Source organism: Sturnus vulgaris, chromosome 3 (genome assembly GCF_052056855.1).
Source record: "Sturnus vulgaris isolate bStuVul1 chromosome 3, bStuVul1.hap1, whole genome shotgun sequence".
NCBI classification, from domain to species: domain Eukaryota; kingdom Metazoa; phylum Chordata; class Aves; order Passeriformes; family Sturnidae; genus Sturnus; species Sturnus vulgaris.
The window spans coordinates 102570307-102714485 of NC_142245.1; positions in this window are offsets into that span (position 1 = coordinate 102570307).

Genomic DNA, 144179 nt, shown 5'->3' on the forward strand with positions numbered 1-144179 from the left:
CATCAGATGTGCAAACTGCCCCATAATCAGGGTTAAACTCCCTTTTTATTCTAGTGATTTTGGGGATTTGAAGTTTGTTCTCTCAATAGCAAGGAGACTAAATGTTTAATCTTTAAAAGACTAATTAAAAAGGAATTAGCTCTCTACTCACTCGTCTAGGTCTTATTACACAGCATGTTTTTAGAGGATGGAAAATATCTCTGGCTAAATCTTAAATTTTATTTAGGATATGATGCTCAGTACTCTGCTGTTTTCCCCTCACTAGCACATCATTCTCCTCTGAGCTGCTTCTTTTTCTTTCCCAGTCTTTTTCTTTTTATTCCTGCCTAATAGTCTAGCTAAGACTGCCAAGTCAGTTCCATTTCTTCTATTACTGATGGGAATGTATGACTAGAAGAGCAAACACAGAGCAATAATTTAAATAGATTGACTCTGGAATAAGTTTTTTTGGCTTTAGACTGGCTGCTAAGACCTATGCTGTGTCAGTACTATCCATCTGTAAGGTTCAAATAAAAAATAAACATTCCCATTTTCTGTCTGTTACACTACTCTTGCTAGCATGTTATTGAAGTTCAACCTGCTTTCTTTTAAAGGGAGGTTCAACAGTAGAACAAGATTGGATCTGTTTTCATCCCAATAAAAGAGAGTCAACATGAAATCAAAACTACCAGACGAAAGAATCACTTTTTTTTCCTGCTAAAAGGAAAGTGAGTAATTAATCCCCCACTTCAAAAAAACAAAAAATTTCCCTGAAATTACAAATATTTAACTAAATTCTTTCCTGTCTCCTCTCATCCCCCCATATTTAATGAAAGAATTAAGAAAGGGCACTGGCAGCTGTTACAGCGAAGGTTTCCACCAGTGTCTTAATATGATATGTCAAACTAAATTTCACATTTTAATGCTGTAACAGTAGTAAATATATTAATAATCTCTTATCGCGAAAATCTTTTATGAACATAACTAGAATAATATAGTTCTTCAATTCCTCTTAGTAAGCATACAAAGAAAGATCACAGCTGAGTGCTTTCAGTGGTACTTAATACTGTAAATAGCCTGTTGTAGTATCTGGGGACGTGGAAGAAAAAGTGAGCTCACGGTATGCAAATTAGTTAATACCAAAATGTATTTTTTTCTCTGTCACATGATACTGAAATTTGATAGTGCTTCACTAGGGTAAATTGTTATACAGGAAATATCAATAAAAAAATCTAACATCAGACAGGCCTTGACGAGGAAGCACTGCATGTAAAGTAATGGCATAATTAGCTAAATTATCAAACTCTGAGATCTCAAACCCAGCAAACTTTATGAGAAATTATTATTTTCTACATCACTGAGAAATTAGATTGACCTTGTCTCAAGCTTTTACAATTTCATCCTATTTCAGTACATAATTAACTGGAGAAAAAATATTAATGAAAGTCATGTTTGTGACTAATATCAGTATGGCTGTGTAAAATTCCACTTATAATCTATGAGCCTTAGTAATAATAAAGTATAAAATGTGAATATCTTACAATACAAGATGGAGATTTACACATCTTTGCCAATTCAGAAGTTGTAAAAACACTTCTTTTTTTCCTTAATATATGTCACATTGATATTTCATGGTTCCTATGGTGTACATGGTTTGTGGAGAGCAGCTTAAGTGAATTTGCATTGCCATGGTACTCACTGCAGAACCAACACAGAGTTTAATCTCCTTTGCTGGAACTGCACAGGGAGAGTTTTAGGCAGCTTTAATGGTAGCTTAATTTTAAAGCTATACAAATCAGTAGGATTTAATGACACTTCTAGAACCATGAGAACTCCTTGAACCATGTCTTCAAGCACAGAGGCCTGGGAGACTGAAGCAGTGAAGGCTAAGAAAGCTTAGTTGGCTTTCATCAAAATGCCCACCCCATGCAGCAAAGAGCTCACGTTTTGCTTGTTAGGTGCTTATACTTTACCTTCATATGATAGTAAGATTTGGATCCATCTGGCTAAATGGTGATAAAAATGTGCCTTGTGGTCGACAGTGAATATAGAAAAATAGATACATGTTGACTTGAATCTTGCAAGTACTAAGGGTGGTCAAGGAGGAAAGAAGTACACAGAAGATGTCTGTCTGAAAATAAGCTGAGAGTAAGGATAAAATTAGAACTCCCATAAGCGAGTGTCACAGTGGACAATTTTTTGAAGTTGATGCTGCAAAGCCCTGTGTATGCTCTGTAACAGAATTAGAAGCTGGTGTGTCTCTTTTCACATGCTCACTCTGTTTTTTATCTCACAGCGTTCCATTCCCAGAAAGATCCATCTGTTATTGAGCCCTTTTTTTGCTTAATATTTCTAATTCTAAATCTACTGAATACTTCTAGTTCCCATTTTGGCTTGTGTTGCTTATTCCTTCATGCTGTTTCCCGAGGCAGTTCCCCATTTGTTGACAAATATGTATATTTTGGTTGATTCAGTTCCTTTTGCCTCTTGGTACCTCACGGGAGGGATAGATTACACCTCGCAGCAAAGGATAAACAATAAGGTATATTTTTTATATGTGCCACCATTTCTAGGGGAGTAATTGGAATAGTCTTCTAGGAAATAATATCTCCCCTAGTCTGATTATACTAAGTCTATACCTAATGTAATTTTCTTTATAGTTAAAAGAGGAACTGTAGTGGTTGAAAAAGGCCTTTTATTTAAAAGTGATGTATAGAACAAAAGACCCCAGATCATCTCTGCTGTACCAGTTAGAGGAACCTGAGTCTGCAAAACCACCTGACAGTAATGAAGTTGTGATGTAAACTAGCTTCAGTTTGGCCTAGGAAACTAAATTCACCACAAAGAAGAAAAGGTTTCTTCAAAAATGTGGTCAGGAAGCCCTCGAAGATGAAACACTGATTCTTCATCTTTGCCAGTAATGCTATGCATAGAAGCAGCCTCATAATCTAGTTGGAAATGAAAGGCAGGAAGATGCAATACATAATAAATACATAATAATTCACAGAATTGGTTTTCTTCCCATCCATTTGGTATTATGAGATGAGTTTCTTGTTGCATACCATCTGCCAGCTGTATGAACAAATGTAATTGCACACACAGATGCAATCCAATGATGGCAACAAAACATAGAACAGACGAGATATGTAAATAGACATGAAAAATTTTGTCATAGATCAATTTTAAGCTCTTTCCTCAGAAATTATTAAAAATAAAACATGTGACTTTTCCAGTCATTCAAGTAGTTTTATTTCTGTTCTTTTCAAGTTGTTTATTTATGTTGTAAGGTATTAAATACTTCCAAAAGTAGTTAATTGGTATTTCATTTAACTCATAAAAATTCTTCATATAAATGAGGGCCAGACGTCATTCTCTCATAGAATTTAACACCTACAATGAAAAGGAAAATGAAAGCAATAATCTTAACAGTATTTCTTTACAGATGATTCAATTTGCTGTGAATATCCTATCAACTTTTATCAGAGTCTAAATTGTCCTTGAGAACATTATCTGTCTAACATGTTTTTTAATCAGGCAACAGTTCTTTGCAACAACCCCAAATTTTCATTAAGATTCCTTTTTGAATTGGTGAACTGTAAATTCCTAATGTCTTCTTCAGCAGACTTTGTTTTCTTTTCACTCGAGTTCAATATAGTCATTGCATTGATCAGGGTATTAAATACTTGGAAACAAATTTATTTCACACATGATGAAAGTGTTCCTTTTACTTTGGTAAACTTGCACCAATCAAAAGCAATGGTAAATTTGCATTTTTTCTCTTCCTATAGGTTTCTAGCTATTTATAAGTCTGCAGCTGTCATTTCACTGGTAGTTAAAAGTCCCCTTCCAGGTTCTTCCATGATGAAGTCACTGCTAATGTAAATTTATAAAAAGCATGTGCTTTTCCAGCCTCAGGCACAATCTCCTGGCATCTGGGGAGTGTTTTAGCTGGATGTCTGAGCACTTGCAGGTTGCATACAGCAGGAACAATCTCTATAGGATTTTTGCATGGTTCATGATAGAGCCTTGCACTCAAAAGCTGTTGCTTGTGGCTTGGTTCAGGAGCAATTTTTTGCTTACAAGTATAGTAGCAGGCAAAAAAACCCCACCAATATGGTGTAACTGTGAGGAACTAATAAAAGTTTTAAGTCTGATACTGAGTTAGGAACTGATATGCAGAGCTTCAGAACTGTGACACCAAGCTTTTTGTTGGTGTATACGGGAATAATCTCTGCTTCAGGGGTCCTTAAGCAGAGCAAAGTGCTGAGAGGAAAATATCTGATAAATCAGGATAATGTAGTTTTAAGTTCTGGTATCTCATTACTTGCCATGGCTCTTAGAATTCATGCCAGGCCTGGGGAGCTGAAAGATATCAGATCTCAGAACTAATCCTGTTTTCTTTTCTTCATTCTATATCAGTAAGTGTTGCTGTCTGTTGCTTCTATTACAGTAAGCAAATTAAATAAGTTTTTGCTTCCTGCCACTGATAAGTAGAGGCTTGAGGTGTGGACTGAAGGGTGCACTGACTTGCAGTCTTTGGTTGAAACTGTGGCAAAGAGAAAAGAAAGAAGGGAAGAGAAAAAACAACTTCTCTGTCATCAAGATATAATTAACACATCTCTATTAAAAAGATATGTAGGATGCAGTAGACCTTCATAGTTTATTTCTGTGCCCATGTGCCCCTTGGGCCTCTGAAAATCCTTAAGCTAAGCTGCTGTTAGCCCAAATGCTACGAATTCCATTGTCATCACCTCTGTCAGTATTGTTTGCTTTTCTCAATCACTCATTTTGGGAGGTCTTCTGCCACCAAGACAGCAATGATGTGTTGATTCATTGCCCTGTCTCTAGTCCATGTGGAGGAGTTACTCAGAGATGTCAGCTTGCTTTGATTTTGCTATTGTTTCTTCACTTTTATTTCCCCCCGTTTCAAGGTGACAGATCTTTTCCTATTTTTACTTAATTACTGTCACAGAATCTACATTCCTACTGTAACTGTTAATTAAAAAATCTTTCCAAATATTTAACAGATGACAATTGTATTTAAAGTTATACCGACTTCTCTTTTTGTCTTCTTGTTGTTGTTGTTGTTTCTGTTGTTGTTGTAAAAGTGTGAAAAAATTCTCCCCTTCAAATAACCCTTTTGTCTTGCTAAAATCAGTGTCAGACTGATTTAATTTACAAACATAGTTAGATCCCTGATTAACTGATATTAGCACTTTTTAGTACCTGAGGTTCATCCTATCAAATTATTACATCAGAAACTAACCACTATTACATTAAAATAGCAATTGTAAGGCGTATATTCTTACACACATTGAGACTTTAGAAACAAAAAACAAATCCCAAACCTTTTCTTTCTGTTCAGAATGACAAAGAGGAGCAGTGGTTGTGCTGGCTTCCCCTACTGCCTGAAAATGTGGTAACATCTGAGTCAGAAGGACCATGTGTCAAGGAAATAGGAAATTTTAAGTTCTCTGCTGAAAACTACAACTAAAGCACAAAACAGTACAAACAGTGTGCTAAAACATTGTAACTTTAAGAATGTGCTCAGGATACCCTGCCTCTTGATTACCCATCACCCTAAATCTGAAAATAATCACATTGTTTTCTTGAAACACACTGTATTTCTGCAGAATTTTCTCTCACTATTTCAGCCCTGGAGGTTTCAGTCACAATGTAATGAATGACTGGTCCTTTGAAGCTGAACTGTGACATTTTTGATGTCAGTGTACTTTCAATCAACCTTGAAGAGTTGGGCAGCTGTGTCACCACTAAGTACAATCCCAGAGCCACAAGTGACAAATTGTTTCATTTTCACAGTCTCCATGACACTACAACATTTCCTTAAAAGTTAAATATGAAGAAAATTCAGTCTAGAGTATTTGATAAATTATATTCTAAAACAAGTGACTAGAGGAGCGAAAAAGTGGTCTAATGTTCAGGTTTCATTACTAAAGAAATTGTGGGTTCCATGGTGCACACATTTTTAGATACTTTGAATTGCTTAAATCAACCCTTCTGGCTCAAGAAACTGCTGAGAATACAAAGAGGATTTCGTTCTAGGCCTCATGCACTTGAAAATATTTACCTTCCTCCTAGGATTTCCGGTGAGATATATCTCACCTATTTTTGATGTCTGCAACTGAGATTGTCAAGTAAATAAGAGAGAAAGACACTTCATCAGACTGATATGAAGTCTTTATTTTAGAATAAAATTGTTTATGCTGTTGTACAGCCATTTTTTTTATTATTGATTGTAAGGGTAGCCTTTAAAAAATTAGTTCATATGCAAATGCCTGAACCGTAGATATATCTGTTTGGAAAGATGGATCTGATCCAGTCTCAATTGAATTTCAATATCTAAAATGAGACAGGCTTTTTCTTTCTTTGCTTTTATATAGAAAATTATTTAAAATTATGAGATTGTCTAGAAGGAAGACTGATCATCTGTGTACCAAAATAGCTTCATTCCAGCCTTTTCTGCATTTAATTTTACTTTCTGGTTCAAGATAAAATACCTACTATAAAAGAGTCTCAAAAGAGTCTCATTTTACAAAACTACCTATCTACCAGTAACTAATTATGACCCTTGTGAAGGCTTGTGCAGGAGAGAGAAATAATCTGAAATTCTTGGTTCTAATCACACATTACAGGGAGAAGGGAAAGATGTCTCATAAACAAATCTCCAGTCCCTTCATTCCAGAGTAATGTATGCCCTCAACAATTGTGTCACCTTCAAAAGTCACAGCCTCAATCTGTGTAAGGTAATATTCAGAATTGTTACAGTGAGAGCTCTGAGACAACAGAGTCAAGAGCTGGACTTCAGATCAGTGCAAGGTGTCCAGACTCAGGTCTGTATTTGCACAGTGGCTTATGCTCACATAAGCCTGAAGTGGGAATTCTTTACAGAAATGGAATTAAAGTATGAAATGTCAAAGGCTTCAACTGCTTCAGCTGCCTTTCCTCAGGGTACAAAGCCACTTCATCATGCAACACGATGGAGATATTCTAGATAGCCTTGTACAACTCAAATATCATTAGAATTCTTTTTCCTGTGTTCTATGCTCTTACCTGAGTTTAGGGAGTTCAATCAAACCATAACAGTGGCATTCATTGTGTTATAGATATTAATTAATAATTACTAATTATTAATATATTAATTAAAAATTATTAATACTTAATATATATATACTAAATAAATATATTCTACATTGTAGCTGTCAACATATGTAGCAAGTGTTTAAATCTCCATTATGTTTAAAGCAGATCACAGAATCATAGACTGTCTTGGGTGGGAATACAAGAACCATCTTGTTCCAGTCCCCCTGCCATGGGCAGGGACACCTTCCACTGGACCAGTTTGCTCATGGCCACATCCAGCCTAGCCTGGAAACAATCCCAGGGACACGGCATCCACAGCTCTGTTCAACCCATCCCTGTGTCTCACCAGCCTCTCAGTAAAGAATTTCTTTCTAAAATCTAGTAAAAAACTTCACTCTTTCAGTTTAAAGCCATTCCCCCTTGTCCTGCCCCTACACGCTATTGTAAAAAAATCTTATTGCATTTTTCTTGTAGACTCCCTTCATATACTAGAAGGCCACAAGGAGGCCACCCCAAAGTCCTCTCCAGGCTGAACAATCCCAATTCTATTCTCTTAACCTTAGATCTACCCAATGGAGCCTAGGCAGTGATTCAACTGGAAGTATTGAAGGTAATGATTGGACAGTTTAGGTGCTTTTGATCTTAGTGGTAGCAGCCCAAATAAGGGATCCCCAGTGAATGGCTACAGTATGGAGTAAAGAGAGGAGATCAGAAGCTGATAGATTAAGAGGCTGCCTCATTACTCATCTCTTCTGCTTCTAGAATGCAACTTGGTCAGTAGGGATTTCATAAGGTTCCTATTGTCAGGGGCTCAGATAAGACAGGAAACCTACAACAGAAGTGGGTTTTAGCAGCCTTCTTAGGTTGCAGGGGAAAGCAAATGTTGAAGTAGTTCAGGTGTTGCTGTTATCTATGTTATTTCATTGGTCTGATCTCCAAAATATTCCTCCTCTAAATAAATCTAAAGAATGTTTGAGTGTGTATGTGTTCTCTTTTAGCAATCTAAGTTCACCTCTTGAGAATCGATAGTCTCATTTCCAGTTATTCTCACATCACATTGGACAATACTGAAAGGAATAGTTTGTGATTCTTTTTTCATTTGTTTCTACTGATAATAGAGCATGTAATCACACAGTCTTTGTGTTTGTCTGATATCCCTCTGGCAACTTTTGAACCTACTGTCCAATTTCAATTGAAACTAGAGCACCCCTTGAGCATCCCATAAAAACCATAAACTGGGTAAAGGAGATATCATGTTTGAAAATTTTTGTATCTTCCCAATAGCTCTCAATCCTGTTTCTATAATATAGTATTGAAAATCAAATATGGTCTTTATCTTGTCTTCTAAAATTCTCTGTGAGAAAACTTTTAAATATAGGCACAGGTATTCAAAGGTATCATCATCATTGAACTTAAAGATCAACCAACTAAGAGGCATGAACACATAGGAAATGAAGTTACACTTATTTATAGTTGTCATTGCAACTGATAAGCATGTGATTGACATTATAATTTTAAAGATTGCAAACATTAATGCAAATAAACTGACAGTTTAAATAAGAAGTAGGTGTACAGGAAGAGTTACACTTTTAGAGACTCTTATTCATTAATTCATTCAACAGTAGACATCCAAAGTGCCTTGCTGAGAATCTGTTCCAGTTTCCATGGATGTATTTACAGGCTTTTAAAGTGGACCTGTCCATTTCAGGAGAACTGATTTCCTAAATATTTTCAAAGGCAGAAAAATTTCACACTTCTCTGAATGCCACTTGACTGCAAGTACAAATGTTAACAGCTTGGGAGAGTGCTAATTAGAACATCATAAAATTTATTTGACTTCTTTGACACCAACTTAACCAGAAGATGAAACACAATCTGTTATGAAAAAATGAAGATTTTACTTCTATCTTCATGTCTGAGCAAGGAATCTTACAAGTCAAATTTTGGTTTTGGTTCATATAATGCCACTTTTTATGTTACATGTCCTTCTATCATATTCTTGTATGCTTCCATATTCCAGAGTCAATCACTGGCAGATCTATAAAGTTTGTACTGGAAAACATAAACTCCTGTCTGTCTTTTCAAAGCAGAGCACATAAGCCTACAAACATATACACACACACAATTTATGAAATTAATACAACACATCCATTGTGACAGACATAAATATGTACATAAATGTCCACAGCAGGTTGACTCAAATAATTATGACTTGGCCTTTTATATGTGCATAAAAGTGGGGACACAAATTATAATTAGTTTTTGAGCAGATGATTTATTCAAATATTTTCTGTTTAGATGTTTGTCTTCACAGTGCCTCAAAGAGAGGGGAAAATGTAAAACAATTTTGCTTTCTCTGTGAAAAAAGGTTAAAACTTGAATCAAGGAAGTAGCTATGCCTAAATTTTAAGTGTCTAATCAGAGTTGCTTTAAAGAATTTTGTACACTGTTGATGGAATTAGATGAAATGTCAGAGAGGTCTCAGGGAACAGGTGCTGTCTGCTTAATTTCTGCTACTGAATTTTTCAGACAGGATCTTTCTTTGGAGGTGTCCACAAATATCCACATATTCTCATTGATCTTTATATATTTTTGTGGGGCTTTTCCTGGTGTGGTCACGTATATATGTGATCCATTCTGTTCTCTCAGTGCCAAAACACTCACATGCAGGTTCAATTCACAGAAACAGAGAATGGAAGGGAACAGGTTGGAAGGGAACACAGCACAGGTCCAGCCACCCTGCTCAAGAAAGGTCATCCCACAGCACAGGGCACAGGATTGTGTCCAGATTGTTCTGGACTATCTCCAGTGAGGGACACTCCACACTCTGGACATTCTATTCCAGTGTGTGGTCACCTGCACAGCAAAGAATTTCTTCTACATGCTCAGGTGGGACTCCCTGTGCATCAATTTCTGCCTGTTGTCTCTCTCCCTACTTCTGGACACCACATGCAGAGCCTGGTCCATCCTCTTGGGACCCTCCCTTCAAATACTGATTGACATTAATGGCGTCTCTCAGTCATCTCTTCTTGAGCCTGAACAGGCACAGCTCTGTCAGCCTTTTCTCCTAAGAGAGATGTTTCAGTCCCTTAATCATCTTCATGGCCCTCCATGGGCTCTGCTCCAGCAGCTCTTTGTGTCTCTTGTACTGAGCAGCCCAAAACTGGGCACAGCAGTCCAGATGTGGCCTGAGCAGGGCTGAGTAGAGGGGCAGGATCAGCTCCCTGTACCTGCTCAACCCCCAGCCCACACTGTTAGACAGCCTGGGACTCCACATCCCTGCTCCAGACAAGGTCACAATGCAGTCTTTATGAAATTAAGTTGGTGGAAAATAAAATTTTCATGTTTTATTTCAGAAACTATTTTGCATATCAGTCTTATTTCAGAATCTATGTGACACAGCTAACCACAGCTTTTCCCATTTTGGGGGGTTAACTTCTGTCTAACTTCTCTTGAAGTTAAGAATTTAATTTAGGTCTATTTTTCTTAAATGGACCCAAGATCTTCAAAAACTTGACAGCAATTGCTCATGTCAATTGCTCTGAAATCTGCATCTTAGTACTGGGAAACTATTAAAATCTTGTTCTTCTTATCATTTACTTTCCTTAGGAAAAAGATTGATGCTTGATTTCAGACTACCTCAGGTAATTTTAACTGTCTGATGAAAGAGCACTCCTGAGACAGCTGTAAGACCATCATCCCTGTGTAGCCAATGGGGCCAAGTGATTTCTTTAAAAATTGTCACTTATTTATCTGACTTTTTTAATATAGACATAAACGAAAATCACAGTTTTGAAAATCTTAAATAACTCACTTTATTAAACTGATAGACATTATTTGCAGGGGTTTTTTTCATCAACATTGTAGCAGGGTGGGAATTGAAAGCAATTGTGGAATATTGGGATGGTTTCCTCAAGTTGTATTCAGGGAAATATACAGGGAATTTCTCAAAAGCAATTAGAAGGACTTTCACACATATAAAACACTTCAATTAATTTATCTAACTAGCTACTAATTTGTTTATTTTTAAACCCCATGCATTGGAAGTGACAATGGCAATCGGGAATTGTTTTAAATGTCAAGTTGCTCTAGTTTGTATCTAATTTATCATTCATGCTTTTATGTTCAAAAGGCATAATACATGTGTAGAGAGGCCATTTCTTAAGTACAAAAATACCAAGTTATTTGTAGTTCTATTTTTATCATTTAAATCACCATGCTTATATATAAATAAAATGTAAAACCCTAACCTGCATTTTGTAAGCATTTTTGTTACTTTTCCTCATAAAAGAAAGCATAAGTCATTTTATGAAATTACACTAAGAGTGTTATGAAATTGACACACAAACTTTATTTTAATGACCACTTCTCCTTGCACATCAGATTTTAAAACTGAGAACTTTTTGTACAATACAATTTTAACTTTAAATAGTACATGAATAATTTGGTCTACTTGAATGCTCTTTAAAATGCTCCTACTGAAGCACATGAAGTAGAACCGTGGGAAATATCCCTAAAATATTACCTATCACATAAGAAAAAATTCCCATTTGCTTCCACAGATATCAAAGGCTTTTATCTCACCTGCATAGCACTACCAAGGAATGCATTGCCTATGAATATTGTGACTAGGCTCCTGAAAATTAAAAGTTCTTTTTAGCAAAGATCAGCCTCTCTTCTAATTACCACTTAATTTTTTCATTTTCATATTTTCAATATTTCTGCAAAAGCCTGAGAGATTAAAATATGCTTTTAAGAAGACTTGAATATGAGGAAGGGATTGCAGGAGCTAGGTCTTTAAGAATACCAAATATCCTGACTGTTCAATGTGTAGAAATTGTATAAATTGAGCCACACAAAATGTCTGAATCTGGGCTGGAGTAGAGTTAATTTCTTCTCAGTAGCTATTAGTTGCTGTGGCTTGGATTCAGAATGAGAATGGTGCTGATAACATGCTGATATTTGGGTTTCTTGTTAAGTCATGTTTTTCCTAAGGAATTATTTTCCTGGTCATGCTCTGCCACTGAGGAAGTACACCAAAAAAAAAACCTAACTGAGAGGAAGCTTAGCTGGGACAGGTGACCTGAATTGACCAAAGGGATATTTCACATGCCCAGTATATTAACTGGGGGGAGTTTCCCAGAAGGGAGCCAGTCTGGGTTCAGGAACAAGGGGCTGGATCTGTCAGCATATGGTGAGCAATTGCATTGTGCATCACCATTACTACTACTACTATTATTATTTATTTATTTATTTATTTATTTATTTATTTATTTATTTATTTGCCACTGGTATTGTATTTTACTTTATTTTCAACTAAACTGTTCTTATCTCAACAGACAGCTGTTATTTCAATTCTCCTCCACATTCTGCCCATATTGGAGTGAAGAGAAGGGGAGAGTTGAGTGAGGGGCTGCATGGTGTTTCATCCCCAGCTGGGCCTAAAAGTACTTCAGTCAGATGTAAAAATATCCTTCAAATACACAAAGCCAACAAAATTAATTCTCTCCAGCTTCTTCAGCAACTACAGCTTTAGAAAAGATTGTGTTTCTAAAGTTATTCCTTATTTATAGAGACATATAAAATTATATTGTTTAAGTATTAATCAATAGAATTGGCCTTCTGTGCTTAAGCATGCTACTGCTTTGAGTTATACATGTTACTATAATCTATATTAATGACATATCTGTATATTTATACAGAAACATATGGTCTAAGGTAAGAATATACATTAATTAGGAAACTTTCCATCTTCTCAATGGACTGTGATGTTTAAAATGTTTGCACTGCATTATGAAAGCATGAATGCTTTTTCTGCATGCTATTTACTCTAGTGAAACTTTGTTCCAGGAGTCATTGTGCGAATGAGTTCTTAGTACAAAGAGATACAACCAGAAAAACTGAAGTAGCTTATATGTGGCTTTTTGCTGATAATTAACTTTTTTGTGGTCTCCTAAACAGTATTATTCCCTTATTCCCAGTTGTCAAACACAACAGCAACACTTCCTTCAGTGGTGATAATAAATTGTCAGAACAAGAGAGAAATCACACCTGAATCTCTTGGTTGTCTCAAAGTTACGTAGCAGAGTGTAAAGATAATTTTTACATGGTGGTATGTTTGAAAGTTATTCTAAACATGTAGGGTGTTTTACTTACAATTTTTTCCTCCATTCTTGGAACGAGTTTTCCCCACACTAGTGCAGACAGTTGTTTTCTTGGTCAACAGAACGAACATTAATTTTCATTTAGGAATATATGCTTTCCTGTCTATGAAAAGAAGTTCCATTGTAGAACCAGTTATCTGGTTTCCTTCTTACATCAGCTCCTTGTGCTATATAGCTGTTTTCAAAAACATATTTTATGACAAAGCATTTGTAAGTTGGAAAACCATGTTTAGCATTGGTAATTGTAATCTGTTTTAAAACGTTGCAAATATCAAAGTTTCCTACAGCAGTCCACTTATTTCTCTACTCTAGATATGTAAATGTCCCTTGGAAAATACAGTTGCACTCACTTTAGTAGTATAAAAGAGTTGTAGCATCATTTGGCTTTGATGCATTAAAAGGAGGAAGAGCTTTTCTCCAAATTTTTGCTAGGTCTTCAAAAGAAATCCATTATTTATGTAGACAATAAAGCAGTAATGGTATTATGTTACCTTTGTGGGTTCCCCTGAGCTCAAAAAGAGTGGTTTGGCATTCAAGTTATAATAAAAGCTCGAGAATGGAGTGCTCAACAGATCATGACCAATAAGAATAAGTAATAAGGAACAGGCTACAAGACCAAACACCAATAATTGTGAGTTTCCCTTTTCATGATACTGAAATAAGGTGCACACACGTATGTAGACACAGAGAGGATGCCAGAGCAATTAATTCTGCATCCCCAGTTCTGAAGCAGATGCCAGCACATCTGTTTGATATGTGTGTATATTTGGAATATGCATTTTGTGTGTATGTTTTAGGGGAAATAGCAAGCACAGTGTAAACATTAATGACCTTTGCTCTAAAGGAATTGAGTGTTGTTATACAGATACAGTAATCCATTGGGAAATACATGCATAGTCATAGTGGTTCGATAACTTCTAGAGATTAGAATCTATTAGTTATAGAAAATTATCATGCAAGACTGTAAATAATACACTTTCTAAACAGTAGCACTATTCACTCATCTGTATTTACAGCTGGACAGTGTTAAACCTTCCTCCTTGCTGCTTCTACCATAGTGCTCTTTCATGTTACTTGAGACTCACTTTTCCCTTAACACTTTTAATTAGTATTTTTAAGTATCTTGCAAGCGTAGCAAAGTCAGCAGTGATACAGTATTCTAATTCCACAGTAAAGAACAAATTTTATGTGAAACCATAGAGAATAAGTTTTAGAAGAATAAACTGTTTAATTAAAATAAAATAAAAAAATAAAATAATAATAAATAAAATAAAATAAAATAAAATAAAATAAAATAGTAGAAATTATCATTTAAGGATTTTCTTGGCTAAAAAGAAAGATCACTGGTAGCTTTTCATAACTCTTACAATTGAGACTGTCTGTAACTTCATCTAAGAACAAGAGAGTATTAGTCAAATCACTCTTCTTTTGACTGGTATAGTAACAAAGTGAGGATTAAGAAAGGTGACCTGCTGTACTTAGCCAGGTATTGTTTTCCTGCAGGAGCTAATTCACAAGGAAGACATAAAAGAAAAAAAAAAAAAATAAATAAATAAAAAAAAAATTCTAACCCCCCGCCCCGGACATGTAGGGTTATTATCTAGTTAAGTAGACATTTTCATTGCATTCCTACTGTCCTTGTCCTTACGAATGAATGAGTCCTCCTTTTGCCATTGCACAAACTATGCAAGTATATGCCTTCCTGGCTGCCCTGTTTCATCCTTCCACAAACACATAAAAAAGATGGTTGACTTACTTTTGTTTAAAAGCCCCCATAATTTATAACCTCTTGTTGAATGTTTTCATCAATACTTGAAAAAAGGTGTCATCTAAATCTGAAATCTGTTTTAAAAATCTGTATTTTATTCCCAATCATGTTCCTTCTCTTAAATATATTCAAGCAAGTAAATTACTACTTTTACTTCTCTTGAAACAAGGCAAACTTCAGTTACCTTAAAAATGTATTTTGGATGTCTTGTTTAAACTGGGTCGTTCTGTGACTTGCTCTTATCCAAACAGAAAGTTCAAGTGAACATACAGACATTTCACATGAACCTCAAATGCACACAGTGGAAAGATCCAGATGTTTGAGGATTTTATCTGTGATCCATGAACAAAGGATTTTACAAGTCAAGATATTGTTATTATTACCACAAGGATCTGGTTAATGCCTAATGATAAGCTCATCTTCATAACTTCCAGATATCTTATTAAAAAAAGGGGGCACGCTTTTAAGCAGGACATGCAACTTGCCCTCTCTTAGCACTTATAACCTTTAATAATTTTACTTGAATGCAAATTATGATAATAAAACAGGAGTACCAGAAGATCGTAGGAAAGAAAAACAATGGCATTACAGTGTGCAATGCTCTATGCATTTCAGTTACTCTACATTATGCTTTTCAAATAATGTTAATTATATTTTCCACAATTTCCACTAATTTTTTTTGAGAATCTACTGTTCTGCCTCCTTTAAGTACATTTTTTAAAAATATTAATTAACCAGTTCAACCTTTTTTTTTTTTTCTTTTTTACAAAATCATACTGTATTTCTAAAAAAAAAATCATTATTTTCTCCTCCTGCTTTCTCTCTTCAGGATCTGTATGAATCTTTGACAATTTCATGTCTCTTTTCAAAACTTTGTGTTGGTATTTTGCTTTGAATATGTTCTAGGTATTGTCAGTAGTTACAATGCCAATGATAAATTGTAAGTAATCAAAGGTTGATGCCTTTTTCAATTATAGAGTCTTTTTGGACAATATTTAGGTAATTTAAATCTCTTCCTGTTAATATTTATCATATAATCCTGAAATGGGCATTCCATTATTATTTAAGGTCTTGAGTTAGTTTTGTTTAAATGCATCTACTCAACAAGAGAGCCATCCTAATGAGTAACCTAATGTTTTGGGCAGGTACCTCAGCCCCCTGGAAGAAGAAGAGTAAAGCAGCCAGAACAGACAGGACAATTTTGTTTCAATAAATTTCAGCACTCAATTTCTTGTATCTTATCAGGATATAAAAAACAATTGCTTAGAATCCCTGAGGTGCAGGAACAGTTGCTGTGCACACATATCAACTAAAATAAGACCATTCTACACTTTATGCACTTCAAGACTGAACTCCATCAGAGAGTGTGGCTTTTCCCAGTTGCTGATCCTGACATTTCAGTGATGGGTCATCAGTTCATCAGCTTGCTTGACTGCAGTTAGTTTTGAATGTTTTGAAAACAGAGTTTGGTTTTTATTGCCATTTGCAGCTAGCCCAGTTTTCTCAAATGTTGATTTTTCACTCATCTAAATAGATGAATGTCTGGCTTCAAGGTAAGTGATACTTGATTCATAGTTCTGAACAATGTCATTCCCTTGAAAGGAACTGCAGGAAATGGGAATATCAAGGATAATTGCTTTGCAATGGGCTTTAGGTCTTAGCTCCACACTTTTTCAAGATACAAAAGTAAAGATTAAGCTCAGGAAAGAAAAAAGCATCTACCAGTGAAATAAGAGAAGTTCTCCTTCTCTTTCTCACACCTCAAAAGTAGCCTCCAACATACGTGTAAAACTGTGTAGTGTGAGCATGTGGATCAAAAGGCATCTGTGTGTAGAGTCAGTGATGGATTGAGGCTTAATTTGTTAAAGGATATCTTTGATAATGAAGAAATTGAAGAAAGAAACAGGGTTGTAATTGCTCTTATAGTCTTCCAGGAAGCTGATCTTGGTTAAGTTATTCATTCAATCAAGTAGAACATAGCACCTATAATTAACTATAGTAATCTCATAGAGCTTTTTCTTTCACCCTACTGGTAGGAGGTACAAGTGGTTCTTTTTGTACACAATACAGTAGGATTGATGTTCTCTCCCTTGCTTCCTATTAGCCTGATGAACCTTCAGGAAAAAGAGATTCTTCTATGATTAGCTAGCTAGCTCCAGTGTGAAAAGCAGCACGGACTGCAGCTTGTGCTGCCTCAAATTATCAAGGGTAGAGAGTGGACTTGCTTTATTGCAATTGTATGTCAGGTAAAAGAAACTAGTCATTGATATGGACTTCTAATACTGATAATTTGTTAAACTGGCAGTAATTTTACATCTTTACTGGCAGTCTCAAATGTTAAATTTTAGTCTGAAATTCCTTTTCCCAATCTGATGCAGAAGATGAAAAAATTAGGAAAAAAATTAAAGACTAGTTATTTTATATTAAAATTAAATTTCTTCATTGCCCTAACAGCTCATCTTCTCCTCTGTCCATATATCAAAATTGCAGTTAAATTTACCTATGAATAATATTTTTTAATTACCAATTAGCTATAAAAGCTAAAAAAATAATTAAATATAATTACTTCTTGATTATCAAAATTTGGTTAGGTTTTTTTTAGTTGCTTGGTTGATTTTCTTGTTGCTGTTTTTCAGTCTTTGATGCATTTAGACTAAGTTTTCAGAGGCAGGAAAAATTTCTAGTAAAATAATAATAATAAAAAATCTGTTCAGATTTACTGTATTCATATTTACAATGGGAATTCACGCAAATCTGCATCTGAATATTAAAACTAAAAAAACTATGAAAATACAAAAGAGTATTTTCACAACCCACTGACTGGCATTTAGGCTGCACAATTTAACAGAGATGCTGTAATAGGATTATTGGATAGGTTTTCCAGTCTAAAAACCAGGTACAGAACAAATGACTTGCCTGCTGTGCTTACATTCGGGTAATAGGCAGGAATGGCTGCTCGCTCAGGGCTTCCCACTCTGGCTGCTTGCAGACTGAGCTGCTGGTCATGACTCTCCTGCACTTGAGCACCATCTGCTTTCTTCTTTTCCCTACTGACATGATTTTACTGACATGTTCAAATAAACATCATTTGCCCTTTGCCTACCCACTGTTAAGAAACCCAACCTTATTTATGCCTCATGGAGAAGCTTACTTCCTTGTGCCTGCCACAAAAACTTCTGCATTACTGCTGGTGGAAGGGCTGGCACCACATGGGCTGAGGAGACCTCAAATTATCAGCTGCCTTGGCTCCTGCTTAAAGCCTGAGCAATATAGAGGGTTAAATCACTCTTTGATAAGAATATGATGCCAGACCTGCTTGAGGTGTGCATCAAGACATCATAACACATCAGACAATTAACATTATGCTTTGAAGTGCTGATGCACAAAGTCCAGTAACAGTATCTTTCCTAGCAGCCCTCATGGCTAATAAAGACAGTCTGATGATTACATGCTGAGTCCACACGTGCTAGCTCCTCACACTTTTTCCAGTACTCTGTGAATTTTATTTTCTTCTGAGTATAAATGTTTATAAATTAATGTTCTATTTTCTTCTGTGTCCATATTAAAAGTTGACAGTTTTCAAAATTCAATAAAATGGTTCAGGAAGAGTGTTAAAGAATTGGTAGAGCGTTTTTTGTTACTTTACTCAAAAAATATTGATGTTTCCTCAAACCAGATATTATGTGAGAACCACAGTCAGAAAAACTTTGCTATAAAAATGACAAAGTGTTCCAATAATTCATTTTTAAAACCATCTTGTGATTTGGCACTGAATGCTGAAGATTCCCTTCCCATAGTAAAGGCCATTGTAATTTTCTGTCACGTACAGCACCTATGAAATAGAATGCTTTAGGTACGACAGGGCATGGGTGGATTTTGCCCTCAGTGGATAATTTGTACCTCTGGATCTTCTGCAATTTTTTATTCTCAGAAATAAGGCTTTTAAACTTTGACCAACCAATCAAGATGTACTGACCTGCTGAACTGTCCATCTTGCAAAGGGAATTTACAAGACTGAACCAACTGAGTCCAACTGAGCCACCCTAGTGGGAGAAAGGAAGTAGCATTAATATTTGAAATAGTTTCTAAAAAAAACCCCAAAACTTATCTTGAGAGACTTGCTAGAACAATCAAAGCTATGTTCATGATCTTGTGGTGTTAGTACGGATTTAAGCAATCCTTTTCTCCTCTGCAGCAGTTCACACAAAGTGGTACAAAGACAGAATTCAGAGCATAGTTGCATGCTAATAAATGTCATGGAAAATACAGAGTGGGAGGAGAGGTTAAAAAAAATAAGAGAGAGGTTTATATGAGAGAAACATGTCAAGAGAAGACAAAATAGCTTTCTGCAAATAATTGTACTAATATGAAGAGGGCAGGATTCAATTATTCATATTGACTACATAAGAATTAAAGACAAATAAAGTATAGAAATATTTGGATGTAAGTAAAATAAAGGAAATTATTTTGTAAAAAATGAAGTACTAAAATTAACACTAAAAAAGAATATTACAATGATAAATAAAACTATTCTAGGTGTTTTTTTAGTAGGTTTGTTGTCTTATCATGGAAGGAGTAAAATGAGTTAAAACTAGTCCTGCCATTAGAGAAAGGGACTTGATAGCCATTACTGTAATTTCACTCTGACCTAATGGATTGCATGGTAAATTCAGGGCGAAGATAAAACAAATGGCATTTGCATCATCATAGAACTCAAGGGGCAGTGACAAAGTGGGAAAAAAGAAGTTGATTTGAATCATTCTGTGCTGGCCATATGCCTTTTTAAAATGTTAAAATATCTAGATTATGTACTTGGAATAGGCAGCTGGATTATGGTCTACATAATTCTTCCCTTTCTTTGAGGTAGGTCAATCACTGTCAAGAGAACAACAGGAGAATTGTCACACTGGTTCAGAGGAAAGATCCATCTCATAACAGGCAGTGGTGGAGGCACTGAGAAAGAATGTCTAATCTGCCATTTCTGTAATATTCACACAAAGCCTTCTTGATGTGGTGGTTCAAGGTATTTGCACCTTTCCCTTTGAAGGACCCCTCAGAAAACTTTTTTTTAAATATTGTCTCTTTTAGAAGCTGACAACTGTCCTTGTCTCACAAAAATGCTCTCATGTCAGGGCTGACTCACAGAACCTGAGCCAGGGTTGTTTTGTTTTGTTGGGTTTTTCAAAGTCCATTGCCATTATTCTGTTGTTTTTTCTCTTTAGTAATATGAATGTTATAATTTTGTGATCACTTTTGCATAAATTATATTCCCTCCATCTCAATTTTTCAATCAGTCTTTAGGACTTAGTCAAAATTAAATTAGAATCAAATGTAAAATAACTGATCTGTATTACCAGCCCTTTGTATTTCTTTTCTTACTTCTGCACTTTACAGAAATGTTGTAAATGTCTCTTTTTTAGAAAAGGTTAATGTTTCTCCAAACAGTAATCAAGGAATGAATGTTGCTGTTATATTTATCCTATGGTCAAAGAAAAACATAATCTACCTGCTAGTGTAAGGTTCTAGGATAGACTTCTACAATATCCTTCCAAGCAAATCTCACTCTGCTTCCCATCTCATATTTCTGGAGTGCTCTATATACAATATTTTATCCTTGACATATTTGCTGATCAGACTCTATACTAACATTCCAGTCCAGACATTATCTCTCAAAACCTAAGTGATGCCAGAGGGTTTTTTATATTTTCAGTTTGTGTACACCAACATTAAGATCTCTCTTTCTCATATAACGTTGCACAGATAATGAAGATTTCAACAAGTTATACTGCTGTGTCCCCTTGTATCTCTGATAATCATGGAGCCGTTTCTGTGGTGAGATTTCATTCTATGAGCCAAAATGTTTTTGTAGTCTCCTACCCATACCTTAAACTTCAGACTGATTCATAAGTCAATGACCTTCCCCTATCTCAACCAAGATAAATAACCATGTTTCCTGGCAGTCATCCTTCATGGATTATCGTGCAGTGCAATACAGGAAAGAACTGTCATGGACATACCACTGAAAACTGCCTTAGGTGATTCCTGAATAGTATTCCTCTTCATAAGGGAAAGTAAAGTTTCCTCAAAATGCTACTTTATTGTTGAGCATATGATGACAACTTCACCTTTTCTAGAAGCTGATTTTCTAAAAATGACCAAAAAGTGAATCTTTTCTATTAATTCTTCATAATTTCTTAGCTGACCTTCAAAAAGTTCTCTCAGGAAGTTGTCCTAGGTTGCAATGTAAAGATGTGCCCAAAAGTATGTATTCTATCACCATCTGTTGAAACCAGGTGGGGCAGTGATCCTTATCTCTGTGGGAGATATCTGCTAATGGGCTATCTGTTAAAAACCAGGTGGGGCAGTGTTCTTTATCTTTTCCACAACCCATCCTTCCTCCAGGAAGATATCTACTGTTAATGGGCCATTGAGTGCTACTGCATGACTGATAAAATTACATCATCCCATTGGCAGATGCTCCAGCCAGGGGGAGGACCCAAGCATTTCCTATCTAGATAAAATCTGAGACTTGGAACACCAAGGCAGCCCTTGGTCACTGGTTTCCAGAGGATCACTACTTCACCAAGACCACTTCAGCTGGACTGCTACCACCACCCTAACTAGCAGGGTGTCAGGTTGTATTCTGACTCTGTCAGTAGTTTCTTTTGTACTAGTGCATGTATTTTAGTTTTTGTCTTTTCTCCTATTAAATTGTATTTCTTGCTTAGAATCTCTCACTAGTTTTCCTTTCAAACCAGCACACAACTATATCAACGTTTTTACATGCATAACAATTTGGAAAGAACACCCAGTTCATTAAAAATAAATAAATAAATAAATAAAGCCGCTCTGTGCTTCTGCTGGTCATTTCAATAAACAGCAGTATTTGTCTTTGGAACTGTGAAAGCTTGAAGTAAAAGTTACATAAAGCAGTCTACCAGACAGTTATAAATAAGCTAAATGGCTATGAGCTGTTGAAATTTGGTGGAACTGCGAAAGTCATTCCGTTTCTAGACTTATCTTTGAACTTCATATGGAATAGCCTACATAAAAAATAAACACTAGAAGATGGAGGAACCAATAAAACTACAATGTTCCCACTCTTAATGTAAGGCAGAAAGAGAAGTAAAGCTCTCCCATAAGGATGGGAACTTTTAGACCAGGAGATGAGAAGTAACTTCTGTCAGACTGTGAAATGGATGCCGCCATCCTAAAGAGGACAGAACAGTAATGTGGAATTGTTCCATTACACACAAAAAAAGGGCACCAAAAATATGCAACAAACTCCCAGGAAGGGTCAGAGCACACCTGTGACATTCAGTTCATTTTATGCATGCATCACATACTGTGAAAGCCATAGATTATGAAATATTTTATTCCTCACTTCAGGAAATTACTGACCCTCTATTAGTGCTCAATGTAGCTTCATTAGAGTGAATTGATGGCAGCTTTGCAAATGTATGTATCCAGATATTCCTCTTTTCTTTGCTGTATTCCCAGAGAGTTGATATTCAACAGGGTTGAAGAATACTCTGACTCTCTAAGAAAAAATCAAACAATCAAATTTAAAAAAAAAATCAAATCAATAGACAGCCTGTTCTAAACAGAAAGACAGAGTTTGTTTGTCAGACATTCTTTACAACTCTAATTCCATATAAAGGTGGTTAGTTATTGAATTCTAAATAAATATAAAAATCCAACTCATTGTCATCTCAAAATTAAGATTCATTTAGTGGCAACAATATATTTAGACTCATTTTTTGGACACTCTTAAAAGAGAATGGGAATTTTTTTTTCTGCTCATAACATTAATGAATCTGTTCTGGTGAGATATTTAAAATATTAAAAAATAAACGCCATATTTTTGCAATCAGTATAAAAGGTACAATCTAACAGGGTGAATGAAACCTCCAGAGAGATAGAAATTTTGTGACATATAGAAATTACTTTAACTTTTCGAGTCGTTCTATTTGCAAGAACAGAGATAATATGAAACCAGATTACTTTTTAGATAAAAAGTTGGGACAGAAATCATGCAACACACACATATAGTAGACAAAAATAAATGCTACTGTTATATCTCTTACGGGACTAATTGCCTTTCACACCAGGTATGTGCAGAGAATAAACTGCCCAACTGCTTACTCTGGTGAATACTACCTCCATTAATCTGAAAGGCTTTAGTCATCTAGCAGCCACACAAGAGGCAAATAGTAGAAGAAAAATTAAATTCTATTTCCTGGAAAAGTCTAGACAGCTCTGGTCATTCTGCAACTATATTATAATCCACAATTTCAGGACTTCTTCTTACAGAAAGTAAAATGTATGAGAAGGGCTAAAGAGGAGGAGACACCAGTGTGGAATAGTTCCACTATAGGACTTGGAGAGACCAGAATACTCGCTCAGGAATAGGTATTTAAAATGCTCCAAAGCCATCAGTTTTCAGTATATGCCAGCATAAACTGGGCTCTGGGACTCCATGAATGCAAAAAAGAAAGAAAACTACAAAGATGGCCTTTTTGCCTCTGTTTGGATGTGATTATACCCCAGAGAACCCCCTTGGTATTTCTATCCTGATAACTTGACTAAAGAAGTGCAAGAGCTCACGGTGTGTTCTACAACATCTCCTTCAGGGACAGCTGCTCAGGTGTTCATACAAAGCTCCTGGAGAGAACATGTGCTATTACCAGATCTTTTGAACAGCCAGTGCCAAGACAAAGAGATGTAAAATGCAAATTGTTCTGACAGCAGAGTGCTTCTCAGCAGGGTGTCCCTTTCCATCCTGCAGTCATGACTGTGAAAGGCAGTGAAAAGTACAAGATGAATTGGGGGCTCCAACCTTCTTTGTCTGTTTGAGCATTTGAGACATTGTTAGTTCTAGGGCAAACCTGACCAGAGAGCTGAAATGGAAGCTTCAGCAGACCTTGGAATATGAGCCAGCTGCCTGCTTAAAAAAAAATGAGGAAAGGGGTTTGGGTAGATCAAGGAAATCTCAAGGCAGATTAGCAACCTGTGAGTAGTCCCTCAAGAGTTTTACATGCTTCTCTGTATTTTGGGCCACTTATGATCAGCCACCTACAAGTACAGTAACATGTTCCTAACATCAGGGATGCAAGGGCATTTTGCAATGCTGCTTTCTCTCAAAATTATTCTCATTGCACAAACTGTAATTCTGGCAGTAACCTATATATTTTCAAAATATTCCTCTGCATGACACCATCTTCAAATGTCAAGACTATACCAGAGAAACTACTACACAGGGACTCTGAATAGGCAGCTAACCCACAGCCTTGAGGTTCACTTCTCTGCGACTGAAAATTCAGTTTTGTGAGTCACAGCTGTGCCATATTGGCTCAATTTTACAGAAAAATCTGTCACCTAAGATGTAAGATAGAATGTAAGGTAAAGCTATGCAAGATAAGTAAATTAAAACACAGAAAGGATGCTGAAAGACTCGTGGTTATGAACTGCAGGATTCAAAATAAGAACGTAAAAAAGATAAAACCCTCAAGGACCAAAAAATAATAGTGAATCAGAAAAGAAAAACAAGTTCAAGGGGGAATTGCTCCAAGGATTAATGGCTTCTACTCCAACTGGCTGATTCCTACCAGCTAACAGGGACTCATTGGGTGGCTCAGTGGGAGTGGGGAACATATTAATGTCAGTAAGATTACAATCCTTGCCATCTGTTATTAACAGGAAAAACTTACAGTACATTAGCAAGTTACATGAATCTTGCTTGTAGAAAATTTTTGTATATGGTGAAATTTGGCCAAACAAAAGGGGCTGGTTCAGGGAAGATTACAGGCCTGCACATAAATAAACTGTTAGGCAAAGGACACAGCTTCAGCAAGACTGTTCTTCCAAGTGGGGTGGGGAGCCAGCAAAGGGGGCTGAGATAGATGCTCTCTGCATTCAGTAGTGGTTGTGGTGAGGGTAAAGAAATGCATTTTCAACATGAAGTCACTGCCAAGCCAGTATTTATTCCAGCATACTTCAAGGAGGTTCCTCACTGCAGGATGCTCTTCAGGCCCAACCCAGGCACAAGTCTGATGAGGAGCAGCTAAGGGTAGTTTAGCCTGGAGAAAAAGAATCTCAGGGATGACCTTATTGCTCTCTGCAACTATCTGAAAAATACTACTACAAGTAATAGTAGTAGTATTGTAGTATTCTACAAGTAGTACAAGTAGTACAAGAGGAAAAGGCTTTAAGTTGCACCAGAGGAAGTTTAGTTTGGAGATTATGAAGAATTTCTTCTCAGCAAGGTTGTCAGGGCAGGCTGGTTGGGGAAGAGGTGGAGTCACCATCCCTGAGGATATTTAGAAGGTGTGTGGTAGATGTTGCACTTAAACACACGGCTAAGTTTGGAAATGCCATGTTAATGGTTCCACCTGATGTCTTTTTCAACCCACACAATTCCATGATTCCATGATTCAACTTGTTATCTACATTTACATCATCTGTGAAACCTAGTCTTGGTTTGGCCAATGATGTTTTACTTGAAATGTCTGTTTGCAAACATTGTCAATAAAAGTTACTCAGGAGTTAATGAAGTTTTAAAATTATGAGAGGTTGCTAGACTATCTCGCATGCTATATGTTCTCCAATGAATTTTTTCCCAGAGTCTAACTAGGATTTATCTGTAGTTGAGAAGGTTTCCTTCCTGACAGCTGTGGTCAGCTCTGAAAATAAGAGGGAGAAAAATCTACCTGGCTGCAGAGTTCACAGTGGACAAATATAAACTAAATTGAAAAAAGATAAGAGTTCATTTGGGATTGCTTATACATTTTCCAGAATTGGAGTTCTGTTTACCAACATGGTCTCTGCCTGTTTGATCTTACAAATAATTTCTGATTCCCTTAAGCTCTGACTAACAGATGTGCATGAAGTGATTTCATTTATAAACTTCTTCACTGAAACTGCTTTCTTGTAGTTTTTACACACCACTTAGCAAAATAAGATGCAAATTTCTGATACGGTTTTAGATATTTTCCTGAACTAAAAATCGTTACTATTAGAGTTGTACAGATCGTACCTATTTACTTATTGTTAAAGTCAAGGGAAAAAACATCTTATATTGTTGATATACATGTATATGTATGCAAAATAAGATAATCTCTCTAGAGGGCACCTGAGAATGCAACTTGTGGAAGTGTTGATCCAGTTATCTTTAGTAAAACAAGGACATGAAGTGAGATACTTTGTTCTTGAACACTTGTATTCAATTTCATCCCTTTTGGCTTTGTTCAAAGTATAATTGTCTGCAATAACACTCTTGCTCAAAATGAGGGTAATTGTTACAGATGGAGTGCAAATAAAAAGCTGAAAACCTTCAATTGTTTAAATGTACATAGAAACTTTTCACTTTCAAACTAATCTCTCTGTTGCTGGCGGTGGTTTTTTTCAGGCGGTGGGGCAGTGATGAATGATGCACAATGATAACTGAAGAAATTATTGAATCAGGTGCAGGCAATTAAAGACAGTCCTGCAACAAATGTCTGTCCAAACCTATAAGCCTGAGGCTTGTTCTGATTACAGACTGAGAAGCACTAAGCTTATAGGGACTGTATGATTTCAGACTCTTCTTTCCTATCATTCACAAATCTGTGAGGTTTCTACCTATCAGCCTCAACTTTTCAGTTCTTGCTTGAGGGGATTCCATTTTCTCTTTGTAGTTCTACCTATTTTTGCTCTTCTGTCAGACCTGATAATATGCTTTTTACTTGCATACAGTTATCAGAAGTCTCCAGGCATACCTTAATCTTTATCACAAACAGAGGGACAGATTGGAGGACTGCCAGCTTTGCAGGCAGCATGTTTGACAACCCTTTCAGAGCTCAGGGTTGTCAGGACAAACCACAAGCTGGCACACAGTTCCTGTTAAGTGTACCTGAGTCTGGTCAGGTTCAGTCATGTGATGTATCATATTTTAAAGTAGAAAGCAAAAAACAAAAACCTTCGAAGTTCAGACACTAAAAATATAGTTTCCAGATTTTAAGCCAATCATACTAAGCTCCCCTTATAGTTATTGGGGAGTTACTTCCCTAGAGGATAATTAATCTCATGTTTATGAAGTATATAACTGAGATATCTGGCTTTATCATTACTAGGTTTAACATAAAAAGTGTCAGATGCAATTCGCTTTTCTGGTTTTAATGTAATATTCCAGTATTGTCTTCCTCCAAATCTTAAAGTCCTGACTCCAGAAACAAAATAACTCAATAATCTTCTTCAATTTGAATCATTTGTGAATTCTTCAGCTGAAAGATTCACATCTCTGACTTTATGGATTTAAAGGAAGAGGGTGACCCATACCTTGTATGATGCTGGGTTTTTAAGCATCAAGCAGCACCAGAAGATGAAGGTGGAACAAAAGCAAATTACAATACAAGTGTTGTGTAAATTTTAGGTATGCAGCCTTAATCTAACACTTACAATGGCTGAACTTAAGAAAGCACTGCCATAATTATACTTCTACCTGACGGTGATGTCTTAGACAAAATGTAGGTAAGAGCTATGCCAAAATAGAAAGTCTAGGGTTTCTAACCTCAGAGGTTAGGCACCAACTCTGAATCTGCAGGCACCAAAGATGTCCCCTGCTACATCACAGAGACAATGAATTTTGGTAAGAATATACTGGGAACATTTTCTCCAGACAGAATTTTTTCTGACTGAGTAGAGACTGGAGTTGTTGGTCTTGTATCTGTGTGAACGAATGCAAATCCAGATGAATATGTCAGATTGAATAGGATGTGAAAAATATGTTTTTTCCTAACTGAGGCATGAGAGTGTTTATCATCCTGTTTATTTAAAATGCCAGCACATAAATAAAACTTCTACAGGAGCTGGGTGTCAAAGGCATCCACTTCCAGCACTGAGAGCCTATATTGCAGCACTGTAGTGCTAAATATCATAATGCTTAAGGCTTATATGGAAACTTGTCTTAGGAATTTAGCAAGTTATGGAACCTACAACACTTAATAAAATCTGCAACCTGAATTGTCTGCCTGGCCAAACACGAATAGGGAACAGTTCTGGACAAAGGAGTTCTAAAACAGTGTCCATCATTGAAGAAGCTAGAGTGAAGTACAGTCAATTCAGACAGTTCTACGCCTCACCATGTTGCAGCAAAAGGAGCTAAGCAACCTTTCACAAACTCATTTTATAGAAACAGAAACTTGTTATTAGGGAAGAATCTCTTTTAAGGTATCAGGACAAGTCAGGAGATGGGTCAGAGTCTGATATGACCACAACATTCTGTTCCCATTAGTCATGGGCAAAATTATTGTTGAATTTAGTGAACAATAAATCTCAGAAAACCTTACTCCCCAATATCTAAAGACATATATTTTCTGTAAATATTAATACGTTACTTCAGTTTGAAACCCCACATTTTGCAGTCTGTACGTTCAGATATTGAATGATAACGAATGAAAGTGACTCATGAACAGCCAGGGAAGCAGCTTTTCTTGTACATAATTTTAATATATTGGTCAGCAAGTTTGCTATTAATGCTGCAAAGAGATAAGCTTAGGATTTCATTTTCACATAAAGGCAGCATTGTGCTCCTCCACTAGCATGCACAGGAAGGTAATAGGAAACTAGTAATGTATTTTATTTGTGCTTGCCCTGCTGCAAAATAAAAAGTATAATGTAAATGAAAACAGTACTGAAGGAAAGACAGGAAATTGCACATTATTGCATTGAGGAAAGAAAATATCAAAGTTCCCTATTTTCCTTTTCTTTTCCTGACTACACAGAGCTCCAAAATAGAGTTATTAATTCTTCAGCATAAGCAACAGGTCCAAAAGAGTAAGGAGAGGAAAACATTTATGCTGTAGAAAACAAACTACAAGCCACAAAAAACTGCAAAGTCTGGGGAGAAATATTCTAATAAGTAATCTTCTTTTCAGACAAGAATAGTTCTTGTAACACTGAAAAAATTGTTCATAATTTTACCTATAGCTGTATGAAAAATGTATTTTATTGCAACTGAACACTGAACAAATAATGGAACAAAAAATAGAGCCTTTTGAACAGAAGTAATCTGTGACTAGTGTTGCTCCAGATTTCTTGCCTTTTTTTTTCCTCCAAATGTCAGATATTTCCAAGTTAGAGCATTTTGTATTTACTTACAAGTCATTTGACCATTCTCTTGTTCAGCCAAAATCCAGAAAGAAATAAGGGTGAAAGTTTCTTTGTTGTTCCTACCAACTCTTTTAAAAGTTTCTTTCCAGTGCCTCGCTGTACAGATTTTTAGCATTTTCATGAGTTAATGGAGAAAATCAACAGATCACATGTGGTTTTTACACTAATGAAGTAATGAGGACTATGGAATTAATCTATAGGTAATTCACCTACACAGTTTTAACTGGAGGTTCAGTGTTTCAGACCATGTTGAGATAAAAATACCTAATTTCTATCTTCTACCTGTAAAGCTACTCAATTGACTTGATAAAAGCATTGCATTATAAATGGAAAAAGATTTTTTGCCCACTTCACATGCAATCTGCAAACTCAGGCACTAGAGTACTTTGGAACTAATCCTTCTATTAATCTCACATTTCACAAAGTTATCATAATAATAAATGTACACTCACATGCCTTATCACTTTCCACTTCAATCATTTAGAGAAACTAATAAATATAGCACTGAAACTGCACCAACACTGTTATGTGTTGAAGTGGCAGCCAACAGCAGGTTTGCATTTCCTGAGTTAATGGAGAGCATGAGAGATTATAGTTTTCTCCCAGTAGTGTGAAGAAAAATAAAATGTTTGGTGGCATATTACATATCTGAAATTTTTCTGATAAACTGGTCCATTATTCAATGATATAAAATGTGTTTTAGTCTTATTCAAACAATTTCTTAAGACATGGGTGAAGAAAAGACTGAAGAAATGTAAGGATCTTTGAAGGGGGCTAGCATCACATTAAAAAAAGTCAGGGAATTTTTTGTGTCAGGGAATTCAAAAAAATCATTTGTGAATGAAATGGCATGGATAACAAGGAAGAACCTCAAAATTTGGAAGAATAGTATATATATGAGAGATGGGCAATCACCACACATACAAAGTTCAACAAGGGAACGTGATGGATTCTGTACCTGGGATGGTGCAACTCTGGGTGTATGGACAGACTGGGCCATGAGAGGTTGGAGAACAGCATGGGGAAAGGGACCTGAGGGTCCTGGCTGATGGCAAGTTGAACATTGGCCAGCAGTGCCCTGGCAGCCAGGAGAGCCAACCCTGTCCTGGGCACATCAGGCACAGCATCACCAGCCAGGCAAGGCAGGGATTGTCCTGCTCTGCTCTGGGACAGCCTCACCTCCAGTGCTGGGGCAGTTTTGGGTGCCACAATGTAAGAAAGGCTTTAAACGATTGCAGAGTGTCCAAGGGAGGGCAACAAAGATGGGGAAGGGCCCTGAGGGGAAGCCGTGTGAGGAGTGGCTGAGGACACTTGGTCTGTTCAGCCTGGAGGAGACTGAGGGGAGACCTCAGTGCAGGTACAACTTCCTTGGGAGGGGAAGAGAGGGACAGACACTGATCTCTGCTCTGTGGGGACAGGGACAGGACATGAGGGAATGGCCTTAGGGGAGCTGGGGGAGAAGGGTGGGGTTAGGATGGATATTAGGGAAAGGTTCTTCCCCCAGAGGGTGGCTGGGCACTGGAACAGTTCCCCAGGGATGCAGGCCTGAGAAAGCTCAAGAATTGTTTGGACAGTGCTCGCAGGCACAGGGTGGGATTCTTGGATGTTCTGCACAGAGCAGGAGTTGGTCTTCATGAGATGATCTGTCCCCTCCAACTCAGCGTAATCTATGATTCTATATCTACAACCATATGAAATTATTTGAATGAATGTGTAAGTTCTACAGAAGCCTCTCACACATACCTCCCTAAATATTGCATTCATATGAAGAATTCCTTATGACTGTGGTCCAGGACCTGACATGCCATGTTTGGATTGTGATGGGAATTATTAAAGAGCTGAAACTCACTATAATTAAAGAAAAAATACAGGCATTAGGCCTAAAGGGCTTCATATCAGCTTCCCAATTTATGACTGTTTTGGCATTTTTTCTGTCAGAAACTACCAGGTCTAAAGAAGGAAAATGTTTTTCTTTTTTGTTTTTACTCAAGCAATGTTATAGTTGGAATCAACATCTAATGCATTACCACTAGAGCAGCAACCTGTGGGTGTTGCTTAACAACCTGGACTGATAGGTATATCCTTCTAATTTAGTATTTCATGATGAAGTGATGCTCCCTGAAGCCCTCCAAGTAGTAGCTTTAACTTTTTAAGTAACAAAATGCTGTACCTTGAATCTCATTTTTAAAATAAAGCCTAGCCAAAGGGAAAAGCTAGCAATGGGTTGTGAAAATAAATAGCTGCACATAATTGTCAAATGGCTGAGATTTTTATGAGTTACAAAATGCTAGATCCTCTTTCCAATACAGTTTTTTCAAAATTGTTTGTGGGGATGCTCTTACCTGAAGATAATTTTTTGTTGTTGTTGATGTTGGAGGGTAGTTTCATGCAGAAAATTCTAAATAGCTGTTGTGATACGACATGATGTAATTAACACTGGTGCACTGCATTAAATGACTGGTTTGAAAAATTATAACCAGCTAGGATTTTGATGGAAAAACTGAAACCAGATTTTTGCAGCCTTTCTTCTGCTGCTTGCATATTCTTCAGTTATATTATTGCTCTATTTGCATTTTTAATCATAAATAGGAATATAGATGCCAATGAAACATCTTGGGTTTTACAGAAATCTTTTCAAAAGGCAAGCTGGAAAATCAGTTTGCTTTAGGCATCTAGAAATTTGTTCTACACCTGAAAAATATTGGTCTCATAAAAGAACATGTCTAGCTGTAAAATTTAATAGATGGATGCTATGCAAGATGTAAAACCCAGTGGGAAATACATCCCAATTTTGAAAAGCACTACCAAATTACATTATCTTTAATGTATATTTAAGACAGCAAAAAAGGAACATCTCAGGCTTAAGATATTAAGATATTAAGACTGTTCAGAAAAACATGCATTTTGTTAAAAAAAACTGGAGTGACAAGAGACAAATAATATTCTGAAATAGTTGCATAAAATGTGGGGTTTAATTAGTAGGACAATATACCCTCCTTAAGTGATGTGACTCGCAAATGTCTTCCTTTAGCTCCATATTAATGTTATTCAGCCACTGGGGTCTGACACTGACCTTAAATTGACTTGTTTCTGGCAAAGTAAGAAATTCTTTTCGAATCACATGCAGTTTATTTCTGCTGTCCTTTAGATCACTGGCAATTTTCTACTCAACATCAGCATAAAGAGCTTTGCCACTGTTGCTATGGGAATGTCATGTTTCTCTTCATTACACTCTTCCCCCTCAACCACTGACTTACAGACATCCCTCAGCAATGCATTTGTGCTTTTATTGCATACACAGCCATGACAACATGCATACAGGAGAGAGAGAGAAGCATAAAATTCATGCTGAATGTCAAAATGCCAAATCAGTTCTAGTAAAGCAACTAAAACCAAAAAAAAAAAGATATGCTGGAAAGATTTATCCTATTCTCAAGCCTAAAGCAACTCCTGTGGAGTCATCTAGAAATGAAAAAACTGTAATCTGAAAGCAAATCTCCTGAAGCAGTGGAAAAGGAAATATTGTCACAGAGACTTGTAACAAAGTCGGTTTCTTGTCATCCATCAGAGATCATAATTTTTTATTCAGATTTAATTTATTAATTTTTTGTTCTTTTTTAAAAATCTTTTTAGACTGCATAGTAAATAGAGTATCTGTAGCTTGGTATTCAATCCAAACACATTTTCAGCAAATTAAGTTTATATCTTATTGATGCAACATTCTGAAGACTTTACAAGTGTTATTGATTAACCTTCCAAATATACCCTGAGACACATGAGAACTTTCCCATCAATTTTATAGCTGGAAAAATCAAGCCAATAGTTAAATGGCTCATCCTAGGTCTGGCAGTAGGTGGTGTCAGGAACAGAAGATGAGAATTACTGTTCCAGTTCTGAGATCATAATGGTCTGCAAATTATTGTCATACAGTTTTGTTTCATGTGTGCCGTTAATTGTACTATCCATAAAGGGATTTGGAGACAAGTGATAAAGATACATTTGAGTGCAAAGGCCCTAGACACTTACTAATGTAAAATGTTTTATAGCAGGCAAATCAAACTTAAATGCTGCCACTTATAGTCACGTTCATTTAGGTTTTGAGGATCCTCCTTCCCTATTGAGGATGCTTGGAGAGTAGCTGTTTCCATTATTTTCCCATACAGCTGTAATCATTTCACTGCTTTCTATGGCTGTCTCACTCCCAGAGGTCTTCCTAACCACCTCTAAATGATTTGGATGCAGTTTCTCACACATTAATATTAATACTTGACTGCGAACATCAAATCCTTTAATTGCTTTCATAGTGAATACTTGATGTGCCTGAGTAAACATTCCTTACTTAAAGCTGTAGCTTCATTAGTAATGATACAAACAGTACAATTTAGAAATAAATCCCTGATTTTAATATACTTAAAGAGTGCAAGATATGAATAACTAATTTCTTTATAGAGATAGAGAGTTGGGAGGAGCATAAGAGAAAATGTGAATACACAGAGATGAACTGGTGAATCGTTACATTATAAAATGCAAGTTCTTTTTAGAGGTCAGAGTACGCATTACCTTCTATAAATTTACCTTTTCCCCTCACATTTCTTTGCCTTGAAATCCATCTAACATGACTTCTGGGATGTAGCCAGAATTTTTTCTTTCTGAAGTGCAAGCCTGACTGAAATCCATTTCTTTATCATTTTCCATTAGAGTAGTTCTATTTCTTTTATGGCTTTCCAAACCCTGCACTGCAAACTACACAGGCTTGCAAAAGTCATTGCTCCTTCAGCAAATGCCTCCCTTTTAAAGTCACCTCCATCAACATTTTCAGAAATAAATTTGTAGAGAGGAGCCAGACCTTTACCCCCCTGCTTTTCTAATTCTGCCACGTGCAGTGTGTGAGTTCTGGGTCAGAGAATGGGGAGGACAGAACCACCACTTCTGGCCCATCCCCACTGAGTCTGCCTTACTCCCCAGAGCATTTCTGTTCCTGAGAGTAATTCATGTGGATTTTCTATACTCTGCAGTCTAATTGACCAATATTGGCACAAGTGGAAATCACATTGTTCCCTCCAAAGAATTTCTAGTCTGACAGAAGCCAAATATTTGCATAAGAGCACAAAGGATGACTGATTAGATAAAACCTAATTGTGGTTTATTCGTTATTGCCCTTTTTCTGCAAAGTTCCAAATGCCTCTTGAATCAGAATGGAGATCACTCCATTTCTTACTGACTTTTAGGAACCACACCTAAAGAAAGTGGCAGGAAAGAGTTCTGTCTTTTTAATGAAGCCAAATCTCAGCTTGTTGTGAAAATCAGACATATCCCAGGAAAGAATCAGCTATTAAATATAAACTAGTTCCCTTTTAGTCATCTGTCTACTTGGTGCAATGCTAACTTTCTACTTAATATATCTTCTCTCCATGTATTTTTTCTATTAGAGTTATCTCCATAGGCTTTTCTATTAACCTAGATATTCTTTCATCTCTCATAGAAAATATACTGAATATATCCTCTGCCTGTAGGGAAGAAGAAAAAGAAATGCTGCCTTATATATCAAAGTGCTTTTATAATTTCTCTCAGATCATATTGTGGAGAAACACAAAAGTTATGCTGAGACCCAACTTAATCAGAGCTAAGTTAGTTTGGATTTGCCTCGATTTTCTCCTTAGGTTCATTATCAAAAAAAAATCCAAAGTTCTTTAACTCTCTGCCCAAGTTTTATTACCAGAAAAAAGTTAGCATAGTTAATACTTAAAACAGTAAAAAACCCCAAATGACCAAGGGAGCAAGTACAGGAATATAATGAAGTTGTGAGGAATTCCCTCTTTCCATTTGCTCTCTTCTAAAAAAGTAATTTTTTCCAGGTAAGTATTTGATACAAAATATAGAGAAATAACTGAAAGTGAGTCAACTGATATTTCAAGAAGGAAGAACTGGTTAACAATATTAACGAAGACAGAATTTGTATGACAAAACGATCATCAAATGAAGGGAATTCATGACATAAAGAATATGAGGAAAATAAAGGAACAAAAAACAGGTTTTAGAAATACAAATATTAAAAAAGAATCTTGAAATTAATCAAAAAGATGGAAAAAGGAAAAGAAAAAAAACTAAAAAGAAATGGCAGGAGTTTGATTTTAGGGACACAGATACTAAATGTCTGGTTGCAGAGGAAAGACAGAAAGTACAGGAAAAGGTTAATATTTAAAAATAAGAAAACATTGCATATAATGTTTAAAATATGGCCTGTTCATTGAACACAAGTGTTGAATTGTTTAAGTAACTAAGTCAGAAATATCAAAAGAATTATATGGAAATTGAAAGGATTGTTAACACCAGAAAAAATCTTTCTGCAAGTACATTTCTAAATACCAATAAGAGAGAAGGATCTGTTCTGTAAAAGACTGAAGTGTTTAACACTTCTTTTTTTCTTTACTCTTTTCACATATCTTACCTCAAATAATACTTATAACCATATAGCCATAAAAACATGAATTTTGGTAGTAAAGAAGTAAGAAAAGGCTATTAATACAGCTGAGTAAAAGCAAGCCACAGTTAAAATCCCTTCTAGTTTAGAAAGTTCTTTTTAGCTTTTCATATGTTTAGTTACAAAACTGATTTGGAAAATTTTGGACCTCTTGAGACACTTTGAAGACTCCTATAGGATATGAGATGCAGTAGGAGACTAGAAAAAAACAAACATGGTATGCATCAAAAAAAAAACCCCATCAATATAGACCAGTTGGCTTCTACTTACAAAAAATACTGTAAAAAAGTAGCTACACTATTTCTAATTACCTACAAGAAAGTATAGAGATGAATAAAAGCCTACACAGTCTTATAAGAAAAACTTGCAAATCAATCTAAATTACTTCTGCAACATGGAAGCTGGTCTTGTGAGCATGGGAAAGAACAAGCATGTATCATTTACCTTGACTGCTGTATGATTTCTTGGCAGTGTCTCAGATGTCCTTCTCTTAAGCAACTTGACCACATAAATATATTAGAAAATAAAACACACATATTTTTAAAGAAGGATGACTCAAAACCCATTCTTACAGTGTAGTTATTAGTGGCAGTGTATCAAAATGAAAGACTCGCTCAACAGAGCTCTTGAAAGATCTGTCCTAGACTCTGGAAATGGAACAATTCAATATTTTAATTAATAAAACGGATAAAAAACCAGAAAATTAAATCCTTGTGCAATCTTAGAGTTATGTTTGAAGACAAGATTGGAGTTCTGATCAATCTTAACAAATTGAAGATACAGAGATAAAAATTAGGTGTTATTCAGGGACACAAGTACAAGATATGGCTTATGAGCATAAACACAGGATACAAACCTGGTGGTTAGGGAGCAGTGTTACAAGGTGTGGGATTCACCAAAGTTCCAAAGTGAGAATGACCAACAAGGTCATACATCTGCAAAAAACACAACACACCTTTGTGCATGAAGACTAAAGCCCTGAGAATACATGAAGCAATCCCTCAACTCTCCTAAACACTGGTTACACCTTGGTTGCAATACTTCTAGAAATTTTTGGACATCAAATTTTGAGCTAACAGAGGCTAGGAGAGAATTAAAATACCATCATAACACAGCAAAATTTTAGCAATGTTGACTATTTAGCTGGCAATTTTTCATACTGATTTTGCCAAGTGCTAATGTTTTGATTAATTTCACCAATTTTTGTATGCACAATAGCATTTTTTATATTATTATATAACAGTCCTTCCCACTAATGCACAAGAACAGAATTAGACTGCAGATGAAGCTGAGCTGTGCAGAGCTATATTAAAGGAAAACTTATACAGTCCTGTGCTATTTACTGGAAGCTGGGAATATACAGTACTTGGGGAGAGGAGAGCAGTGCTTTTATCAAAGAGGAAGATAAGTGTTGCCATGGGGAATTGAGTTCTGGATATGTAATGGAAAAATCATTCTACTCAAACATTTAACAGGTGATCATTAATTACATGTTCTTCATTTCCTGTGTTTTTAATTAAAGGCTGTGATTTTTGCTTTGAATATTTTCAGCTGCAATTGAAATTATAGGAGCAGGGTTATATTTAAATACAGTGTTGCATGATGCAACATATGCTGACATAAATCAGATCCAGATATTCAAATGGCCTCCAAACACAGTGGATGTTTCTGTCTGTCATGCCTCTGTTTCCAGATTCCCCATGTGTCAAATTAGAAGAACATTTCTTCATATTATGAAGCTGTTGAGAAAAAATAATAAATAAATCACTGCTTCTGAAGCACTTGCATATTATATTAAGGACAGCTTCAAAAAAACCGTAGGGAATATGATCACTTTTGTCTTTAGTGTAATAAAGATAACATGGCACCACACCAGTATTTGTTCATTAACTGCACAATAAATGAGACCAAGCTCTGGAGGAAGGATATGCTCTAATGCACACACAAAGGTCCAAAAGTCCAAGCAATCTTCATAGTTGTATTTTACAGCATTATATTGTACAGTCAAACTCACTAAAGCTTTGATATGGTTTTTTTTTTTTATTTAATAAATATCTATATAACCAGGAAGTACCAAACCGTGTTATGGAAATTGTAATCAAAATAATAGTGATTCTGTAGTATCTATGGACGAAAAAGACCCTATTTAAGTATATTTCAGCATGACAGTGTTATTTTTCCCGCAAGAAATACTTTGGATATCTCTGAGGTTATTCCTGCTGGTGAGGTAAACACACCTGCACTCCAGAGATTTAATTCAAACCTGAAGAAAACTGAGATTGGGATAAACTGTAAGCAATTCTCGTCACTCTTCAGTCTGAACCCGTTGCTCCCAATTTTGGAGAGAATGTCCTAAGGGGAAACAAAATATCCAAGGGAAAGAATCTGTTGTCATATACTCGGGAATATTAGTTTGACACCAGAATAAGGGCAAATATGGAGGAATTTGATGCTGCACCTTATTGCTTAAAGCTCCGTGAAGGAGTGCCACAAATGTTGTTTCTTTTTCATATACTGCAAAAAATATTTAAATTTGAAAGCTGTGACAGAGGAATATTCATAGACTTAGTCAGAAGAACACTTGGATATTATAACCCAAATAACTGAAAGAGATAGGTGTTTATAGGATCAGTTTATCCAGGAAAATGCTAATTCCAGGCAAGATCCAGATTATAATATGCATTTAACCAGGTTTAGTCATGGAGGAGAGAGTTTTAGAAGTGTTTTCAATGATCTAAATCCTGCATTAGCCTCATTTTAGGATAATAATTTAGGTCTTCCTCTAAGGGTTGTCACAGACAACAAGTCTTATTACTACCATTTCCTCAGATAAATTTATATAAACACAGATCTGGATTCAACCAACCTCTATTCAAACATGTCCAACATGATCTAGCATTTATAATTAACTAGAACATCACTCTATTTTACACATAGGAAAAAAACATAACTATAGAGAAAAAGAAGGAGAGTTGGGGGGAAGTTGTTGGTGTTACAGATTGTGTAAAGATCTCATTTTGATAATCTTTCTGTGAGAGAATCTGCTTACTTTTACTTCCTCCAAAAACTTATAAACCTGTTTGCCTAAAATAAAAACTGATTTTATGCCGCAGAGTTTATCTTCTTCAGTTAATTTTATTTTTCTTGGAATAAATAAAACAAAAAATGCCTGGATGGGCAGTAGCTGGTAATCTTCAATTGGTTAATCTTCAACAACAGAGGCATTATTTCCTAGACCCTTTCAGGTGCTTTTTTAATAACAGTTTTATATTGAATCTCTTCCACAGGGATGACCTTGACTTAATGTAGTAGTCACACATAGTGTCATGCCCCAATAAATGTCTTGACATGTGTCTATTTGCTTTAAAAGTATCAATAGGGAAAAATATGATAAAGATGAAATTAGGATTTCTTTTTATCATCTTTTTCTTTGAAAACTACCCAAGAAGAGCACAGAAAGTGTATCTCAAAGAGCCATATTGTGAATTCAATGTGGTTGTGTTCTAAAGCAAAGAGGTGTACAGCTTTCACCATAAAGATGAGAGATTTCAAATCTATTACTATGTACCTGCACTGGGACATAGGGAGACAGGCAAAAGTCCATGGAGCACTGATGTTGCTCTCTCTCCTCAAAACATTCTCCAGCACAAATAGATGCTACCTTGAGTGCCACAGATACTAACCCATTCCTACCACTTTCAGCTCCCAAGCAAAGACAGAAAATTAGAAATATAGAAATAAGTCTCCATTTATGCAATATTTTCTCTTGCATTATAGTCCTTAAAGAATACACAAGAGCTACTATCAAGAAAAGTCCTGGTAAGCATTTCACTCACAGAACTTTATCAAACTAGTGGAAGTCTATTGGCAGATCCCCATGATTTTAAATTGTCAAAACTGTGCATTAGATAGATCATGTACATGACATATATGTGATCTAAATATATACACATACACATACACATACACATACATATACATATACATATACATATACATATACATATACATATACATATACATATACATATACTTGAGCATTTTAAACAAGAAATTTAGCATATTTTTTCAAGTATTTCTTGATATGTCCTTCAAAATATTAATTCAAATTTAGGAAATAGTGTTAGCTAAATGATAAATCTCTTTTATTGTCTTATTTTTATCCAATGTTGAAATTAAATGGCATCTTGGTATACTGTTATAATTTGTTGGATAACAATGATTGCCAATGATCTCTCTCTTAATCAAGAAGGCGTTTATAAAATAGTTTTCTGTCGTTTTAGTTCTTTTAAGTTTCTAGAAAAACCCAGCATGATACAGACTTAAAGAACAAATAATTATATTTAAAAATAAATATGGAAAATTGTAAGTATATTTCCTGTAAGTCTTAAAGTAGTATCACTTGGCAATGAAAGCTGAAATAACAAAATGAGATCACTGATTTATAGTCAACATTCTTTTTCTAGAATAATCAGTTTTCCAAGATAACTTTTCCTCATCCTCATGCCGTGAATATAGTGAGATGTATAATTGATTTCACAGGTGTTTACATTAAAGAAGCATTATTAGGACTTAGAAATTACAGGATGCCCAAAATACTTTTAATGCAATTCGATGATCTATTATTAATAATTAGTTAATAGAATAACTGTAGCTATTATTTGTGAGTCTGTTACTTTTCTGGATTTCATCCTATGTGACACAGTTTACGCTGCTGTCAATACACAATTTCAGCTTAGGAGAACAAAGTTCTATATCCTGGTCTTTGAACCCGAACCCTTTGCCTATCATAGTTCAAACACAGATATTTCATCCCTGCTCTAAATCAAATACAATGCATTGGTCACCATGACAAGACCTGATCACTAGATAATCAGCTAAAATAACTTCAACTTGGTAAAATACTTGACTAAAAATATAGGAACTTATAATTTCTTCTTAAAAAGAAAGTTATCTTCATGCAACTTTTCTGCATTCACCCCACGCATAATATGTTAATTTTACAGCGGCTTGTCTCTTCCCATATGAAAACATTTGAGATGTGCCAGTTTTGTCAACTCATTAATTTCCAGTGGTTACCATCTTAATAAATTTTTGAGATGACTCATAATGGACAATTCCATTCATGCATAGGTAAAGATGGCAAAATCCGGCTCACTATCATTCAAAGAGCATCAGCTGGAAGATTATAGATTTCTGAATTATGTTTTCTAATTTTGGATGAAAAAGGAGGAAACTGTGCATTTCAAATTGAACTGAATTCGTTTGGTATTCTTTTTTTATTATTATTATTTTTTTTAATTTTAAAGAAATGACCTCATTTCAAATTGTCTGTTGACCTACATATTACATAATATTCCAAATTTAAGTTATTGGAAGCTGCAGTCAGTAACAAAACATATTATGTTAACTTAATATCCAATTAGTTTAAGCTAAACAGAAATTGGAGACCAGAAAATACTCTATTAAGAAAGCTAAGGAATGGCTTAGAAAGCAATGAAACTGCTTAGGTGAACCTAGAGAATATATTTCTGCATGTTTTACTGAAATTATGTGCTCTGAATAAAATGGGATTTCAGATTTGGGGAAACAGATGGAAGGCTGAAGGTTGAAGATGGGAAAAATGTATCAGATCTACAATAGTAGAAAAGACAATGGATTGATTTAGGAAACAGAGGAATCGGATCGCCATCTCTCAGTTGAAATTGGACTATTTATGTGGTAGAGTTAGGATTCAATTTAGGAATGAAATATTGACATTTAGGGGCTCTTTCTGTTGTCAGTGAATAAATGTTTGTTTGTCATTTACACTAGAGAGACACTGCTCTTGTGTGTACAAGAGGTTGGCACAAACATATGATATAACTATTGTAGAAGACACGAATCTTTTTGGATCTTCAGATAAAGGCTGCACAGAAGATTTCATCTTAAATGGTTCTCAGTGTCTGTGTACAATTAGCTGCACATTAGCATCAACTTTAATTCAAACTTCTAGGTCTGTGTTATCTGCCACGGACCCTCAGTCATCCAGCATTTTTGTAAGCAGTTGCACATAACCACCTGCTGCTCAAATTCAAATCATCCTTTACAATATCATGAGATCCCAAAATAATCCATATGGGGCTGGCGGATATGGAAGCAGTGGGAGACACCTGACCTTTCCAACAGCAGCAGGATATCAGGAAGCACAACCCACAGTACATCAAATGGCACTTGATGCTTGAATCAAAACCTGAATCAAGTCCCTGCTGTTTAGCAGGTTTTGGTTCAGTCTCAGTGGGATTCCCTGTACAAGCTTGCCATCCAGAGCTAAGGAATTTTCTATAATCCTTTCTCCTGCAATTGCACTTAGTTTGGAGAGTTTAGAAAATATATTCCATTATTCTGTTATATTATATATATAAATATATTCCAAATCCTGTTGCATATGTTGCTTTACCATTCTTCTGTATGCTCTAAGTTCTTCTGTGAATTTTCATTGTTCATTTTTCCTAGAGAAAATAATATTGATTATCAAATAGTTTTACTATATATTTTGGACAAATAACCATTCATTTTAAATTCCTCACTCGGCATCTATGAACATTTAATAAATAACTAGAAGATATTTAGAAATGTTTAAAACAGACATAACTTAGAACAGTTTTTTAGCAAAAACCATATATACAGAAATAATGTGGAGGCTTTCTTTCTATTTGATCATCTTTTCATCCATAATTAAATGCAAACTTGAAACCCTAGCTAAAAATCTTCATTTTTAGCATTCATAGGAAATAAGAAAGAGGTGAATCAATAATTAATGTTAGAAAGGACTATGGAAGGGTGTTATTATAATCAGAAAACAGAACTAATTCACCTACTTCATTTGAACGTCTTGGGTTCAGATAAATGAACTAAGAACTAAACCCTTGCATTTTAATATTGCTTTAACAGCAGGATTCCTTTGATTGGGAAAATATCAAAAGGGATATGTCCTCTGATTTCTAATAGCAATTACTTCTGTTACAAAAATAATATTTGCAGTATGGAAAATATTGCACTCTATTCAATTTGCATGGGTGCAAGTGACTCATATTGGAGTATTTTAAGAAACTACGATTAATTACAGTCTTCCAGTTGAAATCGTGGTATTTGCATTTGTGAGAGGGTATCATTTGTGCAAAGGGTGACAAGTTCCTAAAAGTCACTTTCAGATTGAAATATGAACAAATGAGATCATTAAATGTCTTGTTAGATAAATGTACATAAATGAAATGCTTTTTCTCATACTGTAATCATGAATTGAGGTACATTAGATTTGCATTGTACAGTCATGGTCATGCCTATTTCTAAACAAGGTGCCACTTTAAATAAAAAGTGAAGCAATTGTTTTCCCCAGATCTGCCAGAGTTCTCTTCCCACTAAGCAGCTGTTTTGGGGATATTTTTTCTTTTATCTTCACCCTCCTCCATTTCTTTTAACAGGAAGTTTGGAACAACTTCATATTTATCCTAAACTATTCTTTTAGGGAAGTCAAGGTTGAAATTATAAAAATTTAGTAGCAGTGAAATTTTAGACAAGAAGTTGGAAGAAGATGGATTGGGAAGGAATTTCAAGAGGTTATCTAATTCATCCTCTTCAAGGCAATATCACCTGTACTATATTATTTTTCACAAACATTTAACATTTAACTGTTCTCTGAGACCTCTGATAAATGAGATTAGTAAAGGATTGTCATTTCATTCTTTCAAATGTGACACATATTCATAAACTAGTTACTGCTGACAATGCAGCTATAACTCTATTTCTTATATTTTATACTTTGAAATCCAGACTTTCAAGATAATTATTATCAAATACACATGAAGATCATTTCTGGTTAATGATATCTTATGCCAGAAATTCTACTGACAATAGAAAGAATTTTCAATAAACTTTGGATTCCTCTATTCTGTCTTCAAAAAGAATAAGATGAAGAATTTTCTGTGCTCGTGTTGAAAAATGGTGTAAGTAGAATGAAATAGGAGGCAAGTAAGAACAAGCTATGGGCCTCTCCTCTTTCTCACTACACTGGACAACTTTTAACACTCCTTTATGTAAATTTAAGTAGGATCATTCAAGTTTTGTCTTTTGAAAAACTGTCCTGCTTACCCACCTCCAAATTCAACTCCTTCATTGGAGTTTATGCATATATAAACATCACAACAGAGAGAGGTTCTCAAAATGTAATTTCTCCTTATCAAATTAACCAGCCACAAAACATTGATGTGCAAACATTGTTCATCAATAGTTAAAACTTTGATGTGTTATCAACATTGTTTCAGCCAGAAATCCAAAACACAGCACCATATGAGTTACTGTGAAGAAAATTAACTCTACCCCATTCAAAATCAGCAAAATAAGGCATTATTTCTATCCTAAATAATTTGTAATCTAGACAAAAACTATAGCAAATGACATTTGTATGCAGAAAAAGCAAAACTAAAAGTTGAAAATAGGACACAAACCAAAAATGTCAGTGCTTGTTTTTTTTTTTAACAACCAGTAATGAAGTAAAATAATAGGTAGACATAGTTCACTAGCAGTAGAACTATAAAAAGTTATTTAAGTTGTAGTACTTTTTTTTTCAAAATTAACCTTCCACCAAAGACAGCATTGAAGTTAATGACCAGCATTGTGGAAAAGTGGATGTTTTCTTTCTTGCATGATCTTCTAAATTTTTTTCCTCACTTAATCTTCTTTTCTTTTCCTTTTAATTTTCTTCATGGGAGAAATACCAGGGAAAAAAGTGGTTTCATGTCAAGTATAAAAAGGAATCTCAAACCAATGGCCACGTGCCAACATTTTAATCTGCTTCTCCTATGGTCTTCATGTAAAATCTCTATTTTTGGCAAAAAACCTTAATTCTGCTCATTTTGCAGGTAAAGGGCATTTGCACACATACAATTAATGCTTGATTTTGCAGTTATCTTTTTGAAACACATTACAATCTGTGTAAATATTCAGTTAGGCTAATGGCAAGCAATAAAAGAGGACAGATGAAATTTTGTCCTATATAACTTAAATGAATATTTTTGTTGTCTTTCCAGTATTTAAACTGTAATTTCTGATAGTATTAAAGGCCCAAAATGATCTCTATATTTTGAATATTTCATCAGACCTAGTCAATCTGGAATTGTTCCAGATGAAGTGTCCTTTTTTCAAAAGACACTTCTTATTTAACAACTCTTTCTAAGGAAAGCAGAAGATAATGCTTTTCTTCCCCCGTGTTTTTATCACTACAGAAGTCAATTGAAGTAGGTGAGCTTCCCTAAATTGCTCAGCTCTGTCCCAGAAATACCATACCACCTGAGCTTCTTCCTTACTGCCTAGATCTTCTTATTGCCTGTCCCTGGCTCTGGGATTAACATTAATTTCATCTCATTTTTCTTGATCTGAGTGTACGTTTTTCTCTTCAAGGTCTATGACCTTGTAAATCCTGCATTTATGCTTCTCTGCCATGGTCTGTGGGTTTTAACTACTCTCAGTTTTATGGGACAGTAACTGCTACAGGCGTATCAGCATCAGATTGACTTTGGTGACACACTGTTTGGTTCCTACTGCATGGCGTGAATTTGTCATTTACAGACTCTAGGTGAAGGAAGTTCTGATGAAATCAACAGTGAATAAAATACTTGAAGATTTGTATGAAGAATCTAATTTTTTGAGTCTGCTCATCATGAAATGAATTAAAAATTGCAAGAAATGCTTTGGAAATATTATTAGATCAGCATTACTGAAATACTGTAAATTTGATGGAAAAAAATTCCAGTAATTAAAACAGTCACAAAAATTAAGTTCAAACTTTTGATAAAGTTTGATCTCTCTGCTTCAAGTTCTTCTTTATCTATAGTAATCAGAATATCAGTTGAGTTGTGCATTTCCATCTCAAGAAAAAATTTACTTTCAAGGATATTAAAAAAATATCCAATAAGCAATTATGAAAACTATGGAATTATAGAGAACAGCACCAAATATCAGGTACAAAGTTACTTAAAGTTATGTTTACATGACAGATTGCTGCACCATGCACAAATACCCAATCTAGAATACAACCAGCCAGCTCAGGTGACATAAGAAATAGAGAAAATGGATTCCCATCCTCTCTGTTGCATTATTACCTCCTTGTGTTTCCTGTTCTCACACCCACATGGGGACTCACACTAGTTTCAAGGGCCTGGAATTACTTTCTACATCAGGTGTTTTACTACCTCAAGATCTGTTCAAGTTGTTTGTTTGCATTCATGCCATCATTTTGAATGAAGCAATTTTTCCCTTCAAGATTTCATTAAGTTTATTCCCTGTCTGCACACAGCTTATGGGTCAACATCCTCAATACCAGATCTTCAGTTTGTGCAAATCAGTGTAGTTTAACTGCTGAATCTCTCAAAAGTCTGACAAAACAGAATAGTAAGATTCATGAACAATATAATCCAAAACTATAATTATGAGCCAAATATTCATCCAAAATGGACCTAGATTATGCCCCAAAATACCTAAAATATTGTATGAGCATCTCATCTCCTTTGATTCAGTCTAAAATATTGGAAAAGTGACAGGAACAGTTCTTATTTTCAACCCCAGAGGGGAAAAAAAAAAAAAGATCAATTAGTCTAGTGAAATTTTTGTCTTTTCACATATTTTTAAATAAGCCAACCTGTTTGAAATGATTCAGACTGGGGAATTAAAAAAATAAATCTTGCGGAAAACAATCTCAAACTCATTCTAACTCTTTCAACACTGCATAAAGTGAGAATTTTCTCAGGAACTAAACTTAAAAATACTGTTTTATCAAAACAAATCATCAGTAGATGATGTTCTGAGTTTACTTTAGGAAGCAAAAGTGTTTCAAATTAATCTTCTAATATATGGCATGATTTCCATGGTTTCCATGAAACCACCTACAGAAAAGACTGCTTTGAGAGAGACATTGTTCTTTGTAGATTTAATTTTAAACTAATCAGCTTTTGTTTTGAACCACAGAAATCTGCAATTCCTTCTTAATTTCTAAAAATAAGTATGTTTAAGAAATACAGTGTCAAAGCTTGCAATGAGCTACTAATTGCTTCAGGGGACATAGAGATCTTGCTACAATAAGAAGTAAAAATAAAATCTACTCATAACCTTGAAGTAAGAATACTGAAATAAATAATTGATTATATTCTCCATTTCTGTTGTTAGAGATTAAATATCATTCCCATTTTATTGCTAAAATCACATAGGAGAATAATTAACCTAGTATTAACAACCCCAAAAAATTCTCACCATACGATTTCTTATGCGCTAAAAACCAAATTACATGTTATTCCAATGCTAATTATATGTGAATTATCTCTACAGTTAAGAAATTCTTAGCCAAATTCCCTTGCCTACGCCTTACTTGATCACCCCACAAGCACAATTTCTATTGCAATCCTAAAACCTGTCTTCCACGCAGCTCTGCTGAAACTTACAGGATGACACATCCTAGGATAACCTAGATCATATTACTGTTGAGGGCAGAGGAAGAGCCCTGCCACCCTTCCCTAGGGAGACAAACTGATTGAAAAATATCTCATCAATGAAGACAGTGCATTAAATTATCCAGGTGGCTTTAAAGATATAGGATAGCTTATTTCTCTTCTGAAATTCAGTTCAAAGAGCATGAAAGTATGTGTGCATGAATCATGAAACATTTTCTCACTGGGTACATTCTTTGCTTGTTAAACTTTCATTTTCTTCACTTTAGGTTGCAAAGAGTCAACATCTAAAATACTTCAGTCTCTTTAGTGGCAGGGATTTTCAATATAGAGTATTTTTTGAATTTCAGTTATAATAGACCAACAGTACAAATACAATCTCACTGTTTGCAACAGCTTTTATGTCTTAGAGGCAAATTAATTTAAGTTTGTGGCATTATGTGTGAAATGGTTAATTTAATTTGTTGCATGGGAGTTCTCAGGTTTCAGTTCAGCTTAGGCTAGTTGCTTTGCTATTGACTGTATTGTTCTGCTACACTGAATTAAAGACAACTTGAAAGACTGTTCTTGTACTAATGTTTCCAGCTTCTCCTTTAGGGTCTCAGTAATTATTGTTTTGTAATTTAACAGACTGAAGCTGTGTCCAACAGATAGAGAAAACCCAAACAAAATCCACTTTAAAATGTTTTTCAACCAAACATAGAGAGTTCAGTATTCACTACTCATAGTTTCAGGTCACAACATCTAAAATTCTGTCCTTTTCCAACTCATTTACTGAATAAAATGAATCATTTAAACTAAGCTTCACAATAACCTATATAATAAGTGCAGATCAATCTGACTTGTTGATAATTTAGGATCTGAATAGTGCAAATGCTGCAGTTTACATTCAAGATCAATATCCTCACTGCAAGGATAAAATATTAATATATAGCATGACAGTGAATCCTTAAATTATCATATTTCAGAAATAGGAGGGAGCTTAATCTTAACAGCAGGTATACAAATTTCCCCTTTGTACAAATATCCACTTGTACTCTTAAATTGGTTATAGCATTCCTGTGTTTGTAGTAAATTCTCCAAGGACATGATATTTCTGTAGCTCTGAAAGAATAGATAGACCAGTCTTTAAATCTCATTACAGTTTGTTGTAGCCCTCAATAGCTAATATGGCTTTTCAGGAGAAAAGCTCCTCTGAGAAATCTCATCATACAGTTCTCTCTTCAGTAATACAACTATTGTACTGTTTGGATGCTTTACCATAGAGTTGAGAAATAATTCTGAATTTTTGGGGGCCTGTCAAACTATTTAAATAACAATAATAGATAGATAGATAGATAGATAGATAGATAGATAGATAGATAGATAGATAGATAATAGATTTAAGATGGGAATAAACAACATAGGAAATGTTTATTTTACTTTTTTTAGTACCCTTTGAAAGTAGTCAGTTACCTTTTAATTTGCTCAAATGAGGTAATGTTTTTATTTTACTTTGTCTTTGCAGGTTCTCTCACGTTTGTCAGAAGGGTGCAACCAATATTTGTCACATCTGTATAGTCACTGCTTGATTAAGAGATAAAGACAGGGGTGGATTTGTCAGAGGAGACAGGTAATGTTGGCCATGGCCTTCTTCACCAAACAATTCTTCTTGAAGGAGAGAGAGGAATGTTGGTGTCAGAAGCTCCATCACAGAGTGGCAGCTCCTCACAGAATGAGGAGACACATCAGCCTTTACAGGGACCTCAGGCACGGCATTGCCTCTGCTCCACGTTTCAAAGGTTAGCAATAGAGTTTAAGGTTGCATGAGAAGCATTAACACATAGTCCAGAGGGAATTTGGGCCCCACTAAACACAGAATCTAAAGTACTTGAAAGCCATAGCCTGTGCTCAGGTTGAATCTAGAAGAAGCAACATGAACCCAGAAGTCTCATTCACTTGCAGACCTTAATAGTTCCTGTGCAATACATAGAGCTGAACATGGACAGGCTGCTGTAATATCAGAACCTATATTTTCATTGTTCCCAGTGCAAGTATATGCGCCCAGAGAGAGCTGGAAGAGAGGTCAGAAAATTTACTTTGAATTTTGATTTCACTTTATTTTGAATTCCCATCCTTTATTTTACTAAAATAATTTTTTATTTAAAATGGCCTCATGAAATTCAATGGAAGTATGCCAAAAATTTGCACTAAACTTCATTCAAGTCACACCTTGCAAGCTGCAATGAAACTACGTAGGTGAAAGGCATCCAAAAATATTCATTTTCCTAAAGCTGATTACTTCAGATATATGGTTGATTACTATTTCAACAAAATAAATGAGACAATTAGAGAACACTATTGCTGGACACTGATAAAAAAGAGACCATGAAGAAGCAACATCTCAAAATGATCCCATAAAATGCAATATCCTCAAACATTTGCTGATCTAGTAATGTAAGCATCATTGAAATTCATACCAAAAAGATTTTGATGGCTGATGCACTACAAAGAAAAATGAAAAGCAAACAGAATAAATTGCAAACTCTTAAGAATGATCAAAAGCTGCTATCTGGTAAATGAAACAGGTTGATACACCATTAAATGCACTTTACAAACTCATTTGTGTCATAATAATGATGTACCTGGCAGTGCTCCAGGACCTGCGGAAGCAGGCAAGTTGCCACAAGTCTTTTTTTGTCCACAAACAATATATCCTGTCATCTCTCTGATTCATAATCAGTGTCTTTTTTCAGAGATTTGACTGTGATCTCTAAGTATTTGTTTGGTATGATCCTAGCCCACTGTAAAGATGAATTTTACTTCATTTGGCAGGATTTCCATGGAAGGCCTATGCGTATTTCTATGGGGAAAGGAGGTACCTGCATTCTGCTAGGTCAGAAAGCAGCAGATCTTTTGATTGCTGAGCCCACTCAAGCAATTCTGTGCATATTCTTCATCTAAAATTACCACAGAATATGGAAATTAAGAGTGGCAACTTAACTTAAATCCAAAGGATTTAGACTCTGATGACTAGTTTTTAATACCAAATGTATTAGGATATTTTAAGCTCCTATCTTCTGAATCTTTCTGTATGATGGGTATTCAGGAGTATTGTGGATAAGATAAGATGAAAAACCCTATCACTGCTCAAAGAGACCAATATAAACCAATTATTTCCCTAGCTGCAACTAAGGGACCAATTAGCAGCAGCTGACATAGAAGACTGCAGCCCACTTAAAAAAGGAATAGCAGCCAGAGGGGTTAGGGTCTATTTTGGAAAAGGGTTTCAGATCATAAATGTAGTTTTATAAGAAAAATTAGGATATAGAACACAGAAGTCACACCTATTTAAGAGGAAGATAGGAGAAATCCAGAGAAGAAGAAAGCACAGACCCTTATATGCTACTGACGCCTCTGACTCATATCTACAGGGGACCAGGGAGAACTGGCCTTTAAATGTATAGGACAAGAAGGATCAACCTTCTGCACTTGGAAAGGCTGGAGAACGGGAATGAGACATTGCAGTTTGTTTGCACTTTCTATGACACTTTGATTCCCCTCTTTCTCTGCCGTTTGAACTGGCTGGAATAATTCTAGCAGGTCACTTCAAAAGAGAGTGGAAAAGGATCCTGCTCCTGCAGCTTTGAACTGCTGCCTCTGTAATCTGCCATCTCACTGGCCAGCTGAGCTGAATGATTTAAAACTTTCATAAGGTAAAGACTGCCCAAAGAAATGATGAACAGAGCAAGGTCCTCTCCCCAAACTGTGAAGTCAATAAGTTTGCTACATTCCATTCCATTTTGTTGTCTTCAACCCAGATATGTTGGTATAATGTTTGAACCTCATTGTGAAAGGGGAAACTGAAGAATTTTTTTTCAGATGGATCTTTAGAGTTAGAAACATTCCTTGTCCTCCAGTTTTCTACAAGGGAACTATTACTGTTTTTACTGTTCTATATGGGGAAAAAAAATCCAGCCTTGAATTGCTGAATTGATTTATTCATACAAGCTTCTCATCTATTTATTCCTTGAGATGTCTTTGAAATCAGGACAGCAAATCTGAAGTGAAGAAACCCACGAGGATCCCTTTCCCTGCTGCCAGGGTATTTCAAGATCTGAAGCTAGCTTATTTAAACGCAATTAAAAGTCCACTAAAATGCTGTATATGATTTTACAGGGCACAAACATCTCTTAATTTTTTTCCTTACTTTGGCATTTCTGTTGGGATAGGCCAAAAAATGCTAACTGTTATAAGAAAATCTGTGGGTTCAGTTACAAATCCCACACATAATATAAAATTATTTATCAATTCTTGCAATATAAAACTAATATTTTGCAAAGCAAAACTAGCTGCTGTATATTAGACTGTTGATGTTGAGTGTTATATTTCTAATATAACTTTGTCAAAAGTCAGTGTCAGGCGTATCCTCAAAACTAACTCTAAAAATTGTTAGGTTTTCCAAAACCAAAAATTTCTATCTCAGTATTATCTTTATTTTACTAATGTTTTCCTCTAATTTTTCTGGCGCCTCCTGATCTGTCACCTTGGGCACTGCATTGCAGAATTGATTTCAAAACATAAATATCAATACAAATTGAAGGGGTTAATTGTTACCCTAGAATGTCTTTAGTCATTCTTCATTTTTATTACCTAATCATAACCTCATCAATGGCTGTTTGCAAACCAAACTGACAAAATAACAGGGATCATAAGATAACCTTGTATTTTGTGTTTGTGTAATGAAGACAGTTGCATGTATATGTTGAGATAGAAATTGTAGGGAAAATGCAGGTATTTCAGTCTTTATGATGGTACATAAAATGATGTTTACTAAGTGGACAAAAAGAATAAAATGGTCACTAAAAATCCAGTGGTGACTTTTGTTCTCAGGTACACTAATCCCATATATTCTTCTATAACTATAACCACAGCAGAGACCTTAATGTAAAAATTCTGCTCTTCCTGAGGTGATAAAACAAACTAGTCACACTAGTTATTATGCAGATTTTTGCCAGTGTCAATTTGAAACTTTTTTTAACACAACAAAGCTATCCCCTTCTCATGCATGAAAATGTTTATGTTTCTCCTGAAGTTTATTGTTGACATCAAGACATTTTTTATTATTTTTAATGTAGTTTTAATTAAAGAAAGATCTCAAGGGTGTGTGATGTCATGAATACCTGATCTGGTTCATGTTAGACACCAATATTAAATCTTCTGTAAAACTGTGGGAAAAAGCTTTTCAGCTTTGGAGTGTATATGTGTGCTTACTTCTCTATCTTGCTATTTGCCTTTAATGTCTTTTAAAATATTGGCTCAATTTAGATTCCTTGATAATAATGTGTGCTTGAAATGACTGAAAATAGAACTTGACATTGGAGCCACTCTATTAAGCATTTTAATTCTGACTGTGAAGTCATATTATTCATAACACAGTAGTTTTACCCATTTGGTATTCTGCAATTATTAGCATTGTATTTAAATATATTAATCATATAGAATGCTTCCTTATCATATAGTAGATTAATATATTGTCAATTTTATGAAAGTAAAGGAAAGTTATGTCTCATATTGTCAAAAAGGAGAAAGTATTCTTTTTTCTGTAATAAATTTCCTTGGGAGAAATCTTGTAAGATACTCATCTTAATTACACTAGTATTTTAGTAATGCTGTAAGGATAAGATAATGATGAGGATGAGTCATGCTGAAAAGACCTACAGCCTAAATTAAAAATTATTATTTCTAACTTACTTAAAGCATATTTCCCAAACTTTTAAACTACAAAGGGCATCTTTGTACATAATGTTCTGCCTAAGACTGAGTGAATTTGCCAGAATGTATTTTAATGTAGAAAATAAGTTTTCTGAGGTGTACAAACAGCACAGATTCATACCAATTGTAAAGACATTTTTCTGTTAGCTCAATAAATGGGATTCTCAATTTGGAACCACTACTTGTTAATTTGGACAAGACAAATTTGACTGCCAAGCTAAAGAAACTGCTGCCCTCATATCTTTCAGATGTACAATAAGCAGGCTTTTCAGAAAATCAGGCAGGAAAAAAAACCCAGAGCACTAAGAAGGGCAACAGTCAATTTGATAGTTAACACAAGTGACCATACTGAGATGTTTAAAGTTTTGCTAGGTTAGTCAATAAAAAATGTAGTCTGTCTGGTTAGCAGAGTCTAAATAGAGATCTATTTTACCAATTGTTAGCACGTGGTGTGATTTCAGGTTCATAAGATATGTGCATGCAACATCTCAGATAAGAAATAGAACATTCAGGAAACTTGGCCTGGAAAAGCCAGATGCCTTCCAGAGTAGTTTGTATGGTGTGAGATGCCTACATATGGACAAGTCAAACTCACAGTGGCTGCTCCTGTGCTTTAGCCCTGGTTTAGGCAACATAATCAGTGTACACTAAAAGTGTTAATTATGATGTCATGAAGAAATTCAGTATCTATATAAAGTTTTCAGGGATGCTTTTTAGAAATCATTACATATTACATTCTATTCCATGCTAATCTCAACTGTGTTTGAACTAATGCTGGTTTAACTTTGGCAAACAGATAAAAGCTCACCCAGCTGCTCACTCATTCCTCCTCCACAAAGGGGAAGGGAAAGAAAATAGAATGAGAAAGATCATGAGATGTGATAAAGACAAAGGGATTGCATACTAAGTACTGTTGCAGGCAAAGCAGACTCAGATTGGAGAAAAATTATGTATAGTCAATTAAAAAAATATTCGGGTTGTGAGAAACAAATACAAACATTAAACAGCACCTTTCATTCCACCTTTTCCAGGTTCAGCTTATTGCCAGATGAAGAATAGTTTACACCTGGTGGCTTAATACAATGCTTATTCTTCAAATACCACTGGCTTATGGAACCTCATAATGTTTTTTTTCTTTGGGAAGAAGAACTGGAAAGCTACCGGCCCAATGGTGCCAACTTTTACCAGTTCACCAGGAGGTCAGGTATGACTCTGGGGTGTTGACCACCAGGGACCACCAAGGCAACTTTCAGGACAGAAAAACATGTGCACAGAGGGGAGGGGACATATGTTAATGATTTTGGGGGAATTATTATCTTATGTGTGTTTATTCCAGAAAACTCAAAGAATATGTATGTAAAATACAGCATATAAACACAGGAGCTTTTTCTGTAATCAGCATGTATGCTCAGTGGTGTTATCCCCAGCACATCCAGCCAAAATGAATAATGCTTCTTAATGCTACAGTGGTGATAAGAAGTTTTATTTTTAGCAGGTTTTGGCAAGAAGCTTCACTCCTTCACTCCTGACTTCTCTGCTGCCCCAAGCAGTGCAGAGGGAGAGTGGGATGGGGGATTAAGGTCAGTAACTATTTGTTCCTCTCTGCCACTGCTTTCATGCTTCCTGCACCAGCACTAGCTTTCCCATGGAATGCAGCCCTGCTCAAAAAATACCCCTCAGCTTTTGCATGAGTCCTCCAAAGGTTGCTACTCCTTCAAGAAATGTTAATCTGCTCTGGTTTGCTTCCTCCACAAGTTGCATTGGGTATTCACTCCATGCAGCACTTCCTCTAACCTTGCTCTCCCTTCTGCTGCTCCCCACTACTTTTGTGTTAATCCTCTTCTGCCTTACAGTTCCTTTTTACCCTCTTAAATACTATTTCACAGAAGTGCCACCAACTTTTCTGATGGACTCAGCTGTGTCCTATGGTGGGTCCATTGCAGAGTCATCTGGAACCAGATGGAACCAGCTGTGCCCAGCATGGGGTAGCTCCTGGACCCTTCCCGTGGAGGACACCCCTGCAGGTAATTCACTGCCAAAGTCTTAACACCTATATGCAGTTCAGAAGCCAAACAAAACAGGAAAAAAAAAAGTATTATTTACATCCAAATGGTCCTTCTGTAATTTGAATTCAGCAGTGAATCTGTCCGAAAGGCAGAATGAGAACAGAATTTAATCAGCTCAGCAGTCATACCCATACCACTCAGAAGTCTGCCTTTCATGCTTTTGTAAGCGGTGATGAGAGAAGCTCAGATCTTCCTGAGATGATAACAGAGGAGATCTTTGCAAGTAACACAGCAAAAACTGATCCTATTCTAAAAAGTTATAAATTAATTCTTACCATTGTACACTTCCAAGACCAATTTTCTCATCATTTCCTGCATATCACCAACTTATCTTCATATATATTAGAATGGAAGCGGAATCATTGCAAAGAAGTATTTGCATCAGAAGCAAATTTCACTTATTACCAGCAAAATTATTAAAGCACATACTTACTTTCAATATAGTAGTAAGGTTCAAATATATGGATGGATTCTTGGTTTTATTTACTTGTAGATCATTTCAGTTGAAGTTGCCCAGCAGGCAATAATGGTAAGACTATGCCAGGTTCCCTTTATAATTATTGAAACAATTAAAAGTTTCCAAATGTTGAATTATCTCATCCTCCCCAGAGCATCCCTTTTGGCCTCCAGCTGCTGTTCCAGAGAGATTTAAGCACCCCATGGACTCCTTTCATGTTTAGTATACTTGTTTGAATTTCCTATATACACGATTCAAAAAAATGCACTGACTGCCCAGAGTCTGTGATCAGTGACTGGTGCCAAATCACTCTTCACCAAAAGATGGATAGGCTCCAATAACTCTATCAACTTGATTTTTTCCATCCATATTTGGAGTATAGATAATCATGGGGATGTTTATACTCCAACAAATTAATTTAGGTTTTCTAATCTACAGCTGAATGTCATTCCCAAAATCAATGAGAGGAACTCCTTCTAAAGTTGCATGTGCACTAAAAAACTAAGCAATGCACAGATGCACTTGAATTAACAGGAATATAACTACCTGCAGTGTTAGAATTTTAGAATTTCAGTCAAGGCCACATCTCCCAGTATTTCTGGCTATGTTTTAGCAGCATAGGATAGATACCATTCCCAGTAAGCAGTTTGGATGTGATTGCCCTGGTCTGAGATCTAATATATTTTATTAGTATGTATGTGGCCAGACTGTGCTAGCTGGAATAAAAGGCAGAAAACTCTGGCACCGTATTTACTTTAAAAGACATAGACAGAAGATGCCACAATTACAAATCTAAAAATTACAAGCTACAAATCTCCTTAGTGAAGAAGCAATTCGCATCTAGTTAATTAAATGCAAGAAAATTGTGTCCTTCTGCATTATCCACACACTCCTTCTATCACATGGAAGACTGCACTGGCAGCATTCTCCTATGAATATAAAGAAGTCATGCTTAGGTTGTCCTAAATGCACATGTACCCTTTTTTATGTGCTGTGTATAAAATAAATCTGTTACAGCAGCAGCAGTGGACCATAGATTATCTTACTCTACCCTTTGTCTTCTCTGCTTCACCTCACTCCAGGGCATCCACTCACTGCAGCTTTCCTGCAGGCAAAAATCACAAAACCATGGAATGGTTTGGGTTGGAAGGGACCTTAAAGACCATTTCATTCCAACCCTTCTGCCATGGGCAGGGACACCTTTCATGAGACCAGGCTTTTGGGATGAGTAGGTATGTTGGTTCTACAACCTGACTTCTAAGAGCAGAAAAGTGCAAATCCCATTTTGATATCACATATTCCACTGAGTGTTTCAGGGACTGTGGAGTTTTTTCATGCTTCTTCTCTACATCTGTGTGTAAAGGCCACTATTTTTGTGTGCTGAGGGTATATTAAATTATTAAAACATGAAACTATTCAGCAGAAAATATATGCTACTATTCCCTTAATAGAAATTGGCAAATGCTCACTTTTTAGTGTCATTTATATGCAACATTTTTCTGTCTTAAAATGTCTCATACTTTGTAAACTGTGCTTTAGAAGCCTCTAGAGATATGATGATGAAATATTGATTGTCATTTTCTTGACTTTTCCCACTCCCCAAACCCTCTTCACCACCTGCAATTCTTCTGATTTATATTTTTTTATTATTTTGACAAATTGAAAACACTTCATACTGTGAAATAACTGGTAACAAGGGAGAATTTCATACACACATACATAAGATAGAAAAACAAACAAGCATGGAGCAGATATATATTTCCATTACTGCTAGATGAGCTAATTTTTCAAACCCTGAACTCTAGCCTTGTCTTGAATTTATGAGCTGAATTCAGAACACTTAGTTCTTGATTCCACAGACACTTGAGGGAATGCCAAACTTCAAGCTTATGAGCAATTATAAGGAAGTCATATGCTAATAATTCAATATAGTGTTAAGTGCTTATAGGTTCTTTATTGTTAGACTGACCTAAAACCAATACTCTTGTAATTTATTTCAGTCATCCTAAGTTTGATTTGGATTGTCTCTTTTCTTTTTTTCTTTAGCTTACCCCATGCCTTTTCTATATTATTTAAAATTATGATCTATAAATTTAACTAGAAGTGATGCATTCTGGATTATGAAAATCCATGCAAGTTAGCATCTCAGGTTAAATCTGTGAAATTTTCCCTATAGGTGAGACCTAAGAGGTAAACGTGTAAGAGCAGGCCGACCTTCAAAAACCTGAAGGAAATAAAATTGTACCCACACATACTGTAGGCTTTGTCTGCAAAAGTGCAACTGCAAAATTGAGAGTGCAAGGCTCATGACATCTGGAAGCAAAATTTGGTCTGATAAATCTGCATCCAATATTTTGTGTTGCTGACTAGGAAACTGGCTGGAATTGTTGGTGCCCTGATTTAATTTCAACCTTTAGCTTAAGGTGTCCTAAAAGGGGCTGCGTCATATCCATGATGCATATATCATGTTGAATCTTTCCTAGTAATGCCCCTCAAAGTAAGATGGTTCACTTCCACATGCCAAGAGGGTAAATCTCATTTGAAATGTACAGAACAAGAAAAAGTATGCCAAAACCTGTGAGAAAACTTGTCTATTCTTATAAAAATCATTTTAATATTATATCATGATTAATAAATAGAAAAATGCAATACATTCATTAAAAATATAATCTGTATTTCAAAAGGCGAAATGAAGTAAAAAAACACTACATAACAGTATCTGGTATCTTTTTAATATGATGGGCTGTGAGGATCTATGAATATTTCATAATCTATCTTTCTGCTTACTCTAAGTTTTAAAAAACATAGGTCTATAAGAAGGACATGGACAATTTTCAATGTTCCGCTTTAGCAGAAATTATTTTCCCATTTTACAATTGTCTGTTATATTTCCATTGCAAATTCCATAGTGTTGCAGTAAGAGGCAAGCTAGCAGGTTGATGACCCTTATCATTTTCATTCAGCAAGTAACTGAAAATTTTAAAAGAGCAGTGTACTTTAAAATAGCCTTTTAAATTATAACAGCAGCACAGTCTTAGGTATACTGCTAGTGCAGAATAAGAGAAACTTGAACAGCTGAGTGCTAATCCTTCATACATGCTGTAAATTCAGTTTCCTTTTCAGATCTAGCCACAATGACATTTCTGCAGTACAGCAGAAACAGTTCAGAATATAAACTATAGGCCTGGCAATTACATCAACTAATCAGTAGCATTAGTAACAAGGTCATTTTTGGTACAGTAGTTATCACACACTGTTAATTCTTGACAATATACCACTGGAGATTGATTAATGGATCATAGTTTTACATGTTGGTCTGCATTGTTGCCAATAAAACACATAAAAATTTGACAATTCTTGCTAAGAGGTACTTGGAAACTTTTCTTTACAATTTGATCTAAAGGTTTTTATTGATCTGACCCCTATCTCACTGTTGTCACCAGCTCAACCAAACACTTTCAGTGGTCCTGATTCTTAACCATGGGAGGTCAGAGCCATCCAGTGTCTTACACCTCTGCAACTGCTGTGAATTGAATTAAACATAAATCCTGGCTAACTACTGCAGGCACATTTTATTTTTAGAATTGACCTAAAGTCTTCTGAGCATTATGGAAATTACAGCTATGGAGATAAAGAGCATGCCTTTTTCGATTTTTGCCCTACAGGTGATGCTACTGAATAGCTTTGACATTCAGTAAAGTTTTACAGATACTTGCTTTTTTTCTGCTACTTTGTATCATTGTTCTTATTTCAGTTATCTTCTTTTCTTGTGCTTTACTAGTTCTAGTTCTAAATGTCACAACAGCTGAACGGGGAGCTGATGCTCGTTTGCATAGCCCAGGAAGCAGACCTGCTAACTATTTCACTCTGTGGTCACCATCCATTTACAGATACACTCAGCAAGCCAGTATGGGTGTATCTCTAAGTCTCAAATGAGGTTTCTTTTGGGAGATTAATGAAGAAGATTGCTTTAAATGCTAACGTGTACAGAGAGTCTAGAGGAGGAAATATTAAATTTACCTTCTTTTAACTCATTCTTCAACACTGATCAATTAGACATTGCATGCATACATGACACTTGTGCCTCCACGGCATGGTCTGTGGAACACAACATGCACCCCTGTTGTGATGATATAATACAATTTTGTGGCAGGCTATAGAGCAGACCTCTCACTTTTCTTTGAAAATTAAACCTTTCTTGGAAGCAGAGAGATCACTTCCCTGAAGGCCACAAAAATATATCAATGATGGAATAAAACAAACAATTCAAATCTCTGATGACAAATAATGAGACTTCTGACCTGGCTCCAACAGGAAGTGCACATGGAATCTGCATTCATTAGTAGTATTATGTTACAATAAAGTGGCATTGTTTTTTGAGACTGTGGTCTGTGGTCACAGAGCTAAGTATTGAAGTTTTTAACCCAAAATTTTGCAAGCAATCAAGATGGTTCTGCTAGAGAGTAACGGTACAGACTTGACGCTATACAAAGGCCACTGTAATTCTCAGAACATTTAGCCTTTTCCTCAGATACCCTGGTCATTCCCTGAGTGCACACTTCCCCGATGCCCTCTTGTGAATTCTGGGCTTGATTAAAACATGCATGCAGTCCTTCATTGTCTGTATACATCCATTAAAGAGACCAGGAACTGGAAATATTAACTCTTGAAACTTGAATATAGACTGGCACTTTGAACCAATGAAGCTGATGTCCATTGATGGGGAAAAAAGAAAATCTATCTGTTCATTCCTGGGGAATAAATATAATAATATTGTGAACACTGATGAAAAATGTAATGTTCCATTTAAGATGCAAGGAATTCAGGCAATAATGTCTAGCTGCCTAGAAGTTGGAATCTACCACATTTTCAGATGCCTTATTGTATTTTTCCTGTCCATTCAATGGGTCATTCTCAGGCCTTTTGCCACTGTTACATAGATCCATTGGGCTGTGTCAGATAATCTTAAGGGTCCAGGATGACTCTGCACACCTTTTTTAGGCAAAAAAATTGAGCCATGGAAGTCAAGAGGCAGAGGACTAGAAAAGCATGCCTCTCCATCAACTGCACAGGAAGAGCTGTCTGGATTGTTTTGATGTATTTTGTCTTTGCACAGTAAAAGTACCCTGTAACTAGAATAAAAGCACAAGAACCCAAAAGTTCCTATTCAGGAAGTTCTACTCAAATGAAACACACACTGCCTGGGGAGCATTAAAGCAAGAGTAGGACAGGACTAGGCAGGATCAGAGGCAACTCTCATTGCATCAGGAGCTGTGTAGCTCTGAAGTATATTTTTAAAAATTAATGGGAAAGGGAAAGATCAGTTAAGCTTAATGAGTCACTCTAGGGACATCAGAAACACTTTTTCATGAGAAGAATAAAAACTATTATTTCTATTATTTAAAGCCTATGTCATAGTTTTATAAAATAATGGTGTAAATCCAAACGACATCTTAAAGCACCACAAAAGAAGTATTTATTTACAGTAAAAAAATACTTAGACTTTAATCTTTAACCCAGCTTTCAATCTCAAATTTTTACATGAAATTATTTTACTTGGGATCATAATTTTATGGTTTGTTTTTATTGGTGAAAAAATGAGACATCTAGGCACTATTTCTAGAGCTGCTTATCTCAAATAATATCTAGCAGATATTGATTTCTATTTTGTTCTTTAAAATTTAATTTAAAAATTGATAAATGAAATAAAATTTAATAATCATGAACATAATTCATGGCTGTGAGTGAAACAAAGGTATATTACACTTGCAAAAACCACAAACATGAAAATCTGAATTATTCTATTATATTTTATTTCTAAAATATCAAATGGTACTTTTCAAACTAAAATATAAAGCATCCCTACACAATTAGAGAGTTGGTTTCATATTAAGTAGTCAGGATTTACAGTATTACATCATCCATGAACACATATAAGATGGCATTCTTTTTGCCAAATATTTGTAGGGTTTTTTTGTAGCTGATTTATTAAGAATCTCATCTATGCCACCCCGAGAAGTTAAAAATTCATTCACTTTGAGTCTGAGCTGGACAGGCAGAAGTGAAAATCTTTTAAAAATTGAAAACATTTCAAATTCAGCTATTTTGTCATTTGGGATTTTCTTCTTGAAATTTCCATGATTTTGATATGATTTATTATGACACAAACTCCCTTGTAGATACAGATTCAGTGCAAAAATCTGTTTCAAAAAACTTTAAAAAAAGACTGAATTTTGAGTTTCATTAACTCATTCATTATTTATATTATACTACCTTTTTCTCCTGGGCTGGGTTTGTCTGTAGCCAGTGCATACAGGAGCACACTAATGATGCTTCCATTGCATTCTGAATTTCTTTTCATTGTTGTTCATGTGTTTTCATTGCTGTTCCTGTGTGTCTCTCACACTTTGTTGGTAATGAGAGCACACTGGATTTCTACTAAGAATATGGCAGTTGTGCTGTCAGCTTTTAATCTGTCAAGACCCCGTGAAACCTTCAAGTGCTTTTGTGACTTAGTAGGTCTTTTGTAGTGTCCCTTTCTATATAAAATGTTTTGATCAAATTCCTTCTCATGTTCCATCAAGCTGTAACATGCATCCAGTCATTGTACAGGAATATGGAGGACCACATTCCTTGCAGCTGACACACAACCTGTGTTTGTCTGACAGCTCAAGAAATTGCCATTCACGAACTGGAATAGAAATCAGTCTTAGTCAAACAGACAGGAGTGTTGGAACTGCTGTGAATTTTACTCCTTAGCAAGCTTGAAATGTTGTGACAAATGATAAGTATGTTTAGAATGTTTGAAAAAATGTGTCTGCATAAAAAGATATTTCTTTATTAAGGATGTTTTCTTGATCTGGCTGTCTTTATCAGTCTCCCTGCCAACTCCCTTCAAGACTTGCCCCTCCATTTGTGCCTGAACTAGGCTACACTCAGGCTACACACACAAGGAGTCTATAAGCTTGCATAGAAAAATAAGGTCTTTAAGGACCATAAGGTCAAAAAAAACCCCAGTTTAAAAAAAGCATTTTACAAATTGACTTATAATTCACTAGATTTCTGGGGTATGATTGTTTGTAGTCATAGTCTTTACTTCTTCACTTCCTTGCCAATGGCTGGCATGCAAGTCCAAATCACTGAAGTCCTTTCTAATCTTGAGTGGTGAAGAATATCTGTTGCAGCTTGGATAACTCAGTATGTCCTTCCAAGGGAGCAGATATCTAGGGTTAAAGAAAACACTAAGATTAATAAAATTAAAATTAGTAAAATTATTTTAATTAGCTATGGAATCATTAGGTAAAGTGATCAAAAGATCTGGAAAAGGATTTGAATTGTACAGAGCTGGTGGAGCAGGTTTGGTATGCATTAAATACATATCTAGAGAATCCCAGAGGACACAATGGAGAAAAGGATTTAACCCTGGACTATTGTCCCTTTTAAAATACCACGTGTATCATAGACAGACATAGATGAATAGAAAATGGCATTCAAGGAATGTGGACTTAAGAAGGTATATTTTGTGTGCTTAGAATCTCTTAAGAGTTTGTCATAAGAAGTTGGTTTTTTTCAAGATGAGGAAGTAAAACAAAGAATTCTCCACAGGAGAGAAACAATGCCCAGTTTAAGCTGGACAGAAAATTTTTTCAGCAAGAATAGTTTCATTCTATTTATGTAGCAAGACATGAAACTACTGAGCTGTCTGCAAGGCTGACTGTAGTGCAGTGTCATAGCAACAGATGCTGGCCTCACGGGCATGACAAAAGTTGGAAGTGTCTGAAGGCATCAGAGGTCCTTCTTGCATGTTCAGCTGTCAAAAGCTGAGATGAGGCATCTGAGAACCTTGTTGCATGCAGATCTCTGGGGACTACAAGGTCAGCAAGGCTAACAGCGACAGAAGTGCCTGTAAGCATAAAGTGTGGGATTCCTGGAATCCCTAACCTGCCCCTACCCTCTGTACATTTTGTTCAGAACAAGGCTTCCCTACAGGCAAATTCAGAGAAGGGCAGTAGAGGAATTCACAGTGCAGTCTCACCATTATACTTCCTTATGAAAGGCACCTTCCAAGGGTGCCTGCATGAGCAATGTGAAGGTTGAAAATGACTTCATACTCTCATGTTCTTGAAGCCCAACAATATTACAAAGTAGAACGGGGTGAGACGAAATCTTAATAGATCATGAACCTTGACTTATTAATTTAAATTTTTAACACTGTATCTCCTAAGTTCTCTGAGTTTTACATGCTATTCAAGTATGTCACTGGAAGATAATAATGGAACACAGCTCAGGAACACCCCAAAGCACTAACCATAAGCATTATTTTCTATGAAATTAGAAGCATACTTAAGTAGCAGGGGCAAAAGCATTCCAGGGAGATACTTATAATGCAATCAAATTTACCACCTTTAAGCACTCTGGCATGAATTCCAGAAGCTATTATGCTCATTAAGAATCAGAGCAGGAGGAAATTTCTTTGTATACAATTTAAATGCAGCCTGAGAATCAAAACCAAAATGCCAGTATTGTCCCTTTTGTTCCTTATGGGCAACAAGCTATACCATATAATTGCCCCATACCATTATGTGTGATCAGTAGGCTGTAGAACACAAAGCCCTGGCCTAAGCTTACAATGGAATTGGAAGGAGTTCATTATTACTTGTTTCAAATCCAAAGAGAAGAGGCAGTATGAAATAAATCACCAAAACACACCTGTCTGTGCTTGAGCACCAGTTTTCTCTCAGAATCAAACAAAAGGGAAGGAATCACAACCAGCAGCATTAAATTATTTTAAAAATAAATGAATGTGGAAGTCTTCTATACAATCTTTATTTTTCATAGATACATTTTTATTTGTTTGGTTTTAGAATATTTGAGTGAGTGACTCACATTTTTGGTAATCAAAGCATACTGAATTTCCCACTGTGATCTTTGCCTCCTATTTCTAAAAGATCTAGACATTTAGTTCTCAAAAAAATGTATGGCACCTATTTCTTCTTTTACGTATGTCTGCAGTTGTCAAATTCTTAATTTCACTGAAAAATTTAGTTCTCAAAGAAACACAATTTATCAAAACACACCTTCAGAATACATCTTCATTCAAAAGGTAGTTCAAGCACAGACTTTTCCAATTAGGAAAAAAATGAAACACTAATTTTTTTTATGGCACTACAAGTCAAGAAATTTATTACAAAGTTAGGAACCTGGCTTTCTAATGTCCAATTTACATGATTCAGTATGCTCTAATGCCAGATCAGAGACTAACAAGCCACAGAGTTCTCTGAAACAAATTGCAGGTTCTCCTTGTGAAGCCACTACAATTTCTATAAAAATTGTTAATTTGGTACATATCTGGGATGTCTGCCTTAAAAAAGATGAAGGAAAGACAGGTTCAAGTTACCAATTCAGATAATATTTAATTCCAAAAATTTCCGTACAATTAACTGGCTTTGGTTTTGAGAGCTGCCAAGAGCTGACTGTGAGCCAGCTGTGAGTGCACCTTGGAAGCAAAGGAGGCCGAAGGCATCCTGGGCTGTGTGAGGACAAGTATTGCCAGCAGGTCCAGAGGGGAGATCCTTCTTTTCTGCTCTGCACTGGCAAGGCTACCTATGGAGTGCTGGGATCAGTTCCAGGCTTCCCAACACAGCAGTAACATAGAGATGAGGAGTCCAGTGAAGGGCTTCTAAGGTAATTAAGGGTTTGCAGCATCTCTCTTCTGAGAAACAGCTGAGAGACATGGGACTTTTTAGCCTGATGAAGACTCTGGGTGCACTTAATTAATGTATATAAATGCCTGGAGTGGGGTGAAAAGAGGACAGAGCCAGACTCCTCTCAGTAGTGTCCAGAGAAAGGACAAGAGGAAATGGGCTCAAGACGAGAATACATGAAATGCTATTTAAATATAAGGGGAAAAAAAACAGAAACAAAAACAGTTTTTACTTTGAAGATGTCAGACACTGGGACAGGTTGCCCAAAGGAGCCATGGAGTCTTTGGTCTTGGAAATATACATAAATTGACATAGCCCTTAGCAATGCATTCTGGCTGGCCCTGCATTGAGCAGGGGTTTGGAGTAGACAAGTCTCCAAACATCTCTGCCCTCCTCAACCATTCTGCAGTTCTGTGAAATTAAATCTAAATCACAGAGGCCAGACTTCTAACTAGAAGAGCATCAGGTTAGGAAGATACTTTGAATGATATTATGCATTTCCTTTAATGAATTATTTTGTTTTATACAGAGATTTCTTAACAAATAGAAGTTATTTTTCTATAGTGTTTCACAATTACTTCTTTTCCTTGAGTATCATTCCAGTGTTATTGCATGTTAGCTCTGTCTAAGGCAATAGCCTTTTCAGCCTTGAGGCTGAAAACACGTATCACAGTAGTACCATATGACCCAACAGGCTGGGTTATGATCGTGTCACACTACATTGAATGGGATTTGTAATGACAAATAAGAAGTTTCACACATCAGGGTGGAGACAGAAAGTTAACTGCCTTCAATTAGGAGGATAATTTACCTCTGGTTCGTAGGAGATAAATATGTTTACCCTTACTATGTTTTAGACTGAATTTAGCAATATTATAAAAGATATTGAGGGAAATTATCAAAAGTATGGTGTAAGAAAATTAACATGTCCTTAGTATCTTCCATGTAATACCTACAAAACTTAAAATACCAGTTTTTTAAAACATCAATTGAAATGCTATGGCAAGAAGCACCAGCTTAATTTTGACCTGAAAAAACTCTGTGTATTAATAATACATAGACCTCATCAGTTTTCTAGTCCTGATAACTTTCTCTTAAATAAGCACTCAGAGACAACAGTGAAGCCAGCAGTCTGATGAGCATTTCCCTTTCCTGAAAATGGAGGTTACAGTTTTCTTATGTGGACTTTGATGCTACCAGGGATTCACATTTCCTATATGGTAACATTAGGTTAGTCATTTGGAGTGGAGTGTAAAAACCACACAGTCTCCTCTGGATTTTCAGATACCCACTGTCTGCAGTTGCCAAGAATTGTTTCTTGCAGTATAGCACTAGTGAATGCTCCTTGAAAATAGGAACCTTTGCCCAACAGGTGTACCTGAGATGAGTAAGCCAGCCAGGCTAAGGCTATTTCCCCTGCAGAGCTGAAGCTGCTGTGGGGGCAGCACTCTTGACCAGATGTGTTCAAAAGTGCCATTGAGGGATAACCTTATGAAGTCTACTGGTTCAAGCAGGAGGTCTAAGTGAAACAATATTCATACAAGAAAAGAAAAAAATTACATTCCTTGAAACATAAAATACTACAGAAAAAAAATTAAAAGTGCAATATTTTATTCATAGCTTATGTACTCTTTCTTCAGTTGAGTAAATGTTGAAGTTCAGTGCAGTGTTGTCTGATACTGCCACATATCTGAGTTCTGTGTCATCACAAACATTATGTCAGAAGAGCTGATTTACTGCCAGAGTACATATCTGGTGAATGCCAGGAGATAATTTCACATTTACTTACTGTTATATAAAAGTCTCTTCCAAAATACTATTCCAAACATAACATTTTTTTAGGCAACTGTTTACTTAAACTTCGTTTTATGAAGTAACAGGAGGGAGATGATGAATAATGTAATTTATCCAACAAATATATTTTGAGGTCTGGTTGTGGTTTTGTTTTTATTATTATTTTTACAAATTCGTGGTTACTAAACAACTAGAATGATATATCAGAACAGTGTGTGAGGAAGTTAACTGCACTAAGACTACATTATGACTAAAAAAAATTATGTTATATAGTCTGATGCTCAAGCCTTTTGTATAACAATGTCTTTTAATAATACATGTTTTAAGGATTTAAAAGCTGAAATAGCATCATTGCATATCATGCAATCACATACAGAGAAAAACAGTGAAATGCTGATTGCTGGCAAAACTGTCAAGGGCTGACTTCTGAGTCTCCAAATCAAATTATTCTAATGCCAAAATATGTTTTGTGTATCTCAGACTGTGACATCTGTTTAAGAAACAGTAGTTCCTACATTAGTTTCCTGTGTCAGGAATAGGATGCAGAGAATATTTAATGCAGCAGAGGAAAGTAGGGAACTCCCTCTTCAGTAATCTCTGTCTGCATAGCACAGGCATTCCATGTTTTATTTCAAAGAGGTTTGATATTTATTATTATTTGCATTCTTCTATTCTGGCTCTGTAGAAGAGCCGACACACAGCAGAGAGCTTGGTGGGGCTGTGACACAAGCTTTTACAAAAAAATCACCCTTTACTCAAAAGCACTAAATGGACAGAATTGAATAAATAAGAGTCTCCAGCTCCCTGCTGTTCAGACCAGGGTGTACTGACGTCTCCATAGGAGCAATATGATCCTCTCCTGATGCTCAAAAACATTTGTTGCCCAGCAGAATGTGGAGAATTTCCTTGTATAGAATAAAGTGCTACAGAAAGTGTGTTTAGGAAATATTAAAAGGGAGGGGGTAGTTGATTTTCCCTCACCTGCAGACAACCTGGGATATTTCACTGGTGGCTGGTTAATATAGAATTTGTTAGCTACCTTTCAGGTAGCTAGAAGAGACTTCAAAATTTATGATTTCCACTTTCTTGTTCTGTCAGTTTGTGATAAGACCCAAGTCCATGTTCTTTCTCTATAATCTATTTTGTGTAATTTGCACATGAAAGAGCTGTAAAGTGTCCTGTATCTTTTAGGCAGAAAGAATGTGCAATGCGGGTGTATAATATATTTAATTATTTTTCAGAGGCAGAATTTCTTAAATAACTGTAAGTGCCCTGTCTGTATCTTTGAACTTGTTGAATTCCCAGTCAGTTCAGCCTAACTTAAAAGAGAACAGAAAATAAATCATAATAATGGAAAAAAATCCTATCTACTAATTACAAAACTGAATCTCTGCTGATCTTCAAGTGGTTTTATCTTTGATTTAATGTCTTAATTTAATTCACCATTTCTTTAGAAAAAGATAACATTCAAAACATTGTCTTTCTCAATAGCACCTAATAACACTTAATATTCACTATTTAGATACCTAAGGACAGCACAAATCCTATCTCCCATGGAGATGCAGTCACTCTGCTGTGATGCTCCTCAGTAACCTGTAGTCCTGCTGCACAAGAAGGAATACCTCATTTAAACCAAAACATAAGGCAGTTGAATACAAATGAAAGTCAAGGCTGAGCAATGTCTGTCCAAAACTGAGTGGCAGAGAAGGAAAATAATCCCCTAGACTAAATCCTCTCACATTTGACACAGACTGGGTCAACAGTTTACAGCATGAATTCACAGACAACTCTATAAGTACAGCGAAGGGGACACTAAAATGGAGAATAAGAGTAAACAAGTGGCACAGAAAAGTATTCCAGGAGTTTTCTAATTGGCTTTGTCACTGAATATGTCATTTTCTACTATGACGGCCAGGCTGTGCTCTTCTTTGTCAGTGTTTAACACCTTCCCTAACCTCAGGCCTTTGGCAGAATAGCAGTGCATCATGCATCCTCATAAATAAACTCCCTTGGTCACTGACACAGCACAAAGGGATGCACTGTGGCCAATGGTAATTCCCTGGGAATTGTCCAGGGAGTGAATGCTAACTTAGGCAAAGCCCATACCAGGGACTGAGCAAACAATTGCTCAGCTAGGACCTTTATGAAGAATGCTTGAGCCTATGCTTTCAGTGTATATTTCAAAATATAGATGTAGCTACCTGGTTAGATCTCTCATCTTAGGGTGAAGTTCTCTTACTGCCAGTGAATTGCAATAATTCCTATTATTGCTCACTCACTATTCAGTTCTAGATCAGCATAGATTCCTGGGACAGAGATAAAGCTCACAAACCTCCATTGCTCTGCCTTCCTTTTTCTCTCCATAACTGACCCCAGCAGAGAAAACAGAAAAACAGATTATTTCAAGAACCTGGAGATGGATTCCTTTTCTGATTTGTGGTCAGTGGAAGAAAAGGGAGCTCTAGGACTCCTGGCAAGGTCGATAGGAGAAAATACAGGAAATAACTGCAGAAGGTGGATGGTATTCACGGGCAGGGGAACTGCCTGGACCTTTTGCCTAAAAAATTAGCTGAAGCAGAAGGTGGATGATATTTTTGTTAGATTTCTCTGAGAAACTCTGTGTCCCAAAACAGCAAAATTCCTCTTTCATTGAGAGGAAGGAGAAAGTGGAAGAGGAAAGGGCTGAGGGCATGGGGGGTGAAGAGAGGTGTAAATGTTGTTATTTTTCTCTAAGAAAGTTGATTCTTTATTAGATATTTATGTTTTCTGCGTGCTCATCCAACTCACAGTGCATTGCCTCAGCACTGTCTTTGCTCTGTGTGGTTCAGTTTAGGTGGTTTTCAATTTAGGTGAGTTGCAAATTTAGCCAAAATTTTAAAATAAACAAAAAAATTTATTGAGTACAATAAAGAATCAATTTCTCATTTTTCTATCAAGTTTTACAGATGTCATCCATAAAGACATTTATAAGGATGATAGATCACTTTTTTCCCCCAGAAAACCAACTCCTATAAAATTTTAGTTCTTTTATTCCAAATGAAGGTACTAGACCTTCTTTAAAAATGTTTAAAATAGTTTTTATAATATATGAAAACAATATTTCTGCATGCCCTATTGTTAGGAAATGGAAGAATTGATTTTGCTCAGGCAAGCAAGCAGGAAATCAACTTTTGTTGTTTGGTGAGTAAATTTTTATCCCCTGTGGTTATACTTTGTCAAAATTACAGGCCTTTGAAAACAAGGTGTTATAATAGAAAATGTCAGTCATCCTTAATAATAGATTGAGTTAATAGCTCTGCCTATGATGCAAAATATTGTAAAAGAAAAAAAAAAAAAAGATAAAAAGAAAGAAAAACAAGATTTTAAAAATAATTCAACTTACAGATCTGAGGAACAGTTTGAAATTCACACAGGATTTGTTTAGCCTCTGGCTAAAACTACTATCAGAAAAAAATATTATTCTTTCATCTCTGTAACACTATGAACTAAATTTTTAGCAAAATCTTAGACTTAAAGAAATGGATGGCTCTCTAGGGGATGTGAAATGCACTTTTAAGCCTCTCATTTTTCAGAAGAGGGGCTAAAGGAAGAGATACATGAAGACTTCATGATTTTTTACCTAGGTAGCTATAACAATACTCAGGTTTTTTGCAAAGATTTTCCATATTTTTGAAATTATATACAAATAATGTGCAAGAAATATTAATAATTTTTGGGAAAAGGTAATCCTTAGAAACTGAAACATATTTCCTTTTTAGAGACGTAGAGAGAGCCTTCATCTAGGAAAAAAAAATAGATTACCTCGGAAAATATGGACAATTACTCTTCAAGCCATCTTTTCAACTGTTTAGTAACCTGTGGTCTCTGAAGTTCTGAATCTGGAAGAGTATAACATTTTTTTGAAAAAATAATTTGTAAATATTTTTTGGAGGTTGAACTTTGTTACTTACTGTTAGCTGAAGATGGTTTTGGGGAATATACCAACAACCTTGCTGAAGAAGCCAAAATTCAGATCAATGGATTAAATATGTACACTGTCACTAAGAGAATCCCGCAATTATAATATGTGCACAATTATTTTTTGCAGTCTAGGAAGGTACAATTAACAGTAATCAGAGGTGTGAAGACAGGGAAAAATAGAAAATTTCACATAACAGTAACATCCAGCAGGCTGTTGATCCGAAACTGAGAATACTACCACTGTTCTTTTATTCATAAAATGAATATAACATTGCTCAAAATTGGTTTGTATGGGTCTCATGATGTTTTCATGGACGATTGTTTGATGTTTGGTTAATACTTTGTTTGGTAAGTATGGTATCCTGGGCAATAAAGAGTCACAGACAACAGCTGGATTTCTGGGTTAGCAACAACCTGCAAAGTGCAACATATAAATTGTCTGGAATTCGGTTGAAACTGAACACACTACAAGGAATTTAGAAATGTGCATTAAATCTGTTGAAATGTTGCCATGAAAAGATGGATATTACAAAACAGGGATAAATAAATTAGTAGTGAATACAAGGAGAGGAGATAGAAATGAAATAGAAATGGAATAGTAATGAAAGAGGGGAAATGAAGAAAATGAAGGGAGATATATGTAGAATTAGATAATTTCATTTTGAAAAAAGTGAAACTAAATAAAACAGAAAAGTGTTCTGGGATTTATAATGTCTTAAACAAGTATGAAGTGTCATCCAATTAATCTAATGATACTGCACAGTCAATTTGCTGGTGCAAACATCAGTGCACATTTTGATGGCAGAAATCATGACTGACTGCTCAAGGACAGCAAATACAACACAAAGCCTATCTTCTTTCCAGTCTACAAATTTGCAAGATGCTGAGCATGAAAAGTGAGAAGATAAATTAAAGACAACATATTTTAATATGCAACATGTTTCCCTCTGCCAAAGTAGGAGAGTAGAGTGATTAGATTTAAAAAAAAAAAAAAAAAAAGATTAAAAACAACAAATTCAAGATGTAGTAAAGTAAGCATAGCAGCAGTGCTGGTTTGCAATGGCATTTGTACCATCATTTATCACTCAAAATACATTCGTACACCTCCTCTGCATCATTGCACCTCAGTTCAGTTGCTGCAATGTATTCATAATCACGGAGGGTGTGCTGAGGGGAAGAGTGGAAAATTTAAACAAGAGTGACAATCTGACAAAGCATCTTTTGTCCCTATTCAGTATATAGTGAAAACAAGAAATAATAAACAATATATAGAGAGAATAAGAAATAAGGAAAGTAATAATCTTTTTATAAGTACTGTATCACAGGCAACCCACAACCCTGACTGGCTGTTCAACATGAGGACAACAGGAGACAAGGAATTTTGTGTTACCCAAAAACATCAGACAAGAATTTCAGTCGTGGATCAAGCCCTATAGAATAGCTAACCTGAACTTCACATAATAAAGCAGCCAGAAGTTCCCATATATGGAAAAATATGTCCCCGATTGTGCCCTGTTACCTTGCTCTCACACACACAGATTCATCATGGGATCCTGAATACAGAACTAACTGAAGCTATTATCACTATTCTCAAACATAGTTTATCACAGATGAAACCCATCTGATCTTTATTTTTCCCACATCTGTCCTCTCGAGGCTCTGTGGAGGTAACAGCTTGGATTTTGATTACATAGTACTGTTTTATTCAAAGTTGTTGTTTACTAGTACAGTGTTCATAGGAGTACAAAAAAGAAAATATTCACTTTTAGAAAACTGCATCTTTTTACTCAGGTAGCTTCTACCTTCACAAGCTCTCGAAATAAATAAGAATAAACTTACTCTGTCTTTGAAATCCTGTTTAACAATTTTGATTCCTACAAATAAAACTTACCAAAAGAGCCCTTAATGCAAAGCAATGATTAACAACTAGAGTTTAAAAAGTAAAAAGAAAAAAAGAAAAAAGATAGAGTTTGAACTTCAAGCAAAGGCATAAGCAAGGAACACACTGCCTTTGGAAGTATCTCCATGGTGTTACAAGTGGCTGAGCTAAATGGTTCAAAGTTATTTTTAAGTGAGTGAAGTTAGGTCAGAAGAAATTCCTCCTCTAATAACTTAGTTACAGGGTGTAGAAGTTGACAAGATTTAGGTGAATGACAATCATTTAACTGTCTGCTAAAATGAAACCTTTTTGTCCCACTTATGAAACCAGCTAGAGTCAATTCTAATTGATGGGCAAGGTACTCAATCTCTCATCAAAATACCTAAGTGTTTGTTGACTCCCTGTTATTAAACTGGGGGTAAACCCTTTTGTATCTGTCAGTTTATCTAAGTTGTAAGGGGCCAGATTATAACCAAGGGTTTCAGATAAGTGTAATTTTCTCCTAAACTGTTTGGTACTGTGTCTTATTACCCTTTTGAATGAGAAACTGGCTCTTATCTCTCTACTTGATAATTGAGAAATTGTTAATTGATAAATTGATAATTTAAGTGAGTGTACCTATCTCAAGTCACTACACTAAAGTCAGCTCATTTAGAAATAACAGATAAAATGCCTAGATACAGTCTTGGAAAGCTGTGAGAAGGTGAAAAGTTAAATTATTTACAGCATCTTAGAACTAATTTAATTTTCCTAGATGGAAAATTTATATTAATGATAACTTTCAGAGCCTTGTGTGACCAAAGAAAACCAGGTTCTTTCTGTGAAGGTTGTGCTGTGGATCTTGCCTTTCCCAGGCTACCATTTCCAAAGTCAGAAACAGATTGTGTATCAGGAAAAGGCATGAAGAGTGCCATGGTTTCCTTGCATATCAACATGTACATTTCCCCTGGGATACTTAAGACAGTAGGTTTTAATATGTCTCTAAAGAGAAAACAGTTCTGATAGGTGAAGCCTGTCTATGTGAGAAACAGAAACATGCATATGAATTAACAAAAGACACACTAAACCTGTAAAACAAGTTTTTCTGGTGGTGAAAGTGCTCACTTGCCATGACAGACACTGGGATCATCATGAAATGGAGGCTTGGTCACTGCTGACCTCGGTTTCTGAGTCAGCTGCACTTGCTGCACAACAAGGGTACCTCACTTCCACACTCACATGCTCATTCTTAGAAAAGTAGGTGGCAATATTTACTATACTTTCTCTGATTTTTAAAGGTAGGAAGCATGGTGGATGAATATCTATGCAACTCATCAATAGAGATTCATCAAAGTGGGATTCAATGGGATGTTGTCAGTATCGACATTTTCCAGGAGGTTTTCAGATCAGGTCATGATTCCATCCAATTTACACTACAGTTAAAATAATGGCAAAATACAAATACAAATCTCTGTATTTTTATACAATGCCCTTATAAATCAATTATCCTTCAATTAATACACACACTGGTATATTCAAATGTAGACTGCTTATAACCTAAAAAAAAACAATTTTGGTTGGAAATTATATCAATATGAGTGAAATGCAGCAACACTACTTTTGATATCACTGAATATTTTATCTGCCCTTAATTTTATACAATAAAAACGTTTGCCAAACTTCCTAATAACAATGAGGAATTATTTTGTAAGAGGGGAAGAATCAATATGTCCTTTATTAAAAATTGTAACAGCTTTTATGAAAGAAAAAATTAAGATCTAATGTTTTCTTACTCATTAATGGAAGTATGCAGTTATGATCTATCCCACCTGAAAAGGATCTTTTGTGGTTTATATTGAATTAGAAATTATGTGATACTATGGTTCTCAAAAAATATAAAGAACAGTACTTAAAACTCTTCAGACATTTAACAAAGCTTTACATTCTAGAAAGTATTAAGTAATTTACTAAGCAAAAAATGTTTTTTAAAAGTGAAAGGGAAACTCTGGCTTGGATAAAATATTACACACTGAAGGTAAAATGTCTAAATAAGGGCATTAAGGAAACGTCTTTTTTAGTTTTATTGTGTCAATCTGATGGAAGTTATATGCCAGAACACAGAACAACATAAGCACAACTCAAACTGAATTTCTTTCTTGTGGGAATAAATTACAGCCATGTGATTCAGTTAAACAAGAACAAAAGTTATTTCTGCTGGGCTTTGACCTCATCTCATGCAACTCCCTACAGAAACTAAAGGAAAAGGTGTGAGTGTCATCTACTCTTTCACTTAGGTCGCATATCCCAGGACCTCTCCATGTGCACTTTAAAGATTTACAGTTATGCTTGCTTTCACCACAGCTGGATTTTATTCTTATATTCTTGGAAATAGAGAAATGGATGATAAGTGGCTTCAACTCTGTCATCAGCCACAGGAAGCTAGGCAGCAAATAAAATTGTCAAATAGCTCAGGTTCACAGTTGTAGCTGGAAATCTGGGCTCCAAATGCCCCTTCCATTCTCTTGACAGCTGTTTCCACAACCTGCTCATTTCCCTGAAGTGAATTAATGGCTTCCTTTCCTAGAGCAGCAGCAATGATGACAAATTTCGCCAGCTAGATTTCCCACAAATTGGCCAAACCCTCTCACCACCTATGGTTACAGTCCAGGCCAGGGAAGATGCACTATGTGTAATAAGTAAGCAGAAATCAGAGCGCCTTTCTGGACCATTGCTTCACACTTTGCAAAATTGCCTTGTACTGCTATATCTTAAAAACTAGACAGCAGCATTTTATATCAACTTCTGAAATAATTTTACTTCAGTTGGCAATAATTAGTTTTAAAATTGAGTAGGTGATGGATGTTAAAAAAGGTACTAAATCAAAGAATAAATAGCTCAATAAATATTTATCATTGACAGTAGTCTTTGTTCCACATAATTTCTAACGTTCTTCTAATCAGCCTCTGATTCATAGGTTGAGAAGAAAAAAAATGTACCTTATCAGCTCTCACTGCACCAAGAATGTCTCTGAAGACAACACAAAGTGTGCTTATTTAAAATTGTTCTTTATTTATACACAAAATGAAAGTACTTTTTAGGCACTTTTATTTCATTACAAGCTTATATTAGGTCACCTTAGACCATATCTTTCAGATCTGATGAGGGTATTGCACTGCTTTTCACACTTGAATAACTTCACTGAATTCAGGTAGTCCTTTCTGATTTACACCCATGTAACCGTGCACAAGATCAGGCAGCTGTTCTTTCCCAAGGGACTGGAATTAACACTAAAACTTCAGGGAAGGTCTATTGCAAGGCAAGTAAAGACCTTGCAATATCTTGATGTTAATGTGTTGTATCCCATCCATGCTAATCCCACCAGGACAGAGTCTCAGCTGCTGCAAACAATTGTAGCTTCACGATTTCACCTGAGTTATAACATTCTCACTAGTTAAAAATACAGTTAATCATTTTATATTGCATTCTGCAGCACATCAGGAGGAGTATAATAAATTCTTTATGGAATTAAATGGGGAAAAATACATTAATGGGGCATTATGTCTGTGATATTATGCACGCAAAAGACAACATATTTAAAATTATATTCCCCCAAGCAATTTTAACTCAGCTGCTTTGTATAAGTGTATTAAAGCATTAAAGCTAATATCATGTGCTGAAAACCAGAATGCAACATATGTGCCATAGGATTGAGATATCACCACAGTGGAACTGTAACTATTAATTTGATGGTTTTAGTGAAAATAAAGACTAACTTCTGGTATTATTTTTCTCTATTTATTTATCATTTTACCTTTTTAGTTTTACTACAATTATTCCCACACAACCTGCTACACTAGGTAAAAAATTATACAATATGAACATAGATGATAATTCCCAAATCAGCAAGATGTCAAATACTGAAATACAGTTCTAGGCAGAAAAGCTAATGTTATATGGATCTCTTCCGGCCATGATCTTATGAGCAGCAGAATTTAATTCTTAAATACCAGTATTAAATTTTTTGTTTCTAAATCTTTGTTAGACCCTAGACAGCCAAAGTATGGGAAATTCTCTGCCAAACTAAAAGCAATTAGAAGCCAACCTTTACAATTTTCAGAAAATATTTGTTGTGCACAATAGGTTATGCTAATTCATTAGTCCTGATTCCACTGAAGAATGTATGAAGATGTTTATGAGTCAACAGGATATAAAGTTATGTGGTTGCCATTTATGTTGAAGAAAATGGCAATAAAATTTTCTTTTTTATTTTGGAAAACAATAAACATGGAAACTTATAAAGTACGATTTGTGGTCTGCCTGCAGAATAAACTCTCACAGAATCAGAACTCTATAACCTTTCAGATATCTTTCATCCAAAGTAGCCTTAAGCAAAGATAAACAACCTATTATAAGTTAAAAAAAGAATTGATTCAGTTAGGTAAAGTGATGGATGATATAGGACTAAAGGCTAGCTAATTATTAACTATAACATTAAACAAGTAGTTAACAAAGATTTATCTTCAAGACAGCTTACAACAGGCACAGATAGCTCATTAGATTACTATATTTTTTGTGCCTGAATAATAGAAATTATTCAGAATTCTCATTAATGAGGATGTTATTTCCTCTCTGCATTAATTCTTTGGCTTTTTTTGTTTGAACATCATGTTTGATATGCACAAAAAAGACTATGACCAGATGAATCTTAATTGGACAAGAAACTAACACGTTGAGTTAAACATGAATTCTTTTTTAAGAGTAACCTTTTCTATGTTGCTCTTCAAGACTGTAATTTATTATTAGAATCACGATTTTTTTCATGTTGATGAGATATTGATTTGGTGTTTGACATAATTTGTTTTTAAATGTTAAGCATGGAAATCCACATATTGCCACAGAATCTCTCTACAATCCATTGAAATGTATACTTTGCACCTGGAAGAGAATGTACCTCTGAGTATGTGTTGTCTGCTGAAATGCTGCACTTTTTTGAATAAATTTGGTTTAAAAATAAAATTCTAATACTATTCTTACAAAACACTAAATATATAAAGTAATATCTCTAGGAAAATCATCTGGATATGTAATTGTTCTGGACAAAAAAATTAATGTCTTTTTTTTAAAAAATAAATAATTTTAACAGTTTAGTTCCATTAATAGGAAGGAACAATTGCAACTATTTTCCCCTGTCTAAAAATGCAGACATAAAACTATGAGAATACCATATTCCTGTGATGTTGAGCTCTCTTGATGTGCACAGAAGCCATTTTCTGCAGTACCCTTCTGTTGTGTTGATGCATTACAATACATCTAACCAGTATTCCAGATCCTTGCACAAAGTATTTGTCATTTTCTTCACAGTAAATTTTCAAATCAACTGATGAAAGAATAAATTTCCTCCTTCTTTTTAAGCAATTTCAAGACAATTAGCATGCCTGAATTCCAAAATGTCTAGGAAATAGCTCCTATCAGACAACTCTTTATTGAATAGGTTTTAATTGACTATATTTTAAGACTAAATACAACTATATACAGAAAATAATTTCTTTGCAGATTTGTGGCCTGGATAATTCAATTTCTTTCTTGGCTATATAGGTAATCTCCAGCTATGCTTCAAATCTATTTTTGGGAGTGACCCTCATTTAAGACTCTCCTGATTACAATCTTAATCTCTAGGTCAAGCTGAGAAATATCAGTTGAGAAGAACAGGCATGAATAAATCACATGCATGTCAGTACACCTGCTATGTACAGCACTTGGCACAGCTAAAATCTCCCCAAAGCCTACGTTCTGCTTGTGTGACTAGCAAGTCATCCCAACAGCAATTTCATCACATTACTGAAATGAAAATAATCACTTGTAAGGTAAATCTGTATCCACCATACTTAATGTTTGATATCAGAACAGTTAGAACAAAAAACAGTTACATCACATAATGCCATTTTACAGAGATAATGTCTTCTACTCCCCTTTTACCGAGTGAAGTACAACCATTGAGAGACAACAGTTTCAATCTTGCACATAAGGAAAGAGTTCTGTGCACTGAGTGAGAACCCAGGAAAATGTATCAATGATCTGTAGGACTTAAAAGACCATAAGAATGTTCATAGAGGGAAAAGCAAAGACCCCTTTAATTTAGTGTCCTCTGGCCAACAGACAAAGCCAATGAAAGGGATCCAGTCTTAATAGCACTTAATAACTCATGCACTTCTCAAATCTGAATTCAACTTTTACAACACATCATTTTATGCGTTTCTGTTCTTTGAATCTCAGCTAGTTTTTACCATCCAGGTTATCCTCTGGCAAGCATATCATCTTGTCTACATATTGTGCAAACCAATTACTTCTTTTGTTGATGATGTAAGAACTCTTGCTCACTATTTACCTTCCTCATGCCACTCACAATTCTGTAGGATTCTGCACCACACTAAATCCATTCTTCCTTTTCTTGCACCTTAAGGAAGGTTTCCTTGAATCTTAAAGAAAGTTCATACCATACTTTTGACTACCTTCATAATCTTGTCTGTACTTGTTTTTAAAGAAGGATGCAAACAGCGCATACCATTCAGGATGTGCATCACTAATGCACCTATTCCAGACATGATATTTTCATTTTTTCTTTGTTTTTTAAATGTTAATAATTACTATATGCTTTTAGTGACTGGAAACTGAGCTAAAGTTTTAATATTACAAAACTAGAATCCCAATCTTTTATTGTAGCACTTGGAAAAAAATGTTTGGTTCAAAGCTCATCTCTATGCTAATAGGTTGTTTCCCAATGCCTTACTTTCTAACACATTTTTTTGATACTATACCACTCAGTCAGCATTGGGATGTCCTTCTCCAGTTCTTCACTGTCAGCTTCTGTTTTTCTAAACAACTTGACAATTATAATAACTGTTTATCAGCATCTAATATTGTGAACACACCAAAGATTCCCATAAAATGCAAAAGTGCCTTCCCTTCACAGTAAGGGCTGCATATTCCCACAGTTTGTCTCCTATCTTGTAAATATTATTTATGGAAATACCATCTTTGTTTCTCACAATGTCTTTATTAAGAGATTTCGGTAATGGTGTTGCCTTGGAGAAAACCGGGTATGTAATCTGCATGTCCCTTACTTATGCTCATTCATTCATTCAAAGAAGTCCATAGATTCATAACAGATGACCTCCCAGTACAAAACTGGTTTTAACTATTTTCCTTCATCCCTGTGCCCCATAACACTGTTCTGGCTAATTGATTTGATGCAGATTATCGTGTCTACATTCATTTGAATTCTCCCAGGTAACAGTTTGGGAAATTCTCATCATAACTGCCAGCTTCTGAATCACTGGTACTGAGTTAAATTTATGCAACAGTTTACATACTGTGATCTATAATTCATTTAGTTCATATTTTAGTTCCATTAGATATCTTCATATCTTTCTAGCTGTAATTGTTTTTTTCAATTGCTGTATAATGATTTTACTGACATTTGCATATTAGACAAATCTCCAAATTCACTTTGCATTAAAACAAGATCCATCATATGCTGTTTTCCCTCTCCAACCCACTGAACGTAGGTATAAAAATTAGGTTTTCTGACAGGGATTTATCTTTTCAAACTGCACTTTATTTATATTGATCTTGTTTGTCCTAAATACTTTCTGCCTTCCCCTTATACCAATGTGTTTGATTTTTTTTAATTGGTTTTAAGCATGCTACATAATTTTCTACAAACTTCTTTTGACAGCCTTGCTACTGATTTAGCTTAATCTGCCATGATTTTTATTTTATATTCCTTTTTTGTCCTAGGATTTAGATTTAGATACCCTGCCATTTAACTGTGGAGGAAATTGGGGATTTTTTTGTTCCTTCATTTTCTTTCTAAGAAATTCCTGTTCTTAACAATTGTTTGTATTGATTCTCAATCTTTTTTAAAATATTGAAAAATAATTTAAGTATTAAAATAGTAATTTCTTTTTAATAATACATCATTATGGCAAAACCGTCTACAAGTAATGGGCAAATATATACTGTCCTAGCTATTCCTTCTTTTTTAACATGATTTTTTAATATAGGCAGATGCCCTTCTTAAAACTAGGCTTTATCACACTGGGGGCCTCTGCTCATCTTTCTGCAATGTACGTACCCTGTGGTCACTGATTTATAGTATTTTGTTAATAGACACATTTGTAACCAAAGCATATGCACTGCTCAGAACCAGTTCTCCCTTTGTGGGATACTAAGAGTTGTTCCACTGTCTGTTCATTTACAGGGTTAAAGAGTTTTGTGGTTTGATTTTTATAGAGTATGCTTGCTAAGGGCAGCATTTTAATCGTAACTTATGAAGATGACTGGTGTTTGATTACATTCTGGGGTTTGAGATTTTTTTTCCCCAGATAGAACAGGGATGTTTTTCTAAATATGTTATGGTTGGTATCTGTCAAAGCCTTCACTTCAGCTGTTTCTTTTTTCATTATTTTCTGTGAATTGCAAAAGAACAGGCTGAGTGGGATTTCTTAACTTCTACACATTAAAAATAATTTTTCTAAGAGTTTATTGTTTAAACTCACTAGGAAACTACTTCTCTTGACATTTATCATGTTATTTGATAAATTTTTGTGAGTACTGTTGAAATAATTCATTATTACTGCTCTATTAGTTTTCACTCTTTTAAATGTCTCACAGCACTCTATTCTCCATTTGCTCTGATGATGAGGTCAGCAGTACAAATCTATTACATTTTCTATCCTCTCCCGAAGGTTTAGTTCCACATGTCCATTTTTATTACCCATATCCTTTCCCTGAGGAATAGTTTAGGGCTAGATCACCACACATGATTGATTCTTTTCTTTCAGCTATATTTTGGTAACATGTATTTCAATAGACAAAATTTCTCATTTGGCCTGCCTTCCTTTTAAAAATTTCCCTTTGATGTTTGTACACACAACACATGCTGCACTAAATTTGACTCCCATTACTCACAATCACTCACCTGGGAGTTTAACTATTTCTCTGGATTTTACATGGACATCCTATTGCTTTTTCTCTCTCTGCTTTGGAAATAAAAGTGAAAAATATATCCCGATTAATTGTATTCAGAATGGAATTAATCAATGTTAGAAACTCTTGAAGACCTTCTTTACTATTCTTTTCCAAAGCAGAAGCATTATAGGATTTATCAGACTGTGAACTAATGTTTAAAACAGCAGCTACATACGTAAATAACAGATTTATTTGCTTCACCAAACCCAGAACAACATTTTTGCTTTTCAGTGTTCATTTCCAGGTATAACAGGAACCATGACATTTTTAGAGGAAATTAATACCCCAGAATGAAAATAAATCAACTTTAATTTCTAATTAGGTCCACGTAAACTTGTAACAACTACAAAAAAAAAAAAAAAAACAAAAAAAAACAAACAAAAAAAAAAACCCCAAAAAAAAACCTCTCCAACAGCACACGAGATCACTTTCTGGAAGATTCAGAGCACATCTTACAGCATTTAAAAGCAAGGAATTTTCTATACCATTTTCTATGGTATAATGTCAAATGTCATTATGCCTTATTAGGTTCCTAAAACTTGATGATCATAGTTCTGCAGAGTCTGATTCCCTGTGCTGATTACACATTTATTCCTATTCATTTTCTATTTTTTAAAGCTGAAAACTATTATCATCTTCTGCATTTAGTGTTCTCATTTCACTTTACAATTATTGCTTTATTCTGGTATCTGGCTTATTTTCTTCATTCCCTTCTACCTTTTGTGAATGCAATTTGTGAGGTTTTAACTGGTGTAACAAACCTCACAATTCAATTTCTTTTATTTCTCTTGCTCAGCAACACCTGCTTCTTTTTATGATATTTTAGTGTTCAGAAATACAGCTGATTGACAGGCTTGGAAGCAGAAGTCCCATTTGTATGTTTACTGGATTTGAGAAAGTTGAAGCAGTAAAAGATTTTATCAAGGTATTCCATCTTCCTTGGCAAGGCCACTGATGAGGTATTTAGCCCAAATTCTCTTCTCTAAGTCTTCCCAGGATGTTGCTAGTTGTAAAGGGATTTTGTTTTTTAAATGGATCACGGCCTACTGGACTTAGATAAATTGGCAATTTCTGCCTTAGGAACACAGAACTTCTTTCTCAGGCCAGAAAACATCTATCAATTGCCTGGTTACAACTCCTGCATTCCTTTATAAATCCAAAGTACTTGTTCACCCTCTTCAACAACAAGGAGCTTCACAGTATGTTCCAGTGAAACTTTTGTGAGGTGAGAAAATGCTTCCATTGCCATTTACAGACAACTAAATCACGTAAAAGAGATTAAAAATAAAACTTCATATAATATTCAGATATTAGATTTTATCCAGCTAAACAGCTTTCTTTGATGATCTGAGCTTAAATGAGATGCTCAAGTGCACACAAACCAGCTACCAAACAGAGTATTTAACCAAGTCTGTCCACCATTATGTCAAGCCTTAAATTATTAAAGCTTTTTTATTTTATGATTTCATGTAGGTCCAAGTCACTGAGATAAATTTTGTGCCCTGATGTGAAGAAGGAAATATCATTAGCAACCATCTCTAAAGTAGTTTTCTAAAATCACTTTTTGTTTTACTTAGAGAACTCTTAAATATTTGGACAACTGCATAAAGCTGTCAAAGTTCATGACATTTTTATTACCACAGTTTCTTATATAATAAAATAATTGTTGTCGTCAACTTTTATCTTGAAATATGTAGCATTCATGCAGGTCTTAATTCTAGTTCCTTGGTACTCCATGTACAGTGGCTTAACATGGAGACTAGTATTTTAAAATAGTTAAACAAATCTGCAGTCAATTTTCAATCATATCCACCTCACTTTTTGTTTTCACAGCACAGCTCACTCAGATACAAAGAAATTCTCAGCTTTTCCGAGTGGATTAGTATATCAATATCTCGGCCATTTAAGAATTACGTAAAGGATGTGAATATGGTGGTTACAGATTAAATAATGGAAAGTGCATTTTTTGTGACAAAAAGCATGAAAAAACAAGAATGTTTCTCTAGATTAATAACATTATATTGTCACTTCAGATCCAGAATTGTATAGGCAAGGCTCTTCTGAATACCTTTGTATTTAAAACTCATTCAATTCATCAATCACTGATCAATTTTGTTAAGAGCAACAAGAAACAACCTTCTTATTGGGAACCAGTAACCCGTGGCTAAATTAAATGAGAGGTAGCCACCCAGCTCAGCAGCTCAGCTGCTACCAATTAACATATCACCTTTTAATTTTGAGAGATAAGTCTTTTGTTGATGTGCTCAGCATGACATGAACAATACAAGTCCTGAAATAGTGTCAATGCATGAAATGGTTCTTTCTCAACTAATAATAAAAAAGTCTTTTGACTGCTTTACCTGTTCTAGTATTTAAATTATGTAAAAATTTCATAGGGTACCCTCGTAACAGAAGAGATGAAATTGAGTCCAGCTATCCACACCTTCACTGTCCCATTGATGCCTTTTTCCCAAAGTTCATAACCATTATCCTTTCATTGTGAATATCAGTAACTCTGCAGCACAAAGCACTGTGTGTGGCTTTCTGATGTGCTATGGGAACTAAGTATCTATAAGTACTCTTGCTATTTCTGAGTCAAAATTCAAGGTAGAATATAGTGTGGATTAAATATAAACTGTTCCTCATAGCTCTTTTATTTTTTGTCTTCTTGTAAGTTGACTATCCAACTGAAAAAAGACGAGTTTTAAAATCATGAAGTACAACTTCTGATTAGAGTAATTTCAACTAAAGTTCACTATCTAGCGATTTAAATTTGAACTGAATGCCAGCATTCTCTTTACAGTCGGTGGAAAGCAGCATATTTATTCACAATTACTTTATTTTAAATTTCTGTTTGAGAATGAAATGAATGTTTAAATTGAATGGGTCTTTGCCCATATTTGCTAAGATTAATCCTCTGCTTTACTTATAAAAAATCTGATTGGTTCCATATGTGATGTGGAGGGAGGGCCATGCAGGAGCTGGATACAGAGTTGTAGAGTGTGACTTTAGCAACACTAAAGTGATCACAAACTGGTTGTAGCACCTGTCCATGACAAGAACTTCATTAGCAAGCAAAAATTATTTGGCATATTTTAAAGCCATAGTTCTTCATAGCTGCATCTGCCCGGCGATGTCCCTTTCCTACAGATCTTTGTTTTCAAGTAACTGACAAGAAGAAATTCAAATCTTTAGCAAAATATATACAACAGTCTTTCATCAGTTTATGTGCCTTTGAATCTTTAGCGACTTGTAAAAGACAATTTAGAATAATGCATACAAATTTAGGGAAACACACTTTTTAATAATTTTTTTTTGTGCTGCCACTAGCATACCAGTAACTACTTATTATTGGCACACTTAAAACAAGATTTGTCAGTGATACTACTTCAACACAGACAAATGCATAGCTTCTAATGCACTAAATGCCACTTGAATATTTATTGGCATTATAGAACCATCTGCTTTCAGCTTTTCCAGACTAAAACATAATTTCCCCTCACTGGAATGCTCTCATTTTGCCTACAAAAGAAAATCCATGCAAGCCAACTAATAAAGATAACAGAAACTAAGCTGAATTCAAAGGAAAAAAAAAAAAAAAAACAGCTGATTTTGTTTTTCCATTTAGCATTTAAAATCACTTTCAGCTACAGACTCCTTATGCTGGGATACTGAGGTAAAAGGAAGAATACTGTTACGAGTTTGAAGAAGGAGCAGAAGGGGGGGACTGAAGCTGCAGCTTAATTCCCTTCCAATAAAAAAACTTCAGGAGGGTTCTTTTGTTGAATCATCCTCGCTGATGCCACTAATTACTGGCAGAAGTCTCCTGTGATTTTGAGTACTCTGTAAATTTTTTTGTTGACTTTTTTTTTGTTTTTCTCCATAGCTGTGCAGTGTAAATACAAAGCAAAGGACCAGGAACTGCAAAGTTAGGATTCAGGCTCTCAGACAAGTTTCCCTGATCTCTGTCTTAGAATCTTGCTCTTTTTATTTGCTCTCCTTCACCTTCATGACTTGCATGCTTTTCTGCAAAGTGGTGCAGACTCAAAGGAAGAGTATGGTGAAAGATGCTGTAGTGAAAGACCCTATAGTTCTAACAGGGACCAACAAAATAAAAGATCAGGGATCAGTTTCTCCGTGGATAAATTTCCCAGGTGAGGACAGCCTGCACATTTATTCTAGGTGAGCTCCCAAATAGCCAGAATAGGTCAAAAAAGGTAGATAACACCATCAATACCTGTTGTCATTGAAAAATGCATAAAATTAATTTAATTACTATTGTCAGAAGAGACCTTTATTCTTTGGCTCCCAAGTGGATGGAAGCATTTAACTTACAGTGTTATTCAGAGGGGAGAGAAATTGAAAAGAATGGCATCCAAAGATAATAGCAATATTTCTGTGCAGTGTTCTAGCTTTCTAAATCACCTTTGGAGAGCATTTTTCTCACCACGAACAGGACAAAAAGCTTACCAGTTTCAGTCAGTATAGATTGCCCTGTGAAAGTGACTGTTGACAGTCTTAACCTGAATCTCACTCTAGAAAAAAAAGCTTACTATCCATATGAATTCAAACAAGATTAAAATTACACTATCCAAATATGAGGGAGAACAAACAGAGATCTACGTAGCATACTCATTAAGTAACTTCCATTGCAGTTCTCTTCACCAGGGCCCTGAGCACTCAGGGGTTTGCCTGCCTAGGCTCGGGGTCAGGCTCAATGGTGCAGCCAGGCACCCTCGGATCAGAGAGATGTGTAGACAGAGTTATGTGAGAAAATGCTCTGACAAGCAAGGCCCCGTCCCCCTCAGCAGGAGCTACACTTAAACTCAACCCCTTGATTTGTTCCTGCTGTCATGGCCATGCCTGACTGTGCACCTCTCTGACCTGAACTGGACCTCAGATTAGTCCTTGGCTTCCTGGCTTGATCTCCTGGCCTTGCCACTGTGGATGAGTCCAAGGATCTCAGGATGAGCCTGGATACTGCAACCAGATCCACTTGCTTTTCTTGCTCAGGTGCAGTGGAACTGTACCTTGTGTGACCTTGAGGCTCCTGCCCTTTCTGCCCCACGAGGGTTCTTGTCCCCCCTGCTCATCTTCCCTTACAGAGCAGCTACAGCACACAGACAGTTCATGTGCCATAACTTCTCTCTCTGTCAGTAAAAGCAGAAGTCAGGTCATACCGTTAAAACTGCTGACACTCAGCAACGATTTTCTGCAATGCATTGTGCCTGTGGCTAATGATAGAGCTCAGGAAAAGTCCTTAGCAAGTGTGGAGCACATTACCACCCTTCTCAGCACAATGAACCATAACAAAATTATTCCCTTTAATCTTCTTCTATTACTACCTGAAGACTTCAGTCCGGTTTTCAACCATTTGTGTTTGGAAAATACAGGTATCTCAGCAACAACACTCTCATCTCCCTGTGACACAGAAAAAACTTCTTTCTTTGGGATAGAAGAGATGACCAAACATTGAATTGAAGCTCTGATTCAGAGAGGAAATTTAAACAGATATAACCTCAGGCATGTCTCCTGTCTCTAAAAGTCAGTTGGACTACTGGCATGGTTGAAAGTTATGCATAAAATTGAGCACCTTTTTAATCATGAACAAAATAGAAAAGATAAAGTATTCATATTTGAGTTTGCTCAGCTGTGGAATGAGCTGCCTGAAGAGATTCAACAATCTAAAATCTGACAGCTTTTAGAGTGCTCCACTACCTCCTTTTTTAAGTTACTTTTATAGCACTTGAATGGCAACAGAAGGATAAATTGTCAGAGGCAAAGAAAGGAAAAGGGAAAAAACATGTTAAATAGACTTAGCTGTTAAATAGCTATTACAGTAATAGCAATTGAAAAATAGAAAACTGATAAATAGTAATAGGAAAGAAGGAAAGAATTTCTATTTGCTGATGCTGCTTTCAGCTGTTAATAATTTGAAGAAACAGCCAGATTCAGCCTGCATTTTATGAAGTCCCTATAGAATGTATTGGTACACAATATCCTGCTAAGATGCTGTTTGTAAGATGAGTGAGGTTGCAGTGATTAAAAATAAGACATGCATCTCTTAATTTCAAACCTTTTTTAATAATTAAAATGTTTTCTATCAAAACAGGAATTAATATTTTCCCATTTAATTTACATATTTGCCTGTAGATAACCAAGGAAAATAATTACACCATATGATTCAGGTAAATTTGTGTTTAGGTTGGTACTTAGCATAAGACTCTTATTACAGTAAATCTGCATTAGCAATTTCATTATTACCACAAATAAGACAGCAAAAGGGAACAGTACAAAATTAGTTACAGAACCACTAAGAAATAAAAAACTTTAATGTCTTCTGGACACAAAAACACGTAAATAGCAAGCTGTGCTATGCTGAACTTTTCCAACAGTTCTGTCAGAGCCTTAGTAACCTGCAACTAATTCCAAATTTCTAAGTATCTGCCCTTGCCTCTCTCAAAATGACAGCTGCTGTTGATTCCCTTACTGGAACATCAAAATGCTGCACAGCACGACCACAGAGATTTGTCAAGTGTTGCACAGAGGGAACTTGAGACAATCACTATATCACATTGCTTCCCTTACACTCAGGCCTGCAGTTCATTCACTCACAGTGCTGAGCTGTGACCTCTTTTCTGGTTGTGATCCTGCCAGATCAGAGCACGGCATTTCCCTCACTGTGAGTGAGAAATCTGGCAGGTTTGTCAGTGTGCCTAAGAACTATGGAACAAAGGTAAGAGAACTAGCAGTAAACCAAATACAGACTTTGGAAGACAGTGGTCTGTTTGAAGTAGCAGAATTTTCTGTAAGCCATAAATCTTAAGAGAAAAACACCACAAAAGTCACAGAGTAATAATAGAAAGGATTGGATTGGGAGGGACCTTAAAGATCACCTAATTCCAACCCCTCAGCTGTGGGCAGGGACACTTTCCACTAAATCAGATTGCTCAAGGCCCCATCCAAATTGACCTTGAATACTGTGGGACATCCACAACTCCTCTGAACAACCTGCTACAGTGCCTCGCTGTCCTCTGAGTAAAGGCTTTCTTCCTAACATCTAATCTAAATCTCTTCTCTTTTAGTTTAAAACCATTTCCCCTTTTTCTTTCACTATCTCTCCACATAAAAAGTTGCTGTCCCTACTTCTTTCTAGTTCCCTTTTAGTACTTGAAGGCTACAGTGAGATGTCACCTTCTCTTCTCTAGGCTGAGCAACCCCAGCTATCTCAGTCTGTTTCCATGAGGGAGGTGTTCCAGCCTTGGATCATCTTTGTGGCTCTGCTTTGCAGCCTCTAAGCAGGAGCACATCTTTCTTGTGCTGAGGGCCCCAGAGGTGGTTGCAGAATTCCATGTGGGTTCTCACAAGGGCAGAGTAGAGGCAGAGTCTTCACCTCCTAAATCATATATGCCATGCAGAAAAAAAGAGATTTCAGGAGCTGAGCATCTTGGCTGTTTCACTCTTTTGACTACAGTTCCCTCATTTTAGAAAAGTGAAGTTATAAGTTCAGTAATGGCTGTTCCAGCACCAGAGAGTAAATTATTCACCACCTTATCCCAGTCATCTGTGGTAGTGAATCTGCAGGGTGAGGGAAAATTGTGCAGGGTCTATTCAAGATGCAGTGGAAAGAAAGACAGTTCAAGGAAGATTGTAAATGTTGTTCTAGAAGAACAGTGTGGATTGTAGATTCTTTCTTTAAACATCCCATAAGAAGAGTGAACCTGAAAATATATCCCTCTTTGTTTTTGAGATCTAGAGTTCCACACAGGTGAAACATTGAGAATAATCTAGAGCTGTTGCTTCGATGCAGCTTGAGGATAAATTGGCAAGTAGCCATGTCTGTTTTATCCACAGAGCTAAAACAGAAGCGTCCCTAACTGACAGTTTATTTTTTAGGATTTAGAGGATAGTGGGACCAAAGGTAATGATGGAATTCAGAAAAGACTTAATAAACACACTAATATAGAAAAAGAAGTACAATTGGTCAAATAGAACCATAAAAATGAGAAAACTAAAAATTAAATAATTCTATGTCTATTAAATGTCTAAATCATGATCATCAATAGGAAAACATTTGCATATACCAGCAAAGATTTTTTCAGTACATAATTATCATTCACATTAACTTGATTTTAGGGAACCAGCATGTTATAGTGAATATAGTTGCATGACCAGCACATAGAAAACCCAATGTGGTGTGTGAGAAAGGTCCAAATTTCAGCCAAATCTATGCAAAACCAAAAAACCTCAAGCTGAATAGACTGATGTAAAATGCTTTTAAGATAATCAAGTGATTGTTAAGAAATCATATGAAATAAGAAACAGATTCTGGCCATGGTGGTGAGCAATATCATAAAATATCCACTATCACTTCTTAAAAATGTGCACAAGTGAAAGCTGGGAAACAGGTCTCTTGGATTTAGCAAATGAATAACAGAAATTTAGAATGATCTGATGCATATAAAACTACAAAATACATGATAAAACATATCAAAGACAGGAATTTGAGACTATTAGTAACACTTAAGTGTAGAGATGCAGTTAACATACATTTTAACCATAATTTTTTGGCTCAAAAATGAAAATTTTTGAGCATTTTTTTCAAAAAAGGTGGTATGGCATTTAGAACTTGAAGCATGAAAGTGAAATCTCTAGAGAGAAATATGTCTTCCAGTTCCAAAACAGCTCACTAGGATCCAGAAAGTGAAGTAGAAACTGAGATTTCCACATTGCCATTAATAGCAACAGTAAAAGCATCAGAGGTTCAGCTGGAATTAGTACAGATACTTATAGACTCACTAAAATTGATTTGTTGGGGAGAGAGAGGGAGTGAGCAGGAGTACTAGTAATTGAACAAACTCTCTCTTCATAAAATAAAAGATAATAGAAGATTAAGGATCAGGAACAAAGAAAAATAGAAGTGTGATGACCAGGGATTACCCAAATAAAAAGAAGGTAGCTGTATGCATTCTTCTGGTTTGGGTCATTCTTGATGCTTTAGTCACAGGAAAGCTTTCCTACCCAAATTCATAAATAAGAATCCCTTCTTGAAAAGAATAAAATGTCACTATGCATACTCTGCAAATCACACCAGAAATTTGGGGACAGTGATGAATACAATAAACAACAGAGATTTGGGAAACCATCCATATTTCTTTAAATTAAGCATATCACCAGGCTTCGTACTTCAGCAACCTACAATATGTCTGTATTATTAGACACAATATTTTATCACAATACAACTTCACACCGAAAATCAGAACCCTTCATACAGAAGTATGTAATGCAGAACTGTGAGACTCAGTTGTGGGATAATCCTAAACAAAGGATCAAAAAAGATCTTGCTCCTTTTACCTGCACCTTTTCAAGGGAGGTGTCCTCCACAAGTCTGCCTTTCCAGCAGACTTTAGTGGCTTTCTGGGTTGGTATGAACTCTCAGTCATTTCCTGAAGATTCTCTGTGTTTCAGTCAGCTCTAAGGTATTCCGTAGCTCTGTTTCTGGATGTCACACCTTTTTCTCACCAAGGTGCATGTCAGTTTCTTGCAATGTGATGATTCACTGTTTCTTGTTCTCCTATTTCTCACCCATATTTCCCAGCTTAGCTTGTCCAATAACCTAGGAAAGCAGAGTTTCCTGCTCCCTCAATATGGATTTCCCTGGCCCTGATCACAGTGGCCCAGACAGACAAACCACCAGCCTTCTTCCTTATGGAATGCAATATACAGTATAGATAACCTCCAGTGAGACAGTTTTAATTTTATCATCTTTAATTAATTCTGTAGCCACTAGTTTTAACACAATTATATTATTTTTGGAACAGTTGCATCCTGCTTTAAGTGGCCTAGATATCCCAGAGGCTGTTCTCTGAACACAAGGTTTAGTGCATCCCCATCTTACATCTTAGGCCAATCTACCTCTCACTCCAAGACCCATGTGAGATGGTGTCACAGAGAGGATAGAAAACTGCATCACTGAGGCACTGCAATGATTTCACAGAGTACCATACAAGATCAAGTAGACAAGGCCTTAGATTATGGAGAATGCTCTGCTCTAAATTTTACCTGCTGTTTGTCAGCAAAATGAGCTATGAATGGGTACTCTGGACGCCAGAGAGCCTGCATAGCTCAAGACCAAGTACAGAAATAACTGTAACCAAATAAAATGTCTGAATCCATGCTACCTATTTACCTAAGTATGCATTGTTCTGAGTAGCCTAAGTTCTGGAGCTCTTTTGGTGGTATATCTTCAGAGTAATAAAAATAATGTTAAAAAATAATATTTTTAATCTTCATAATAAAATAAAGACAGCAACATCATGCAGTAGCCTGCATGCAAGCATTCTTCAGCAGCCTTTTAACACATGTACTTTGTTGAGTTTGCCACTAAATTAGTGCACACAGATCTTGAATAAAATCAGATTGTTCATTTTGAATACCAAGGATTTAAATAATATGTTCGATTACCTTTTTCCTGGTTAAGTTTCTATTACTGCCTATAATGCCTTCTTCCTTAAAATAGTTTTATAAATAAAGTAGACACGGACTAAAAGATGTTTCTAAAATTTTGGCTTGCTACCCCTTGGTTTTCTGACTGAGTAGTTAGCCACTCTGGTGAAGACCATTAGTTACACAAGCCTAAGGCATCGCCCTCAGCTTCATTGTTCTTCAGAACTCTGGATTTCAAACCAATTCCACAGCGTTGGAATTGTTGGAACTGTAATAAGAAACATGCTTTTTTAATGAAACAAATTATGCAGGCCATTAGTTCATAATTTAAATAAAGAATATTGTAGTTAAGAGATTAATGTGGCATAAGAAATCTTTTTGTTGTAGCAGTGAGTGTAGAATTTCAAAGAACAGCAGAGTCATGTAGCTTATTCATCTTTTAGTGACCTTCCCAACTTATGTTTTTAAAAGATGTTTTTATATCTTTTATCCAGAGGGCAGTTTTTGCTCTCTAAGCTATTAATTCTATGGGTTCTTTCTACATAGCTTGAATCAGATGAGAGTATTAGTTTATCAGAGGGTTTCTGCAGACTCTTTCCTGAGTAACAATTTCAGAACAAAATAAAATTATTTTTAATGTCGATATTCAGGTCATACATTGGGTTAAAACCATATGATATAAATAATAAGATAAATTTTGAGAAAATCTTCATCAATGCCTGTCTTGCCAGCTTCAAGAACTCCATCCAGTTTTTACTGAAGTCAACAGAATATTTTGACTAAAATTTGGAGAAGGTATTCTGTTTTCTCTTTCTCTTCTTGAGGTTAAAGTTATACATTAAGGTGTAGTCTTAATGGATTTAGCTGCTTACTTTCATTTAATCCTACTAGAATTAACTCCTATTTTATACACTCTTGGCAAAGTATTTAATTGTAACAAACTGTCTAAAGTTCTGTGTATTTCACTGGAAATCAGTTGAAGTTTCACCAATAGAATTTACTGAGACTGACATTTGTGTAGCCATCATCTGTCTTGGTGAAACACAGGAAGACTATGAGTATTATCTACTGTCTACTGAGCTCCTGTCTTTGCATCCCACCTGTTGCTCCAGGGGGACACAATTCCTTGTCCTGCCTTCCTGAACTAAAGGCTTTCCCAGCTCCACCTTCTGTCACAGATCTCCTTCAATACTTGGTCAGGGACACCTCTCCTTAGACCAGGTTTCTCAAAGCTCCATCCAACCTGGCCTTGAACATTTCCAGAGTTGGGGCATCCACAGCTTCTTTGGGCAACTTGTGCCAATGTCTCACCACCATCAGAGTGAGTAATTTCTTCCTAATATCTGACCTAAACCTGCCCTCTCTCAGTTTTAAGCCATTCCACCTTGTCCTAACATCCTAGCCCCCTGTAAAAAGTCTTTCTCTCTTGTAGCCCCTTTAGGTACTAGAAGGTGCTATAAGGTGTCCCCAGAGCCTTTTCTTCTCCAGGATGAACAGTCACAACTCTCAGCCTGTCTCCATTGGAGGGGTGCCCCTGCCCTCTGAGCATCTTCATGGTGTGCTACCTTCTTGTAAAGTATGGTCATAGGGTCTTGAGCTTTGAGTGGACAAACAAGGAAATTGTGGCAGGTAGCAAATGTTATGAACTGAGTAAAGTAAGTTAGACAGAATGTTGTCACACAGGAAAAAAGCCAAGATGAAAAGAGTGGATTTGAAGCATAAAAATTTTTCCCCCTGGGACCTTGGTGTCTGAAGAAACAGAAATCCAGTGTGATGTTCTGCCTCCAAGCATGTATCCTTACCACTGCCCAAGTGCCAGCATTATGTTTATATGGCCCTGTGACAAGTCAGTTCAGTGAACTCCTTAATGTGAAAGTATAATTTAAGAAAATACATTATACCTCTCCAGGTAAATCCCTTTCTCAGTTTCAGTTCAGCTGTACTCCATGTATTACCAATATAAAATTGAAGCTGCATTTAAGAGCCAGAAAAGTACCATTCCATCAGCAGTGACCTGCAATTATATTGGCCAGAAATTATCAGAGACATTCAGTTTATGCATAAAATTTCTACCTTCCTGCTTGCCTCGGTTACATGTTCTCAGCCTGTCACTTGCAGGAGTATTGTTGGTGTGGTAAGTAAAATTGACATTTCTCTACCACCAAAAGATAGGTTATCCCCTCTCTCTGTGATCTGCATGGTAATTCCTCAAAATCCTCTGGTGCCTCTCAGCATCTGCTCTGATATAAACTCACTTATTAAACCTAAGATGAATAAGAGAAAACAAACCAATGACAAAGTATCCACTGTGAGCTTGAATGAGCCCCAGAATAAGTAGAAGGGAAGTGAGAATGAAGCATAGGAAGATTTAAGTAGTAACTCCTATTTCAAAAGCAGCTTAGGACCAACTTATCCATTTGAGATCTCATCTAACACTATGCTTTCTTACCACCCTCCCCAGGAGACCACTAGCAGCCTTTGAGCCTGTGTAGGTCCCTGAATACCAGCTGTCATATCAACACAACATCTGCAGCATGCAATTGTACTAAAAACTGTTCTGCACAAGTGCAATCTGAATGAAAACTATTGTTAACATTTCACAAACGTTTACCTTTTTCTTCAAGGTTTTTATTTTTTTTAAGTATCCTCAGACGTGCTTGCTCAAGTGGAAATACTTTTTTTGACGCAAAGACTTTTCTTTCTGAAGGAATAGTTATTCTGACTTCAGCAAAACAACTTTAAGAAATTCCACCCCCCTTCACTTCCCTGCCCTGTCATTCCAGCACCACTGATTTGTACACCACCTCTCCAGCTGTGCTTGCACAGCAGTTTGTCTGGCCGCACTGGTGAATAGGACACTGAAACAATCTAGATTAAAAGTAGCACTCTGAAACAAACCACTGTTTTAAATCCAGGCTGTCGCTGTCATCTGCCTCTGCTACAGACTCATGAACAGTTGTCTCAGCACAACGGGGGAGGTAGAGTGGAGTTGGTGATTTTCTTCACTCCATAAATCACTGTATTATGTACAGTTCAGGGGCAGATTTCATCACACTTAGCTATGCCTACAATGAGCTGAGATCAAAACCTCCAAATTGAGGTATCTTCATGAATGTATTTAAATGGGTACCAGGTGTATAAACTCTAGGGCACTCAATGTAGAAAAAACCAATTCATGCACAGAGTGATTCAGCTGACTTCAGACAGGAGACAGCCTGAGACACCTGTATCCAGTGGGCACCTGTGTTTAGGTGACTGAAGTCAGCTGTAGGAGCCTACCTGAGGGTGGATTATATTGGCATACAGCTCTGCTACTGTGTTGAGAAGCCCTCTGTTGGCTAAATGGGAGAGTAGACAGCTGCCAGGTCTGTAATATTAAACTGCACCCTAGTCCTAAAATTTTTATGTTCTCACAGTAGGTCTTAGGTTCTGTGCCCATGTGGGACTAATAAGATATGAGGTTTATCCCGTGGCCTGATGAAGCTCCAGGCAGGATATTTTGATAGCCTTACACACGAGTGCTCAGAAGCCTGATAAACTCTGATTTATGGGTAGGAGTGTCTCATGTGCACAGACATTTCTCTAATGGTGCAGCCACTGAGTATAGCTCTCCATGCTATGTCACCTCTTAGTTCTGCTGCCAGGACTTTCTGTGGGTTTCCCTGATGAATCAACCTTTAGGAAGTCATAATCTTTCTCTGAACTGATTTACCCACGACCTCAAAGCCAACTATATTGGAAGAAGTGATGTGATGATACATGGAGTCACTGAGAAACTGGACAAGGAGGGGACACAAGGGGGACAGCAGAAACTTAAACTGCTTTTACATGAGAAAAAAATTTCCAAAACCATGCAAATTTTACATATCTTTTTAACAAAATCAAAGCAAAATGACAGAATACCCTGAGAATCTGTAATGCTTAATATGTGAACAGCATGCTTCACTGCCCAACACGCTGAGTAGTTAGGTTTCTTGCTTACAGACTAATTGATAAAGCATGTGCATAATTAACATAATGCTTATGTAATGAAAAATTAATTTAAAGTTGTATATAATATTTCATTTTCACTTTTTATATTAACTTATTTTTGAAAATAAATATGCATAAGATTGTAAATAATGAAAATATATTCTATGTTTCTAATACCCTGAAAAATAAGTACTTCAGAAAGGCTTCCTGAAATTAATTTGAATTTAAATGTTTCACTGTAGATTATATATCCCATTTTTCCAAAAAAATTACTTGTCCATTTTATGACAGGATAATATATGCATTATTTTCATCTCAGTATCTGTTCAGTTAACAGCCCTGCAGAACTGTATAGTCAACATGAATGAAAAATGAAGATGAGAAACTAAAATTATCTATAATTAGACTAAGGTGGTTGAGGTTTTTTCATATTTTTTGGTGTAGAATATGGTGCACTGTGCAGAAGAAGTCTTTCAATTTTTGCTCTCAGATTCAAGGTTGTGAAAATATAAAATTCAAATTTCTGAATATTTTGATAGATTTTGCCTTCATTTAAAAACACCTAGTTTTAATATGTATTGCAAACTTTATTTAAAACCTACTTTGAATTGTAAGTTAAGTTGATTTTTCTAAGATTTATAACACTAACATTTAGCTTGGAAAAAGAGTCTATCCATTGTAACAGAGCTAAGAAAGCCAGGGAGCAATATAAATCTCTAATTTAAAAACAGATTAAAGAATCTTTCTAGTTACTTCCTGGAAGTTAAAAATAACTTTTTTTAAAACTTCTTAAAGTCTACAGTTTCTATAAGTAGGAAATTTCTTTAAAAATATTTTCATCTCAATCTTTTGATGTGGGAAAAAACAAAACAGAGGAAAATTGAGTTGTTTTGGAGATGAGATCTTATTTATTTGCAGAATATTTTAGATGTGACTCAGACAGCAAAAACTTCACGCCTGTCTTGCCATTATGCTTAACTTAGTCATTCCTTAGAAAAGCAGGGGAAGTTTGGAAATGAAGATCTAGGGTCAGGGGACTGAAAAGACAGGAAGGTCAATGTCACAGAGCTGCAAAGGGGAACGGGGTTGCCCAGGGTGTGGGGGACATATGAGGGCGATTGAAAGGGCTTTTGAGAAGGGCTTTATTTATTGAATATCCAGTGACATTAAATGCATAAGGACAAGGGATGAGGCAGTCTGCAGACAAGACACTTGACTGGATGAGTACATTTGGAATAGAATAGGGCTGGAAAGTCTCAGCAGGATCTTTCTGCAGAAATCTGGATGGCTTCCCTTCTTTTGCCTTTTCTCCCTCTCCATCCCATCCCTTCTTGTTCGTTCTCATCCTTCCTAACCTACTTAGGGTATGAAGTCTTCATCTCAATTTTGCATCTGCTAAGTACTCATATGCCCACATCATGATCACCTATTTCTATCCCTGAGTTCCCACAAGTATTTCCTCCCAGTCCTCCTTTTCCAATTCCTCCTACCTTTCTCCTTTGAATTTATCATTGGATTGAATTCAGACACCAAGGAACTAAAAAAAGAAAATTATTTAGTCATAAGTACACTGGCATACCTTGAATTCCAGTCTTTCTGTAGATTGTATGGGTGAGATCCATACAACGTGTGTAACTGTGCAGGGGAGCACGAGAAAAGATCTGTTTAACACAAGGTGATGAGCACTGACAATGCCTTGCGCCTGAAAAACAGCCTGAATTAAAAATAATATTTCTGTACCCAAGGTAATGACTTCCTATTTCAAGCTCATTTAGCAGCAACATGGGAACTCTGTGCTGTTATGCAGTCACCCATAGATGCCTAAAGTGAAGCACAAAAAATAGCATAGGCAGAACTTTCTCTCACAATATGACAAAAATTCTTTGAAATCTCTATGCATTCATCCCCTCAAAACATCCCTTACCTCAGCAGGGCTATGATAGATTATTTCCTCCAGAGGTTTTACAGCTGCAGATGCAGACACTGGGCACTATCTATCATCATAGTTACTCTGGAATTTCTGTTTTATGTAGAAAACAGACATGTTTTTTCCACAATGCTCTACCTTTCTGATCCAGAGCCACTGTCTTTCTTAGAGTCTGAAAAGCTGGAAATTAATCCAAAGTTTATTTAGCCCTACACAGTCCTAAGTATAAACTATTTGCTATTTTTCTGTAGCAGGATCTTACATCTTCCATCTTGTCTTTGCAAATCCTGAGAAAGCAGACATAGAACTTGAAACAGTTCTCAGGGGAACAGGGAGGCAGGGGTGTCTTTGGACAGAAAATGATTGCTGAAGTACCCTTCATATGCAGAAAGACCTGCAGTGCTTCAAACAAAATCATTCACATTTATGATACAATCAAAGACTCTCTGTAATACTTCTCAATGTCACATCCTACAGACATCAACAATCTCTGTTGTGCTCACCATCTAACAAGGTCCTAACCCCTTTGCCTTAAAAGCTCTTCTGGACACCCATTGCTCTCTGCAGTTAAGCTTCATTGTCTCTGAGAGACATTCAGTAGGATGCACTGTATGGACAGGCTCCTAGGAAAAAGGCACGTGGGCATATCACACCTGGAAGCCTCTTGCTAAATACTGAATTCCTGTTTACGTGCTTTATGAGAAAGGCCGTTGTGAGATACCTCATTAAGTGATGTTTTACATGTAAGATATAAAGGAGAACTGGTTGGTGAATTCTTTCTGACGTTAGCAATATTCACTGGATTTGGGGATAAGCAGAAAAAAAAGACCTCACTTGGCTAACTGACACCATTATTTGCCAAAACCTAGGCAAGTTATTCTACATTCCTTGGACAGCCAATGTTGAATACCCATCATTTCTAGAGCATAATCCATTACACTCTAAGGTAGATGTTTTGGATGTCTGCTACAATTAAGATAAATTGCATCCTAACATTCTAGAAGTTAATGCTATCTTAGACTTGGCTTTGTTTACAAGGAAGAAACTTCAGGAGGGGTATTTGGAAAAATAACCTTGGAAGCAGTAATCACAAATTTAAATTAAACAGTCTATATTTAAGACACTCGTTTCAAGATGGATGACTTTGAGCTATTTACGAAAATCAGTGTAAATGAAAAATAAAGGACAAGAACACAGTGACAGTTTGAAATTTCCTTTAAGGTGCTGTGGAACATCTTAAATTACAAGTAAAAACATTACATAAAAGGACTTCAAACTGTCTGTGAAGTATTCCAGAAGTAATATGCAGAATTAATGGAAAAGAAAAAAAATTAAAATAAAATGAAAGAGGTGTCAAAACTCAACCTAATTCAGTTTTTATAAAACAAATCAAAACAAATGGAAAGAGATTATTCACTAAAAAGTGCAAAAGAGAACAAAGCAAGTAGAAGCAGATATTAAGAAGCAAGAATGGAGTCATAATTTAAAATAGTGTAGGTATAACCTATGAAACAGGTGACTGATGCATATCCATTTGCAATTTGGCTGCTAATATCAGTGACAGAAAAAAAGACAGAACAACTACAGACCATGAAAAATAGTAACCTAAACTAAGGGAATATGAAATTTTATAATGAAAGAATAATAAAAAATTTGTGGAAGGGCAATCATGACTGAGGCTATATGTGCACATTTTTCTGCTGCTTAGAAAAAACACAGAAATGAAAGCAAAAATAAATAATTTCAAACTGCAGCCAACAAAGGAAATTTTGGGTTTAAAGCAGTCTAGATTAATCAGTATTTGTCTGGATAAAAGTTACTTTGGAGGAAAAAAATTATTATTTTTGGTAAGTCTAAATGTTTTTATAATGTTAGTATTGAGAATAAACTTCACCTGAAATTATGATCATCTATATCCTCCAGACTACAAGCAGGAAAAAAGCAATAGTATAGGGATATACCTGTAAGTGACAGTCACAGCTGCAGCCACACAAAACCTGGTACCAAAATTTTGGCTATGTGCCCTGACTGAATACCCACTCCCATGTTTCAGCTCCTCTTCTTTTTTCCTTCATTCTGCCTCCTCTTAATCCTTCTGTCCTGGTTCCAGACAGGCCAGGGTCAATTTTGGCAGTAGCCAGGAGTGGGCATGGCTGGGACATGGAGGCCAGTTTCTAGCACATCACATAATTTTCCAGGAAAGGGGGAAATGTTTTTTCCAGGTTGGGGTAGGAAGTGGTAGGGTATTTTTGGGCTCCACATGGTATTGTGCTGGCTCACGTCCCTCTCTTGTGTGCTTTTCTTGCTGTTGCTGATCATTTTTTTATCTCATTGCTGTTCGCGGTAAATTTCTCTGATCTCCACCCATGACCTTTATCTTTTGTGCCTCCACTTCTCCTCTCCAGCAGAGCAAGAGGGGGATGTGGGGGTGAGCAAGTGACCATTCCAAAACCATGACATCTTCCCATCTTCTCTTTCTGGCCAGCAACACCAACAGCAACTGTATTTTAAATAGAACTTTCTCTGTATTGTTGGTCTGATGATACCTCCACCAAATAAAACCAACCAACCAAACAAAAAAAAATTTAAAAATGGAGTTGATTTAGCTATGAAAAGAAAGTTTTACACCTGACTTACACAATGCAGTAAGATGTTTGCAAATCAGCTCAGCATCTGAGCTCTCCAATTAATCAGTCTCTCCCATGGAATTTGCCTTCAACCATTTATACTCAGACATCCCTATTTAACAAGCCCTGTTAACATCAGTGGCTGAGTTGATACATGTGTTTAAGTGTTACCTTGAACCAAGATGCTGCTCTCAGCTGTATTATTAACACAAAATTCTGCAAATGTCTCAGTAGATAGTGCTGATTACTCTCAGTATGGTATTTTCCAGAGGTGACTCTGTGTGAGGAATTGTTGTCTTGTGCTTTCCAACTCCCATGAAAGTCAGTAATTAAATAATCCACTGTCTTGGCTTTACAGACATTTTTATACATATTAGTGCAAAATCTGTAATCATCTATGCTTTATATCTAGTTGATAATTATACTTTTATCCTATTAACATAGTGTGATTTGGCTTTTCTCCTTTTTGGGAGGGATTTCTTATGGCTGCAAAAGGTGGCCAGACTGAGGCCTATATCCCCAAAACTGTTCAAAGTAACTATTATTTCTCTGTCACAGATATCTAAATGTGTTAAGAAACTCATGCATGCAGATTACCTACAAAATATGTATATGGGAAGTTTTTATTTTAATGTACAATTAAGTAGTTAAATGAAGTTATTCAGCTGATTGAAATCTGCCAATTATTTTAAGCATTCCTGTAAAGGAATAAGCAATTCCTTGTAGGAAGAGTCAGAGCATCATTGTCACCGAGGAATAATTAGGGATCAAAACAATGCCATAAAGACAAGAAATAGAATTTTGTGTTCCAAAAGGGATAGCCCTTTACAATGTACCACAAAATGCCTCGAGGTTGTTTTAAACAAAGCTCTCAAGGAATGCTCTGGCAAATGACCTGACAGCAGTCATGATTTATTTGTATTTTCTTAGATGTTTCTCTTGAGTCATAAGAACAGATTATAACCTAGTTTATCTGTGACATGAGATCATTAACTCCAGTAAGTAAAAAATGATACCTCTCCTGGGCAGAGTTCTTTAAAATGCTGTTTCTAACAATTTACTGGCCTTAGAAAGTTCACTGCTTTGTCATATTTACAACTTGTATCATATTAAAGCCTCTCACACACATTATTATGGGGTCAGATAAATGGATAATACATACTGTTTTATAATGTGGTATGGCATTTCCAAGTATAGATCATCATAAAAGTGTTTTTTAACATGGAATATTTCTAGAAAAGTGTTTTTTAACATGGAATATTTCTGGAAAAGTAATATTTAATGAATGTTTGGGTTTTTTTTGCTTTACAGAGATTTTTTAAGTTTGGAAAGAAGACCTCTTGTTTTAGCAAGGAAAGCAAACATGATGGCTAGCCCTAAATTGTGGGGTTCTGGTTTTGTGCAATCCATATTTTTCAGTCAGACTATTCAGCAGAAAGGACTCTTCCTCTGTAAAATCACTTAGACAAAAAATACACTTGTGAAGAATTAATGTGAAGTGAAAGGCAAAAAGAAATGTTTCATCTGAACCACATCCAGATCTCAACTTTGCTCATTTCAGATTGTTGTATGATCAAACTTCTTTGTTAGCTACTTTTGTATGAACTGTCTTGTAAACAAAATAAATAAAGAACAATAAACATAAAAGCTTCATATAAATGTCTTCAAAATTTCTCTCTAATAATCATAGCCTTTTCTAATTAGGGGTACATATTTAGTACTTGTTAATTGAAATGTATTTTTCAATAAACATTTACTGCCAATTTTTAAAATTTACACTGAATATGTAATATTCTCAAGTTGGCAATTCTCATCAGTAAGAAATATTCATACAGACTAAATCTAATCTAAATGATACAATGTTATCCATTTAATTTTAATAATTTTTAAAGCATGCTTAGTTAATGAATCTATTAAGTCCTTTAAGCACTATATTTGAGAAATTCATTGAGAAATGTCTGTAAAATGTGTCTAAGTGGTCAATTAATCAGAAAAGAACTCCTGTCCTATATCTACAAGTCTCTGAAACTGTCTAAGTAGGTAAAGCAAGCAATTGTGATTAACTGCAAGTGGAACCTATTTTCCACCTACCCTATCTTTGGGTAGATTTAGTAAATACTTAAGAAACTCTAATCTTTAATCTATGCAAGGCTCGAAATTTCTAGGAAACCTCAATTTTGTCAAAGGAAATAGCATAGAAGTACTGTAGGGTTGAATTTCTCAGTCTCAGGTATTTAAATGTCTTATAACTTGGATTGAAAAAAAACCAGCACCAAAATAATGTTCAATCCCTCCAACAAAAATATATAGGTTTGTAGATCCCATTATTATTATGTTATTAATGTCTCCTGCTAACATATGAAAAGGCCCATTAAATCCACAGCAGTCCAGCAGTAAAACATATTTCATACCATCAAGCAGGATCTTGCTGAAAATTATTCTCACACACTGAATCCTTTACTCCTCTGGAGGGATGTAAACTCCAATGTACAGTGCAATGCATTCACTTAATGAAATAAAAATTAATTTTCCAGCTATGCTGTCATTCTCTTAATCTTTCAGATCTGAGCTACCTGACATGCAGGAGGGTTTGAGCTACCCTCAGTTTTTATTCTGTGGATCAAAGACATTCACAATCACCAAATTATATGCTAAGCCACATTCTTTAAAAAAATACAGAAAAAAAGCAGACAAACAAACAAACAAGCCAACAAAAAACCCCAGCCATACAACCACTTGAAAAAACCTCTATCATAACAAACTGAACGTGGACTATGACTGCAAAATTATCTCCTGTTAATAATCTTGGTATAAGACCTAATGAACTGTTTATTTGGATCTAACTTTGCCATCTCCATAGAATAAAAATTCAGTTTCTTACCCACAGAAGTCAGATTGCAATCAGCTTCTCAGTATTTTCTCTCAGTGTTTAAAAACATTGAGTAGCTCTCAGGCTACTTACAGTTTAACTAAATAGATTGATCCACACTATTGGTGTGTTTTATTGTAATGAGAATTTTTTTAAGATCCCTTGGGACAAATCTTTTTCATTACCTCACAGTGATTACCTAGATACTACCAGAGTATGCTAAGAGTCTAAAACTACTTCATAAAGAATGTGGGTTCATTTCTGCCTGAGGTCATGCAAGCCAGCTTTGCAGCATGAGTTTTTAAAGGTAAAGGTATCCATGAAAAGGGGACCATCCCAGGCAGTTGTTCAAAGAATGTGACTTTCCAAGCCATAAGCCAGAGCCTCGGAGTTTTCCAGTCTTTGGGCAATGCTGATCCTCGGTCTAAACATCTCTGGGCATTTGTACCAACATTCACACCCATTCTTGGCTCTGGTGTAATGCCCAGTCATGATGGGCAATCAGTACATGCAGTGGGGAACTAGGCAGAAACACAGATATTTTTGTAGCTAGAATTTGCTGTAGCAGTCAGGTGACAGGCTAGAAAGGCAGCAGAAAACTATTTAAATGTCTTCCCCAGTTTCTACTTGTATGACACACCTGAGCATCTGGAGTATTATGGATAAACATGCTTACAGCAGTAGCAGTTGAGAGACCACAGAACACTCACTGTTGTATGCATGGTTTTCAAAATAAAATCAGGAATGAAAATGACAGAAAATCAAAATAATAGTAGAAGCAGTACTTCCTTTTTATTTTTTAAATTAATCATTAGTGTAATGTTAATAATCTCAGATATCCTACAGTATAAACAGTTTTGGAGAGGTATGTTATTATTTATTTATTAAAAATAAATGTGTATTTATGATAACTAAGTTATTTAGTGCTCATCTTTGTACCCTGAAATCTCAGAGGGACAATATAATTTGTTGTATGCCAGTTAGAGTTACCCAGGACCTTGTCCAGATGGTTTTGAATACCTCCAAGGATAGACCACATCACCTACCAAGGCACCTGTGCCAGTTTTCCACCACCCTCACAGCAAAAAAAGTGTTTTCTGATGATCAGGAAACCTCCCAGATTTCAGGTTGTGCCTTCTTCACTTGGCATTATTGAGAAAAGCCTGCCTCAGAAAGGGCTGCAGATATTTGTAAAGCTGAAATAATACAAATAGCCTCCAGGATAAAGCCAGAACCAGAATCTTTCTATTCAGAATAGAGCTTTTCACAGATGTTTCATATTATATGTGCCATCTGAGGAGAAAAATGTGTGGTATTATAGCAACACTTCAGGCCATTTTTGAGTAGAGTCAGAGGAGAAGTCTGTCTTCCATTAACTCTAGAATAAAGTGGCTGTTATCAGGAGTCAGGGAGGTTTCAGTCTTCGCAAATGAGCTTCAAATTTACGTAAAGTGCTAGAAATGAACAAGAATAGAGAAAGAACTTTACAATTATTACAGGACAAAATAAAACACTAGAGTTGTAACAATATAGTTCTCCACTTTGATTCACCAAAATGACTCATTCTAATAATGAGGAAATTTATTTTAGGATCTAAAATGTAGTTTGGTCGGTATGCCCATGCAGCTCTGTCTTAGATTATTCATTACTCATTTTGAACTGCTTAAGAGCCCTTCTTAAACATAATGCCAGAGGGGTTGTTAATTGTAATAGCAGTGTGGTGCTGTGAACACCCACACTTATGACATGGCCAAAACTCAATTTATTTCTCAGGAATCATCATCAAAACAGTCTGTTAATAATACCATATAGGCATGAGCAATGGATACAACAGAATTATTTTTAAATGTGAAGTCACATAAATAAGTAGGCCTAAAAAGTAATTTTTGAAAAGCTGACATTTCTCAACACCCAGAAAAGCAACAGCGCACAAGTGATAGAACCCTAAAGGTCTATGCTTTATGAGCTATGATTAAGCAGGTTTGATAAAATAAGTACTATTATTTGTTGCTTTTACATGCCATATCCACTAATTTTAACAGAGTTTCAGAGAGCAAGTGTGACATTACAGATAAATGTGATTCATAAAAATGATTTATGAATGAAGCCCTAATTCATGTATTAGGCAAGAGACTAAAGTATGCTGCATAATAACATTGTCCAAAGCTTTAAATATAGACAGTCAAAGAAGGCTGGGGTATTTTGCTGCATATCAGAGAATCTGGAATCGCTTTTCAGGCTTGAATGCCTTTGTAATGGAAGATGCAGACTGCATGCACATTAAAAAATCCTGAGGATAATGAGTTTGCTAAAGAAGAGCCTTTTGATAGGTTACAGAATTGAAGCATCAGCAATAGCTACTATATGAAAAGTTAGTGTTCAGACCGACTTTAATGATTCTATAAGTGGTGGTGTGGTACAATGGAAAACTGGTCTGTTTTGAATTTTAGTGAGACAAAAATAAATGATGCTCCAAACACCATTTTGAATACAGTTCACATCTCTTCTCTGAACTTGATGATCCTAAAATCAGAATATATCACAGGAAAACAGGAAAATCTTGCACACAAATCTTAATGTATTAAAAGAGGTACTGCAAAAAGACCCAAACAAAGTCAAGAGAGTGTCCGAGCACAAAAGCATTAGCTAGTCTGTCATAACTTTATGTGTTTATTGGACAGAGAAAGTGTCCCTATAAATGCATCTACCTATGTAAGAGAGAAGTAGAAATATTTGCAACCTTTCAAACAGTCTTTATTATATTTAAATATATTTTTATTTAATTAAATAAATATATTAAGTATATTTTACTGGCAGTTTTCTTATGGATGTGCACTATATGAATGAACTGTTACCCATTTGTAATAGGTCATAAGTGGAAATCAGTTTAGAGGAACAAAGACAATAATTAGAGTTTGAGTTTTATTTTGCTGGGATGTTTAGAAACCTAGTATATGTGAAGAACAATTCTCTACCACAGGACAATAGCAGATACCAATCAAAATACCATGCTTCAAACAGGGCCAGCCACAGATAAGTGTGGTTCTTGTAGTCATGCATCTTTTGAAAGTCCTTAATGATATATGTGGATGGTATCATGGTATCTTTTAGTAGTAAATAGTTTTCACAGATCCTGGAATCACAGGAAACTGGGCTCATTATCTTTGCAAAATAAAATGTACATTAAAATGGGTAGTCCTCCCCACCAAACAGATAATACAGGGCCAAAATTAGATAGCTAAGATATCTGTGAAAGCATAAGCTCTGTGTGATATTGAAAATTCAACTCCACATTTAATTAGCTGAGTATAATCAAAGTTCAGATTCAAATCTCATAGCTTCTGCCTTTTCTTCTTTAACCAAGAGTAAAATAGCTGTTTTAAAATTTATCATATTTAAGGATCCCTACTGACTGTCAGAGGAAGTACCAACGTGTAAATCCCAACTAAGAGTCAGGCTTTCCACATCTCAGCTATCTGAAGGAGACCCTGATCTGTTTTATAAATTAGGAGCACAGACATGATAGAATCTTAACAAAGCATATAAGCATTTGTTTGCTAATGATTGATGAGAAGAGCTATACTATAGAGAGTAGCACTGTCAGATTGAATGCTTTCCTTTCACAAGCATTTATTTTTTTAATCTATTGTGATATTAAAAATTTAATATAATTCATCTGAATGTTCTCATTTTAAAAATGTGCATGTAATTTATCTTGGGAATAAACAAGCTAAATTTAGGTTGAAAGTCAAGGAGATATAAATGAAGGCAATGGAAAATTTTATTCTGTTCAGATGACAATATTTTTTTAAGTCTGTTTTCATTGTTATCAGCAACAAAAAAAACCTTAAAGGGGATCCTTTGTTTCACTACTTTTTTTTTTTGTTCCATAAGGCTTAGTGTTATTGCTGAAAATGTTATAAAAATCCAGTCAGTGTCATCCTTAAAACATAGCTTTGAAATACTTAAGAAAGAGTAAATGTATCTTTAAAAGGTCTGCACAATCATAATGTTGAAGCTGGGAATTCTGTACTGATAAAAGTAAAGAATCATAAAAGTAGCAGGCCAAGAAGAAGTAGCAATGGATTTAATACCTCACTCACTTGTTAAATTCTGTGACCCATGGTATTCAGGTCAGAATACATGCTTTCAAAGGTGTACCAAATTAAAGGTAGAAACCAAATCCAGAGCATATGAACTTTCTTACTCTCTGGATGGTACAAAAACTTTATGCTTTTAACACCTAAGAAAAAAAGAAGAAATTTTCTTGATCACAGAACAGTCATTCTTTGGGATTCCACTTCACTTGTCAGAAATGAAAGGAGAATAAAATATTCAGAACCCAAAGACTGAAATAGCAACTGTCTTTTGGAGCTGGATGTTGTAAGTAAATATAGAAACAGCAGTCAACAGTCAGGAGGCTCTGCAGAGGGATCTGGACAGGCTGGATGAATGCACTGGGGCCAATACTGTAAGGTTCAACATGGTAAAATTCCCAGTCCTGCATTTGGGTCACAACAACTTTCTGCACTTCTACAGGCTGAGAAAGAGTGGCTGGAATGCTGCTCATCACAAAAGAACCTGAGGGCACTGGTGAACAGCAGCTGAACATGGGCCACAGTGTGCCCAGGTGGCCAAGAAGCTCAGTGGCTGCTGGCCTGGACCAGCAATAGAGTGGCCAGCAGAACCAAGACTGGTGAGGCTGCTCCTCAACTCCTGTGTCCAGTTTTGGGCCTCCCACTGAAAGAAAGACATTGAGGCGCTGGAGCATGGCCAGGGAAGGGCAACAGAGCTGGGGAAGGGTCTGGAGCACAAGTCTGATGAGGAGCAGCTGAGGGAGCTGAGGGTGTTTAGCCTGGAGAAAAGGGGGCTCAGAGGAAACCTTACAACTACTCTACAACTGCTTGAAAGAAGAGTCTCTCCGGGGGGGTTGGTCCTTTTTCCCAGACAACTAGCAACAGGATGAGATGAAATGTCCTCAAGCTGCATCTAGGAAGGTTTAGTTGGAATAATATGAAAATTTCTTCATGGGAAGAGTTGTAAAATATTGGAACATTGGTACAGTCACTATCCCTCAAAGTGTTCAAAAAACATGCAGATATGGCATTTGAGGACATGGTTTAGTGCTGAACATGATGGTACTTCTGGGTTAGTGGTTGAACTTGATGATCTTTGAGGTCTTTTCCAATCTTAATGATTTTATTATTCTCTGATTCTGTACACCCCATGCAATCTACTTTTTTTTTCTCTTGGTATGCTTTCTAGCAAATTCTGGTTTGCACAGAGTTTCATTCAGTGACTGAGCAGTCTATTGACAAGCTTGAAGGCTGAAATTCCCTTACTTGGCAAAAACAGAGCTGAAAAGAAAGGATGAACATTTCTGAAGGAAGCAGCAAAATCTATGAAGTAAATGTAAATCTTGGAGTAGAATTTCCTGTTACAAGAGCTTATGCAAATCCTTTTGAAGACATCTTTCCTGACGTGACAAGTTTAGACAATTTCCTTTTGCATAATATGCAATTAATATTACCCAAATCCAGGCAGTAGGAGTAGAACTTGGTAGGGAGTTCTTCTGCTAGGTGTAATATAAGGTATTTTAAATTGATTAAATTTGGACAAAGTAAAATGAAACATTCTATCTTAAGCATCTAATTTGCTTTGTACCTATGCATTTACAGACATATTGGAAAAACAAGACCAATATAACTGTGAGATACAATCAGATCATATTTTGCTAAAATACAATTGGTACGTGAAGTCAGCTAGGATTAGAAATAATCATAGGAATCCATGGAGATGTCATATTCAGCACCGGCCTAGAAAGGCTGGTGCTAGAATATTGGAGATTTGATATGTAGTATATCTAATCTCCAAGAATTCCCTCGATTGCATACCAACCTTCCACTTTCTTTATCTTACCACTTAAAAGCTTTTTTTTTATTATACATGAAGGCATTTTCAATTTATTTGGAATGTCATTTTATTTATCCCTGTATGACTTTCGTGAGACAGCATAATATAGTTCGAAATTATTTGCTGAAGAATTATTTGACTCCCAGTTGTCTGAGAGTTTGGAGGAAAGAGGAAAGACAGGTTAATAGTTGTGGCTTTCTCTGTCTAATAGATGAGTTTCATTCTAAAAAAAGGCAGTGGAAGTTGTTTGCTTTTGCAAGGCCTTTTATAAACCTTTCTAAATCCAAGGCAGGGACAAAACGAGAAAGCAAATGAACTTTTAAGATTGAGAGTAATCGACTTGAAATGCAAAAGAGTCAATGCTTTGCCAGGAGTTTAGATAGAAAGGCTATTTAAGGAATATGTGAAGGAGAAAAAAGAATAAAAAAAATATTTAGCAACAAAAGTCAGGTGGAGTTAAACTGAGAGTTATCACTTTTCTTTCAAGTCATCACCTAGGATAGACAGGGACTCCCAATAATCATTTCATCCTACATACATTATGTACCTTCCCTAGAATTATAAACTTGATTTCTGTCTATCCCTCTACAATGTTAAATGGAGACATGTTTATCTCCTTACATTGGGTAGAAAGGGTGTCAGTTGTGTCAAGTATGTTACATGAATTCTATGTTTCAGATGTCAAGATTGGTGAGATGATTCTTCAAATCCTTGATGATCAAGAAAAACATGAAAGAATGGGTGGCACTTGAATATGGAATAATGAATGCATTCAGCTATTTGAATATTTTATTTAGAAAGTTATACTCAAGGGCAAATATACTTTTGTTCTGGTTCATTTTGCACTGCTGTTATATATTGCAAATTGCTTCTAAAAGAGGACATCATTTAATACCAAGGATCACAGAAATTTCCATATCAAGTACATAACAGTTAACAACCAAATGTGTTATTTCTTAATCACAAGCCCTTCAGATGAGATACAAGATCTGAAAATCTGAAGGATTTTGTATAGCTAACAGACCATGAATAAGGATTCAGAAACTCAGACTCACTATTTTTTTTTTCTTCATATAGAAGGCTAGATGAAAGTTTTCTATCACACACTTTATTCAATCTATAAATGCAATATGCAAACTAACCTGAGTATATAATCAATTTATTAGTCCAAATAACATGTAGTAAATGTCAATCAGTTTTAGCTATATATTTGTACCAGATTAGGACCCTCCCCAAAGTTTTACCAACACATTTCTAGATTTTAGCTAAGATGTATTAAAAGGAGAAAACATGGGAAAAGAAGTTATTTTTTCCAGAGCTTAGACCAGAAGTCTGTTGACTTTAATATCTGAAAATATTTATCTTGTTAGGAATCAGAGGCTAGAAGTCATAGCAAGTCACTCACTAGGAAATACTTTGCAGCAAGTAATAATCTGTAATATTGTTGCATATTCCCTAAATCTCACTTTTGAGCTTACCATAAGACTATTGTAACTCAGCTGGGCTTTTTGAGAAGCAGTAGAGCAGGGAACTTCTGGGAACACTTGTAAATATCTTTTTTCCTCTAGCTGTAGTGCTCTATTTTTCTCACCTCTCCAGTGAGCTGAGGGGGGAAAAAAATCTCTTGTTCAATTTGCAATATGGAAGAACAGTTTGAAAACTGTCAAGCTACTTTTCTGATCACCAATTTTGTTCTGCTAAAATTGCAATTTAACTGTCAAATTAAACAATGGAGAATCAAGTAAAGAAGAGTGATTTCTGTGCAGTAATTTTCTTAGGTAAAAAATCTCTCCCCTCACACACTGTTTTTTAAATAAGAGTAAAATATTATTTTGAAGTTAAAAAGAATGTAGTGCAAAAGCTGTGGCAATAAAGAATTATACACAAGACTACGAAGATAAAGACCTGGGAAGGACTACAGGAGATAATTTATTCCAGTTATCTGCATTGCAGTGGGCTTGAATACAGTTAGATCATTTCTTCACCTAGACAGAGTAGTATTCACCTGGTAGTAAGAATTTTCTTTGAAGAGATGTCCTTGCTCTGCTGTAGTATTCCACTACCAGTATAGTGAGAATGCTCAGTTGCTACTGAGAATGATTAACAAGTGAACAATAATTCTTGACGTCATTTTGAGATCTTGAGACTGATAACTAAAGTTTTAATTAATTCTAGGATTGGTTTGGGATTTTTTTCTAGTTCAAAGTAAGCAAAAGCATGTAATCAGTTCATATGTTTATTAAAACTGATAAATTTATAAATAACATGCTGTTATTTGTTGAAGGGCTTTTTCATTATGTGCATATACAAAGAAGGTGGTCTGCCCTTCTACCATAATTCAGCTTCCAGGACCAACTTGTATGGTTTTGAAAGAAGTTTGACATTTTTTTCATTAGAATTCTTCTGTCAGTGTCTATATGAAGAGAGGAAGTACAATCATACATATTTCTTTAATTCACAGTCATTTTTCCCCCCTGTGGGCCCATTATTAGTTTATTTCATGGCAATGAATGTTTAGCTGGGTGATTAGAAATTCTTAGGGCTCATTTCCAAAGTCAAAACCCAAACCAAGCCACCACCAACAAAACTGAGCAGAGAAAAAAATAAATTACCATAACCAAGTTTATGACTTTCATTTGTCTGAACAGAGAGTTTGAATCTCTCATTAAGCTGTTTAATTCAATTAAATCAGATTTAACCTCCTTGGTTATAACTTCTTCCTGTAGTTGGCTACTGACAAGAGCTGTGTGGCTTCCTCATCCATCTCTAGGTGTGGTGGTCTGACTGCCTGCCTGTCTGTTCCTCTGTCAGGCTTTTTTATCAGCCAACCATAGTAATTTTTGAGCCTACTAGCTAATTTTAGTTAAACCTGAGAAATGTCTGGAGGCCTCAGTGATAATCACTGCCTGAAAATGGGCAAATGATTAAACAAAAAAAAAGAAAAAAAGAAAAAAATCCAAATTATCATTCTCCATCCACCCTTTGGCTAAGGCTGAAATGTGAAAGTAGTTATCTAATTATGCACAGGAGAAATCAAACAGGAGAGAGCTACAGGAAACTAATCTGTAACCAGTGGGGCACACAAAATTTTGCACAGCTCTAGGTGTGTTGAAATGGATTGCATAAAAAGGAAAATTTCTAAAATGGTTTAAATATTAAGGCTGCAGGTGAAATGGCATGTTGGACTGAGACTCCTGTATCCTGCTTTAGGTATGAAAGGCTTTTCTGACTCTGGTGCCTTCCTTACCCTGTGTTCAGGTAATGATAATTTCCTCCTTTTACCTTTTTACTGAAGCAAAGTCAAAGTGAAGGATTCTCAAATTTCTATCAAAAATTGCTATTTGGCACAGTCAGACCATTGTGTCAGTCTCATCACTGGCATTTAAGCATTGCTTAAACTGTACTTAGTGGCTTGAACTAAAAATGTCTTGTGCTGAGTCATGCCAAGACTCCAGAAAGTTGGAGACTTGAAGTTCATAGAGAGTTCATATCAATAAGTGACTCAAAATTTAAAAGCAGCAAAGACAGATAACGTTAGTATGGTGGTCAGAAATGTAAAAGTGGTGCAACATTTAACTTTTTCTGAAAATCAGCCAGTTATTGATATGCAGTATTGCTGTCTCCTGACTGAGGGGCATCTTAAATTCACCTGGTTTGTGAGCACTGGGTCATGTCTGACTGAGTGCTTCACAATTATAATTTCCTTTCACCTGAGATTCAGAATAGGGGTGCTCACATGGGCTGTGCCATTCACTCACCCTTGAACAGCATTTACCTGTGTTCAGGTATCATTAGCTGCTGGTAGAGTCAGCACATTGCAATGAACACCCCCGGGCTCTGCTCTGTCACAGATGGAACGAGGGATCCACAATGATGTATTAGCTCTTGGTCTCTTTTCTGGTGCCTTCTGAAGTGTTGCCACTTGAGAACACAACGTCTGAATCATTGAAATGTATTTACCTGTGCACTCACTTTTCATGACCATAAACGTCTAAATTTAATACTTTCTGAAGTCATGATGTCTGATCAGATCATATATTGCAGCATGTTTCTTCAGACTAGGTGGTACAGTATTACCAAAATCAAACTTTAATTTTTTTTTTTCAGTTTTCTGAATTCATAAGAAATAGTGAGTAGTGTGCAAAAACTACTGATTGCTTCAGGCAGTAAATGCAAATCAATCAATACTAAAGAAAATAGAGATACTTCGTGCCCCATGAATACAGCCTCTAGAAAGATACTGAACCTGAGAATAAAAAGATGTTGCTAATATCAATTTATTTAGCTTTGAACTCTGTAATTATCCTTCTCCCAAAGGCTTTATTTTATAACTTTCTCTGCAAATCCTGGAAAGAATTTTAATAACAGAAGAATATATTCATCTGTTTCAAACTGCAGAGAACAATTCAATTTGCTCAGGAGTGTGTGCCTGCATGCACGAGCATTTGAATGTGTGTGCTGTTAGCAACTGGTATCACGTCCTGATTCCGTTTTTATTTTAGCCCAGCATCATGGTTTAACCCTAGCCAGCAACTCAGCTGCACACAGCCACTGACTCACTGCCCCCCAGTGGGATGTAGGAGAGAATTGAAAGGGTAAAACAAGAAAATTCACGGGTTGGTATAAAACAGTTTAATAGGTAAAACAAAGGCCACACATACAAGCAAAAAATCAAGGAATTCATTCCCCACTTCCATGGGCAGGCAGGTGTTCAGCCATTCTCAGGTGAGCTCCATCACAAGCACCAGTGACTTGGAAAGACAAACACCATTGCTCCCAATGTCCCCCTCCTTCCTTCTTCTTCCCCCAGCTCTATATGATGAGCTTCACATGGTGTGGAATATCCTGTGTCTCAGTCAGAGTCACCTGTCCTGGCTGTGTCCCCTCCCAATCCCTTGTGCACCCCCAGCCTCCTCCCTGCTGGGGTGGGGAGGAGCAGAAGAGATTGTGATGCTGTGTGAGCGCTGCCCAGCAGTACTGAAAGCATCCCTGAGTCATTAACATGTTTTCAAACACAAATCTAAATCACAGCCCTATTCTAACTGCTATGAGGAAAATTAACTCCATCCCAGACAAAACCAACAGACCCAGAAACATGATTCTAAGATAAAAAAGCCTGGTTATAAGGTTGATATTGAACAGACATCCAAATATGCATCCAGGTACTTGGAAACTTCCATCCTGTATCACTGCCTAACTGGGGCAAAAACTAAGAGAAACAAACATTTTTATAAGCAAACCAAGATAGTGCAGAAAAAGAAGTCCCCTTTTCAGGTTGGTAAGTAAATTAGTCATGCATCCAATTTCCTTATCTCTCTGATCCAGGCTGGAAATATTAATCCTATACCAGATCCTTCAGGGCAAGACTGCTTGTTCCCCTGCCATGTTCCTTCTTCTCTGGCTTCACACTGCCACTGACAGATCCACTGAGAAAGTTTAAAGGAAACTACAGTGTTCCTATGGAAAGCTTCCCTTTTTTTGACAAATCACTAAAATCTTATCACCATGAAGAAGGTGTCAGACCTATAGAGCTTTTCTCACATCTTAAAAGATGTTAGCACTTTTGTGTATGCAGGAATGGTAAAGCTTCAGAAACTTTTGGATACTTTTCATTACACTGTATATTATTTATAAACATTAATTATGAAGTCATATTTTAACTGAAAAGGATAATGAAAGAGATAAGCAGTGAGGGGTTTTTTGTTGTTGTTTGGTTGGTTTTTGTTGGGTTTTGGGTTTTTTAACAGTTGCTTAATTTCTCTGTTCTGAAGTCAATATAATAAAGCTTAGTTGTTGCATTCTTTTTCTCTTTCCCAATTCTTTTTTACATCTGTATATTGGCTTTGGAGTGTGCTGAATAGTATTGATCACTACCCTATTCTCTTGCACACTACAGTAACTTTCTTTCCAAAGATGCTCTTATCTCTTATGTTGAAGGTTTATAATAATATTAATTCTCAATATAATATAACCTGCTTCTTTTCAGAAATGTACTATAAAAGAGGACCTTTGTATTAGTTCATCTCCACAAAAGGTGGGACACATCTATCACTAATTGTAGAACTGAATACATCTGTATCAAGTTATATGAAAAGGATTCAATGTTTTTCTTACTTTCAGTCACTATTATTCAGTCACTTTACTTTCAGTCACAGACTAAGCTGCTGTCACTATTAAACTGGAATTTAAAAAGCAACAGCCATTTTGTAGATTGCCAGAGACAAGGCAATGTGCATTTCCAGTCATTGGAGACACCCAGCAGTCATATGAACTCATATACAAATCTGCTGAGAGGTGTATGTAGCTTGAATTATTGTGATTTTTAATTCATATTGAAATATTCAACAGTCTTTGAGGGAGCAGGTGTGAGGGCATTATCTGGTGTTGTTTACCCTGGGGAAGAGAAGCCTCTGGGGAAACCCTATTGTACCTTCCAGTACCTAAAGAGACTTTATAAAAGGAAGGGAAAGGACTTTTGTATGGGTGGATAGTGGCAGGACAAGGTGGAATGATTTTAAACTGAAAGGGGACAGGTGCAGATTAGATGCCAGGAAGAAGTTCTTTACTCAGAGGATGGTGAAGCACTGGAACAGGTTGCTCAGAGAAGCTGTGGATGCCCCATCTCTGGAAGTGTTCAAGGCCAGGTTGGATGGGGCTTGGAGCAATCTGGTTTAGTGAATGGCATTCCTGCCCTTGGCAGGGATGTTGGAACTTGATGATCCTTGATTCTACGTTTTCATTCTACTGGAGAAAAGATTTTCATATGTAGAAACCAGTTCCTTTCTTGTAGTTGTTTTTATTCTAGATGAATGTTTTTTGCAAGGTCAGTTAACTGCAGTCAAGTTATATTTATTTCCTGAATAAAGTTACCCAAATTAAATAGATTACTATTTAGTGGGAAAAAAAAAAAAAAAAAAAAAAAAAAAAAAAAAAAAAAAAAAAAAAAAGTCAAAGCTGAAATTGATCAATTCACTGCAAATATTCTCAAGATTCCCCCACCCAGCCTACAATCCTGCCCTCTGCTAAAAGACTATAAGGGTAAGTTTAATAAAAAGTTTGAGGTTTTTTTCAGTCTGGCTAGTGATTTTTGATATTTTTATGAAAAAATAACACCTGGTAATGCAAAAAAATTGTAGCAGTAAAAACAGGAATGGTCTTCTATTATACTCCTTTTGTCATGTTAGCTTTTCAGCCATCAACTGTTGCCAGAATCCCTTATTTTAAGTAGGTCCACAACATAAATATGAGTTGAAGTTGTTCTTGAGAATCCAAAAAATCCAAGGGTCTTCTTTAGCATCTTCCTCTCGTGGTAAAATTTGCTCTGAACACCACATAGCCTTTTAATATATATGTCTGAACTATATCACAGAACAAATTTTGACACTAGTTCCTTTCCCCTGGAAGATGACCCATAGTAACATGAAAATGGATGTTTTCTTAGGCTGCTCATAACATCCTCCAGTGATGGGGATGCTACAATCTCCCCAAGAAGTCTGATCCATTGCTCCCCTATTACTGCAACAGGAAAGGGGTTTTAATCTTTAAACTGATTCTCCTCTGTTGAAATATGATCTCATTACTTCTTGTAGTATGCTTGGTAATTATGAAGACTTTATCCTCTTTTTGCAGCCAATTTTCCGCACTTGAAGTCCATTAACATTACTCATTCCTGCCTGTCTTCTCTAGGTAATACAGCTCTACTAGGTCACATCTCCTAAAGCTCTGAATATTCATATGATTCTCTGTTTTCTCTCCAAGTGGTTTGCAGCATTCAAAATAGATATACATAGGTGTCCAGCAGTTTTAATTTTATCCACATGAGACATTAAATAATAACACTCAGAATTATGAGCTTTTCTTCCCAGAGCCTGATTAATTTAGTTGTGATTAATCTGTGATAAAATATAATTTTTAATTCTGTCCAGAACCTTTCACCTACAGTGTGACATGCAAACAGTAAGTTTGGGGATATCATTCCATAAATAGAATTCCTAATGGCATTAGCCTGTGGACAGCGGTATCTGAATGTTTTAAGTGTCTTTTAAAGTGTCTTGTACTAATGGATGTAAATTATTGTAATGGGTGTGAAAAAGTAAATATTCCTTGTTCCACAGGAAAGTAGAATAGCTGTGCTGCCTTCATGCTTGCAGCCATCTGGCTGAAGCTCTCCAGATTATTTTATTCTGTGTTTATTTAGGTATTTGCACATGGTTCAGTTTTTTCCTGAATAATGCACTTTTTTAGTTCTTAAACAGTTACACTCTTTTCTTCATTCCTAGAATTTTAGAGACAACTATCAAAAAGTGTAGGACTGTGCATGGAGTAAGGCTTGTGTGGTAGGTTGAGCTCAGTCATGATGACAAACATTAAAAGATATACTTATAGCATCCCAATCAGCTGAGAATCAATCTGCATCCAGAAACATAATGACTTTTTAAACAATTTATAAAAATTTTCAGTTCTATTGAAAGATACAATAAGATAGTAGAGTGATTAATAATAACTGAAATCATCAGTGTAAAATTTTAGCAAAGTGTTAAAAAGATTCTACTGTTTAATAATGAAATATCATTTATTGTTCTAGGAAAATTACTGTATGTAAATAAAGGTATGTTTATTTATTTTTGACTATATGATTTAACAATAGTTATACATAAAATAAGGAATTAATGCTCAATTTGTGGAAGTATTCATGAAAAGTTTGGGTTGTGTAACTGCCAGTCTGCAGAAGATTTCCCAGTGCCTATAAACTCATTAAGCATAACTTATTATCATAAAAACCATTTCAACCTCTAATTTATAGTTTTATGTGGTAGGACTTTTTAAGACTAGAGGCAAAGTCATTATCATGGTCTTCTTTCCATCACATTGAAAGCAAATTTTTGATGGCAGAAATATACATCTGGTTTTGTCGCCCTTTATTTTTTTTTTGTAATTGTGTCAACAGATCTCCAGAAGTAATAAAATTGCATGCACTTAAAAGTAAGCTGAAGTTTTGTATTTTGTGCATATCACATAAACTAAACCTCTTTCTGTGGTGCTGTAGGTGTTCTTTAACTGTTGGTTACAGGGCATTTTGATATAAGGTTACCAACAAGGGTGTACTTTAGATCAGAACTGGTGATCATTTATAAAATTAATGCAGAATTACTTCAAAATATTTCAATGGGAAACCTTCTGGAAGCAAAAAAATAAAGGAATTATAGTTTTCTTTCCCAAAGTAGAAAATTAATGAAGTTAACAATTAAAACACAACCAAGAAAACTTATATACAAACAACACAGGTACTGTTAAAATCTTTCTTGCAGAAGTTGATATAAATTTTATTTGCTTGAATATTTAAATTTTTTTAGAGTGGATTGTGTCCGAGAAACTTGTCTGAGATAAGGCGAGACTGGTTTGGTTCAGTGTTTTTTGCTATATTTCTGCTATTTTTTCTGTTATATTTCTTGCAGGCAGTGTTCTATTTTACTATGGATATTATTATAATGTAAAAGAAGAAGAGAAACCAAATGTACTGACTTTTATTCAGGTACATTTGTGTGGAAGATGCCTGGCAGCAGAATATTTCAGTAAAGTTACACTACTCAAGAGAGTAATAAAGTATGTTATAATACTCTTACCGTTTCAGTGTGCAGACTAGGATTTTCTGAGGATGAAGTACAGGTGGGGAGATTTTCTGACACAGGCTGTCAAAGCTTTTGTTTTCCTCTTTCTGAGTTCACAAAACCTATAGGATATTTTGTAAATGTGGCCACAAGATAGTAAAAAGTGGGTTTTGCTGGAATTACAGCATTTAAAGAACTCTGCAAAAGCTGACTGGGGCAACATTTCTGTTGAAATTTGTGAACCATACGCAGTGTGTTACCGAGTCAGTGTTCTATCACACTTCTGACATGCACTGTGAGTTTTCAGTGCACCTGTCACAAGTCAATTATATTTCTCCTTTATTGGATGTGGGCCAACCAAATAATGAATAGCTTTACATGGTGGCACCAACTCCATTGTCCCCTCTGGTATGTTCCAAGTCTGGATGTACCCAGCAAGCAAACAGAAGTGTTTCTCAACACAAGCTCACCAGGAATTTGGGGAAGTATCACCTCTTGATTGGAGGCACACACCCCATATCTAATTGTCACTGATGGATTTTTTATTTTACTCCTTTGGGAATTAAAAACTCTTTAAAAGGCTAGGCACATTGAAAAAATACATAATCTAGATCTTTTGAAGACTTTTTCAAAGCATGGATAATGCTTTGGCTTGCAGCTTCTTTTTTATATGTCCGGGAGGAAATTAGCGAAACATATTCTTTCTTCTTAATTAATTTTAAAGCCTTCCAGTGTCTTTGATAAGTGTTTGTAACTTGTGCCTTTCCCCAGAGAGTTTATCCCAAAAGGAAAGTCTTCCAATGAAAGAATTGGGAGAGAAAAATACAAAAAATAAGAAAAAACATTTTTTCAAAGTCTTTTGGCCTTTTCATGAGTAGCTGGGCTCAAAATTTGTAGGTAGTTATCCTCCCTACCACAAAATATCTCTGTCTATGAACTTGGGCTGTGCAAATCATATCCATTGCCCTCAGTCAGATACAGAGGGGCACAGATATTCTACCCAGGACAAAAACATCCACTGACAGCAGCCAGACTTCATCAGCATCACTTACAAAATGCAGCCACACTGCACTGTTAAAAATGGAGGCTTGGTAAATGCTAAGTCTGACCAAAGCATGAACATGATGCTGCCAGGATGAGCCCAGTGCCTTTTGGAGCAGCACTCAGCACAACAGTGTACTGATTGTTTTTACCTCTTTCCTAAACAAATAGCATCAGAACAGTATAATGAACCGTAAGTTTTCCTGCCCTAATGTCTGTTTTACAAGGAGCAGTGCTGGCTGGTACTGCTCTGTATTAATTGTGGTTTTATTTCTCAGTTCTTGTGTCCAAGTAAAAGCTTTGTATTTTAAAGGTGGGTCTGCCACAGAATCCAAAGGTCTGCAGTGAACTTAGCTATATCTGCTGTGTTTAATTTAGCTAGCTCAGGTACTGATCCCAATGCAACAGCAGCAATACAGAGCTAGAATTTACAGCCATTTTTGAATCAATAGCAGGACTGTTATTGACATGTGTGATGCCTACTGTAGATATAGCTCTGGATACTGAAGTACCTGAAATGCTCTACAGAGGACTAATGTGAGATGGATCAATTCAAATTAATCAGCTTAACCAATATATATTTTGAAAGTTGCAGTTTTTCCATAACAAAATAGTATGAGGTCTGACATTATTTTAAGGTCTTGGACTGTGTTTAACCCTACCTTAATCTAGCAATCAGGCTATTTTAAAGTGAAGTTTACATCAATACACGAAACTATCACGAGTCCCTCTTCTCCTTTCAAAAATGTAACTCATGTAACCAATGTCCTTTCTTCTCTGCCTAATAAATCTGACATGGATGCTAGGTAGAAACACATAGAGAGGGCTCAGCACATTGTGAAACACAGGAGGTTCCCTCTGAACATCAAGAAACACTTTTTTACTGTGAGGGTGACTGAGTGCTGGTGCTGATTGCCCAGGGAAGTGAAGAGGTGAGGGTCTCCCTCCTTGGATATATTCAAGAGGCTGGTCCTGGGCAGCCAGGTCTAGGTGGCTCTGATTGAGCAGCAGCATTGAGCAACATGACCTTCAGAGATGCCTTCCAATCTGAACCATTCTATCAATTTGTGACTGAATGGTCCCTCACCACCCACCACAAGTGCTTTTTCTGACTGATCTCTACATCAGCCAGCTCAGACTGTGTTTCATCATGAGCTGAGCTGCACCTCAGCTGCCTTTCAGCCATTAGAAACATAACAAGAGCCACAAAATGGGAATTGCTAAGGACACCTTGAGTCTAAGTAAGCCTCATTACCACCCCTCATCAGGATCTTCCAAACAGTGCTTTCCTGGGGAAAGGCACAAGCAGAAAGACCACCTGAATTTCCCCATTAGCACATTCCATTTACATGACCACAGGCTGGTGTCCATGTAAGACTTGCATCTTTACTATCTGCTGTAAACAGGAAATAGGACTTGCCCAGTTGGCCATGGAGGAAAATATCACAACTGGTTGAAGATTCAGTAGTCTGTCTAGAATATTTGTGGTTTAATTTCTAGTTATATAATTGATTAATGCAGGGCCAATATATACCATTTTATTCTCAAAAAAATGCATAACCAAAGTCTGAGCTAATAATATTTTTTCTCAGGCTCGATTTATTGCCAGATGGAATAAGAAATGTTAAGAGATATTGGATACCCAAAGCTAGCTTTCACTTTGCCACAAAAAGGCAGCTGTGCTAAATCAAGAGTTCTATTTTTAAGAGAGATATTCCAAGTTGACACCTTTTTGGATAATAGTACATGGTCTTTTATTAAAAGCATTTCTGAAACAAATATCATAAGGATGCATATTTTTTAAACTAGTGTAATATTTCTACATATGTGTACAGATTCCCAGTAATTTATTCCTGTTCGTTAGGTTTAAAAGGAGAGAGAGAGATAAATATTCAAATCTGGATTAACAGTCTAAATCACAGTGAATGCATGTGTGCTAAGTAGGATATTCTTTTCTAAGGTGCATCAATGTTTTAAAGTTATCTGAAATTATAAAATGGGATTCAAAGAACAAACAAGTTAATAAAAAGCAGGCAAAATGGTACAAGGTGTAATTTGTTCCTATGTCCCAGCCCTCAGAAGTTTCTACCATTGCTGAGCAAGTATGTGAGCCTTAATGATGAGCAAATTAAATGACAGATTAATTCCTATATATGTGGGAGTGCATGTGGTGATATCAATGATTTCTATTCACAGCAATGACTCATCTCATCTGCTTCTTGAAATTCAACAGTGAGAACTGGACTGGCACCATGCTTCTAAATGGCAGCACTAATTACTTTCAGATTTTACATTACAGGGGTATCTTCTGGACTGTTTGCAGGCACTGAGCCCTTGTGGCTAATTAGGATCTAGCCCCTAACTCTGAATGAAAACCAGAAATTTTTAGTTCCATTTTTTTCCTGTAATATCTATCCATCAACCTGCTATCATGATAACCATCTCTAAGTTAAAAAAAAAAAAAATCAGCTTTATCTCAGGTTAAAAGTAACACACTTCTCTCCTACAGAAGACTCTCAGTGTCTACTAGCATTTATCTGAGATAAATAAAATTCATATCTCTTTCTACCTAAATACAGTTGCTGGAAATGTTTGGCGCCAATAGGCATGCCTCTCCCACTTAGAGGATTTTTAGTATAAATCCAAAAACTTCATTGGTAACATTGGGAAAGATGCTCTAAAAGAAGCAGCACCAATCTGTTCAGTTCCTTTTCACCCTCTTTGGCTCTCAGAGAGGCCTCTCAGTCCAAGGACTGTAGGACTGCTAGTGATAAAATCACTTTAATTCTCTAGTATTTGTTACCATGCCTGAAAGGGAATGGTTTATTACTATAAAAGGTAGGAACATTTAATCTATTAAAATTAAATCATAAATACCAAACATTAGGGAAGTGATTCAGCAAAGGTCAACAATCATCCACTGAACACAGTCACTGCCATGATATTTTTGGCTGTGCATGCCCAGGAGATGCAGCAACAGATCACCAGAGTTTGATGTGGTTTGAGCACGCTTTCCTGGAGAAAGAGCAGGGAGTACAGAATCCCAGAAACAATATTTGTCTGTTTTATTAAGATGATTATAGACCTCTATATCATAGTGTTGTTTCCTTTCATCTTAATTAGGGAAGCCACGCAAAACTCTGTGACACTGGGTAAGGATTTTAGGTCCCAGAAAGGGCAAGTGAGATGCCCTAAGCCATGCAGGGAATGGCAGAATCAAGAGATGAGTGAGACTTTGGGTGCACTTTTTCTCAGAAAGTCAATCACAGAAAATCTGTCCTGCTATTCAGTGAAAAAACCAGCTGCACCGTTTATCAGCTTCATGGGAGATGAGTCCTGCAGCAGACAAAACAAGTATGTTTGATTTTCTTATGTTAAAAGCAAAAATGAGAAGCTTTTAGGGCTATTAGCCAACTTCATTTGACAACAGGTTTTAGATCCACAAAACAATCTGAAAACTGTGGATTTACTGTGCATAAATGGAAGCTTCCACAACAACAACAACAAAAAAAATTCTTTCACACTACTATCTTAAATTTTAAACACAGATTTCAAGTAGCTAAACAAAATATCTGGCCTTTTCAGACTGCTTCAATATTAATGTATATCTAATTTTGCCTGGTCAACATGTTTGTCCTCATCCAAGGCATTACCTTTCATGTTCAAAGGGAGCAACATACAATTCTCATTTAGATTCCTCTGATTCTTTCAAATAGTTATACATGCATATTAGGCTGGAGATGTGGTCAAAATCCACTTCCCAAATTTATTTACATTTTATGTAATTCAAGAAATTAAAATAACAATATCATTTGTATGTCATTAAAGAAAGAAATGCCTTAAAAAGGCAATTATTGGAGAATTTCTACTAAATCTGTTCTCAAACATCCTTAGAAGTGTAAACAGTAATTTTGGTAATCATTTTTAGTCATCATTCTTGAAGAAATTATACCTTGTTACAGTCAAAATAGACATGATACATAATATACAATCAGCATTATCTTTCTCCCTTTTTTTAATATCAAATTTTAATTTTTGTTCTGATTTCAGTCTGAATTAATTGCCTTGTAGAAGAATGTAATAACTGTCAGATATGGAAAAGGTCTCCTAATTATGAAATCTCATCTAGTCAGAATACCAAGGAAGAAAGAAGAGAAAATGTTTCAGTGTGATGTAACTGTCATGATCATGAGTGTGTAATTGTGTTTCAGTACTGAAACAACTGCAAGTCATTTTGTTGTGTATGTCTTGCCTTGTGCCATTCCCAAGTGCATATGATTTATTTCAGTATACAACATTCATATTAAGGCTTCTAATTGAAAGCCATGTGTTAACATGGTACATGTGGAAGTGTAGTTCATGAGAGTGCTGTAGCTTGAATCTCAGAAGACTTTAGTTTAATTTTCTGTCTAACACAAGCTCAGTTTGTGTTCTGCAGTCCACCATACACCTAATAATTTTCCTTCACCTCTATCTATCTCTCAGCATGCCAGTCTGGCCTTCAGGTAAAGCTGATATTAGCTGAGATTCATCTCATCTGTGTTAGGAAACTAAAACTAAAGTGAGTACATTCTACAAAAAAAAAAACAAACAAACAAACAAAAAAAAAAAAAAAAAAGAATAAAGAAACAACCAACCAAAAAACTGCAAAGTAGCATTCTCGTTGGGGTTTATGCACTTTAACAGCAAAAAAAGCTTATAAAAAAGCTTATTTTACTTCATTTCTTATCTGAATTTGAAATTAGTCACTTGAATCTCTCTTTAGGTCCTTTAAGTAGAAGAACACCAAAAATGTGCTTTAATTTTTGCCTAGATGTTGAATGTCTAAAGCTAAATGAAGTGAATCACCTACAATTACCAGCTGCAGTCAAATAGGTCAGTAGTCAGAGAAATAAACTCCTGAGGGTATAAATATATAATTCAAGTCCTTAATCTCATTAAGGAATTTGAACTTGCATTCCCACATTTTGATCATTTTGCCATTAGACTATTAGACTATTTGAAGTAGTGAAGCAGTAGTCTTCTGTCTTTTCGTTTGGTTGGTTGGTTTTTTTTCATTAGCTGACTCACATTCCGAGCAGATTCATGTATTGGATGCCTAGAAAAAGGAAGATAAAACAGTACCTTTTCTGAGTTAGCCCACTCACTACTCATCACACTATTTACACCAAACTCTTCCCACATTGTTCCCTTCTGAATAGATATGAAATCTCACCTCAGAGCTGACTACAGAAAATATGCGTCTGTTATGACCCCTTTTCCCCCTGCTCCCTTAGTATTAGGGGGAAAATGGGCACCTAACAGTGATAACTTCATGGATATGTACATAAATACAGCATTTTGGACCTTAATTCTGTATATATGTGTGAAGTACATACAGTGCTGTAGTACTAAATGCACTAAAGGTTTGACTCAGCTGTGGACAACAGCTAATTTACACTTCGTGTGTAAATCCACATGCATCACTTCCATTTCTTATGCACAGTGGAACAGCTTCAGCTGTGCCTTTTACTCCAGCATGAAAACACAGTTTCTAACATCTTCTATGCATGGCTCACTTCTTATACCACCTTCCCAGGGAAAAAAAATGGATGCATATTGTTTTCATTTTCATTTGGTTTTCTCCTTGTTTTTTTTTTTTTTTTTCTTTTTTAATAACATCTATATGTATATTCTTGTAATAGAAATTATACAGTAAATAAAATTTGCCACAAGCTGGAGGCAGTAAGCAATTATGTTTGAGGCTATGCTCACCCTAGGGGAATTAATTCTATAGTTTGTGACTGGAGTCCCCCCAGCTCAATTCCCCATCTCCCTTTCCCTTTTCTCTTGCTCACTGGAATGTTGCCCAAAGTCAGTTACATGTATAAAAGAGTTTTTCACAGCTGTTTGTGTCCATGAGACGCCACTGATTTTCAGCAAGTAGCAAAATCCCTGTTTAATTAGTTAAAGCTAAAGAGCCTTAGAGAACTACATAGCTTTTTCTGCATATGCAGTCATGTAAACACAGAATCCATCCTCTTTAGACTTATTGAAACAGACCTGTTTCAGCTGAGAATTATTAGAGATGCTGTGAGTACAAATCTTTAATGTTATCCAGTTATAAAACAGAGAATCTTTTTAATTTCTGTTGAGACCTCTGTTGAATCCTCCCTTTATTATTTTATACAGTGGTCAGTATTAAGAAGCCAATAGATGGGTTAGATTTATTGTGGAGAAATATTTGAATATAATACTATTATTCCTTTTGCTGAACACAGTTCACATTTAAACAGTATCCTTAACTTGAAAGTATAAATCAAGAACTTAAAAGAATAAATCAACAAGTTCTGGGCACTTCTGAGGTTACTGATGTAAAGGCATGTAGATTCTCTGCTAGACTGGTAGGGTTCTCAAATGATGAAGGTGGTTTAATGGAAACACCTAGCCTCTGTGTATGTTTATAGGCCATTTTATGGGGATTGTTCAGCCTGGAGGAGAGAGACTCCAGGGTGACCTTATGGTGGCCTTTCAATATATGAATGGGAATATTAAAAAAGTGTGTGTATATAAACATTTCTATATTTATCAGGATTATACTGACAGGACAAAGGACAACGGTTTTAAACTGAAAGAATAGACTCAGATTAGATTTCAGGAAGACTTTTGTGGTTTATTTTTTATTAATTAAGGTATTGAGACACTCCAACAGGTTACAGAAGTTGTGAATGACCCATCATTGGAAATGTGATTTATGATTATGATGATTTAGAGTGTCAATATGTCCCTTCAGATATATTCATCACCATTATAAAATCACTGAGGTTTTAAAAAGTTCATTTTCCTCCTTTTTTTGAAAAGAGGTAGAAGATAAATTGTATTGAGAATAAAAGATTTGAACAACCAGTACTGGAGAAATCAAGTAAGTCAACATTCTGTTAACCTATGAAAAACAAAGGCATCTACAGTCTGTCCCCCACGTGGCATGTTCATAGTTTGAAGCACTCTGGAGCAGGGATTAGCCTTAAATCCAAGCTTATACATCTGTCTTTCTTTCCTTCACCTTCATTGCAAACCCTACATTTTAAAATCCTTGTCCAAAAAAAACCTAACAAAAAGTTTATTAATTTAACTACTCTTCTGCATTGTTTCCCTGTAGATGTAGATAATAACAAATAAGGCAGACTTGAAAATAAATAGAGGAACCAGTTGATTTACAATCCAGTCTCTCCAATGTATTAGTTAAAAGCACAGGAAAACAATTGAACTCTGTTGAATACCAGCATATCTGAGCTACTGCAGATAGAGGGGAGTCTAACTCGAGGGCTCTGCAGTAAGAAACTAAACTCCACTAGGAGTCTCATCAAAGCAAGGAAAAACAGAAATTGAGAATGCTGAATGAAAGGCAGAATCAATACTTCTTTTTAATCTTCCAAAAGTCTGTCCTCTTTATTAGGAAAACAAATCACTCTTCTAGACTATTCAAAACTGCAGAAAGAAGCCCAATGAAATAGAAGAATAACATGGTTAAGTAGCAATGTCTGGATATTTTGAAACTCTGTGATCAGATCAATAGCTTGAGGTATGTGAGTCATTGTCTAATACATAGAATTTTTCTAGAAACATTTGTCAGCCTCTTGTCATGTACTATGTTTTGATTTTTTTCTTATTTTTCAGAAACAGACCATGTAAGAAGAGCTTTTATGTAAGTGCTCAAAGGCTTGAAGAATTCTAAGTAGACCAGAGAGGGTGTGAAATCCAGCTCAAAAGTTTTCTAAGTAATTTTATTCCAAATTGCTTGGTTTGGCCCAAGTTCTCAGCCATCTATTTTCATCCTGAAAGCAGCTCATCTTCAGTGCTGGTGGCAAAATTGTTACAAAGAGGGATTTGCTTAGTGTGCCTAATGTTGAGAGCACCTAATGTTCTGAAAAATGAATTTGGAAAACTTCCCAGCTTGCACATCTGCCCCTAAAACATTAGAATAATGGACTGAATACGAGTAGGGAGAATTAAGTGAATACTTCCTCTACTCTGCCTTCCCTTTCCTAAGCCCATGTGGTCCCTCTGGATGACCTTTATCTTAAGCACAGCCTCACAGAATCCAGGCCACCAGCTAGCTTACAAAAGCAAAAGACCTATCTGACAGGCAGATGTATGGATGTGATACTGCAAATCAGCTGGTTATGTGAGCACCATATGTCAGCAGTTGGAGAGAAGGTGCATTGGAAGAAAACTCACACTATGATTAATTAGCAACTTAAGAGGTCTTTTCTTGCTGCTACTCTTTTTCTTTCTTTTGTGTTAGTGACTCTCATCTTAGCCTGATAATGAAGAAAGTGCATCAAAATACTTGAAGAACTGAACAGTCTCTAAATTAAAAAAAAGGTGGATAATAGAATCATAGCATTAAAAGATGAAGAGGATTCTCAGATCATCACTTCATTTTCCTGCTTTATGTGGCTGTTTCACAGAATGTACTTTCTTAACCTCCATCTAGTAGATGGAGGTTAAGTATTTAGCAGTATGATTCAAGAAGCCTGTCTTTAGCTATTTTCAGTCTGGGACAATCCCAAAGCATAATACATGTCACTGTCAGAAAATATTTTCCTGATAATCAACCTAAACATTCCAGGTTTATCTTGATTAGCAGTCATTAGATTTTACAACAGACATTAAATGGAATTACTTATTTCATCCTCTGTGTTTAAATCTAGGCAAGGGGAAAAAAAATAATTAATTTAAAACAGGTCTCCAGAGGACAAACATATCCAATACCTGTTCTAGTTCCACCTCCTTATCAAAACTATTGAGATTATAACTGGTTACCCCTCATCTCAAACTGTCAATTGATATTTCTTCTTACTGATCACCTTTGCTATTGCTGCTTGCAACTGGTGATGCTGAAAGCTGCACTCTGGATGTCTGCCTCGAGCAGGTATTTACTAATTTATTTTAGACTTCAGTTAGAAAGATTCCACTGGGGAATGAAGGAGAATTACTAGCTTTTAAAAATATATTAGTACCTCTGATGCGAATAGAAGAACTGAAAAATTGGGAATAGATTGAAAAAACTCCTTTGGAAATTTGACAGCATCCACTTTGGTAATTCCTCCTCCAGGTATGCACTACCACTTTAGTGAGCTACTATCCTGGTATGAAATACAGTGTAAATGCAGCCTGATCCATTTCATACAAAATTAGCCAAGTATGAACAGACAGCATGGGAAATTTGGAGAGCTCAAACAGTCCTTCCATCTTCAGATAGAAAGGGCCAGTCAACTCTAGCCAGCAAGCAATGCCTCAGGGCAAAAGTCTCTTCAGCTATCACACTGAGATCTAGAATGGACTGTCTGAATTTGACATTGACGTCTACTTGTGCTGTAGAGCTTCAGCACTTTGTTTTCAAATATTTCAAATATTTTGTCTATTTTGTGCATTTTCCAGTTCAGAATCTTGTGCCTTGAACCAGGGTTTCACTATATTCACTTCTATTTTATACAGAAGGTAAATACAGTACAAATACATAGTGCACTCCCTGGAAAGGTAAAATGGATTTTGGATGCTACTATGATCTTCCTTAATGTGTCTGCAATAACTGACAGTCTCTAGCTTCACACAATACCCATTCCTTTAAGAAAGTAAGAAATATGCCTGTTATCTGAGATAAATTTTGAGGTTTTAAGTGGGATCACTAACCACAGCCCCAGTACATTGAAAGCTAACAGATACCAACTATTGAAAAGTACTAGTAAATTTTCCTTTCAGCAGAAAATATTAAAAAAATTACATAGAACAAAATAATTTATAAGGCAAGAACTAAGCAGAATTCAATTCTGAACTATTTCACTTCAAGCAAACCTAGTGTCAGAAAAAGTCAAGGTAAGATGAATAAATAAAGATGTTTTTCTCTTACCTTCTAGTTTTCTCCCAGGCCAGTTTGCTCTTATGGGATTTTTGATGGTGCTGTTCTTAGCAAAATTTATCATACCTAAAGGACAAAAACATAGCCAGATGTTTGCCTGTAGACTTTGTAAATAGCTGCAACTTTTATCTTAAGATTCTTCTACTAGTTTGATTGCATAATTTAATTTTATGTCTGGCATTGAATTCTTCTTCTTCGTGTACCAGCCACAAAACTGCTGTCTTTTCTTTGTTTAAAAGTCAGGAGATGTTGACTCCTCTCAGATAAGATATTAAAGCAATATTCCATTTATATTTGTTAAACACAATGTTGTTATAAGTGAATCGTATGCCCAATTGTATTATAAAACAAAACATCCATTATAATGATTATAATAACTGCTGCTACTTTGAATTTAGAAATACACATTAGCTAATGTTAGACAGAAGCTCTTATGACTAAATACTCAGTCATTATTGTGCACACGGTAATTTTTCCATCATATAATGTCTAGATTTTTAAACAAACTCTAGAGGGTTAGAAAAGTAAGTGAAGATCTCTGAACTGAGAAACTTCTACTTAAATGGAATCTATCTCTAAATATAGATATTTATACACACACATGCAATTATGAATAAATAAAGAATTTCATAGCTGTAATAGATTGTGGAAGCATCTCCTAGGAATCAGGCTCTTCCACGTCACACTAAGAGATGAACCAAAATAAGATTACAGCCACAATCAGAGTGCTGTAGAGTGAACTACCCTGTGAAATCAGAAGAGTGCCCATTGGGACACACAGGGACAAACACTCAAATGATGGAATTATCCACACTTTTGATTGAAGTCCAAGAATCCAAACAAAAAAATAAGACAGCATTTGCAGTGAATTTTGACATCAGCCATTTTGTTAACCATAGGCAGTCCATTAGCTAGACTTTGCCCTCCTCTTAAATGTCATAAAACTTAATTATATTTAGAAATTTTCTTTATAAATTTGTAAATGTAAGTACTTTTAAGGTCAGATTTAAAGAAGCTGACTGAGCATTTGTGGTTAATTTGAGATGTTGTGCAGTTTTATTGCTGTCCCAACCAGTGAAAAGTGATGCCCTTATGGGTTGTCTGAGCCTGTGGAGGATACTGTGATGGGAAAAAAGAAGCTAATCCATGGAATTTGTCTCATTTCATAATGGTTCTCTAGGAAAACCTCTCTGCAGTCCCCCCAAGACACTAAGATTTCTCAAAACTTTTCTTCTATCACTTCTGTTCCTATCAATAATCTGACCTTCATCACCTTTCGCAACTGTCCCTCCCTCTCATATTTACATGGTGTTGGAAACAACATTCAGCTTAGTTATATCCTTTGTATACTAAAATAATGGAAACTCTAAAATTAAATTAAAATAATTCATCCTCAAAATCCAAGATAAATAAGCAGAAGCATAAATATATTCTATCACTGAAGTACCAAGTCCTGTGCCAAGGCAGTTGCAATAAAGTATTTGAAGGTTTATTTTGCAAAGCCATTTTTGTTGCTATTTGGATTTACCAAAATTGCTCATCCACTGAAAACTTTTGCCAGTATTTATCTAGATTATACATAAAGGTGTCCATAAAAGTGTTATTTGCTTCTGGTTTACTGTCTCTTCTTTTCAGCTCTTCGTTCCATTCAAAACATAATTTTGATCCATTTAGTTATTTTTAAAAAATTCTAAGGCACTCCACATGAAACTATGGAATATTCTAATTAAAATACAATTTTAAAAAAATTGTAGAAGCTTATTAAGTGCAACAGGTAAATTAATAAATTTGCTCACTTTTAGCTACTCTTTATCTTTTTGGACTCCTTTTTCATGATGTATTGGTATTCTCAAATGTACTGTTTTCATTCTTGCATGTTTCCAATGTCAGACACACTGATGGCACTTAACTACCAGTTAATAAGGTTGGCTCCTAAACTATCTGGTATTCAGCCCATCAGTGAAGCCAGGCCATGATTCTGTCCCATCAATAACAGAAATAGTACAGAGTTGTGTCAATTGCTATGTCTTTTAATCAGCACTTTTCTGTGCCAGAGCCCTTTTGTTTGACAGGAGATTTGAATGCATCATAAACATGGTATTGGCACAAATTGTTTTAAGAGCACTTGCTCTCACCTTGAGTTCATTCCTGGCTCTAGTGGATTGCCTTACTTGTGTATTTTCACAATCTCTATCCATTTTGCTACCTGTCCTAAAAGCCCCACAGTGCTCACATCTCATGATAAAAACACATCAATGAAACACTCATCTTGCTGATTTGGCACTGTAATAAACCTACCCCAAAGCCAGTCCAAAGACTTAAATATATCTCCAAGTCTCTTGCGTGAGTGTAGAGTAGCAATTTCCTTTTACTACTTTAGTATGCAATATATCCCCTAAGTAAAGCCAGTTTGGGAACAAAGAGTCATTCTCTCCTACGACTCTCTCTAATAAATAGGATCTAATGATAACAACATCCCTGCTGAAAAACACAAACCGCTGATCAAAAACAATAACAAAAACGGTAACAAAAAAGAATACATAAATGCACTATGAGTCAGTGACAACAGATGTGTTAGGGTGTTATTTATACCAGACCTGAAAATAACTGATTTGTAATAGCCTTAATGTTTGTTGTTCTGCAGCCAACACACCCCAACCATTTTATGTGCAATTATCATGAAATAATACACCAGACCTGACCAACTGTTTGAAATATTCTTAGTCACAGATTTACAATTGAAGTCAATTAGTTAAAGATTTTTTTAATAAGTTGATTTCTAAACCATAGCTCTGTGATTAGTTTATAATTATTAATAAAGAATGTATTAGGACAAAATGTGTGTCTTAATTAATTTTTTTTAAATTTACATTTACACTGTCTGGAATTATTTATGTCCAATTTCCACTCCTGGAACCAACCCTGCTGTGAAATTGCAGCCTTCTGAAGCATTTGGCAACTGAAAAACCTAGCTATGAAATTTTGCTCATCATTACATTTTTTTCTCCTTTTCAATTTTACACTTAATTATAGACCATTAAATCAGTCCTCCATAAATGTATAAGATTGTCTTATGCAGAGTGGTTCTTTATTTACCATCATTGACAGAATGTTGGAATACTCAGAAAGAATTCCTTTAAACATTTTTTTTTTTTGCGTACTGTAGAAAATGCAGAAATCCTTTAAATAGATTTACAGTCACAATGCTCGGCAGTAACACTCAATCCAAAATTGCCCAGTGTCCTGTATTTGTTGCAGGTTCTCTTCAGTCTCATATATAACACTTCTTTCCTCTTCCTTCACCTCTCCATCCCTTGTCTTTTAAACTTAAGAATATCTTTCAGTTCATTTTAATAAGTTCCTTTTAAATCTTTTTTCAGTAATTTTTCAGATCACTGAGCTTGGAAGTTATGGTCCACTGCTAGAACTACAATCCTGACTGTGGTTTCAGTCAAGATGAAAAAGAAATAGATAAGAAGCAGAAACACAAGAACAAGATAGGAAAGAAATCCTATTTCCTGTGCCTATTAAAATACAAGAGAGATATTTTTAAGTTGCTATTCTCTCAAATGTTCTAAAAATTCTCAAGCCAACGTTTTATACATATCCTTCCCTTCTAAACTTAACTGTAATCCAGAGAGAGTGCAGAGAACCTGAGCCTCTGAAAGCATACTGGGAGCATAGAAAATCACACAAACAACACTGCATCCATCAGCTAGCACAGCACCATTTGCTATTCAGAACCAATATAGAGAGGTGCCTATTTCTGTGGGTAATCAATTAATCAGCATAGGGAAATTTAAATCTATGTCTCCTGTTCCCAGGGTAAAAGGGGTTTGTACCACTGACCTAAAGACTCTGAATAGAAGTGCCTGTCCTCGTCCCATATAAGTGGTGCAAAGACACCAGTAACACACAAACAGTATAATATATTAAATTTAGTGATCAGGTTATTAAACAATAGACCAGGGCAAAATATCTGGATGCAAGTTCCAGCTACAACATCTTGTTAAGCTTTTATAATGAGACATTCCTTGGATAAAACACAGAAATAGTGATTAAGGTCTGCAGCAATGAACTGTATCCATTTTAGTTTGGTTTTGTTTATAGAGACTTTATATACTTCCTATTTCTCTACCTCAGTCAAAATCCACTTATCTCTACAGGAATACATTGGCAAGGTCAGAGATTTGAACCCAAGTTCGAGAATGTTTCTGAATAGATTTAGTTTTGAGCAGAGTAGTACCCCTGAGAATTGTGGAGGTCAAACTAAGGATGTAGTAAAATGTGAACAACATTACATACACTTTATTTACTTTGGAATCAGAGAAAAGCAAGTATGATCTTAGAAGTTTGATCTTACTTCTGTTAGGCTGACCAGTGCAGCACCAGATGGGCCACTTCACTGCATCTTTCTTCCAAATTGACTGCCATCAGTGGGACACAGGCTGTGTCTGGGCCACCCTGTGCAGCACCACCTGTAGCCCAGGAGGTAGAGGGTGACACAATGCTTGGAGATGATGAGGATGATTCACCAGTAACTGCAGTTATAGAGATTTGTTATGTGCTGATAAGCAAAGACAAAAGACCATCTTAAACTTCCAGCTCCAACTTCCAGTCATATTAAACACATTAGGATGAGCAGAAAGAAAATTAATCTTTTTAAATGAATTGAGCATGGTGGAGACTGTTGAGAGGATGTATATCTAAATCTCACAGAAGACCTATTCCAAAGACTTTTACAGAGCAGTGGTTCAGTTAATGACACAGAATATATGAAGGAAAAAATGACACATTATAATGAAACAGTAATGGCCTACCTGCATAATGTGAAAATATCCCTGTGATACAGAATAGATGGAATCAGTCACCTGAATAAGTCTCACCTCCACTGTGCTGAGAAAGCACAAAAAACAGCAGCTGAGGAGCATGAATGGTGGGGCAACCAGGGAAAAAATAAATGAAATTAAACAGGAAATAAAGTGGCTGAGAGTTTTTATCTTTCACCCATAACATATCAGTGGACTAGAAAGCTGACCCTTCAACAATGAGGGTTTCATTTCTGTTTAGGATCTTGTGCTGTTTATAGTGACTCAAAGCCAGAATTCCCAGCCAAGACCACCAGCACTCCAATAACTTAGAGAATGCCTGTATTGGATGGTGTTGGACAGCAATGGATAACCATTTTCAGCAAGTGCTGGGTGGTGCTCCAAACATTTGCTAAGGCAGCTCCTTACACTCTTCAGTAAGTATTAAGATATTGTACATAACAGGGCCAAAAGACAACTGTTTTTCATTGGCTTGTATTTCACATATCCTTTTTTTTTTGTCCTATTATTTTCCTAAATCAATTTTTTTATCATACAGGAAACAATTTATCTGTATTTTAAATAACTTCTCAAGGGGACATTTGAGGGAGATTATTTAATTGGTATGAGATATGTCCTCATGTTTCTTCACAACAATTCTTGTTATGGCATTATCAAACTCCTGCTTCCCACAACTGTAGGCTATAGCTGAATTAACTGCTCATCATTTACAATTAGCATCTCAAAAAATACCTATATATCACTGTTCATAAAATTCTCAGATAATTAAGCTGCTTATTTTTCTTCAGTGCTGGGGTGTTTTCATACTACATTTTTATGAAAAATAATTATGCCTAACATGTTTTCAATTGGGAATAAAATCCTCATAAAATTAAAGAAAAATTTCTTCCGTAACTAGAAATTCTCTTCATTCTATTAATTTCAAGGTACAGTACTGCACACTCTAAAAAAGGTATAAACCTAAACATTTCATTGTAATACTTTCAATTCATTGCTTCATTTATTTCCGAGAAAAAACAATACTTATTTCCCGAGAAGACACTCTTATAATAATTATAAAAGAAACATACAGGCTCAGAAGTGCATTGATAGTTTTCTAAGCAGGGAACCAGACTGAAAGATCCTCAGTATGTTCTCAGAAAGCATTTTCCGTGATATTGAGAAAGTATTTGTGCCTTTGCATTTCCTTTGGAAGAAAGAAATTCATAAATTTCTTTTATTTTCATATTATGTTTTTCCTATACAGTGCTATCTAGTCTGTGTAATAAAAATAATTCTTCACTTTTTGGTAAAACTTCTCTCAGTTCTCTGAGGAGTAACCTGGCCAATAATAAGAAGAAATATCTAAATCATTCCGTGTTTTAATCTTTTGAACATCCCACCAGAGCATATAAATAAAATAAATACTAATTAATATAATTCATATCATCACTATGATCAGTGCTGATTACAACAGTAAGCCTAATAACATTTTCTCAAAGTACCTCATTTTCAGGAAACAGAATTCTTATCCCTCAAATGGGAGTTTTAAATCCACGTAGGAATCCACCATTGTAGCTTTTGTGTAAACCAAAATGCAGTAGAACTAAATACCCTCTAATTTTCAAAGCTTAGCAAGAGTAGAGATATAACTCTCAAATGTGCTTGTGACTTTCAGGATAGTTACAGCTATCAAAACTAGAGTCAGTATTTTAACTTAAAGAAAACCAGGTTTAGAAGTGAGGGATTGTAGCTGATCTGTGAATTATGTGTTAGTGAATGTCAAAAGCATTGATTAAAATAATCATTTAAAGTAGAAATATTTCTAAATGACCGCTGTGTAACAGGAAGAACTAGTCTGTCTTCTTAAAAGAAAAATCCTACTTCTTTGATAAATCATGATTTTTATAGATATCAAAAAAGCTACAGGGGAATTGTTTGAACTTTCATTTATTACTTCTTTGAACTTTCAGATAATTATTTGCAATATTCCTCAATGTTAAAGAGAATGAATAGGTTAAGAATTTTTGTGTGTTACAAATAGTTTCCAGGGCTGAAAGCAAAACCAGGAAAATCTCATCAAATACTGAGTGATAAGAGGGGATAACAAGGGTCTGTTTAACACCAATCCCAGATTTAATACGTACCTGAAAACTGCAACTTCTCCTCTTTCTTTCTCAATTTTAACACTGATAATATTCACCTGCAGAACAATGGCAAGGTTCCTTGTCCTTTCTTTGAGGAAGGGCTTTTGCACAAAAAATTAACTGACTAATTTTAAGAAAAGCCACAACTATGGTATCTCTGCACAGTTAATGATTTCTTAGATTGTCTATACAGGACATTGTTTTTCTTCCCAAACGTGTTCAAGTGATGCTGTTTCTCTTCAAATACAGGGAAAAGATTTATAGACAATATCTAAACTTTCTTCACGAGAAGTAGAGACTATTTTCTTTAACATTTTTATTTTTCAAGGAAAGACCATGTCCCCTCCCTTATTTTTCCCTTCTCGCCCACACCCCCCAAGAGAAGAGATTTAAAGGATTGAAAGACCTACTTATGTAGAAACAGCAGATCAGCAAAGTATAAAATAAAACATGGAACATTTCTGTGAGAAATATACTATTTGGTGTAAAAAAAGACACAAATATTTCACAAAACAAAAATCACAAGGATAATGTTCCTAGCTCTTTTCTTTCACTATTAAGTATCTTTCCACAGAGGAACTGGAATGCTATCTATCAGCATGTCACTCTGTTTCAAAGTGCTTTAGAGTCAAGTGCTGCATGCAGCACTTTTCTAACTGACCAAATGGAACCTGTGCTATTATATTAAAGTTCTGTCTGCCTTCTTCTCAGTGGGTCTCAAGATTGGTTTTTTTTTCACAGAAGTCTCCTGAGAAACCAAAGATGTCTACAGATGCCTGTGTCCTGAGCAGCAATGTTAAACAATTCTTACTATTTTTTTTGTATCAGTCCCATGATACCTCCTCAGGGAAGTTGCATTCAATCAGTGTAAGCTGTTTCTAGTGATGTGACTCCTAGTAACTTAACAGTTTTGTGATGTCTTTGGAAAACTAGACAAGAACAAACCCAAAACTTTGCAGTCACAAAAACTCCCTAGTTAAAGATACCAAAACTCTGGAGAGAAAGAACCAGTGGATGAGAAAGATGTGTGGTTTTTTGAACCAGATTGATTACACATGCAACTACTGAAAAAGTTGTCTTCAGAAGAAATCATTCCTGGGAGAAAAATTCTCCAGTTTCTGTGACAGAACTCCACACATTGTTTTAGCTCAGACCAGAAGAGAATATTGCCAAGCTAATCTCCAAATTCTCCTAACAGATTGTTCAGGCAAATTTCAGCCTTCTCAGATGGAACAAAACTGGAAGGTGCATTTCAGGAATGTCGACTCTAACTCTTGTCTGTCATTAAGGGACACAGTCCCTGGGTCAGATGAGAGCTCATCACAACCAAAGTCCCCAAAGTGGGGGAGTACTTAGCACCTGAAGTTCCACTTTCCTCTCCTGTACTCACCAACCAGTCTCCTGCCCACCTTACAGTCAAACTGTATCTCATACTTTTGGATATAAAGATGCCACAAAAGATTTCATCAAAAGCATTTCATCAGAAATCAATTACATTAGCCCACGGTGAAGAATTGCTGGTTATTCCTAGACATCCACTTGGACCATCAGAGACCTCTGATCATGATACAATTAAGTTTTAAAAAGAAATTAAACATATTAAAATGGTAACATGTATCAACTAGTTCTTTTAGAAAGATCTAGAAAGTGCAAATTAATATTTGAGGAGGTATAAACATTATATGCAGAAAACCTTAGTAGAAACAGCCAGAAAATCTGGAGGGAAACTTAAGAGATACAAGAAATTATCCAAACTGATATGGAAAAAAATATTTTTCAATAGAGAAAACTACTTAGCATTTCTCTAGAAAGCCCTTAAAAGAAAATTCACCAACACTAAAATTCCATAATTATTGAAGATAAGCATAGTGCATTAATGACCCTCTTTTGAATGCTGTCATTCCAGCGACAGTGAATTCTACAGAAATAATCTTATCCCTGTACTAAAGAGTACCAGAAAGTAATAGAATGTATGAGAGTATAATCAGACCTCTGGGACAGGACTGCAGATAAAAAACAGAACAGAAAGAGATCAAATAGACAAAGATTCAGTCCAAGATCAGGATATCCACCTGGGGGATTTATATATGGCCAAAGCATCTAAGCACCATTATAGTTGATTAATATCTTCTCAATACAGTCTGTGGTGCCTAAAGAGCCCTCAGCTGATCAGCAGCTGGAAATGTTCCTGAAGGATGAGCTGGTGGCTCTCAGCCCAGCAGAAGAGGTGCCATGAGGTGGCACTGCTGTAGCTCAGCTGCGTGGCACTGGCTCAGCCTTACCACGAAAAATTTCTTGCAAAGATGTGAGAAAGTGTGTGAACTGCAACTCTGCAAGACAGGCTAAATGGAAACATGGAAGGCAATTGCTGAGGTAGTAAAAGCTGCTTTAGAATCCAAGTGGAAACAATACTGATGAGAAGAAGGATAAATTCCGGGGGAAATAAAAGAGGCAGAGAAAAGTAACACAACCAAGTATTAACAAGCAGCCTGTTCCCAGGAGCAAAGCAGAGCCACCTCTCCTCACAGGGCTGGTGACTGGCTGACCAGAAACGACCTGCAGGGTGCTGTGGGTGACCAGCATATTCCTGCTCAGTCTGGTACAACACAAGTCCCAAATATGTTGCCCATGAATAGTACATAGTGAAAAGATGGATGAAGGTAAAATTAGAGGAAACTGAGAGGTTATATTCACATCTTAGCAGAAGTTACAACAGCACAGAAATTATAGGGTAAATTACAGTTGTTACTCTCTGGATGGAATGCAGTTGCCATGCTCCTAATCTATTCCATGGCGATTTCCCACACCCAAAATCTGCAGCCTCAGCACCTGCTGAAGGGGATGGAACAGAGAGTGGAGCAGAGTAGAGACACCACGACCAGGCTCTGCTGAAATCCTCACAAGGAGGGGAATTCAATGGTACTTTGCAGCTGAAAAACCACATAGCACCTGTCAGCCAGGGAGAGAGGAGGAGATGTCCTGCTGCTGAGCCAACAGCTGGGGTGAAATCACTCTCCTCAAATGGCCGTGGCTCATTATAACCTAATGGTAATGTTAACACACACCTCCAACCCAAAGGTACAACCTCCAAGGCACAGCCACTCCTCACTGGGCTGTGCTCTGGGTTTTATTGACTGCATCTTTCAAAGCCAAGCAAGAGAATCTTACACCAATCAGCAACAAAGGTATGGATGCCTAGAGTCACAAGCTCCACCTAAACACAAAAAAAACAGTAAGATGAGAATGGAGAGAATTTAAGCAAGACTCCATCACAGCTGCCAGGATCAGTCAAGGGGCTGAACCTGTCTTGTCCCTTGTAGGGACACCTATTGGGTAAGAACCACACTCTGTGTGTGCTGAATGTTTTTATTGGGGATTACAGCTTGTCTGTGTGTTGCTTTGAATACGTTTTTGCAGTCAGATACTGTGAACAACAGTCCTCAAACCTTAACCTGTCACCATTTTATATTAATAGAGAGTGTTATTCCATAAATTGTTGTTGTGAGTCTTTCACAGGTGCTGGCAGACACTGGCAGCAGGAAACAGACCCAAATGAAAAGGAAGGACTGCTGAGGGCTCTCCTTTATGTTGTTGCCATATTTCCCTGAACAAGTCAGTCAAGCCACCCCTCGATCCAGCAGGACTGTTCAGTGAAGGGTCCCCCCAATGGGGCAGTGACAGACTGGTCAGGCACAAGGATCTGTTTTCTGAGATGGGGTGCTGACAGACAAATCAAACATTAATGGTCAAGTCCATTTCCCCACATTAAGGGTTGAAGAAACCTCCCTTTTTCACAAAAATAATCTCTCTATTCCTGTCTGTGTTCTGCTTCAAATGTAATTTAAGGCATAGCAAAAGGCACCCAAAGACCAGTAACACACAGTGAAGGAGGGTTACCAGTTCAACAACTATAAGAGGAACTTAAATATTCTGTGCATGTCAGCCCCTGAATAAAATCGAGTTGCCTCAGAAGGGTCATCTGTTTTCATTTTAAGACACAGATTTTACAGGGCCTAACCTCCAGGTGCTAGTTCAGAGGGGTGACTGCATTTGGTTTTTATCGTGGTAGGACATACCTTCCCCTGATGCCTTCAGTAAAACCTCTCCAACTCTCAGGTGCAGACCTGCCTGTTCTGGAAGTGAGCTGTTGTGATTTGACAAATTTTAAAAATTATAAAACTATAAAAACTCTTGTTTCCATCTTCATATTTTACTTACCTTTTTCCTCTCCTCCCTGCATGTTCTTCCTCAGTTCAAAATATTTTTTATTTTAAATCGTAGTAGATTGATTAAATTGATTACTGTGTTATCCTTTACCCTTTCTCCAGTGGAAAGGAAACCACACTCTTTATGTGGTTGTAAACAATAAGATCTATTTTTTTCTTACTTTCCCTTCATGAAAGCTTATTTCCTCATTCCCTCAGCTTCTGCACGATAATGCAGTAAAGTAAAACAGGGCACAACCTAGGAAGTCTTCCTCTCTTTAAGAAACTACTTTGTGCATTTAACATTTCCAAACCTGGCTTAACTATAGCCTACTAAAGATGCAAAAGTAAAAGTTCATTTTGAGAGCTGCTTTCAGATTAATGAGTACTCTATCCTTATAGGGATGCTTTTTCTGTAAGCATCTACATATGGGCCAAGTCTGATGCCACAGAAAGGTAAATTAGAAGCAAACTCTTTCACTTCCCACTGCTGCAATGAGTTGATTTAAGGGAATGTCTGCCAGAGGATGGAGTCATGCCTCCTTCATGGGCTAAGCTTGCTGCATTTAGCACAGACACAGATTAACAATCCTTACCTCTACCACAGTCCTATTTTATTTCAGGGTACTACACCACTGTTGCCTGTAAAACAACTGGAAAATGCAATGATTTACTGTGATAATATCATCTTTGCATTTTTGTGAATTGTGAAAACTAAGAGTTTCCAAATGTTGAAGTTTTACACACTTCAAGTGATGCTTGCATTTTCTTTAAAAAACAAACAAAATTACATTTTCCAGTTTTCTATCTGTAGCTCTAATTTAAGAGATCTGTTTCAGACTGATAAAATTGGAAACATTGCTAAGTGTGAGCAAACATATTTGTTCAAAATTATTAAAGACTTATGATATATCTTCTGGAACTTTTGACGTTTTCTATGCAGGGCAGACTGAGCTTAGAAATCAGGAAAGCATCTCTTTGGGTCAGATCTAAGCCAAATAAGTATAAAACTTTGTTGGTTTTGATTAGGCTTCTATACTGATAGCAAAAATATTCCTGGCAGCCAAAAAAATTATTTTTTCCTTTAATCTCCTACTCAAAAATAAACCAAATTATTAAAATAAAAATAAAAATAAATTACTGATTCATTAGGTAATTTTGGCTCCTGAAAAGAGTCTTGAGCTAAGTAATTCTGAATTGTCATTTATAGAAATATATTAGTAAGTTGATTCACTTGAGTAGCAAGGAGGAAGATGGGTTGTGAGGATAATAGTATATAACTATTTATAACGATATATAGCTATATATAACTACATGTAAAATAATTCCTGGCAACATCTAATTTGAGGAATAGGCAGAATTAGGAGGAACAAGGTTACCTTATTCAGCACCTAATTTCAAGATGACTGCATTTTCAGATAAACTAGAGGTCATTAAAAAAAGTCAAAAAAACAAGAGTTCCTGATTTGAAACTTTTTGAAGTGACTTCACCTTAAAAAAGAGAACATGAAGCAGCACACTGCTGAAGTCTGGATACATGTATGGAGAGGAATTTGAATAGGTAGTTAACAGCCATTATTGATTAAATTGTGCGCAAAAATTAAAAAGTGTAAAAAAATATTGTCCTTGAAAACCTGAAACCCAGCATACTGTGTAATGATAGATGAAATATATCAAGACCCCTGAAAAATGTTATGTGTATTCAATCCATTTTTTATACAAGGCTAGAAAAGCAGTGAGCTGAATCTCATATGGTTCCTGCCTAAGCTTCTCTTCAAAAACATCTTTAAACATTTGCTTAGCTTCAAATACTTTTATAGAATTCATTATATTGTGTGACTCACGCATGTGCTTAAGAGTCTGAATAAAAATCACTTTAAATGCGTGCTGTGTTTGACAAAACTGGACTGTAAATGTATCTGGTGCTTTTCCCAGTGGGAAACAGAACCTGGCAAGATTGTTAATTAAGGTCTAAATTAAACTAGTCATCTACGTTTCCTTGTCACTGGAGACATGATTGCTCTCCAGAGGTGATTTTTTTCCTCAGCACAGAGCTGTTCCATCTGGACAAGTTTAGACAGACATGGAATTTTGAGATGGTTCCCATGAAGACTGTGCAGAGCCAGGACTGATTTCAACATCCTGCCTCAGGGTCCAGCTGGACACTGCCAATGCCAACATGGACAATGTCCCTGCTTGTCGTGTCACTCAACTGCTCCTGATCCTTCAGCAAGACCAGGAACTTCTTCCATCTGCTTGTGTACACGAAAACCAAGCAGTAGAATATCATTGCCCCTTGGCACAGGTTGATTCTCTGAAATATTTTGCAAAAGAGGACAGCAGGCAGCACGTCATGACTAGAAAGAAGCTGGAAATAAGAAATTACAGGAGCATTTCAATGCAAAAAGGAGTGAGATTTGGGAGTTATCTTCATCCTCAGCAGGCTGCCTGCTCAGTCTGCCACTTTTCATGGAATCCTGTCTGCAAAGGAAATTGTTCAGGAAACCAAACTGTTCAATCCAGGTGTGGATTACAGTGCTGAGAGAAAGCAACCTAAAAGCTATCCCCAGCAGTGTCTGAGTCAGATGCCAGTGTTGCACCAATGAAACAGTTGTGACAGTGGTAGAGCCCAGAACCAGGACTGTCTTGGCTGAATCCTGAATTAGATAAATCAAAATATACCATTCACTTTTTCACAAGAGAGAGAATAATAAATACATTTCAAGATTATAAAATTGGGATTTTGTGAGAGCATTTGTGTAGAGATTGGAGCTCACAGTGAGAAGGAACAGTCTCCCTCTAGTCAGCACTGATGATATCAGACCTGGATTACTGTGTTCAGTTATGGGCTCCCCAGCACCAGAGAGAAATGGACACGCTGGGGAGAGTCCAGGGAAGGGATGCTAAAGTGGCAGCACTGGACAAAAGGCTGAGAGAGCTTGGATTGTTCAGCCTGATGAAGGCTCAGGGGAGA